We start from the raw sequence: 103,510 nt of genomic DNA on the forward strand, positions 1-103,510 counted from the left end.
ATTCATGTAGTGATCTAGACCTGAAGTTAGCCTGGGTCTGGGGAAACTGATCCATTTCAACCAATACCTGATGTGGGGCAGAGGAGATAGACATTAAGGTGTGTGCCTGGATACCCTGAGGAGAAAACCATGGACAGAGTGTGAGGAGAGCTGGTGAGGAATGAAGTGGCTGAGGACATCCATAGAGAAGCTAGAAGAATCAATCATTCCTCTGAGATGTGAATCCTAAAGGGGGCTTGTCAGAGGCAGCTAGGTGGCGCAGTGGATAAGGTACTGGCCCTGGATTCAGGAGGACCTGAGTTCAAATTCGGCCTCAGACTCTTGACATGGACTAGCTATGTGGCCCTGAGCAAGTCACTTAACCCTCACTCCCCTGCAAAAACAAAAAACAACAAATAAAGGGGGCTTGTGGGTCAAAGTCAGATTCAGTCTGGTGTCCATCAGACCATCTCTTGCCCACAAGGAATTAACCACATACCCTCTTTTATTTGCCAAAGGAAAGAGAAGGCTGATTGGAAGACCTGGAGACTACTATATATCAGAAAGAAGGAAAGAAGGAGGGAAGGAAGGAAAGGGGAGGTAGGAAAGAAGGAAATGAGCATTTAAGTGCTTATTATTTCACAAATGAAACTTAATAAAACAAACATCTGAAAAAGGTACAAGTTAGGCAACTACTAAATTATACCACTGATGTAATTTTATTGTATTTATATATATATATATATATAATATATTATTCAACTTCAATAAAATATATCATGTATGAAATAAAATTTGCTCATACAAAACAAGACTATGACACCCATCAGTTTGCACTCTGTTTCAGAGTTTTAAATTTTAAGCATTGATAAAAACTCCAAGTGGCCACAAAGAATGGCAGAATTTCAGTAAGTTGTCTTTCTTCCTCTTTACAGTCACTGTGCCATCCTAATTTCTAACCTGCTGTTTAAGTTACAGGACTACGTGCATAGTACCACAGGATTAGAAATACCAACTGTGCCCCAAAACAGCTCAAATGATTCCAAATTGTTAGGAACTTTACTCTTGGAAGGAATGCTTGTAGCTAGGTCCCCAAGCATCCGGGATGATTGCTTACAGCCAGTGGCTTAACTAGGGGTTCTCCAAACTAACTTTGACTGTTTAAAGCTCCCTGCAGACAATGCACCCCTATATAGCCCACTACTGCTGCCTTGCCCTTGGTATGCCAGGGCTCCCATAACATATATGCCCTTTCACTGTGCAACCACTAGGTGGCAGAAGACATTTGTACGTTTGGGTTTGCACTCCAATGACCTGGCCAAGTCACTTCCCCTCTGGTTCTCAATGTTCCCTCTATAAATCAAGGCTACTGGACTTAATGGTCTCTGTAAGGTCCCTTCCAGCTCTGAATCTATGATCCAGTGATCAATCAACGAGTCAATGAGTATTTATTAAGCAATGCTAATGTGCCAGGTGCTGAACATACATGCATACATGCATATGCACATACATACACATACAGACATAAACACATGCATACTTACATATGAGTATACACACGTATATGAATGAATAAATGAAACAATCCCATGTAACTATATGCAGAATAAAGAAAATAAATATAAAATAGCTAACTATGAGGTCGTTTGGGAAAGATGGCAGTAGCACTTGTGAAAAATCAGGAAAGGATTCATACAGCATATAGTGGTGCTTGAAATGCATTTCGATGGAAGAAAAAGATTCTGAGAGGTAAAAATGAAGAAGGAGTGCACTCCATGCATGGGGAACAGCCACTGCAAAGGCCTGGAGACAGGAGATGGGATGTCCTATAGGGAACTGTTTAGCTGATAGCCAGTTGAGCTGGATCTCAGGGTGGTGGAGGAGTAATGTCCAAAGGGACTGAAAAGATAGGTTGGACAAAGGAGCTCAAAAAGGCCCTGAGGGGCAGCTAGGTGGCTCAGTGGATAAAGCACCAGCGCTGGATTCAGGAGTACCTGAGTTCAAGTCCGGCCTCAGACACTTGACACTAGCTGTGTGACCCTGAGCAAGTCACTTAACCCCCATTGCCCTGCAAAAAAAAAAAAAAGGCCCTGAGATTTGGCATTTAAGAGTTCATTAGTCCTGGATTCAAGAGGACCTAAGTTCAAATCTGGCCTCAGACACTTGACACTTACTAGTTGTGTGACCCTGGGCAAGTCACTTAACCCTCGTTGCCTTGGGAAAAATAAATAAATAAATAAATAAATAAAGAGTTCATTAGTTAAGTAAATTGTAGCATATCAATGGAATGAAATATTTCTGTACAGTAAGAAATGACAAATATGCTGAATACAAGGAAGCACAGAAAGATCCACATGGACTGATACAGAGTGAACTGAGCAGAACCAAGAAAATGACATGCATCTTGTTTCTAGGTTGACTATAACAGTGTAAATGGAAAGAACAACCACAAAAAAAATCAAAAGTAATGTTGCAAAATTGCAAAGAACCAGCATGGTTGAAAAGACATTTCCAGCTTCACTCCTTTGCAGGGATGGGAGGTCTTGCAAGTGTGGTATATCTCATATATTTCAGCATTTTTGACTTATTGATTAGTTTTGATTTATTTCTTTTTTTCTTCTGGAATTGAGGTTGCTGGGAGAAATATCAACAATCTCACATATGCAGGTAAAATACTCTGATGCAAGAAAGTGAAGATGAATTAAGAAACCTTTTGAGCAGGTGGAGAGAGTGTAAGAGCTGGCTTGAAGCTTAATATATAATGAAAATATAATACAAAAGAAAATATAACAAAAAAGAAAAAAAAAACAAGATCATACCAACTGGTCCCATCACTTCCTGACAAATAAAGGGAGAAGAAATGGAAGCAGTGCCAGATTCTATATTCTTGGGCTAAAAGATCATTGCCGACAGTGACTGCAGCCATGAAATTAAAAAAAAAACACTTGCTCCTTAGAAGGAAAGTTATGGAAAATCTGGACAGATACTAAAAAAGTAGAAGCATCAACTTGCTGACAAAAGGTTCATATAGTCAAAGCTGTGTTTTTTCCAGTAGCAATGTGTGGCTGGGAGAGTTGGACTATAAGGAGAGCTGAATGCTGCAGAATTGACCCTTTTCATTGTGGTGTCAGAAAAGACTTTTGAAAGGCCCTTGGACAGCAGAGAGATCAAGTTACTCAGTACTTAAATACATTAAATCAGGCTATTCGTTGGAAGGTCAAATACTAAAGCTGAAAAGGAAATACTATGGTAGTATCATCAATTTAATAATATACTAATCAAATTACCAGAGAAATTCTTTGTGGAACTAGACAACAATAATTTTTTTTGGAAGAACCAAAGCTCTAAAATCTAAAGGGAAATTGGGAAGAAAAAGTACAGATGAAGAGATACTGGCATTACCTGACCTCAGACTATATTTTAAAGGAAAAGTTATTAAAATTATTTGGAACTGGATAAAAAATAGAAAAGTTAGAGAATAGATGAGAATCATTAAATAGGAGCAATTGAGAACTGTAGCTTGATATTTGGTAAACCCAAGAACATGAATTACTAAGGGAAGAATATTTTTACAAGGAATTGCTAATAAAACTAGAAAGTAGTTGAACAGAAATTAGGTTTAGTATGTAAAAGAAGCTCACAGTGTCATATACAAATATATTTTAGTGTTCTTTGCATATTGGAATATGTGTTAAGGATTACCTACATAATTAAGAAAATTGTAAGATGAAATTTGCTTTAGAAGAGTATTTTAGGGGGCAGCTAGGTGGCACAGTGGATAAAGCACCAGCCCTGGATTCAGGAGGACCTGAGTTCAAATGTGGTCTCAGACACTTGACACTTACTAGCTGTATAACCATGGACAAGTCACTTAACCCTCATTGCCCCACCAAAAAATAAAAAAAGAGAGAACAGTATTTTATACCACAATAAGTTCAAAATGGACAAACTGAATACAAATGGTTATCTCATCAAAAAACTTGAACCAAGAGTAAGAGAAAGATGATTTCAAAAAAACCTAGAAAAACTTACATGAGCTGATGCAAAGTGAAGTGAAGAGAACCAGAACATTCTTCATGATAACAGCAATATTGTACAATGAAGAACTGTGAATGACATCTATTTTCAGTAATACAATGATCCAACACAATCCCAAAAGAGTAATGATGAAGCATACTATCTACCTTGAAAGAAAGAACTGATATTGTTTAAATACAGATTGAAGCATACTGTTTTTCTTCCTGCCTTCCTTCTTTTTTTCCTTCCTTTATTTGAGTCTTCTTGAACAAAATGACTAATATGAAAATATGTTTTACATGATTGCACATGTATAACCTATATCTGATTGTTAACCATCTCAGGGAGAATGGAGAGAGGGAAAGAGGGATTAAAAAAACCCAAATAGTATCATCAGCATTGAGTGTTGATCTACTGTGATGGACTATATTCTTCTCAACAATGCAATGGTACAGAAGAGTTCCAGGGAACTCATGATAGAAGAGGATCTCCAAATCCAGGAAAAAAAAAAAAAACGAACTGTGGAATGCTGAATGAACCATACTATTTCTTTTGTTTTTGGTGCTGTTGTTTTTATGTTTTGAGGTTTTTCATCATTGCTCTGATTTTTCTCTTATAACATGACTAACGCAGAAATATGATTAATGTTATTATGTATATATATATATGTGTGTGTGTATATATATATATAAAACCTATATCAGATTGCCTGCTATCTAGGGGAGGGAGGAGGGAGGGCAGGGAGGGAGAAAAATCTGAAATTGGAAAGTTTGTATAAACAAAAGTTGAGAACTATCTTTACATGTAACAGGAAAAGAATAAAATACTTTATTAATTAAAAAAAAACCCAAATATTTAAAAAGATGTTTCAATATGTTTAACATGCAATTGGAGGAGGGGGAATAAAAAATGTAACAGGAGGAGGTACATTTCACAACTATGGCCAAGGGAGAAGAAGTCTTAACTCAACAAGAAAGGGATGCAGATCATAAAACAGGATAAGCAATTTTGATCATAAAGAATTAAAAAGCACTTGAATGAATAAAATCAATGAAGACTGAAAATGGTTTTTGTTTTTGTTTGCAGGGCAATGAGGGTTAAGTGACTTGCCCAGGGTCACACAGATAGTAAGTGTCAAGTGTCTGAGGTCAGATTTGAACTCAAGTCCTCCTGAATCCAGGGCCGGTGCTCTATCCACTGTGCCACTTAGCTGCTCCTAGGATTCTCTAAGTATACCATCATGTCATCTGCAAAGAGTGATAGTTTTGTTTCCTCCTTGTCTATTCTAATTCTTTTAATTTTTTTTTCTTCTCTTATTGCTAAAACTAACATTTCTAGTACAATATTAAATAATAAAGGTGATAATGGACATCCCTGTTTTTCACCCCTGATCTTATTAAGAAGGCCTCTAACATTTCCATTACATGTAATGACTGCTGATGGTTTTAGATATATACTGCTTTTTATTTTAAGGAAAGCTCCTCCTATTCCTATGCTCTCTAGTGTTTTTATTAGGAATGAGTGCTGTATTTTGTCAAAATTTTTCTCGGAATCTGTTGAGATAATCTTATGATTTTGGTTAGTTTTCTTATTGATGTGGTTGATTATGTTGATAGTTTTCCTGTTGTTGAACCAGCCCTGCATTCCTGGTATAAATCCCACCTGGTCATAGTGTTTTATCCTGGTGATCACTTGCTGTAATATCCTTGCTAATATTTTATTTAAGATTTTTGCATCAATATTCATTAGGGAAATTGGTCTATAATTTTCTTTTTCTGTTTTGACTCTGCCTGGTTTTGGTATCAACACCATATTTGTGTCATAAAAGGAATTTGCTAGAACTCCTTCATCTATTTTTCCAAACACCTATTTTTTTTTTAGTGAGGCAATTGGAGTTAAGTGACTTGCCCAGGGTCACACAGCTAGTAAGTGTCATGGGGTGCAGAGCACCCCAGAAGTTCTCTAGGGCACACCAAGGAATCTCCTTGAGAAACTAAACCAGAGGACAGATAACGCCTAGAGAGATAAGCTGAACCAAATTGGACTGAGCTAGCTTTGGATTCCTACCCTTCATTCTGGTCTCCCTTACCCTGGGGAGATAAATTTGGGTGTGGCTTCAGCCTTTGTGTTCTGAAGAGGGATCCGTAGCCACCCCTCACCCAATTCCTCTAGTCACTACCAGTGGGGGATGGTCCTCAACTCCTCACCCAATTCCCCCAGCTACCACCAGTGGGGGATGGTCCTCTCTCACTAAAGGAACTTTTCAGAGCAGATGGGCCACCCCCATCAGTCCCCTATAAAAGTACCTTCCAGTCTCCTGTTCAAGGAGATTTGGTACCTCTGAGCCATGTGCTTTATGCCAAATCTCCCCATGAAAAGTCTGATTTCTTTCATGGTTTCCCTCCCCCCACCCTTCCCCTCCCTTGCTCCTAAATAAACTATCACCTTATTCTAACTACGTTTTGTGTGCAAGAGGGTGTAATTCTTTAAAGAGGAATTCCCAAGAACCCCAACTCCTACCCCAACCCCAACCTGTACCCCATTTCCCCCATATCATCAGTGTTAAGTGTCTGAGGCTGGATTTGAACTCAGGTCCTCCTGACTCCAGGGCTGGTGCTCTATCCACTGCGCCACCTAGCTGCCCCCCAAACACCTATTCTTTTATAACTTTTTTTCTTTTTTCTTTTCTTTTTTTTTTTTTTGTGAGGCAATTGGGGTTAAGTGACTTGCCCAGGGTCACACAGCTAGTTTTAAATGTCTGAGGCTGGATTTGAAATCAGGTTCTCCTGAATCCAGGGCCGGTGCTCTATCCACTGCACCACCTAGCTGCCCCCTGAACACCTATTCTTTTTTTGCTTTTTGTTTTTTTTTAGTGAGGCAATTGGGGTTAAGTGACTTGCCCAGGGTCACACAGCTAGTAAGTGTTAAGTGTCTGAGGTCAAATTTGAACTCAGATACTCCTGAATCCAGGGCCAACGCTTTAACCACTGCGCCATCTAGCTGCCCCCCTGAACACCTATTCTTAATAGAAAAATGGTTGAAGATATGAAGTCAAGAGAATTGAAAATCATAAATGATCATTTGAAGACATGCTCCAGAATACTAACAACAAATGTGTATGAAAACAACTCAATTTCACCTCATAGCCTGAAAATTGTAAAGATGATACAAAATAGGACAACTCAGTCTTGGAAGACTTGTGGAAATATTAACGCTCTGTTGATGGGAACTGTAAATTACTTCAATCCTTCTGAATATTAACTTGGAATTATGCAAGAAAAGTGACTAAATTACCTATACCTTCCCACTCCTATACATATGCCTCAAGGGAGCCAGTATAGAAACAAAGGCTCAATACAGATCAAATTATTCCTAGGAAACAGGGTTGTTGGGGTTTTTTTGGAAGCAGAGAACTAAATAAATATAAATAAATAGAGATAAATACTAAAATACTAAAATCAACCACAAAGGAAGTATGAAGGAAGATGTTATCCACCTCCATAGAGAGAACTGAAAAATAGAAGTATGCATACTCTGTGGGTGTCATCAATGCTTTTTTTTCCCTACACAAATTGCAAACTACCAACCACATAAAAACATCCTAAATCACTATTTGTAAGAGAAATGCAGATCGATATACCCCTCAGGTTTCATTCTACATCCACTGAATTGGAAGATAATGAAAGACAACAATAGTTCTTGTTGGAGAGGCTGTGAGCCATTAGCCACACGAGTGCATTGTGGTTTAAACCTTTCTCAAAAACAATTTGTAATTGTTCAAGATGAAAATGATCATACCCTTTAATCCAGTGATCTTAGTGTTAGGCATATTGAAGCTATTGATGGAGGTCAGTGACAGAGATCTCAAAATATTCATAGCAGCATATTTTGTAGCAAAAACAAAAACAAAAAAATAAATCCTGAAAACAAAGTGGATGCATATTGATTGAAGAGTGCCTAAATAATGTCTCATAGTGCCTATTCAAAGGAAGGTAGTGTATTTTATTACTGGTCTTCTGGAACCAAGATTGGTCATTGCATTTAATTTGATCAAAAATCCTCTTGGGGACAGTGGATAAATCACTGGCCCTGGATTCAGGAAGACATGAGTTCAAATGCAGCCTCAGGCAATTACTAGCTATATGACCCTGGGCAAGTCACTTAACCCTCATCCCCCCCCCCCCCATCCTTTGGGAAGGCACTGTTAGGCATTGTAATGGCAACTGGTTTTGTCTAATGGTTTTTCTTTGTTAAAGGGGGATTCTGTGAGGGGTGTGTTATTGGAATTAACTGTGATATAAACAATGAAAAAAACAAAAGAGGAAATTAAAATCTCAACTAGAGAAAATTTTTGATAAAAAATTTTGATAAAGAAAATTTTTTGATAAAGTCTCTGTATACATAACTTGAAATATACTTTCTAGTATCCTTTCTATAAATTGATTGTGTTGTGTAATGGACTATTATTACCCTTGCAGCTTGGTTTTTTTATCAAGAAGTGTATTATTTTATACCATGTAGTAAATTGATACAGTGTGGTGTGGTAGATGGAGAGTTGGTCTTAGGACTTTGAGTCCTGGCTCTGACACATACTTTGTGATCCCAGGCATGTCACTTAAATTATTGGTGCTACAGACAATACATTTCAGAGCAGGTAGGTACTGAGCTATACTGGTAGAGAGAGTATGTGTCAAGAGAATTCCCAATACCAATGAGTCCAGTATAAACAAAATTTGAGTAACTACAAATTTAACCTTTCAGATTTTGAATGTAAATAGTAAATCATATACCAAGTCTACCTTAGTTTTCCTTTTAAATGTGATCGTCAGGGGGCAGCTAGGTGGCACAGTGGATAGTGCACTGGCTGTGGAGTCAGGAGGACCTGAGTTAAAATACAGCCTCAGACACTTAACACTTACTAGCTGTGTGACCCTGGGCAAGTCACTTAACCCCAATTGCCTCACCAAATAAATAAATAGATTCAATTGTCTCTTCTTCCATTCCTGATTACTGAATACTAATTCTTCCTATGCCATCAACAAAATGTAAAGCTATCATTAGAATCAAAACAAAATCGTGTGCTCTTGTGTTTTTAAATATGAGAACATTTTCTTGTTGGAAAGGAATTCAGTAAGTTGTCCATAGGCCAGCCTCTATTAAAATGTTTACTAAGACAGAACACTCTCTAAACAAGCTTAACCCTACACCTCTGGTTTAGCCATTGTTTTATTTCAAGAAAAGGCAGAATGTTGTAGTGAAAATAGTATTGGTCTCAGAATGAAGAGACCTAAATTCAAATCTCAGCCTCGAAGTTTATTCCTGGAGGTCTTCATAGTCCAAGGGTAACTGGTATCAGGAAAAGACAACATAAATGAACTCATCTAAAGTAGGGACCAGCATTAACAGAAGAAACAGTGGGGGAAAAGTTTGATTGGGACTTAATCTTTGAAAAAAATCAAACTAAAGTTATGAAAATAAATTAATTTTATTTTATATTTAACAAAATTTAGGTTACAGTTACAACTGTGTGCTAATTTATAGAATAAACAATGAATCAAGTGCTGGGCTTTTGGGGTATAATTTTTTTCTAACAAAACTGTATGATAGCAAGATAAGTCATTCTTTATTCCATGATTTTTTGTAGCAGAATTATAAAAAGGGTCATTACCAAGCATGATAGAGAGGATCACAGAAGACGAAATGGGCAAAAGGAAGACTTAAAATTGCACAAACAAAACCAATGCAGCTAAAATTAGAAGGAAAGCAGGCAGATGAAGGGGGGAAAAATCCTTGCAGCAAGTTTCTCTGATAAAGGTCTCATTTCCAAGATATATAGGGAACTGATTTAAATATGTAAGAGCCATTCCCCAATCAATAAATATGTAAAAGGACATGCACAAGTAGCTTTTTAGAGGAAGAAATGCAAACTTATCAATAAGCCATATTTAAAAAAATTCTTCAAATCACTAATAGAGAAATGCAAATTAAAGCAACTGTAGGTTTCACCTCATACCCCAGACAAACACTAAGAGACTGTGGAGAAACAGATATAGTAATGTGTTTTTAATGGAGTTGGGAACTAGTCTGGCCATTCTGGAAAACAATATGGATCTATTCCCTAGAAGTTATTAAACTGAGCATACTATTTGATCTAGTGATACCACTACTAGGAGCATGCCTTACAGAGATAAAAGATAGAGCAAAATGATGAAAATGTATATATGAGCTCTTTCCCTGTAGCAAAGAATCGGAAACTACATTGAAACTGAGGGGGTGCCCATCGATTGGGGAATGGCTGAACAAATGATACTGTATGAATGCAATGGAATATCACCGTACTTATGAAATAACAAAAGACTTGGGAAGACTTGCATGAACTAATGCAGAGTGAAGTAAGCAGGACCAGAAGAAAAATGCATACAATAAAAAACCACATCATAATGACAAATAACTTATAACAACCCTAACACAATTGCCAATCACGAGTCCAGTGGACTCATGGAGAAACCAGGTACAGATTGAGATGGCTATTTTTTGGCCATGGCTAATGTGGGAATCTGTTTTGCTTAACTATGCATAGTTGTTACAAGGAAAAAAATTAAAAGAGGTTATTACTGTAAAAATCTTAAGGACTTGGGCTCAGGCCAGCCTCTAGCCACCATGCCAAGATGTTTTTCATTGAGTCATCATGATGTGCTTAATGTTTCAGCTCTAAATATTTATATAGTGGTGCTGCTATCAAATTCATTTAACAGTATTATGCAATGAAACTCCAAAAGGTTTTTAAGTCTTTTAATAAAATACATCATTCTGGGAAAAATTTAGGTCCTTAAAAAAATACCCCATATGCTTATTATATACACCTCAAAATAATTTGAAACATTGTCTATTTTTCCAACCAAAACTGCAGATTAATCCCTTAATTATGGAAATTGAAGAAAAGGTTCAGGAAACATAATGATAAAATTAGGAAATTATATATTTACTGAATATGAAAAACTCTAAGAATGCAAGCTTTAGCAGTGATTTGTCTTTTGTAACTTCTGGTATCTTAAGGGTAAAAAATGTATATTCTCAACTTTTTCATCATAAAGATATTTGGAAGGTACATAAGCTCATGAGAGAAAGGGGTACTGAGAAAAAGTACTAATTATAAGGCTATCACAATTTAGAAAACATTAAAATTGCAAACTTTTATTACCGGGGGAAAAAAAAAACTAAAGAAGACAAATGACCATCATTTTCTCAATCAATAATCTGATTTAAGGAATTAATAAGAAAAGTGACAAAGTTTGACTTGTGGGCTCCTTTAAAAAGTAAAAGCTAATTTTACTTTTAATGAATACCAACTACATATTTTAAAGCTGTCTTACCTATTAAATTGCCAGATGTAATAAAAATATAGTATTTTTAAAGAAACTAAAGAAAAATGCAAAATCAAATTTTTTACAGAATAGTATAAATGTTTATTTTTCCTTATGATTTATCTTGCTGCTTTGTTTTTACAATATAGAAAAGTGTATTTTCTGAATAGCTCTAGTAAATATAAATTTATTCTTTTCTACTTTTGGATGTAAATAGAACTAGAAAATGATATACCCAGCCCACCCCAAATATTCTTTTAAAATAATTGAATGAATGTGATTATTAATCTGGTTGAGCGATTTGATGCAAATGGCTAAATACAAAAGGAAAACATTTAGGAAGTACTATATGGGGAGGAAAAGAATCTTAATACTTTTGATAGCTTGTTGAAAGACCAGAGAAACTAAAAGCAATTGATTGCACCTTCAACTCTTTAGAAGAAAAACATTCTCAACAATGCCATCATACATAATCGACAATTATAAACCAAATTTCACAAACATTTTCTGCATACAGTATATATAAATACACATCACAAAGGTGCAATTAGAATTAAACACAGAATATGTACAAAATGAACACAGAAGTTTAGTTGTAGACAAAAAATTACTGTCATCTGTTAAAAAATAACTTGATTAGGTATTATTTTATCCACTTACACTAATTTACATTTATACAAATTTTAATTGAACATACTAGTTCGATGTGCTAAGAATAGCTGTACTATCTACATTTAAAGTTACTGCACTGTTACTTTGAAAGTCCAAATAAGAAAAAGAAGATACTTTAATGAATAACGGATTTTCCCCTTAAGGATTATTTAACGTCTATCTTCTACCTGTTGAGTGGACATGCTCACACATATGTATGCACTTCACACATGCTACAAATTCCACTGTAGGAAATATAACAATCATGTACATGTAATAATTACCGAGAAGGTAAGCTATCTAAAAAATGGCTGAATTCCAACATGGTTATTTCTTTTCATAAAACCTAGAGTTCTACTGAATTAGATCCTTAAATAAAAAAGGTTGATGAGTTACATAAAATGATTTTCATGTTTTAAGTAATTCTATGAAAAACATCAAACCTTCAAGCATCACGCTACCATATCCTGTTTGGATAATCCTGATTCTTCCCCAATGTACTAGAACGTCTTCGATAAAAACATCTGTCCTATTAAGCTTGTCTTTTCAAAGAAACAAAAGTTGTGACACTTGTGTTAGGAGGCACACATCTGTGAACCGAAACTGAGCCACAGAGCAGTGCTCGCAGAGTTCTCTTTTCCCAGAGAAAAAACAAATGTTCCGATTTTACCAATTCTCATGGCTTTGCATCTAGATCTGTTGAACCCTCGGCAAATGGTATACTTGATAAGAAAGACATGTTCATGTGACCACTTTGTGACACTGACAGATGTTTGTTTACTCTTAATCATGTCTAGTCTTTCCATTTGTATATCTAGGAAACTTGATGACCCTTTCTTCTTCTTCTAAATCTATACCACCACTTTGAAATAGAAACTAGAGAGATCCCAGAGCACTCGTTAATCAGTCTCATTATACAGAAATATATTACCCGTCCTCGGATATTTAGCTTACAATTTTTATTAATACATTATAAGATCTTTTTAAAAACAAAATAATATTCATTTTAAAAGCTGTGCCTGTGGATTATCATCCTTCTCACACTTAAAAAGTGGCAACAGGCCACTTTTCATCCTACAGTTAATTTTTTAAAGGTAGCACTGACATTTCTGTAACAAAATATTTGTTGGATATTTTTCTTCAGAATTAGTTTAACATGTATTTTCTAAGATCAAGCCTTTGACCGAATAAGTGTTTCTTACCAATTTTTCTTCAATTTCCACTGGAATAAAGTAATGCAAGGCTTTCCACCATAAATAACAGATAATTTATAAATGCTCTTCAGGTAAAAGAATCAGAATGACAGACGATCTAATTCTAAGAAACTTAGGCAAATAAATTCAAAAGCAAAACAACACAAGAAAAATTCAAATTTAGAGAGTTCTAAGTCGATTTACCTAATTTAAAAGAACTAATTCCTCATTAAAAATGTCTTCTTTTTCAGTATTATGAATCCTAGCTCTTTTTCAAACAAGCACTGAATTCACAATGCAGTCACGGTCTTCCCTCCGAGTGTCCCTTTGCCTTAAGTGTTCCTCACTGTTCAAGTTTCAGTTTTTGTGCAAGAATTAGCAGTTCATGGCACAAGGGTCACTCTTGGCCTTTCCTGCAGAGTTGATGACTCTCATTAAGCATCGTCCAAACTCCTCCAGGATCATCCGCTCAGCTGCTGCTTTTGATTTCCCCTTCTTGTCTGCCTGCTCAGCCTGTGCCAGGAGACAGTTACATGTTGCTTCTGCTACTTCCTTGGTCACAAATGTAAATGGTAATCTGAAATGGCAACAAACAAAACAATCAGTGATGACACAAAATGTGGTTGCTTGACTGAACTTGACTGAAATGTTCTTTTGATGAATAAAACTGCACTTTGGAAGTAACTTGTGAATCAGAGATCAAACTATGTTCAACATTAGGACCTATTATATCACATAGGAAAAGTGGTGATTCATGTATGATCAACTGATTCTTTCATTGTTGTTTTCTGTACCGCACTGAGGCCCATCAATGATAAATAAGTCATAGTCTCTGTCTAGAAGAGTCACCAGGTTTGATGGGAAGGCTGATAGAGGGCCAGTAAGTATTTAAAACAAATATCTGTTGAATGAATGAAAGATAACAGTTTTTTCTAGGACAATTCAGGTTTTGAAAAATTCTCACTGAAAAAGTCCTTTAAATTTTAAAATCAAGAAAACATTTAGGAGCACAACAACTTTTTCACAAACTATCTGAAAGTGGAGAGTTTTCAATGTTTCAGTGTGTTTTCTTTATGAATTACAAGTTCCAACCCAGAACCCAAAGGAAAGAAAGAAAACTGCCCTGCAAACAAACAGAGCTAGCTCCACCACCAATCAAGGCTTCATCAAACACTGACCTTTAATTTTAAAGTCTATTCTATCACATTCAGGCACAAACTGATCTGTTCCTAAGCTCTTCCTGAGGCGAAATATAGGCCACCTCCTGCTTGGTACAGGGCACAAAGTAGGAGCTTAGTGTTACTGACTGACTGAGAAGTGATAGATAACACCAATCTTTTCTTTATTTCTTTATTCTTTTTTAACACCAATCTTAAACACAAAGACAACAGGCCTTGCTGGGCAGTGCAAGAGATGCAAGGAAGGCTAGCGATGGGAAAAGAGTAACAACTTGCAAATGGGGTTTAATGCATTTAGTTCTATCTTTCTTCACAGTGTTAAAGTCTCTATATCAATTGTTTCCCTGGTTCAGTTCACTTCACTCTCAGATGTCTGTGAATCTGTTCTTTTCCTATTTCTTGCTATATAATAATATTCCATTACATTAAAACATCATAATTTGTTCAGTGATTCCCCGGTTGGACACCTCCTTTTTTTTTTTTTAAACAATCTTTGCTATATCAAGAAAACTATAAAGGAAAACCCCTAAGTGGGAGTGAGGGTGGAAAATTTAGGGAAAAAAATTGTTAGGTTGCCACATCACTGTCATTTTCTTTTATTAAATTATCTTTTTTAAAAAGTATTTCCTTTTTTTGATCTACCTGGTTCTTTTGGATTAGTCTCCAATTAAGTGTGAATGTTTTCAAAAGCCACTTATGGGTCACAATTTTTAGTTTCATAAAGGTGGGTCTGAAACCACCTCACTCCATTTTAGCCTTGGTAATTTAAATAGCTAAGAAAAAGTCTCAGTTAATGGACCTCACATGCAAGGAAACTTGGCCACATCTCAGATCTGGTCTATACATTATCAAATGAGTTAAGATGGGATTCATCTGGCAGCTAGGTGGCGCAGTGGATAGAGCACCGGCCCTGGATTCAGGAGTACCTGAGTTCAAATCCGGCCTCAGACACTTAACACTTACTGGCTGTGTGACCCTAGGCAAGTCACTTAACCCCAATTGCCTCACTAAAAAAAAAAAAAAAAAAAAAAAAAAGATGGGATTCATCTGAGAGGCTTTCCAGTACAACTTCAAGGGTGTGCCTTGAGGGCAGAGGAGGAAGGAGAGGCATTAGCCTGGGACTTGACCTTCTCCTCCTCTCTATTAAGCTCTCTGGATTTCTATATCTATGAGAACCCTCCCTTTGCCTGGTTCAGCTTAGAGTGATCATGTGTTGTCTAGTTCCATGTTTACATCCTCTTCATCTCTCACACCCCAATGGGAAATATTCAGTTCTCCCTTGTTCTTCCCTAATGTATTTTTCCCCTTCCCTTTTCTCTCTTAATACTATTGTGAGAATATTATTACCAGGGGCCCCCTGCTGAGAGAGCATGGGTTGACCTTTCTGAGGTCAATCTAACACCTGGAAGTTACCTCACAACATGAGACCACCCTCAACCAATCAGCTTGAAGCAGTGTGTAAGGACTGCATCTTCCAGGGGAGGCAGGAAGTGCTGTTCTCTTTTTTAATTGGTAGCTGGAACCTGGTGGGGGTGGCAGAACCAGGCCAGGTGGAACTCTGGTCTCTCCTTTAGGGTAGATAGGCTTTGCTATTCTTTCAGAGACACTGTTCTCTCTTTGCTGACCTCTAATGTACTTTAATAAATGCTGATGCCTAAACTGTTGCTGAAGCTTCTAATTTATAGGTAAATCCTAGCTAGCGTCTCCCACACTGGGGGGCAGGTAAGGGGAGCACACACATTGAGTTTTACCCATCACACTATCTAAACCAAACATATTACTCCCAGCTTTTGTGTTTTATTTAACTTTGTTACCTTTGAGGAATCAGGATTCCCATGACACACCTGTCTTTCCTTAACCTATTAGAAAGTACTTTTGGCATCGCCCCCTCCAAATGCTCAAATCTATTTAACTTTATAGGTTTCTCTTGATTTTTGTGTGTGCACTTCAAAGTTCCTAGAATTCAGCTGTGATCTTTTCATAAGGAATGTCTGAAAGACGGAGTATTATATTCCAAGATTTTCTCTCATTTCAAATAGCCACTGCCAAGCCATATATAATCTTTGAGTTTTTCCTTGGTGTTTAAACAACTTTTGGGGATCCTTTATATATATATGAAATTTTTATTTTTTTTGACCTGCAAGTCCTGGAATTTTGCCTTGACATTTCTGGGCATCATCTCCCTGAGGTTTGTTTCAGGAGGTTTCTTTCTAGTTTCACTTTTGCCCAGTTATTCTAATATATCTATATGTGGATAGATAGACTTAACCCCGAGGAAAAATCAGGAGTCGAGTCCCTCAGGCAGTTGGATGTTGGACATCGCATCCCTCTGGCAACTCCTGCGGCGGCACTGGTGCCACACTGTACTGGCTCTGCCTCTCCTTTGGATCCACCAATGTCGCGGAGAGGGAAAACCTGCTGCATGGGCCACAGCTTGTTTTCCATATGGATCTGCCCAGGCCAGCGCCCTGGAGAGGACGCTCCAGCTACTCCTCATGGGGTAGATACAACACGGGATGCGGCAGTTACCGGTTATAAGTCACTCAGGAGCTGCGGCTCCTGTATCGGACTGCACGGCCACACTGTGGCCGGTGGCTCTTCAAGGCGCTGATCCATGGTCTTCCGTGACTGGTGGAGGCCTGCTACTACTAGGTATCAAAGTAGATAGAGTTTTGGCTGAAGTCAGGAAGACCCGATTCAAATCTATCCTCAGATACGTGTTAGTTTTGTGACCCTGGACAAGTCAATTAACCTCTGTCTGCTGTCGTTCTCTCAACTATGAAATAGGAGAGAATAACAGTATCTATTTCCCCTAGCTGGTGTGAGGATCAAAGGAGATGATGTTTGTAAAGCACTCAGCATAGCGCCTGGCTTATTTAAATATATAAATTATATAAATGCTTCTTTTCTTTCTCCCAAGTCAGTCACAGAAAAAGAACTGTTTAACTTACTTTCCCCCTCCACTAGTTAAGGCAGGTGTTGGTCTGGGCAGTAGGTCTGAAATCTGAGAGGATAACTTTGTCTTTGCTGCTGTCTGTTGCTGTACTCTTACTTCAGCTGCATCTGCCAAGTGCATCAATGTTTTCCGTTCTGGGCTTTCTTCAAAATTCTTACATCCAATACATTTGCATATTGAAGAACACATTATTTTTGCCTAAAAGATCAAGTAAAGAAAGGTTAAGGATATATTATTAATTTTACAGGAATAAAAAATTATTAAGTAGGATTGTATTAGAATCCACTATAGAAATAGCTAATTAAATAATCAGGTATTTATTTTAATCTACATACAGATATTTCCCAACTTAAACATACTTAAGATACAAGTGTGGGGTCAGCTATCCAAACAAGAAGAAATGTTCCCCGAGTCATTGTGTCATACATTATTATTATTTTTTGGATTGTATGCCTATTTTATTTTATTTTTAAATTAATAAAGTATTTTATTTTTTTTCTGTTACATGTAAAGATAGTTCTCAACCTTTGTTTATACAAGCTTTACAATCTCAGATTTTTCTCCCTCCCTCCCCTCTCTCCCCCCTCCCCTAGACAGCAGGTAATCTGATATAGGTTTTATATATATATATAGTGTCATACATTATTATTAACTTTATGATCCTAGGCAAGTCACTGAACCTTTCCAAAACTCAACAGGGAATCAAGGTGGGGAGGGGGTATGGCAAATATTACCAGGAAGGGAACAGTTATAAGCAAAATAAACTTTTAAATGCCCCCAAAGACAGGGCAGCTAGGTGGCGCAGTGGATAAAGCACCAGCCCTGGATTCAGGAGTACCTGAGTTCAAATCTGGCCTCAGACACTTGACACTTACTAGCTGTGTGACCCTGAGCAAGTCACTTAACTCCTACTGCCCTGCCCCCCCCAAAAAAAACGCCCCAAAGACAAAGTAAAGGAAAAAAGAAAAGAACCAGAATCTAAGGTGGTGACTTGGATTGCCTTTTGGAGAGCTCTGATCAATACAGTGACCAACTACAGTTCCAGAGGTCTGATGATAAAGATTGTTATCCACCTTCTAACAGAAAGGGGAAATGTGTTACCCACCTCCTCAAAGGGAGAGGATTGACACAAAATTCAAGACAGAGACATAAAATTTGGGGCATAGCCATTAATGTGGATTTGTTTTGTTTGACTGCATTTGTATGTATCCTTCCCTCCTTCCTTGTTTTCAATGAGAGAAAGAGAAGCAATTGTGATGCCAAAAATAAGAGGGTCAATGAAACAATTTTTTTTACAAAAGGACAGAAGAGGGAGTAGCAGGAAGAAGTACATCTGAGTTCTAGCCAACAGTACTTCCAAACAGATCTGGAAATTGCTTCAAATGCCAACAAGATTAGAAGGAAAGCCAAAAGCTAGGAAACAATTTTCATAGCCAGTGTTTCTGATAAAGGCCTTGTATCTAAAATATATAGAGAACTGAATCAAATATATAAGAATACAAGTCATTCCCCAATTGAGAAATGGTCAAAGGATATAAACAGGCAGTTTTCTGTTGAAAACATTAAAGCTATCTACAATCATATGAAAAAATGTTCTCAGTTACTACTGATTATAGAAATGCAAATTAAAACTACTCTGAGGTACCACCTCACACATATGCAATTGGCTAATATGACAAAAAAGGGAAATGATAGATGTTGGAGAAATTGTGGGAAAATTAGAACACTAATGTACTGTTGGTGGAGCTGTGAACTGATCCAACCATTCTGGAGAGCAATTCAGAACCATGCCCAAAAGGCTATAAAACCCTTCAACCCAGCAATACCACTACTACTAGGTCTATATCCCAAAGAGATCATAAAAAAGGGAAAAGGACCCACATGTACAAAAATATTCATAGCTTCTCTCTTTGTGGTGGCGAAGAATTGGAAACTGAGGGGATGCCCATCAATTGGGAAATGGCTGAACAAGTTGTGGTATATGGATGTAATGTAAGAAATGATGAATAGGCAGATTTCAGAAAAACCAGGAAAGACTTACATGAACTAATGCTGTGTGGAATGAGCAGAACCAAGAGAACATTGTACACAGTATCAACAACATAGTGGGATGATCAATTGTAATAGACTTAACTCTTCTCAGCAATTCAACAATCCAAGACAATGCCAAAAGACTCATGGTGGAAAATGTTCTCCACATTCAGAAAAAGAACTATGGAGTCTGAATGCAGATTGAACGATACTATTTTCACTTTTGTTGTTTATTATTATGTTTTTTTTGGTGGAGCAATGAGGGTTAAGTGACTTTCCCAGGTCACAAAGCTAGTAAGTGTCAAATGCCGGAGGCCGGATTTGAACTCAGGTCCTCCTGAATCCAGGGCTGCACCACCTAGCTGACCTGTTTATTCTTTCTTGCATTTTTCTCCTTTTGTTCTGATTCTTTTTTAAAAACAATAATGTAGAAAATACATTTAACATGATTGTAATGTATAATCTATATCAAATTGCTTGCTGGCTTTGGGATGGGGGAGGGTAGGGAGGATGGGAGAAAAATTTGGAACTCAAAAAAAAAACTTTACATGTAACTGGAAAAAAATTTTAAAAGAAAAAAGAAAGAAAGTGCTTCAGAATAAGTTCTACTTGAAAAAAAAATTGAAGATTTTCTGATTGAAGAAAAAAAATCATGAGACATTTGTACAGCCCAGATTGGCACAGGGAGACACACAGGTCTGTGGACACTGGTGACAGGATCTAGCCAGGAATCAGCATTCCTGTGCAGGAAGAGGCTGTGTACCAGGACAAGAAGTGGTCCCAAGTCCAGCAGAGAGCAGCCTCAACTTGTATACAGGGTGAAGGAAGAGGTAGTAACTAACAACTCTCTGCCCACAAGCCAGTTCCAGGTCACAGATACAGGGCTGAGTAAGAAGAGGACCCATAACTAAGAGGACTATCACAGGGTGAGAATTAGTTGTGGGTCATAATCTGTCTCCTGAGTAAGGAGCAAGTTTAGAAGTAAGCAGCTCCTGTGTGGTTCTGACTGTAGGAGCCAAGTGGGGGTCTCATTTCCAGCCTTCAGCCCAGTTCGAAGCCTGCAGTTGAACTAGGACAGGAATCATAAAGTTCTGTCCCTTTAAACCAGCAGAGTCATCCAATGCACCGATAATGGCTGGATCCAGAAGTAGTGCCCTGGAACTCCAAACAGGGCAAGGCCATAGAAGTGTGGCTCACACTTGAACCCAGGAACATGCAGAGCTCAGATTAGAGGGCAACAATCAGACCTGACCCTAGATAATACCACTCTGAGGAAACAGAGTTTGTGGGCCCCCAACCTGAGCTGTTCCTGAGATCCTGGAATAACACAACACTTAATACCCCAAGAAAGCAGCAGCGGGACCAGCCCAGACATAACCTCCATATATAGAAATGCTATATTACAATTAAAAGGCATATTTTATAGGGTACAGAATTCTTCTACGATGTAGGTGATAAGTACATCATAATATTAGCAGGAAAGTGCTGCTCCCTTAGCTTGAAGTACCATCATGATAACTTAATTCTCTTGGGTCTTGAAGACTAGAGTTCCCTGTCAAAGTACAAATACTCCTAGACGCCTGTCTATTATTATTAACATTATTAACAGCATCCCTCAGCTGTAAGTTAACACCTCAGCAAGTATTTAGAAATAGCCAGAAAAAAAACAAGAAAGAAAAAGCAAGATAGGTACCACACAGAGTTAAGAGGTCCAGCAGAGGGGGCAGCTAGGTGGCGCAGTGGATAGAGCACTGGCCCTGGATTCAGGAGGACCTGAGTTCAAATCCAGCCTCAGATGCTTAACACTTACTAGCTGTGTGACCCTGGGCAAGTCACTTAACCCCAATTGCCTCACTAAAAAAAAAAAAAAAAGATAACTAGGAGTAGAAAGAGGAATAAAGGCCTCCCTACTACGTCCATTGTCCCTGTTCTAATAACTCAATAGTGCAGTGGTCACCAACTTTTTTATCGCCGAGAGCCCTCTGTTCGCTGACACCTGCCCATCCCCCAAGCCCCCTTTTAGAATGGCTCAGGTTTCAGTTGAATTTTTATTCACTTAAATGTTTAAAGAATTCATCATGGGAGAAAGTGTTAACCAAAAGAATGTGATTTATTCTTATAAAGAGATCACTGGAGGACTCCTTAACATAAAAAAACAATTTGTAGACCCTGATGATAATGTACATAGTGATTGAGAAAATGACAAAAAGCTAAGAAGTTCACAGTGCTTTTAACTGGATTTGTCAGTATTTTTATTAACATGTTGAAAAAGGCTAATGATGGTAAAAAAAAAAAACTTAGAAGAAACACTTTTGTATCAAACAGACTCATCACACAAAGCTAAGAACAAAGACAGAACTAGGTACATGCCACTGGACTAGTCAAATGATCCCCAAAGTAATTTATCACAGGTACAATTTATAAAAGTTGTTCTATATTAAGATCCAGGAGCACAATTAAAGGGTATTAGAAGGTGATATCCCCATCAACTCAGGCAACAATGTTAACAAATAAATATCAAAGAAACAGCTGATTAATACAGATTTGTTTATGAAAATGGAGTTTATGATAGCCACTAAAATGATAGAACAGCTCTTCTTAAGGATAATGGACTTATCAAATGATGCCAATTAGGCAACAAGGTGGTAGAAGTCACATGACCTATCACTGAAGGTTGTAAAATTTTAATTATCTATAAGATACCTGGAAAGATATGATGAAGTGCTAGAATGACAAACCACAAGCTCATTTTCCTTTACAACCTCACAGACAACATGTCTCTGCGTGACCACTCCAAAGCCCAGAAGACTCTCCAGAAGTCCACAGATAAACTCTCCTGGAGGCAGAGCATCTACCTCAGCAGCAGAGACGGTGCCCAAAGCCACAGGCAGAGCCTCGATCACACATCTGAAAACATTTTCAAAAAGATGTGGCCACATGAAACACTCCTGACCTCCCAATGATGCAGAATGAAAACTTTTCCAAAAAGATACTAATGGAAGGAATTAAAGGCATTTGGAAGCCAGGCAAAGGCCACGAGTCTGCAGTTTTCTGGTCAGCTTCATGAGTTAGGCTCAAGACGCTTCCAGACAATCTGCAGAAGAACACTGATTTTCCATCCTTAGTCACAAAAACCAGTTATTTTACTCACCTGTGCAGTAATCTAAAGAACAATAAATATAAAAGAATAATAGCAGGCTAGCAACTTTTTCACTAGACTGTTTCTAGCTGAACCCCATTTAAGAAGAAGAGAATATTCAGGTAACAACAATAATAGCAGCTCACAGTTACACAGCTGCTTTAACAACTCTGTGAGGCAGATGCAATCATTATCCCCACTTTACAGATGAGAAAATTGTGTCTCAAAGAGGTTAAGTAGAAGAGTAAAGAGGTATGATTTGAATCAAGGACTTCCTGATTCCAAGCTCTACCCATTATATCATGATGCTCTTCCATTTGTATTAATCACAACTGAGATACACACACACACACACACACACACACACACACACACACACACACACACCAGTTTTATATATAACGGTGGACTTCAGTCTATGGAGGTGATACCTGCTCATTTACAGAATTTCATGGGGATTCCTGGGTCACCTGAAATAACTGTGGCTCACAGTCCTAGCCTACAACTTGGGAACCACTGAAAAATATAGCATTAAAGTAAATATCTGCTAGCTCAGTAAAATTTCCATTGCTTTATTTTTCAAAATCATTGGTTAATTATGAATCTAGAATATGAATTTATGGGTATACCACAAAGGGTATCAGCTTAACACTATGCTATTATAAAACCACAATTCTCTAAACTGAAGCCTTGATCTTATCTTAGAGTCATGCTAAGGGGCAGCTAGGTGGCGAAGTGGATAGAGCACCGGAGTTCAAATCCAGCCTCAGATACTTGACACTTACTAGCTGTGTGACCCTGGACAAGTCACTTAACCCTCATTGCCCTGCAAAAAAACAAAACAAAACAAAAAACCCCCAAAAGTCATGCTAATAAGCTGCAAATGAATTAAGTATGAAATGTAATTTCAGACCCCAGTAGTGCTGAGTAAACTTTGGATTAGTGCTTAAAGTATTTGGAATGTTAATTATATCATAGACCCAGCTGTTAATTAGCTACTTAAGAGACCAAAATACACTCTAATGTCCACGAGAAAAAGATTAAACATCAGTAGAAGCTGTTCCTACAATGTATAAGCAGATTTTAAAAACTGTGCTCACTTTAAAATAATCTACAGAAAAGGATGGTATGCTTACCTCATAACATTCACAGTAATTTTTGAGACAGCCTGACCGTTTGCAGTTACAGCCTTTGCTATGTCGACGATCAGACTCTCCCTCCTTTCCTTTCCCTATCTTGGGTTTAAATGCTTCAGGATTTCTGTCAAGGCATGCCTATCAAGAGAGAACAACAAGCATTACTGAATTGGGAATCACATGCAGTCATTTGTTTATGGGAGTCAATATGGAAACATTCCAAAAAAGTAACTAGAAAGACTTTGCACATTCATGTAAAACATCTGGGACAGGGGCAGCTAGGTGGCGCAGTGGATAGAGCACTGGCCCTGGAGTCAGGAGGACCTGAGTTCAAATGTGGCCTCAGACACTTGACACTTACTAGCTGTGTGACCCTGGGCAAGTCACTTAACCCCAACTGCCTCACCAAAAAACAAAAAAACAAACAAAAAAAACCCCATCTAGGACAGCACTTCTTACAGTAACAGAGGGCTGGAAACAAAGACGGTGCTTGTCTATTGGGGAATCTATAGATAAATGATGTTATATGTTTACAATGGAACATTAATTATGCTTTAAGAAATGATGAATAAAGAGAGCCCTGGGAACATTATGTGAATTCATTCAAAGTGAAGTGAGCAGAACCAGGAGAACAATAACTTCAGTGAAGATGGCAAAGAAAGAAGAACATTGAAACAATCAGAGCTGACTTTGACCAGATGACAGTGACCATGCTGGCCCCAAAGAAGAGACGTGAAAAGGACTTCTGCTCCACTTAGATCATGCAAAGGTGGGAGGACAACGTGGAACACAGCAATACGACGTCAGATTTTCACAATATATTGGTTAATTTGGGAAATTATTCTTTTGTCTTTTGTATTCTTTCTTATAAGGAATAGTTCTTTGGGAGGGGGAGGGAAAGGGGACACGGAATGGAATGCAATGAAAAATGAGCTTGTCAATAACAACTTTGAAAAATACTGCAGTGGTTGTGGTTTCAAAAACTATAAAATAATACCCTCTTCCATATCACAATGTCATCTGAAATTTCATCTTTTAATAAGATTCTAAACCTTAGAACTATCGTATAACTTAAGGGTTCAGTTAAAGTGATTATTTTGCATGTAGACATCTCCAGTTATTCTTTGTTGATATATGCTTCTGGCTTCTGTCAATTACAGGTTAAGGACTTCCATTATAAAAAATGAAATCAGAGCTATTTTTGAATTTTAATGAAATAAAGAAATAATCACCTTTATTGCTTTTTGCCTTTCATTTTCATGTTCCAAGTTATTAAAACAATTATTGCAATTGCAGTTGTTGCAGAACTCACCATTTGCAAAGCAATCACAGTATCTGAAAAGTAGGAAAAACAGAACATAACCCATGAATTTACTGTAGTTTGATTACACTAGAAATAATTTAATAATTCACATATAAACTAGCCATTTTATGAAAAACATTTATAGCTGCTTGATAATGAATTAGCATTAATTAAGCATCTACCATATGCTCAAACCTCAAAAGTTAGTTAATCTTCAAGGCTGATGGAATTCTGTCCTAGTAACTTAGCTCAACCAATTACTCAGACTACAAGGCTATCTGGTCACCAAAAATTCTGAGGCTGGCCTAAGAGCAAGTCTGATTGTGCTCTTTGAGCTTAATACCTGCTGGTATATTATCAGCAAGTTTCTATAAAGAGCTATAATCGAGAGTCAGACTTACAATCCTTCAAATGTACTTCTGTGCCTATTTCAACACAAGGCAGAACTTGTCACCTTCCCAGAGGCCCCTGGGCTCCCTAGAGCAAGTAGCCTCTGGCTCCTCTTACTATCAGATCAAAAGAGGAAGTTCCCTGGCCCTTCAAGCAGGCTCTTTTCACCTCTTCTCCTGGTCATAGTAAGCAGAAAGAGAAGTCTCTTGTCACTTCTTTTCATTTGAGAAAATGGTAAAAAAAGAAGAAGTCGAAGACAGATGCCTTGCAAACCAGCTTTTTGGATAAATGACTTCCAAGTGAGATTGGTACCACTTTCTGTGGCTTGTGGAAATTTTTATTACAAGTTGTCACAAGGACTTGAATGAAGTTTTTAAGTACTTCCTAGCCTTTTCAATGTTTCTAAGAGGTATTTACTGTAAAGAAAGGTTATCCCAGTGAGAGAGGAGGGAGAAGCACAGAAAACAGACTAGGCATATAGTATCGATCAATCAACCCATCACAGGGAGCTCCAGAGAAATGACTAAGGCACTGAGCCACATACAAGACTGCTGCAAAGATTTTCTTTACTCTAAAGAAAGCAATTCCTTTAATTACCTGATGCCAAATAATTGGGAGGCAGCACAGAATAGGAAACAGAATTCTGGACTTGAGTCAGAATGCTTGCTAGCTGTGTGGAAAGGGGCAAGGCACTTAACCTGTTTTAACTTCAGTTTCTTCATCGGTAAAATGAGAATTGTTACACTTACCTCACAGGTTGTTGTTAGGACCAAATGAGATAACATATGTAAAATGTTTTGCAAATCTTAAAGCATTATGTAATGTTAGTTGCTGATATTATTGTAATCACAAATTTTAATAACATGAAAATCACCCACATGACAATTCCATTTTACAGAAAAACCACCAAATAGCATCATCAGATTTAAACCTGGTAAGCACAATAAATCTACATGGCAATGTTGTTTAAAATCATTTCTTAGAAGATGTGTAAGCAATAATTGTAAATTAATGCTATTTTTAGGAAACTTTTCTGGTTACTTCAAATGAAAAACATTGACTTTCCAACTCACCCCTCCAACCTCTCCCCCAAATTTATATCTACACACACTTACAATTTCAGACAGAGTGACTTTGTACAATTGCAGGGCTTTCTGGGCCGATTTGCAGACTCGGATGAGATTATCCTAAATAAGAAACGTTAAATAGTTTATTAGACTTAATGCCCAGAGTGCCTAAAAGCAATGCTGGAAAGCATAAATTCCAATGTATCCTTCTAAGAGAGAAAGGGACAAGGGAAGGTCTACATGTATGTCTGTTAGACAAAGAACAGTAGTTCACTGAGGCTTATGGCCAGTTTGGCAAAAGGAAAATAAACCTTCCTCTACAATAACTCTCAAAAAGCACCTACCGAATTGCAAAGAGTGCCCACAACATCAACAAATATACCAAACATCACTGAAGCATATTTCTATGTGTTCATATCACTTAACCAATCCAATGAAGAAAAAGCAATTTGATTTATCGAATTATCAACCTGTGACTCCGCCCAAGTTTCTTAAACTGTAAACAGTGACTCCATATGGGGTCAAGAAACTGAATGTGGGGGCTGCAAAAAATCTGGCGACAGTAAAAGGTTACATATACCTATTTTATAAATCCATATATCTGGGGTTGCATAAAAATTTCATGGGCAAAATGGAGTTGTGAGTGGAAAAAGCTTAAGAAGCCCTGGGTCAGACAATCCTGTCAAAACAATCTTTAAACATTAGTGTTTTCTGATTTTTTTTTTCAGAACTAAAATAAGGCCTAATGATTTTAAGAAATCTCTAGAATATAGTACCAACTAGACTATATATAGTCAGTGAAAAGGCAAAACCCTGGCCCCAAAAAAGCATTCTCTTTCAAGAAATGTGGACAGACACAGGTGTGGTATTTTCCATTTTGTGATTAGTCATTTTTACTTAACTCTTAGGTTAGAAAGAGCAGTGTACTATTTTTCAATTTCACTGGACTTTAAAGATGGTCCTTGGGGGCAGCTAGGTGGCACAGTGGATAAAGCACCAGCCCTGGATTCAGAAGGACCTGAGCTCAAATCCGGCCTCAGACACTTGACACTAGCTGTGTGACCCTGGGCAAATCACTTAACTCTCACTGTCCCGTCAAGAAGGGGGGAAAAAAAAAAAAGATGGTCCTTGAAAAAAGGAGGTACTCAGTGTCAGGATATTTTTAAATAACATGGGGAAAAGCTTGGAATGAAAATGAAGAAACTAAAGAAAAGGGGTTCTGGAGACTGGCCAAAGGAAAAGAAAGAAATCAAATTTAGCATCATGGAAACTTTCCTCCAAAGAGAAAATATTCAAAGGGGATTTGGTCCACATGAAGATGTGGTTTTCTTTTTCGACAGCATTTTGGAAAATCCTACTAACTGAAAACGTAGGGTATGTGAAGCTGTTAAACTAGTATACTGTAGGGGTGTGGGTTAAAAACAAAGACTGGGGGCAGCTAGGTGGCGCAGTGGATAGAGCACTGGCCCTGGAGTCAGGAGTACTTGAGTTCAAATCCGGCCTCAGACACTTGACACTTACTAGCTGTGTGACCCTGGGCAAGTCACTTAACCCCAATTGCCTCACTAAAAAACCAAAAAAAAAACAAAAACAAAAAAAGACAAAGACTGACAAGAATTTAGAAAAGTTAGAGGCTATGACTTGTGACATTTCTATCTCCAGTAGGAAAAAGTAAGATTACTGTAGAGGAAGCATGCCTGAGACATCCCAGACAAATCCTTGCCTCCTGAATGATACAGTCACCCAGCACACAGTGGTTTTCCCCTGTTATGGGACATGGACATTTTAGGCCTCATCCTGACCCCTAAACACTTTTTTTTTTGTCTTTCTCTGTATCCTCAGCACTTAGCACAATGCCTGGCACACAGTAAGTGCTTAGTAAATGCTGGTAGATCACTTAATTGAGGTATTTCTTGATATATCAACTGTTATATTAGATACTAAATTTCACTTAAAAATAGGCCATTCTTCCCACATGTACAAAAATATTTAGAGCAGCTCTCCTTTGCGGGGGCAAAGAACTGGAAATCAAGGGGATGCCCATCAATTGGGGAATGGCTGGACAAGTTATGGTATATGAATGTAATGGAATATTATTGTTCTGTAAGAAACGATGAGCAGGAGGAGTTCAGAGAAACCTGGAAAGACTCAAGTGAACTGATGCTGACTGAGAGGAGCAGAACCAGGAGAACATTGTACACAGTAACAGCAACATTATGTGATGAAGAATGGGAATAGACTTAGCTCTTCTCAGTAGTGCAATGATCCAAAACAACCCCAAAGGACTCATGATGGAAAATGTTCTCTACATCCAGAAAAAAGAAGTGTAGAATCTGAATGCAGATGGAACCAGACTGTTTCTACTTTTTTTTTCTTTTTTGAGGATTTTCCCTTTTGTTCTGATTCTTTTTTCACATGACTAATGCAGCAAAATATTTGGAACTCAAAATCTTATAAAAACAAATGTTGAGGGGGCAGCTAGGTGGTGCAGTGGATAAAGCACTGGCCCTGGATTCAGGAGGACCTGAGTTCAAAACCAGCCTTAGACACTTGACACTTACTAGCTGTGTGACCCTGGGCAAGTCACTTAACTCTCACTGCCCTGCAAAAAAAAAAAAAAAAGATTGGAAAAAAAAAAAAAGGTCATTCTTTCCAGGATACTCACCCATTGAATGGAAGTCTTGCCTGGGTCTGTATACTAGATGTCCCAGTAAAACTAGTGTTGCTCGCTATAGACACATATGAAGATTGCTGGAGCTAACAAGACAAAATAAGGAGGTTTTGTCAAACTCATAAAAATGAACAATGAATTCATTAAGAAGAACGTTAAATACTCAGGTGGATTCTGGATCTTTGTGGTAAAGGTATTCTCTTCAGTGATGCAGATCGCAACCCATGCCATGCAAGTCTTGCCCTTCCTTCCTCAGACTCCTGCCTGTTTGCCAGGAGGTCCACACACACACACACACACACACACACCCATACTGGGGAAGTGTCCCAACTTCTCTTGCTATCCCAAGAGAACAAAGGGCCAAAAGCACCATCTGTTGATGATCCCTCCCTCTTGCCAAATGACCAAACCCATCTTTTCCGCACATTATATTTCTTAGATATAGCCTTTCTTCTGCTTCTCCTGTATAATGGCCCATTTATCACATGCTCCAGCCCACTAACAGTCAACACACACTTTTCTCTGCCCATGCCTTGATACTCATTTTCACTTCTCTGAAGGCTTCTGTGTTACACATTGTAGTGAAAGAATAACTCCAGAAGAGTGATGGTCATAAAAAGATAGATCTTAATGTTTCAGGGAGAAATCTGGGGTCATTAGAAGAACTTTGATTTGTTTCACTCCATAAGCTGTTTTAAGAATGATTTCCACATCAGATAAGAAATTCGTTTCTCTTCACCAATATAATCAGTTTCTTCTTGTCCCCCAATGCTATTCAGTGCTTGCCAAGTCTAGAATTTCGTGATTATTTCCTCAAAGTGTTCAGGGTGTTTAGATGTAAGGCTGCTATAGAGGTTACAAGTCTCTGAGCTAACCAAAAGGATTCATAAGCTCAGAAAGTACATCTATATGGAATATGTTTGTAACTGTGTATACAGGCTGGGCCAAAAGTCAGTATTTAATAACTCCTTTATTTTTTGTTTTTAATTTATAATACCATAGCATCATATACAGTAATATAGGAAATGAATTTACATTACATGTGAAAAATCAAATCTTGTAAATGGCAAAAAATAAAGAAAAAACAATTTTCAAAAAGTTACTAAAACATTGTGACTTTTGCCCAGCCCACCCGGGCATATAAATACATGCAATTGTTAAATTTTATTGTATTTGGGTTGTGAAATATCTCCAGAGTTCCTGTTGCTAACATGATCTACATATTACGTTTTTATTTGGGAATCATAAGGTGGAAATATGATTAGCACCTTATTTAGCCAAAAGGAATGCAAATGATTATGCCATACATTTGAGAGATTTGCAAATTTGCCTCTAGATGGTGTATATAGCTCAGTAGGGGAAACTACATTTTCACATCAAATTCTTCTTTATTCCTTTCTTTCGCCTTATTTCTAGAGTACTCTAAAGTTCTATAAATTCTTTCCTTAATAACAAGGAAACCCACAAACTTAAATTTTTAGAATGCCTCACTGTTTTCAAATTACTTTGACATGGGAACAGCTAGGTGGCACAGTGGAAAAGGCACTGGCCCTGGATTCAGGAGGACCTGAGTTCAAATCCAGCCTCAGACACTTGACACTTACTAGCTGTGTGACCCTGGGCAAGTCACTTAACCCTCATTGCCCCACAAAAAAAAAAATTACTTTGACACACTCCAGACTTCTGACTATTTGACTATGGGCTGTGTGGGTAGTTCTAGGAAATGGAATGGCATTTCCCGTGTAACTGCTCAAGACCCAGTAGCTACTGTGTTCCTAAGGCCCAGTGGTCTAAGTATCATGTTATCTTGCCATGGAGGTCATGCTGCTGGACACCTCCTCTACCCTTCTGTCGGCTGAACCTTCTTGCCTGTCCTAGTTAGGAGTTTTGAGTTAATTATGTTTATATGAATTATCATTTCTGTATCATTAAAAGGGAGGCAGTTTGGCACAGTGGATAGACAGCTGGCCCTTGAAGTGGGAAAGCCTGGGTTCAAGACCCACCTATCTGACCCCTGGCTGTGTGACCCTGGGCAAGACACTCACATACAAAGTCTTCTGGGCAACTCTCTCCAAATACATTACAGAGAAGATGCCGATCTGCATCTGTAGAAGGAATTTATTTATTTTTTATTTAAAAATTTTTTTTTAGTGAGGCAATTGGGGTTAAGTGACTTGCCCAGGGTCACACAGCTAGTAAGTGTTAAGTTTCTGAGGTCCTCCTGACTCCAGGGCTGGTGCTCTATCCACTGCGCCACCTAGCTGCCCCAGAAGGAATTTCTTTACCCAAGAGTTCCCTGTGCCTAGGGCCCCACAAGCAGGACTTAGCCCTGGTCTCACTCTGTTTAGGAGGCTGGCCCTTTACCCACTATCTTCTGCTGCCTGTATGTGTATATGAGTTTCAAGTTAAAGTAAGTAAGACGCGTTTGATGGTAGTTTCCAAAGGTTAACTTCCCAAGACTGGGAGACTGTACACACTCTAAAAGACTGGGAAGTTAAAGCTGTCACAGATTTTCCCCTTCATGGATCAGTTACTCATTAAGCACCTCCCCGTACACTTCATCTTCCAAGCCAGGAGCCAGGTTGAGTAAGGGTTTTAAAAAAAAAAAAGGAAAAAAAGGAAAAAAAGAAAAACAAGCCAATAAGCATTTATTAAGCACTTACTAAGGGCCAAACACTGTGGGTAGTTACGAGAAAGTGCAGGAGGGAGGACCCCAGCATTTGGGGGGACCAGGAAGGGCTTCACACAGAGGAAGACAGGGACTCTACAAGGCCCACGGAGCGCAGGAGGGCATTCCGGGCATGGGGAATGACTGGTTCAAAGGCCCAGTGATGGGAGATGTGGGCGGTCAAGGGCTTTGACAGCTAAATAGGGGAGTTGATACTTTATTATTATCAAAGGCCCAGTGATGGGAGATGTGGGCGGTCAAGGGCTTTGACAGCTAAATAGGGGAGTTGATACTTTATTCCAGAGGCAACAGGAAGCTGCTGAATTTGGCAGGAATAGGGAAGTGGCCTGGTCAGATCTCGGCTTGAGGACAACTGCTGGGCAGCAGTGTGTGGGATGAGCCACAGGGAGAGGCCTGAGCTGGGGAGACCGGCCTGAAGGCCCTTCCACAATCGAGGTGAGAAATAATAACGAGGGCCTGAACTCCAGTGGAGGGAAGGGGCTGAATGGGAAAGATGTAATGGAAGATCAGGTCAGTCATGCACTGTGAGAGTCAGGGGGAACTGGTGGGCAGTCCACATGTTCCACTGGTATTCATGCAATGTCAAGACATCGATCACAGAACCCAAGCACAGTGGGTCTCCCCACATCTATGGGCTGAAATGGGCAAGAATTGTACAGGAGGAGGGGCAGCTAGGTGGCGCAGTGGATAGAGTACCGGCCCTGGAGTCAGGAGTACCTGGGTTCAAATCCGGCCTCAGACACTTAACACTTACTAGCTGTGTGACCCTGGGCAAGTCACTCAACCCCAATTGCCTCACTTTAAAAAAAAAAAAAAGAATTGTACAGGAGGAGAAGACAGGGCTGAGTTTTGATTTGGACCACTGGAGGGAATACCCTCCTGCAGATCTACCCCAGGACCAAAATGGCTCAATTTCTTCAACATACCTGAGTGACATACTGAGCTGGAAGGACAGCATATCCCACATTGCCTGTCCCAGGGGCTGGCGCGAGAACAGTCCCTGGAGGGAGGTTAGTGAGGTTTGGCTGAATTTGTGGCAGTGGTGTGGCTGGCATAATAAGTCGTTGTTGGGGCTGGCTCGTCGTAACTATCTGTGAGGTTGTACTGATTGGTTTGGGGACAACCTGCAAAGAAGAAAAAAGTGCATTCAGTCTAAAACAGAATTTTTAAAAAGTAGTCTTCAAGTCAGTAAGAATTTAGGGGGCAGTTATTGATCATACTGCCCCAAATATAAAGTGAGAAGGGAACTTTGAGGCCAACTATCCCAACAACCTCATTTTACATATGAAAAAACTGAAGCACACAAGTTAATTAATTTGCCCACGGGTCAGAATGTCGATGCCATTCATTCTCAATTAGAGACCCAGGTATGACACTGGAGCAACATTTTAGGTAAACAAAAACAATCATAAAATACGCACTTGTTTGACAGTTTGTGCTGGAACAAGTGGAACTGACATCCGCATAGGGGCTGCATTGACCACTACCGGTTTTGCTGCTAAAAAGAAAAATACAAAACAGAAGTTATTTCTTTCTCTATAAAATGCTGCAAAACTCCTTACAGAAGTGATGGACATCACAAAAAAGGATCCCCCCCAGATGAACTTATAATTCTGCTTAAATTCATTATTTGAAGATAACATTTGGGGGGGGGGCAATGAGGGTTAAGTGACTTGCCCAGGGTCACACAGCTAGTAAGCGCCAACTGTCTAAGGCCAAATTTGAACTCAGGTCCTCCTGAATCTGGGGCCGGTACTTTATCCACTGTGCCACCTAGCTGCCCCCTGAAGATAACATTCTTTTTTTTTTTTTTGCGGGGCAATAAGGTTTAAGTGACTTGCCCAGGGTCACACAGCTAGTAAGTGTCAACTGTGTGAGGCCACATTTGAACTCAGGCCCTCCTGAATCCAGGGCTGGTGCTTTATCTACCTCGCCACCTAGCTGCCCCGGGGCCATTACATTTTTATAGCATTTAGCTTTGACTATTTTGTGGCAGGGGTGGGGGTCTTTCCATTTACATTGTTGTAGTGGTTGTGTATTTTGTTTCACTTTCCATCAGTTCACATAAGCCTTCTCATACTTTTCTGTATCCATCACATACATCATTTATTAGCACAGTCATATTCCACTACATTAATGTACCACAATTTGTTTAGCTATTCTCCAACTGATGGGCATGTACTTTGTCTTCAGTTCTTTGATCCTACAAAACACATTTCTTTTTTTTCTTTTTTTTGCAGGGCAATGAGGGTTAAGTGACTCGCCCAGGGTCACACAGCTAGTTAAGTGTCAAGTGTCTGAGGCTGGTTTGAACTCAGGTACTCCTGAATCCAAGGCCAGTGCTTTATCCACTGTGCCACCTAGCTGCCCCAAAACACATTTCTATAAATATTTTATTGCATATGGTTCTTTTCAGTTTGAACAGTGGGACTGCTAGGGCCTTTAACTAGCTTAAAGGTTGATGGGTATTTTATTCACTTTCTCTGCATAATTCCCAAATGCTTTCTAGTATGGTTGAATTGATTCATAGTTCCATCAACAATGCATTTGCATGCCTATCTTTCCATAAATTGTCCAATAATAACTATTTACTAGCTTTGTCATCTTTGCCAATGTGCTATATGCCAGTCTGTCAATTTTATGAAACCTTAGTTACTGTGATTTGTACTTCTCTTACTATTAATCATCTGAGGCATTCTTTTCTTAACATTATTAATGGTTTACAATTCTTAGGGGCAGCTAGGTGGAGCAGTGGATAAAGCACCGGCCCTGGATTTAGGAGGACTTGAGTTCAAATCCAGCCTCAGACACTTACTAGCTGTGCGACCCTGGGCAAGTCATTTAACCCTTACTGCCTGGCCAAATAAATAAATAAATAAATAAATTTTTAATTAAGAAAAAAATACAATTCTTTTGAGAACTGTTATATCCTTTGACTATCATTTGGGGAACAGCTTTTGGTTTGATATACTTCTGTCATTTGCCTATGCATCTTTGACATCTGACCCTTATTAGAGATATTTCATACTAGCATTTTTTCCCCCAGTCAATCACTACCCTTCTGACTCTATTTGTATTAATTTTGTTTGTGCAAAAGCTTTTATTTTGTACATAACTGCAATTACCTAATTCTTGTTTTGTTAAAAATTCACCACAGTTATAAAAGATCTGGATCTCTTTTATTTATTTAATGTCATGATCTGTAATATTCAGTTTACCTATCTATTTTCAGTTTATTGTGGTATATGGTATAATATACTGGTCTAAATCTAATTTTTGCCAGATTGCTTTCCAGTTTTCCCAGCAATTCTTGTCACATTAATTCCTAATTAATGTGTTGGGGTTTATCAATAATATCAATTATTTCTGATAGTTCCTCTCATTATTCTTCCATGGATTTACTTTCCCATTTTTAAAAACGAGTATCAAATTGTTTTGATTATTCCTTTATGATATAGTCTGATGTCTAGAGTCCTTGCTATTCTACCTTGTTTCATTATTTTCTTTGACATTTTGGATCTTTTGCTGTACCAAATTAATTTTACTATCATTTTATCAATTTCTATAAAGCATCCTTTTGGTAGTTTGGCATAGTATTAAATGTGTAAATTAGTTTTGGTAGTATTGTCATTTATATTATATTGGCATAGCCCAACCATGAACACTGAATATCCTTTATCCCTCTAATTACCTAAGATACTTTTTATTTCTTTAATGAGCATTTTAAAATTATATCTATATAGGTATTAAACATGCTTTGGTAGACTGACTCCCAAATATTTTATGTATTTTACAATTATTTTGAATGGGACATCCCTCAATTATTCCCTCTTGGACTTTCTTACTGCTGTATATAACTTGTTGATTTTTATAGGTATTTTGTAACCTGTTATTTTATGGAAGCTGGTAAGGATTATTATTATTTTTTACTTATACCCTAAGATTTTCTAAGTAAGCCATTAATGTCATCAATAAATAGGGATGGTTTTATTTCCTCTATTTCTGTGTCTTCAATGTCACTCTCAAATTCTTGCCATTACTATCATTTTTAAAGAACTATTTGAAAATCAGCAAGGACAGCTGATATCCTTATTTAGTGAGTGTATTACTTGGGAAAGCATCTACTACTTCCCCATGACATAGAATGCTAGTTAATGATTTTAGATCGAAAAACCCTAGATCTTTTTCAGACAAATTGTTTAACCATACCTTCCCCATGTGGACTTGTAAACTGTTTTACCCAAGTATAAGATTTTATATTTATTCATAAATTTCATTTTAGTAGATTCTGGCCCAAACTTAAGCTAGTCAAAATCTTTTTGGTACTTTGTTATCCAGTGTGGTAGCTTTTCCTCCCAGGTTAGTATCACCTACAAATATGATGAGCATACCATCTATGCTTTTATCTAAGTCACTGGTAAAAATGCTATATAACACACAGCCAAGAAAAGATCCTTAGGGTACCTTCTGTTACAATGTTACCAAACTATTAATGACTAGTTCTAAAGGTTTTCAAAAAGGAGGCTACAAATAAATGGAAGGGACTTTAAAAAAGGAAAGATCCCATTAGGAAGTAGTACCTGAGCTACATTTTATTTTCTTTTAAAATTTTTAAAGAAATATTTTATTTTTCCCCAGTTACATGTAAAGACAATTTTTGACATTCATTTTTTAAAATCTTGAGCTCCAAATTTTCTCCCTCTCTCTCTTATCACCCCCTCCCTGAGATGGTAAGCAATTTGATATAGGTTATACATGTTCAATCCTGGAAAACAGTACCATATTAATCATGTTGTAAAAGAAGACATAAACCCAAAGGGAAAAAAAAAAACCAAAACACAAAAAAATGACAGAAAGTGACAAATAGCATGCTTTGATTGGCATTCCGACTTGTGAGAATATTATTACCATTACAGAGGCCCCCTGCTGTGTGAGCATGAGACCACCCTCAACCAATCAGCTTGAAGCAGTCTGTAAATCAGTTGGTTTAGGAGTTGGTGGCTGGAACCTCGTGGGGTTGGCAGCGGAACCAGGAGTGGTTGAGGCAGTCAGGGTTTTCCTATTCTTGTTCTCTCTTGGTTAAGCTCTAATATATTTCAGTAAATGTTTAATACCTAAGCTGTTCAACTGTTGTCCTAGTTAGCTCTCCCCACAAGGGGAGAGGTAGGGTGACCACACACACATAGTGCTACCCGTCACAGACTCTGGAGGTGGACAATATTTCCCATCGTGAATCCCCTTTGATCACTGTATTGCTGAGAACAGCTAAGTCATTCACAGCCATTGTCGTGCAATATATCTGTTACTACGGACAATGTCCTTCTGCTTCTGCAGAGCTTCATTCTGAAAGAAGCTATAGATTTTATGAGAATGTATTCCTGACATGGGAGACCATTTGTACAAAGGCAGAGAGGTGGGTGACATGGAATGTCATGTACAAGGAGCAGCCAATAGTCCAATTTAAATGGAGTCATGGTTACTTGAGGTATGGTACTGTGAAATAAGAGAGCTTTAAATACCAAACTGAGGATTATGTATTTTATCCTAGGGACAATATAGGGAGCTACTGAAGATTTCTGAGTAGGGGATATGGTCAGCTTTTGTTTTATTAATATTAACTGGGGGGGCCGCTAGGTGGCACAGTGGATAAAGCACCGGCCCTGGATTCAGGAGGACCTGAGTTCAAATCCGTCCTCAGATACTTGACACTTACTAGCTGTGTGACCCTGGGCATGTCACTTAACCCCCATTGCCCTGCAAAAAAAAAAAAAATAACTGGGAAATGAATTGAAGAAAGAAATAACTGGAAACTAGGCTGCCCAATAAGAAGCCTATTGAAGTCACTGAGGTGAGATGTGATAAAGACCCGAACTAGGGAGGGATGAGGTTGTGTAATTATTATTAAAAAGGGGGGGGGGGGTAGAAAGGAAAGATGTTTTCCAAGCAGAATTGACAAAACCTGTTGTGGGAGACGAAATGGTCACAGGTGACTCCAAGAAAAGTGGTGGTGCCATCAACATGAATGGTGGGGTATGGAGGGTGTAGAGGGTTTGGGGGGAAATGTAGTCAGTTCCATTTTGGACATGTTAGGTTTGAGCTGCTTACATGTTGTGCAAATAGAGGTCACACAGAACCAGAGTTCAAGAAAGAGCTTAGGTCAGGACCTCACAGATCAGAACGGGATCTAGTCTGCACGTGGAGAAATTAATTTTAGTGTGGAAACATTAGGTGACCAGAGGGAAGGAGGAGGATGTGGCAGCCAGCTGCACAAAGATGATAAACCATTCACAGGAGCTAATATTACCAAGGGAGAAACTATAAAGGAAGAACATTCAAACAGTGCTCTTCTTTCTCATGCCTGTGATGGCTGAAAGAATATATATGATCCAGAAAACGAGACTAAGAAAAAACCATCAAAAAGCCAGGAAAAGAACTGGAGAAAGTGGTCCCCAGGTCCCAGGAGAAAGTACTCAGGAGCAGGGAGAAATTTACTCCCTAATATAACCAAATTAGGTATTAGTTTCAAAATGACAAAATTCTGAAAGTAAGTAAAATTATATCTTCCACATCTAGTTACTTTAGAAAAGTGAAAAAAAATCTAAAAGGCTTAGGAATCATGACAATAATAATAATATTAAAAAGACTAATAAAGATGAACTTGAAGCTGAAGATGGTCAATACTATAAAATATATATTAGGAGTTTCAACTGAAAATATAACAGTGGTTTGAAGGTATAAAAAAAAAGAGGAAGAATGTAGAGGGGCAAACTTGTCAAGGAGCCAGGAGCAGGTTAGTTTGGTCAAAAACAATGCCTGTCTTTTTTTCAGTGAATGAAGGAAAGGAGGAGAAAAATGAGATGATATAGGACTTGAAGCTGGAGAGTGGGAGAAAATGGAGACCACGACAAATGGCCCCAGATTCAGGTAAGGCAACTAGGTGGATAGAGCACTGGGCCTGGAATCAAGAAGACCTGAGTTCAAATCCAGCCTCTGATCCTTATCAGCTGTCTGACCCTGGGCAAGTTATTTAACCTCAGTCTGCCTGTTTCCTAAACTGTAAAATGGGAATAATAAGAGCACCTATCTTCCAAGGTTGTTATAAGGACCAAATGAGATCATATTTGGAAAGTGCTTAGCACAAAGTAGAAGCTTAATAAGTGCTTGTTTCATGACTAATATGGAAATATTTCACATGAATGCACATATATAACCTATATCAAATTGCTTACCATTTTAAGGAGGGGGTAGCGGGAGAAGGGAGAACATTTGGAACTCAAAATATTTTTTAAAATGAATGTTAAAAATTGTCTTTACATGCAATTGGAAAAAATAAAATGCCATTTAAACTAAAAAATAAACTAAAATAAACATTGTTTTCTCCCTTCGTGTATTATTTTTCTCATAATTGTATTTTACTTTTCTTTCAAGTACTTAATTTTGAGAGGGAAAATGAAAACTTTTTAAAAAGATGATTTCTCTTGACAGATAATGAGGTACTATGCATAAAGGACTAGCTTTGGAGACATGTATTGGCTATGTGACCTCTGATCTCTCAGTGCCCCAGGCAATTACCTAAGACAATTAGTTATAGACTTGTCAACTGTAGTGGTCTGTACACCAGAATTTTCTCCCATATGGACAAAATTACCAGTCAGGACCAAAACCCCTGAAATTTCCTTCATAGAGGCAGTAAGGAATAAGGGAGCCAGGAAAACCTGGATTCAAATCCTACCTGACACTTAAAGTATCCGTCACTGGACCAGTCACTGGATATCTATGTGCTACAGGCAAGTCCTCAGGACTTATTTCCTAAGCTAGTGAGGGATGTAATTTGTGCTGGTTGCAAAGAGCCATCTCCACTGATGGAATCATAGTATCTGCTGAGCTGCACTTATTGTAGCCAATAATTCTAAAACTATGACTTAATAAAAAACAACTGCAAAGGTACGAACTAAATAATTTCCACTTATTTTCAGCAAACAGTATTTACTTAAGGATAATCACGTATTTTCAACTGCTTTTAAAAGGCCCTCAGAGGTTCTCAAGGAACTGTCAATGATGAAAGCCACAGCCAACTTTTAATGGGGAAATTATGCCCTAAACTGAAAGCTATTTATGCTAATGGAGAAATATTACAAAATCCCCTTCTTCATAGACCCCAGAGAAAGGAAAGAATTAGACACATAAATTCCATGATGAAACAAGGAAATATTTGCCAGGTTTGGTACCTGAGGGGAAAAAGGACAAACCCAATCATTTAATTGTCTTTTGTGAGATGATAGATTTAAAATGAAATGATGCTGAAGGGGGGCTAAAATTCAGACTTTCAAGGGGCTTAATGGTGTATATGAAACAATGTAATGAGAAGCTGGCTCCATCCAAATCCAAGTCACCCAAAATTGAAACAGACAGTAGTCCTTTCTGGTAAGGGCAACAAAGAAACTAAGCACAGTGTAAGTATTAATCATCTAGTGTTCCAATTCCCTTCCACATTCTAACAACTGAGTAGCAGTTATAAGCTGTTATATATTCCTCCTATCAACAGATTCAAAGCTGCACTGAAGTGATGACATTTTTTCATGGTTTTAGCAAAAAAAAGGCCAAATGGCTTTAAAAATATGAAGCCCATCACTATGACAATAAAATGACTCACCTTGCTGAAGAGGCTGAGTGTTTGCACTGGGGTTCTGACTGGACGGCTGGGCTGAACTACTGGTAGTAGCCGTTGTTGTAGCTGTAACGAGTCGAACATAATGAAACTTGCTTCCAGGCACTTGAATCTGCTGAACATTAGGAGCAGTTGCCAGAGGAATAATAGTTTTAAACTGAGACGTACTCACTCCTCCAACGGTGATGGTCTGCAAAGCTGACTTCACTGCCTATTTAATAAACACAACATAGCAATCATTAATCAGAAGCTTAACATTTGCACTGTTAGCCTTTATTACAATCTATCCCTGTCAAGTAAAAGCTTGTACATTATTGTAAATTTTCATGAACAGTGTGTTCAAATAGAAATGGAGAAAAAAGAAAGAGAATTGGGAATATAATATTCCAGAAGCCAAAGGATCTATGCTTATAACCAAGAATAACTCATCCAATAAAACTGAGCATGATGCTATGGGGAAGGGGGGAGGGCGGGGAGAGAATGGATCTTTTATGACTCCCAAGCCCTTTTCGAGAAAAGTCTAGATCTTTGTGGAAACTTTTAGATACAAACACAAGAGTCAGGAACAACATAAAACAAGGGATTAGGAAGCTTTGATCAACACAATGACCAACCAAGATTCTAGAGGACTCATGATGAAAACATGCTATCCATACCTCCTGATAGAGAGGGGAATAATGGACATAACCAATACAGGAATTTGTTTTGCTTGACTTTGCATTGTTTGTCACAAAAGTTCTTGGTTTTCTTTGTTTTTCAATAGGGCTAAAAAGGGGTGGGGAGAAAAGTATAAGAGAAGGTAAATTTTTATTAATTGAAAAAATAGGTTAAAAAATGAGGGTATAAGTTATATATAGTTAGAATAAGAAGAGAAACAGGTAACAAAAGAATTTTTACAGCAAGTTTCTCTTTTAAAGGTTGTTATATATGTATATGGGGGATGTGTGTGTGTACATAATGGATTCAATTTTATAAGAAAAAAGCCATTCCCCAAATGATAAAATGGTTAAAGAATATGAAAAGGCAGTTTTACATAGGAAAAAATTCAATTCAAATTATCAAGAGTCAATGTGTAGGGGCAGCTAGGTGGCACAGTGTATAGAGTACTGGCCCTGGAGTCAGGAGTACCTGAGTTCAAATCCGGCCTCAGACACTTAACTCTTACTAGCTGTGTGACTCTGGGCAAGTCACTAAACCCCAACTGCCTCACCAAAAAAAAAAAAAAAAAAGTCAATGTGTAAAAGATGCTCTAAATCACCAATAGAGAAATGCAAATTAAAACAATTCTGAGGTTGTACCTCACACCCCTCAGATTGGTAAAGTTGACAAAAAAGGAAAATGATAAATTTAATAAATTTAATAAAGTGCAGCAAATAGGCATTGATAGTTTATGGTAGACAGTTTATACAATAATAATAATGTTGTAAGGACAAACAATTCTGAAAGACTTAAAACCTCTGGTCAACCAACCATAATTCCAAAAAACCAGTGATGAAGCATGGTCTATCCACCTCCTAACAGAGAGACTCAAGAAGCTGATTTACACAGCAAATGTGAGTGTTTTGTTTGACTGTATATTTCTTTTTCTTTCTTTCTTTTTTTTTTGGGGGGGGGCAATTGGGGTTAAGTGACTTGCCCACAGTCACGCGGCTAGTAAGTGTCAAGTGTCTGAGACCAGATTTGAACTCAGGTCCTCCTGACTCCAGAGCCAGTACTCTATCCACTGTGCCACCTAGCTGCCCCTTGACTGTATATTTCTTACAAGGATTTTGTTTTTTCTTTTCTTTTTCTTATGTATTTATTTATTTTTTTAATGCAACAAACATTTATTTTATTTTTTCCAGTTACATGTAAGGGTAGTTTTCAACATTCATTTTCATGAGATTTAGAGTTCCAAATTTTTCTCCCTCCCTCCCTTTCCTCCCCCCATCACTTTTCTTTTTCAAAGGGGAAAGGTGGAAGAGAAAATAAATTCTTGTTAATTGAAAAAAAAAAGAATGTCTATTATTAATGCCTACATCACATTAAGTAGATAAGCTGACCCCAAAAGATAGTGGCTGATCAATGGAATAGATTAGGTATACAATATACAGTAGTAAATGACCATAGTAATCTCCTGTTTGATAAACCAAAAGATGTCTTGGCGTGGTGGAAGGGCTTGTGCAGGTTCAGTGAAACTATAAGCTATGCTGTGCAGGGTTACCCAAGATGGACAGGTCATAGAGGAGGGTTCTGGAGGAGATGAGGAGAAAACCCTATGGGCTGCAGTGCTGGAGATGGGCCCCTCAGTTTGGAAAGCATCCAACACATTACTAGGGAAGAGCAGAGAACAACTACAAGCAGCTCTAGCACTGATGAAGCAGCTGAGCCAAAGCCGAAAGGAAGCTCAGCCTCGGACATGTCTGGTGAAGAGAGAAAAGTCCACTGATATAAAGACCAATATTGTACAAGAACCTAGAATGTAAGATCTGTGAACCCCAGGTAAGCTAGATGTGGTAAAAAAGAAGCGGGAAAGACTAAACAGTGACATCTTGGGTTCTTGGGTGTCGACAGGAATGGGTGAATTTAATTCAAGTAATTATGATAAAGACTCCTGTGGACAAGAATCCCTTAGAAGAAAGGGAGTAGCCCCCATAGTCTATAAAAGGGTGAGAAAAACAATACTGGGGTATAATCTCAAAAATGACAGAATGATATCTCTTTGAATCCAAGGCAAACCAGTCACACAAATCAATGCTCCAATCACTGATGCCGAAGAAGCCAGAGTTGATCAGTTTTATGAAGACCTACAACATCTTTTTTTTTTTTGGTGTGTCTCTGTTTCCACTTTTATTGTCAAATCTATTTCTTCATAATCATATTTTTATTACATGAGTTAGCATTTAAGGGTTGGTTGAGCTTGGCTTTTAGTGAGCAATGGAAAGTGTATGATATTCAAAATAGCTTGTGAAAATGCACATTTTTTAATCTATTAATGAAAGAACCTCTTCTACCAAAACTTAGGTGCTACATCTTCTAGAAATAACACCAAAACAAAGATGTGACACTCATTTTAGGGAATTAGAATGCTAAAGTAGGAAATCTTTTTTTTTTTTTTTTGCAGGGCAATGAGGGTTAAGTGACTTGCCCAGAGTCACACAGCTAGTCAGTGTCAAGTGTCTGAGTCTGGATTTGAACTCAGGTCCTCCTGAATCCAAGGCCAGTGCTTTATCCACTGTGCCACCTAGCTGGCCCTAAAGTAGGAAATCAAAACATAATTGGAATAACAAGCAAGTTTGGATTTGAAGTACAAAATGAAGGTAGAGACAAACAGAATTCTGTCAAGATAACTCATTGGTCCTAGCAAGCACTCTTTCAATAACCCAAAAGGAGACTCTACACATGGACATCACCAGATGGTCAATATCAAAATCAATTGACTATGTATTTTGCACCCAAAGGTGGAGAAGCCCTATATAGTCAGTTAAAACAAGTCTGGGAGGTGATTACAGCTCAGATCATGAGCTTCTTATTGCAAAATTCAGACATAAATTGAAGAAAGTAGGGAAAACCATCAGACCACATAGGTAAGACCTAAAAATATTCTTTATGACTATGAAGTGAAAGTGATGAATAGATATATGGGTTAGATCTGGTAGATAGAGTGCCTGAAGAACTATGGACAGAAGTTTGCGATATCGCACATGAAGTAGCAACAAAAACCATCCCAAAGAAAAAGAACAAGAAAGCAAAATGACTCTCTGACAAGGTTTTTCAAATAGCTGAGAAAAAAAGGAAAGAAAAAGGGAAAGAAGAAAGGGAAAGATACAACCAATTGAATACAGAATTCCAGAGAAATGCAAGGAGAGATAAGGTTTTCATAAATGAGCAACACAAAGAAAAAGAACAATAGAATGGGAAAGACAAGAGATGTCTTCAAGAAAATTAGAAATATTGAGGGGAAAAAAAGGGGGCAGCTAGGTGGCTCAGTGGATAGAGCATTGGCCCTGGATTCAGGACCCGAGTTCAAAAGTTCAAATCCGACCTCAGACACTTAACACTTACTAGCTGTGTGACCCTGGGCAAGTCACTTAACCCAATTGCCTCAGCAAAAAAAAGAAAGAAAGAAATATTGAGGTAATGTTTCATGTCAAAATGGGCATGATAAAAGACAAAAATCATAAGGACTTAACAGAAGTAGAAGAGATTAAGAAGTGTCAATAATATACAGAAGAACTAAACAAGAAAGATCTAACTATTACAGTGTGGTTACCAATCTAAAGCCAGACATCCTGGGGAATGTGGGCCTTAGGAAATATTGCAAACAATAAAGCTAGTGGAGGTGATAGAATTCCACCCAAACTATTTAAAATCTTGAAAGGTGATGTTTTTAAAGTACTACACTCAATACACTAGCAAGTGAGAAAACTCAAGAGTGACCACTGGATTGGAAAAGATCACTTTACATCTCAATCCTAAAGAAGGGCAATGCCAAGGAATGTTCAAATTACCAATCAATTGCACTCATTTCACACACCAGCAAGGTTATACTTAAGATTCTGTAAGCCAGGCTTCAGCAATATATGAACCAAGAACCACCAGGAGTGGAGGCTAGTTTACAAAGAGGCAGAGGAACTAAAGACCAAATTGCCAACATTTAATGGATTATGGATAAAGGGAATTCCAGAAAAACATCTACTTCTGTTTCACTGACTACACCATGGATCACAACAAAATCTGGCAAGTCCTCAGAGATAGGAGCACCAGATCACCTCATTTGTCTCCTGAGGAACCTGTATGTGGTCCAAGAAGGAACAGTTAGAACTGAGCATGGAACAACGGATTGGTTTAAGATTGGGAAAGAAGGCAGCTAGGTGGTGCAGTGAATAAAGCATCGGCCCTGGATTCAGGAGGACCTGAGTTCAAATCCGGCCTCAGACACTTGACACTGTGTAACCCTGGGGAAGTCACTTAACCCTCATTGCCTGGCCAAAAAAAAAAAAAAAGATTGGGAAAGAAGTATGAAAAGACTGTGCTGTGTGATTGTCACTTATATTATCTGAAATGACAGGCTGGATGAATCAAAAGTCAGAATTAAGGTTTCTGGGAGAAATATCAACAAGCTCAGATATGTAGATGATACAACTCTCATGGCATAAAGTGAAGAGGAATTAAGAAGCCTCTTGAAGCACCAGCCCTGGATTTAGGAGGACCTGAGTTCAAATCCAGCCTCAGACACTTGACACTAGCTGTGTGACCCTGGGCAAGTCACTTAACTCTCATTGCCTTGCAAAAAAACCCCAAAAACCCAAAACAAAAGAAGCCTCTTGATAAGAAGGGTGAAAAGGGAGCGTGTAAAAGCTGGCTTGAAACTTAACATTAAAAAACTAAGATCATGGAAATTGGTCCCACCATTTCCTGGTGAACAGAGGGAGAAGAAAGGGAATCAGTAACAGATTTTATATTTGGTGGCTCAAAGATCACGGCAGATGGCAATTGCAGCTACAAAATTAAAAGAGGTTCACTCCTTGGAAGGAGAACCATCCAAATCTGGACAACATACTAAAAAGTAGACACATCACCTTGCCAACAAAGGTCTGTATAGTTAAAGCTATGTTTTTCCAGTAGCAATGTGTGGCTGTGAGAGTTGGACTACAAGGAAAGCTAAGTGCCACAGAACTGATGTTTTCAAAATTGTGGTGTTGGAGAAGACTTATGAGAGTCCCTTGGACAGCAAGGAGATCAAATCAGCTCATCCTTAAAGAAATTAATTCAGACTATTCACCAGAAGGTCAAATACTAAAACTGAAGTATAGATACTTTGGCCATATAATGAGAAGACGGGTTTATTGGAAAAGACTCTTCAGTTGGGAAAGATTGAAGGTAAAAGGAGAAAGGGACAACAAAGAATGAGATGGCTGGAAAGTGCCATGGAAGCACTGAGCGTGAGCGTGAACTGACTTCAGGAGACAGTGGAGGACAGAAGGGCCTGAAGCACTATGTATGACCCATGGGGTCACAAAGAATCAGACATGACTGAATGACTGAACGACAACAAAGGAGTTTGTTAAAATGCTTATGGTTTGTATAAAAAAATGCTTATGGTTTAAAAAAATTTTTGTTAAAATTATTTTCAACTTTTGAGAAGAATTTGTGTAGTATTTTTATTCATGGTTCTTGAATTTCTGAGAACTCTACTGTGAATTCACTGCGATCAGGAGTTTTTTTTCCTGATGTTACCTTAAAGATTATACCACAGGGGCAGCTAGGTGGCGCAGTGGATAGAGCACCGGCCCTGGATTCAGGAGGACCTGAGTTCAAATCCGGCCTCAGACACTTAACACTTACTAGCTGTGTGACCCTGGGCAAGTCACTTAACCCCAATTGCCTCACTTAAAAAAAAAAAAAGATTATACCACAAAAAAATTAGGAGTTCATATACCTATTTCATACCTACATAAGTCCTCTGTGATCCACTGACACTGGCCTCTTGGTTGTTCCTCAAACAAGACACTTCTCTAGACCACAGACATTTTCACTGGCTTTCCTCCATACCTCAAACTCTCTCCTTCTTCTTTTCTACCTCATGGCTTTCCTGACTTACTTCAAATACCAGCTAAATAAACTCTTACCTTCTCCCGGAAGCCCTTCCCAAAGCATGAAATTTAGTGCCCTCCCTCAGTTGATTATGTCCAATTTATCCTGTCTATACCTTGTTCTGAAAATAGTTGTTTGTGTGCTCTCCCCTCTATTAGACTGTGAGATCACTGATAGCTAGAGCTGTTTGCTTTCATCATATCCCCAGAATTTAGTACAGTGCCTGGTATATAGCAGGCACTTAAAAAATGTCTACTCATTTGACTCACTGAATTTTCACAGACATATACTTAAACAAGACATATACTTAAATGAGGGATAGAGGCAATTACAAAAAACAAAATAGATAAGTGATTATGTGAAACTGAAGTTTCTACAAAAACAAAACTAATGCATCTAAGATAAGAAAGGGGTTGGGGGTAGAGCCATGGCAGTGGAGTGAAAAGAGCATTTCTGCTGAGCTCTCCCAGTCCACTATATAAAACCACTTATAAAAGCATATCATAGGCCTCAGACACTTAACACTTACTGGCTGTGTGATGCCGGGCAAGTCACTTAACCCCAATTGCCTCACAAAAAAAAAAAAAAAAAAAAAAGCGTATCGTAAATCAAATTTTAAGGGGTAACCTATAAAAAGTCACAATGATTAATTTTTTCCAGTATAAGGGAAATAAACACCTTGTCAGAAAGAGATTACAGGGGATTCTTATGCTAGTACTAGCTCCTCTGCCCACTGCCCAGTTCTGCATCACAATCCCAGGTCAGAGAGTAGTGGTTGCAGTTATGAGGGAGCAGAGGCCCCACCTGAGTTTGGACCAGAGTGCAAACCAGAAGAACAGTGAACCAGACCTCTCTTTGGATCATACCACTTTGGAAGCATCAAAAATCTACAAGTACCCAGATCAAGCAACAAAAGTTCAGGTTAGCCAACCCTTCCAGAAGCATGTAGAGTCCAACTCTAGCATAAAGTGTAAAGTCAAGAAATAGGATGGGAAAATGAGCAAATAACAGAAAAAGAATGTGACTATAAAAGCTACTATGGCGACAGGAAAGCACAAGAAAGCACAAGAAACCAAATCAGAAGTCAATAACCTGAAAACATCTACAAGCAAAACCTCAAAGAAAAATGCTGATTGGATACAAGCCCAACAAAAACTACTAGAAAAAGCTAAAAGTTTTTTTTTTAAGAGAAAAAAAAATTTTTAAATAAAATAAGAGAGGCAAAGAAAAAATTAAAAAGAAATGAGAGCAATGAAAGAAAATTATGGAAAGAAAATTAACAGCTTGGTAAAAGAGGCACAGAAAATGCCAAAGAAAATAACTCCTTAAAAATCAACATTCAACAAATGGCAAAAGAAGTACAAGACATTACTGAAGAAAACAATTCCTTAAAAATTGTTATCAGTCAAGTGGAACCTAATGAGACATCAAAAAAACCAAAAACCAAAAAAACTCAAAAGACTGGGGGGGCAGGAGGGGGGGGGAAATGAAGAATATGTTAAATATCTTACAAGAAAAACAAAGAACCTGAAAAATAGATTGTGGAGAGATAATTTAAGAATTACTAGATAACCTGAAAGCCATGATCAAAAAAGAGCCCAGACATCATATTTCAAAAAATTATATATGAAAACTGCTGGAGGGTTTATTGAAAGACACTAGTACACTAGTACTGGAGCTGTGAAGCAATACAATCACTTTGGAAGGAGATTTGGAATTCTGCAAATAAAATGACTAAAATGTCCATACCCTTTGACCCCAGAGATTTCCCTACTAAGTGTAAACCCCAAGGAGGTCATTGATAAGAAAGGCCCCACATACACTAAAATATTTATTGCCATACTTTTTGTGGTAGCAAAGATTGGAAACAAAGTAGTTCTGTATGGAGTGAGGAAGACCTAAACCAATTATGGCACATGAATGTAATTATTACTGTGGAATATCATCGTGCTGTAAGAAATGATGAATATGACAAATACAGAGAACCGCAGAAATATGTATGAGCTGATGCAGTCAAGGAAACACAACATAGTAACAGTAGCAATCTCACATGCAGAGTTGTTTTGTTTGGAAAATGCCAAAGGAGGTGACGTGAAAAGTGCTTTTCAAACTTTGAATAAGTAGCGTATAAATATTAGCTATTATTACTTCTTTAATTGAGAACTGTTCCCAATGCTTTGAATGATTGCACATGTATAATTGACATCATGTTGTTTGTCTCCTCAATGGATGGGGGAGGGACAGGAAGGAGGGAGAGAATTTGGAACTCAAATGTTTTTAAAAATTAATGCTGGGGCAGCAAAGTGGTGCAGTGGATAAAGTGCCGGCCCTGGATTCAGGAGGACCTAAGTTCAAATCCAGCCTCAGACACTTGACACTAGTTGTGTCAAGTCACTTAACCCCCATTGCCCCAGGGAAAAAAAAAAGGAAAAAGAAAAAAAAATGAATGCTAATAAATAAATTAAGCTGTTCCCAGATGACGATAAATGCTGCGAGTTGTCACTTGTTGAATTTACATAACCACATGTAGGAGAGAGAATGAGCACCCTAAAGACAATTATTACTTTGGAAGTTCTATGGGTGGGGGCAGCTAGGTGGCTCAGTGGATAGAGCACTGGCCCTGGAGTCAGGAGGACCTGAGTTCAAATCCAGCCTCAGACACTTGACACTTACAAGCTGTGTGACCTTGGGCAAGTCACTTAACCCTCATCGCCCAACCAAAAAACCAAAACAAAACAAAACAAAAAAAGAAGTTCTATGGGCACCATGCTGGGAATATTATTACAATACAGCATTTAGGAGATCACTAAAAGCTGTGACTCTTGAACTTTGACTCTTCAGCTCAGGGCAGAGAGGACTGAGCCAAACTGCCGAGTGTCCCCCAGTTGATTTGCCAGGGATAAGGGGAGGCTGCATCAGTTTAGAAGTGGAGAGAGTTTTTGCTCTTGGCTCCAGAACTATGAACTGAGGACTCTTTCTCACTGAGACCTTTGGTGCAGGATGAATGAGGGGCCCTCAAGGAGCAAACCCCAGCAAAGGGTCCAGATACCCCCATGCCCATCTTGACAGAAACGACAACTGCTCAAACACAGCAGCTGGAACACAAGTACTTTTCTAGAGAAGTTTGAGGTGTTACCAGCTCTTCTTCTCTTTTTCTAGGATGAGCGAATCAAGACGGATGCTAATCGAGAAATCCTTAGTCTCAGAGGTAGCCCAAGAAGTAAGCATAGAACCCAGGAGGTGAGAAGCCATACACTGGAGGCCTAAGGGTCACTCTCTTCTTGCAGCTTCCTGGTTACCCAAGTACAAAAGTCAGAGCATGAAGAACCAGGTGTTTCTCATCTAGGCTCAACACATATTTCTGACCAGGCTCACTTCAATGGAGAGTGTAGAGGCTAGGCAGCTATGCCCAAGTGAATCTTTGCTATGCATAGATGACCTACAAGTGGCTATCTGGGGCTTATTTTGCCTCACCCAGGACAAAGCCCCCTCTTCCAGTTGGAGATCCCATGTCTCATTCTCAAATTAAAGAGACATGATGCCTATGATCTCTATAGAGACCTGCCATAGGAGGCACTAAGCAGGGACAGGGGCACAGGTACCATAGTGGTGGGTAGAAACAAAAAAATCAGTCAGTGAGAATTATTAAGCACCTACTAGGCACAGTGCTAAGTACTGGGAATATAAGTACAAAGAACGAAAGGATCCTTATTCACAATGAGCTTACAAGCAAGTACACACAGAAAGAATGTCCAGTGAGACTTGAAAGATCAATTGTATAAGGTTTTTAAAGATAAACAGAAGAGTTCATATTTTATTCTGGAGGGGATTAACGAGAATAAGATTAATGAGATTGTCAAAAGGGTTGCTCTGAAGGGATTTATGGATCTGCTTGTTAAAGCATGGAGGACCCAGGTAAAAAATGGATAGTTGAGCACCGGCCCTGGATTCAGGAGTACCTGAGTTCAAATCTGGCCTCAGACACTTAACAATTACTAGCTGTGTGACCCTGGGCAAGTCACTTAACCCCAATTGTCTCACCAAAAAAAAAAAAAAAAAGATAGTTAACCCTATTGCTTATTAATGCAAAAACAACAAGAAACGAAAAACCAAGAAAATAAAGTAGTTGCTGGTGCTGCTCCTTTCTCCACCAAAGCCTTGTTACCTGGCCACGAATGAATACAGGCTCTGGATCAATATGGCTTGGCACAGGGATGGGGTCAAGGTCCTTAGGTGCATTTAACAACCATATCTCGACCTGGAGAACAATAACTATGGAATGGCTAATGGGAGAGTTCAGAATTTCCCATGGTTACCATATACTGATTCCCAAGTCATCATTCTCCTGAGAGGCTTTCAAAGCCAGAGATAAAGAAATTCAAAAGAGGGATACAGACATGCCACCATTCAAAGTCATTAAGCTACTTTGATGGGAGCCAGAGAGATGATGAAATCCACTCTTAGTTCCTGTGGTGGCTTCCTCCTACAGGAAAGAATTATTAGAATGACTACCCATAGACACCAAGGGGCCATCCCCGTGAATGCCATATTGAGTAAACCTCCTGGTGTGGGTGGAAAGGTCCAAATGGAAACTGTGAGAACTGTCTGCACCAAAGGGAGTGACCAGTTTGAAGCAGTCTCATCTCTTGAGAAAGGGGACAGAATAGTTGCCTTAAGTAAGAACACGGTGAAACCAAGTGTTCTCACCACAACTAATTCCCTATTTCTCTCTCTAGGCTAGTTGATTCACAAAACAAGGGTCTCTGGCATCTACACTGGGGACAAAGCAGTGACTCCCAGCACCTGACTCCCAGCCATGGTACACAGTGCAGAAAGGATCGTCTAGTCAGAGCCACGACGTCTCTGAACTGGCCAAAGCGTTTCAAAATCAGTGTCCTATAGAAGACCAATCGGGCTCAGTGTGAGGTGTTGATTATGCTTTCACAATGCTCCCTTGGAGTAAAGTCACCAGTGAGCTGCCCCAAGATGGCTAAGCAGGGCTATCAAAGGAAGGGATGCACATTTCAGTGCAGTGATGACATCTTTGTCACTAGAATGATCAGGAGGATGCAGCCCTCCATCACATGCGGACACAAGGGGAGAAAATGAACACAAAGAAGTGACAGGGTCCCACAGGCAAGTTCACTGCCAAGGTGCGAAACCCATTATGAGTGAGGTAACAGGGGATTCTGTAGAAAGGGAAGGGACCAGAGCTCTTGAACATTAAACAGAAATGAAACATTGGACAGTAGGCAAAGTTGGGCCTGCCAGAACCAGCTCTTTACGTGCATTTGTGGTTTTCACACCACCAAGAGAAGTGTCAGCATTAGGGAGTCTATCCTATCCCCTTCAGACACTGAAAGGCTGGATTAACAAACAGCTCTGTCTCAAACTAATAACCAATACCTTGGGGAAATTCAGAGCTCTTCCCTTCTCTTTGAAGGACATTACTAATTGAATTCACTCCCTGATCTTGGTCAGACCCCTCCCAACCTTATAAGGAATTTAATCTAAGGTGGAGAATCCTATTGTGTTCTACTCAAGCTTGGGTGGAGACCAATCTCTCTGGCTAGTTAGCTGAGGGTTGAGAGTGGTCTAAGAGTGAGCTGATGTCTCTCAGTCCCTCAATGAATTCTTCAGAACCCACTACCATGATTGTCTTTGGTCTAAGAGACAGCCAAAAGACCATCCTTTTATTAATAATGTGTTGGCCTTACTAATAAAATAAATTAATTACCCAGAAACTTGTCTATCAAACCTTTTTAATCATCATAAGACACAAAGCAGGGGCAGCTAGGTGGCGCAGTGGATAGAACACTGGCCCTGGATTCAGGAGGACCCGAGTTCAAATCCAGCCTCAGACACTTGACACTAACTAGCTGTGTGACCCTGGGCAAGTTACTTAACCATCATTGCCCCCCCCCCAAAAGAATAAATCCATAAGACACAAAGCATTGTAACTGCTGTTGCCATTAAACCTGAGAGCCAAGAAAAAGACACTCACTGCAAAGGCCACAACCTCATGCTGCACAACTGGTGAAAACTTTTTGACCTAATTCTTGACTGAATGAGTAACTACAGAAAGTGATCTTATCTACTGGCTCATGGACAGGGACCTGGCAGGTGCAACGTTGGTAGTTTAGATGAAGTCCACGGGGGGGGGGGGGGGGGGGGGGGGGGGGACGAAGCCTTTGGAAAATCAGTGACAAAAGCCTCATGTGATGGAGCTATTTTTGTGGGTCACAGATGCACATCACAAAGGTCCAGCCTTGTACTGATCAAGTGCATCAGGAGACAGCACTCACTAACAGAGCTGCTGGATCCCTCTTGAAGGCTGGACCCTTGTGATGATGTGACCTGTGACCTACCCAGACTATGGAGTTATATGGTCCATGAAAGGACGCTTCTTATTATCTAAAGACCACAATGACCACGGCCATACAAAGTGAAGGACGACATCCAGTCCTGAAAGGGTCTACCCACAAGTGCAGGCCAGTGGTGCTGCACAGAAAGCCAACTACCCAGGGCCCCCACTGCAATGACCATGACTGACACCTTCTCTGGGGAGGAGGCAGCTGATCCAGTCAAAACCACCGCAGCTGCAGGTATCACTTGGGCTATTACTGGGAAGACACTGCTTCCTTTTGGCACCCTGGCCCAAGAAATATGATTGATTACAATGAATAGTCAACACTACTACAGATTTAGTATAATTTTACGTTTTACGAAGCTCTTGTCTCAACAGTCCCATGATATGCAACAAACACCATTATCCCCTTTTTACAGATAAGGAAACTGAGGCTCAGGGAAGCTAAGGGACTAAAGTCCATGATCACACTGAGGCCTGTTGTGACACTGTGCTAGACACTAGAAGGGACAGAAAAGCATAAGATGACACACTACAATAAAAATTAAGACAGTAATCACAATACCTAGAACAACAAAACCCACAAAATAACCTTTTTACCTTATTGGGAGATTTCAGAGGCGAGATGGCTATTTTGTTTGGCGTCTGTGCTGTAGAAGTGAGAGTCGACCCTATGACGCCACTTTCAGATATTGTTATGGTCTTTGGGGGAGTCCCCGGAGCAGTCTGTGACAGAACCCTCCCTGCAAAGGAAAGGAAGAAGGTCAAATAGTAGTGTGAACCTTCCAAAAGTGTTCTGTAGTACATCCCCAGAGAGTTAACTATATTTGTATTATTTCATGCATCCTAACATGTAGAACCTGAGTGTGATGTATAATCAAAGAGAATGGGGGCAGGTAGGTGGCTCAGTGGATAAAGCACTGGTCCTGGATTCAGGAGTACCTGAGTTCAAATCCAGCCTCAGACACTTAACACTTACTAGCTGTGTGACCCTGGGCAAGTCACTCAACCCCAAACGCTTTACCAAAAAAACAAAAAAAGAGAGAGAGAATGAACTCAAATAGGTTATAATCAAACAAGTTAATGACTTATTCGTTGCACTGAACCCCAAATCTATATAACTGTGCTAGAACTAAAAACTTGAGACAGACATGCAAGGAAAGAATCGGGATGTGGGTATTCACAAAGCTGCCCAACAAAACATTCTATCCCTGAACTTTGACAGGTACTTTGTGAGCACACTGTAGACGGACAGAGAATTTCATCTGATGAATTCTTATTGTGATCACTGAAAAGAAGTGACCATTACATTTTTGGCATTTGTGAGGTTTGAGATCAATTTTGTATTAACGCTTTCAAATATGCTTTTCCTCAATAATATTAAAGTTTCCCAGTATATGGGATTGCCCCAATGTTTGCTTTTTAAATGTCTATTATGCCAATCTAACTGCATGCTCCTTTCTGTGCTAACACAACCATCTTTTCCAACTCCAAATGTATGATGCCATAATCTGGTGGGTTAGTTGCTTTTTGTAAAAAAAAGTTTCATCTTGTTTAATTCACAGATACGGAGATAAAGGTAAGGAGGAAGAAGAGGAAGAAGGAGAAAAAGGCACCTGACAACTTTTAAAATGCTCTTCCCCTGACAAAGCCAAAGTACACAGTCATTCCAAAAGTCATCTTCCTCTCCATTTTTTTACATGGCCCATGAATTGAAAAATAAAGATAAGCATTTTTTTCATGTTTTGACTTGAACATTTGGGTTGGGTTGTCGAAAGCTTAAGGACAAGAAGGTGGTGTGTCCAGTGGAAGATCACCCAAACAACAAAGGGCCCGAGAGCTGTGTTGTACAATGATCATTTGATGGAATGGGACATTTTTAGCCTGAAGAAGAAAAGGCTCAGGGAGGACATGATGGCTGTCCTCAAGTACTCCAAGGGCTGGCATGTGAAGGAGAGATGAAACATGTTTTATTGAGCCCCAGAAGGTAGAACAGGGACTTGGTGGAAGGAAGCTGCAAAGAGACCAATTTCAAATTGATGTCAGGAAGTTACCCAAAATTGGAATGGTCTGCCTCTACAGAGAGTGGGCCCTCCCTTGTCATTACTAATAACAACAACAATGACATCGATAGTAATGATATGTATATAATAACAGTAATAGTGATAACAATGTCTATGAAGAGCTTGACAAGGATGATCTCATTTGATTCCCCCTTAGGAGGGAGGTACTCTCATGATCCTCATATAATGAATGTATAGGAAACTAAGTCCAAGAGAGGCTCTGTGACTCCATAGCTAGGAAGGGTCTAAGGCAGGATCTGAATTCAGATCTTCTTCCCTTTCACACTCTATCCACTGGGCCACACAGGTGCTTCTTTGGACATCTTCAAGCAGAGACTAGAAAACCATTTGTCAGCCATGTCAGGCAAGGGCTAGACTAGAGGGCTACGGAGATGCTTTCCAACTCTCAAATTCTCTAATTTTTTCCATCTTAAGGCACTGAGTGTATGCAACAAGGTAATTCACATAGCAGTTTAATATGTTCCTGACATCTTTTTTATGACTTTTTTTTTGGTGAGGCAATTGGGGTTAAGTGACTTGCCCAGGGTCACACAGCTAGTAAGTGTTAAGTGTCTGAGGCCACATTTGAACTCAGGTCCTCCTGAATCCAGGGCCAGTGCTCTATCTACTCTGCCACCTAGCTGCCCCTTTTTTTATGACTTTTTAAAGCTGCCTAATAAGTTACCTTTACTGGTATTATCAGTTCAGCACTAAATTAAATCAGCACTGACATCTTGTCGATTACAAACTCAAGTATAAAGGATATACTTTAACAACCAAAGCAGGGAAAAGACTATTGGGAAATCAGAACTGCTGCTGCTGATTCTCAAGACTAGTTTGTTTCACTGCTGAGCACAAATGTAACATCTGCACTGCTAAAAGTAATCCTGTTACCAAAAGAAAAAAACAGAAACAAAACCCTCTTTACATCTTTATTTACAAAGAAGAGATTTTCAAGCTGATGGCACTTTCCTATTGAGCAACGCACAAAACAAACAATTTCTAGTCTACAAAACCACGGAGAGCTCAGTGGAGCACAATCTGAATTGTACAAAAATGGTAAACCTTCCCTGTAATTGTTATGTGATGAGCTGACAATAGGTTTGATGTAGAGTTTTTAGAGACATGAACTCTAAAGAAGGTGCAAATAAGATTAAGGAGAAAAAAGTAAACCAAAGTTTCATAACTTTTAACGGAAACACAATGCTCCAAAGTCCAAAGACATAACACTTATGTCAGTACATAAACATTATGCTCCAGCATCTCCAAGTGCAGGTCCATGATTTTTTCTTTTTAAATGTAGCTGACCTGGGACAGCTAGGGGGCGCAGTGGATAGAGCACCGGCCCTGGAGTTGAGAGGACCTGAGTTCAAATCCAGCCTCAGACACTTGACACTTACTAGCTGTGTGACCCTGGGCAAGTCACTTAACCCCAATTGCCTCAGTTAAAAAAAAAATGTAGCCAACCCTCTGGGGTGGTTATTTGTAATGTTTCATCTGTTTTTATCTGAGGAATCAAATTCCAATTTAGAAGACTAGGTAACAGGCTACTTTTGCACAGCTGAGCTATCCTCTTCTGATTTGGGGCATAGGTCTTTTACATACGTTGAATAGTCATAACTTCTTGAGAGCTAACTGAAGCTTATGTTGGTTGGCTTTCTTTTCTCACTGAATGTTCAAAGAGCAAGACACTTAGGAATGCAAATTAGTTTCCTGTAAATCTATACAAAGGTAAAAATGTAGCTTAAGAAACAATAAATAAATACAACCTGCGATGACTGGTGATACTTGAGTTGTCTGTCCTGTAACTGCTTTACTATTAATTGGTTTTGCAAAGATTAACTTGGTGATCACTGGACCAGAAGTCGGTGTTCTCGTCTTCTTAGCAATCTGAAATGTATAAACAACTTTGTCGATAGCTACAAAGTACTCATTTACTTAGAATTAAGACAGATCTAGCAAACAACAGCAATCATTTATTTAGCAAAACCCACAAATGTTAAAAAAGGAAAAAAAAGAATTTAATAAATTTCAATCACTAAAATATTCACTCTTAAAAACTCCACAACTACAAAAACTGCATAGCTCTTTACATTGTACTCTATAATGGTCTTTAAAATTTCTGGAATATGAATTTATGATCAATCCCAAGCAAAACAACAGCATATTGGGGCGGCTAGGTGGCGCAGTGGATAGAGCACCGGCCCTGGAGTCAGGAGGACCTGAGTTCAGATCCGGCCTCAGACACTTGACTTACTAGCTGTGTGACCCTGGGCAAGTCACTTAACCCCCATTGTCCAGCAAAAAAAACCCAAAAAAACAAAAAAACAACAACAGCATATTTAATAAAAAAGTAAAATACCATTTGGCTTTCTTTTCCCAAAACATGAAGTGAAATTCTAAAAGGAGAAAGTAAGATGAACCATGAGTCACTTTACAGAGTTAATCTAATGCCATTACTCTTGAAAATGCTCTTTTCAGTCAATAGTAAGGTCACTTTTAAATAACTATTCAGGCCTCCATAAGTATAATACAAATACACATTAAGGAATCATTTTAATTAAAAGAAACCTCTTCCTATAATAGAGTAGATAAGTACAGTTAACTGGAAAAAATAAAGTTTTATAAACAGCAATTCCTAAGAGTCCATTCTGAAAGAAATGACCAGGTACTAAAGGCTGCTTGGTTCAAATTAACATACAGCTCCCTAATACCTTAGAGATTTAAATATTTTCAAGTTGAACAAATACTTTCCTAAAAATCAGGAATCAAGATTTTATAATAATGATAAGTGTTATATAGATACATGTGTGTATATATACATATATGTATGTGTATATGTATACACATATATACACACATATGTGCTGGATCATGAAATAATACTTTAGCCACATTACCTATTTATCCTCCCAATAATCCTATTATAGCCCCATTTTTATGGATGAGGAAAGAAAGTTAAAGAAGTTAAGTGACTTGGCCAAGGTCACACAGTTAGTTAATAATAGAGATATGGTACGGACCTGTCTTCTGCCTCTGAATCTAGTACTCTCTGCTTAACATCACACTGCCTCAAAGTATATTATAACAAATATTACTAACCTGAATGTGAACAATACGCCAGACACAATACAGAGCAATATGATTTCTTGCTTTGGGGGCTCAAATTCCAAACTGAATTATTTCAATGAAACATATTTACTTTGCAATATGAATGCAAAGTCTTATGGGGGGAAGGAGACAGAATACTTTGGGAAAACAGAAAATGTAGCACGAAGTATAACAATGTGTCTGATACAATGAACAATTTGAGGATCCTTAACTGGATTTAAACAAATTAGCACATCCCCAAGTGAATGCTCAGTTAATATTATAGATGAGAAGTGAAAAGTAGCTTTCATTTGCCATTAAACATGTAAAATTTCAAAATTGGTAAGAATTTTACTGGTCTACTGAATATCAACAGATTTCAGGTATGAAAAAGGTATCATATACCTTAGTTCTTAAAAAGTTAATACTAAACAAATTGCCTTTTTTTATATATAAGTAATACTTAGATCTTCATGATATCTTCCATAACTATGACCTATTTATAGTGTTTGTTGACACAGATAACTTTCAAATCAGGAAAGTTTTAAAAAATTAAACCATTACACCTCCTCCTCATCAGAGAGGTGCAGAGACAACAAAGGCAGACTGCTGAATCCACATACTATTAGACAGTCACAATATTGGGTGTTTCTGTTTTTCTTTGATAACAAAAGTGTTCAATTATTAGGAAAGAGTAAGGTATTTCCAGAAATTACCTTCATGTAAAAAAAAGAAAAAGCATCAATAAAATTTAGTTTAAACAAACAAGCTGTTCCCCAAATTTTAAAAGTTCACGGACAAAATGGAAAGTCTCATCTTTTCCCTATGTTTAAGGCTTTTAAGCCAAAGACCTCCAGTTTGGGCTCTCCTATAAACGGGAAAAAAAGGCTGCTCTAACTAGACTATAATTACATTTGAAATTGAGCACTACCAAAGCATAAAGGATAATTTTAAAGCGTATTTAATCAGAAAAATGAAACAAAACAAAGTACCAACAAGAAAATCTGCAGTAGTAGCCAAATCAGAAACAGTGTTCACAGCTCTGGGTCCAGTAGAGCGCATAACACTAACCTTCCAGCTGGAAAAGAGGTTCTTACAAGAAGAGGGGGGCAAAGAGATCATGAGAGATTCACATGAGATCATGAAAACCACAAAGTGCTACATAAACATCTGTTATTATTAATAATAAATAAAAGAGAACAATTAATGTGCTATTTTGGCATCTTGAAAAGAGAAGTTTTATTGATCTGGTACCTTCAGTAAACATGATATTCTGGATGAAAAAACCTGACAGGTAACTGAAGAAAACCCCTTGAAGCACCAAAACTATTTCAGTAATTTATTTTTTGGAGATTGCTCAAACATTTGTTTAATGGTTTAAAAAAAAAGTCTACTATAAATTTCCCTGCCTTCATAAAATTTTTTTTAAACTAGTCTAGACCAATGAATCATTAATGTAAGTAACTCCAAATGAGTCAACTCCCTCTCCCAGTGAAATTCTCAAGAGAGCTGTCTGGGGTTCTAAGCCAATAAGCAGCCTGCCCAAGATCGTATCATCAATCTGTGTCAGAGGAAGAACTTGAACTCAGGTCTTCTTGGGCTCCAGGAAGCTCAGATGGGATGGGATTGAGGGCACAAGGAGAGAGGGTCTACTCTTAATGAAAAGGGTAACTTTTTCCTCAGAGACTGGAACAAAGAAGGGGAATCGAGGGCCTCAGTTTCCTCACCCATAAAATACAATAATGCCTGTGGTAGCTACAACTTAGGGTTTGGTGAGAACCGAATGAAACAAGTTCTTGTAAAGCACTCTGAAAATTTAAGGTGCTCTGCAGACGTACAGGTCACTCTCTACTTGCTATCCCATTCTGCCAGAGTGACTGTCTGTATTTAATTTTTTCTTAAAGATAATCCCAGTGATTCCGGTGCCACCATTACCTCACAGGTCCTGAGGTATTGCCTGGAGGACCGCTGACCTCTGAGTGACTCCAGACAGCTCTGATCGGACTACATCTTCTGTTCTGTGCCGTGGAGAGACTGCAGCTAGGTGTCTGTGTGACTGCACCTCTCAAGTGTCACATTCCACAACCAATTCTCTCAGAGGCTTCAATCATACTTCCCCTGCTCCCTAGACCACTAACCAAGAGCTGTTGGCCTTCTGCTCTTTCTATCCTAGAAAACAGCCTTAGGTTGGTAGGGGAAACCAGATGACTAGGAACTATGTGGAATGGTCAATATTCTGTAGGCCTGGAAAAGGAAAGGGGTAAAACAAAATGCATGGGGCAGCTAAGTGATACAGGGTTAGAACACCTGAGTTCAAATCTTGCCTCAGACACTTACTAGCTGTAGAGTCACTAAACCTCTCTTAGCCTCAGTTTCCTCATCTGAAAAATGGGGATAATAGTACCAACCTCACAAGGTTCCTGTGAGGATCAAATGAGATAATTTTCATAAAACACTTTGCAAATCTTAAAAACACTGCATAAATATGAGCTTTGATCATGATTATTGTGATCAGTATTTTCCAGGTCTAAATGTTTTGGCTTACCTCCAGGTTTGGAAGTTTCCTTATGAATGTTAACAGATGTAGAGTAAATGGGAACTATAGTAGTATTTTAAAGAAAAAAGACAAGAAGACGACCTTAGAGTGATTCAAGAGAACAAGGTGCTAGTGACAAAACACCACCCAAAAGAACCATATTCCCTATCAACTTAGCCAAGCCACCTTTCCTTGTTGCCTCATATTCAGCTTCCATTTCCCATCCCCACATGGAAGACTAAATCTGAGAGGGCCGTTGGTAGTCATGGCTTTGGGGATGGTTGAGAGGAGGCTGAGGGTAACCAGGAAATAACAAAAAGTAGGACGATGAGACCAAAGCAGTGGTAGGGGTGGCTTTGCAAAAAGAAAGGTTACGGAGAACAAGCAAGGTCTTTACTGAGAACAAAGTCTTGAGAGAGATGAAGGTTAACCTCATGTAGGTTACCTTTCATCTCAGTGTCCCCCCCATGACAGCAAAAAAGGTGCAGCGATTGTGGATCTCCAAAGCTAAGGTTCACAGGGATCCGTACTTAAGGAACAGAGATCTGGTGATCTCTAGTACTGAAGACTATTTGCTTGAATATAAAATGTTGTTCCATTCCTGCAAAGCTATCTTTGGTAAGTGGTTAATGTTTCTTCTCATACATAAAAAATTTCCACTGAAAACACATATTTAAATATGCAAAATTAAATTCAACCAAAACAGCTCTTTGGCTAATTTACATGCTGAAAATCTTCCTATATGATAGTTAACATTATTTTCATGTATACACTAAAAGCAACATTCAAAAGTTATTTGTTAAGAATCTGTATACAAACATACCTACAAACTGATTGATGTTTCACAAACGTGCATTTTTAATAGATAAGCTTTTTTTTTTTTACCTGCACTGTTTTTAATTGCTGAGTCTGTAACACAGAAGGCTGAGCTGTAGTATTAATCAGTTGACTTCCTGGTGTCAGTGCTGAAACACCAATGACAGGTTTCATCTCTGGCCTTCCTCCAATAGTAACTACTTTGATTTGCTGAGATTGTACTTTTGAGTCTCCAGACTGTGTCTGAGATGTGGCTTTCTGAGTCTGGGGTAGCTGGTTATTGGGTAGTGCTAAAACAATCGGTGGGCCGGACTTGCCCAAAGTTGTCACAATTAACTTCTGTCCATCTGGTTTAATTGTTTGATTGCCAAGTTTAAAATCAGATATCTGAGATCCTCTGTTTAAAATAATCTGATTGGCTGATATAGTCACAGGTGTCTGGGCACCAAGTTTTTGAAGGCCACTTGGAAAGGCTGTTTTTACAGTATTCAAATCTGTTTTTGTAACTATGGTATTGCCAACAACTTTGTTAGTGTGGTTACCAGACACTGTGACTGGTTCTGTGGTAATAGACATGGCCGTGGTTGCAGATTCGCTGGATGAATTTATGCTGACAATTTCCTGCAGGTCCGTTTCCATGGGAATTGAATCTCCCATTGGGGATGAAACAATAACAGCCTCGATACTATCATCTTCCACTAAAGTTATGCCCGTGTCCATGATCTCCTCTGGAAGTAGGCTGTTCACCTCAGCTGACACCACCTCCATGATAGTTCTTCCACTTGGAAGCTGACAATCAGGTACTACAATGAAAACGAGAGAGAGAAAATCAGCTAAAAGAAGCAACTGAGCTCCAATACAAAAAGTATTTGGCAAGGAAACTCTATACCAAAGGGAAAATTCTCTGCCAGTGTAACTGAGGATTGCAGACCAACTTGCCTTCTATGAAGGGTAAAGCTCTGAGACCCAGCAGTATTGACTGCTGGGAAATGTAGCTCCTAGCCAGAGTCAATGTTCTCCCTTCCTTCCCAGTTGGGGCAGGACAAAGCACTGAGCTGGAGATTCAAGGTAGACTTGGAAAGGGATAAGCAGCACATTGGCAGTTGAAGAAAGTGAAGTCCATGAAAGTGTGATGTTAGAGAATTCAGAGACTGGGAGATAATAGTCACAGCCTCTGCTTGATAGCAAAAACTATGAGGACAGCTACAGTCTACTGTCAATTCACGAAATTCACAGGACAGTGAAGTTTTAGCCCTCCTCCCTTTCCCTCCATGCATGCCTTCGAGTGACATGAATTTCCTGCATGATTTATCTATTTCTGAAACTATTCTTAACTCTTGAGGAATTAATTAAAAGGGGGAAAAAAGGAAACAAAGAAAAAGAACCATGATCAGTCTGTAACTACTAGGTAATTCATGTCTAAAATAGCAAAGATTACATCCTGGCAACACTGAGTTGGAAGTGGGAGAGAAACTTATGGTTTCGATTTTATTAATAACTTTGACAACTTCCTAGGTAGCAGAAAGTGAATCATGTGACTTGAGTCCATCTGTCCTAGGCTTTGGGGTCATAAATGCAGACCCAGAGGATACAGCAGTCTTAGCAAAAGGCAGGATTCTTTTCTCAGAACTCTGCAAGCAGATTAGTGGTCATTTTTAATCAATTTTTTTGTTATTCTGAAGTTAACAAACACCAATTAAAATGTGCATTTCCATATGTAAAGTAGAGCAGAAAACAGGGACGGTGTATAACACTGTGATAAAATAATGTTGTTTCTGTCGGTGATGTCCACCTGCTAATAGGAGAGTGTCCCCTTTAGCCTTTGTCAATGCAATGTTCAAATTTCTTTTCTCTCTTTTCATTTCCTTTACTTTGTTAGTCATAAGTATCTAATGTTATTGCTCCATTAAGGAAACAAATGTTTCTTAAGGAAGCACAGGGGGAAATGTGATAAAATAATGGAATTTGGCAGATGCCCAGGGGCCCCACCTGATTGATTTAGTATTGTTTGAATTGGGTGAGAATGAGAAACTGACTAAGCACCTACTTAAGGGTGATTAGTTTGTAACCACACCTGGCTAGCCCTTAAGAAGGTATGGTTCTCAGAAGCCAAGGACTTTGAACTCAACTGGAGACCACCTTCAAGTCCAGTGAACCAATGGATTTGGATGACGCCTGCCAATCAGCTTGAAGCAGTGGGTAAGGACCGCCTCTGCTCCAGACCTATAAAAAGCTTCCACTCTCGATTTGTAGGAGCAATTTGTGGTTGAAGCAGGCTCGTGGGGGAGGACTTGAGGAAGAACCAGACCAGGCTGGAACTCTAGGCTAGATAGGCCTTCTCTTAACTTTCTGAACTTCACGTGAATACCTGTATGTTTTAACAAATGCTTAATGCCCAAAGACTGGTGCTAAAGCTTCTAATTTAAGGCGACCACACCTTAGATTTTTTAGACAACACATTTAGATTTTAAACATCACAACACCATGAATTTCTCTTCTGCACCAGCTACTTTTAAGCTGTCTAGCAATTCCTTTTATCCTCTTCTCTGCAGTTCTGTAAATGCCTCAATGACACTTTTTTCTTTCTTTATGAAAACCCTATTGCTAATCTTCTTCCCAAACTGAAACCAGATAAAACAAAATCCTTGGAACAAATAAATAAAGTTGAACAAATTTCCACCTTAACCATGTATGAAATTTTATGTTTCCTTCTGCACTGTGAGTTGAACACCTCTTTATCATCAGTTCTCGAATCATGAATGGTTATTACTTTGATCAGAGTTCTTAAGTCTTTCAGAGGTGTTTTTCTTTATCATGTTGTTTAATAAAACATTCTCCTGGTTCTGCTTACTTCACTGCATCAGTTCACAACTCTTCTAGGTCTCTCCAAAATCACCTCATTTCATCATTTCTTACAATGCAATAAATATTCTATTACATTCATACACCATAACTTAGTCAATTATTCCCCAACTGATGGACACCGACTTTGTTTCTAGTCCTTTGCCACAACAAAAAGTACTGCTATAAATATTTTTACACGTAGAGGTCTTTTCCCTTTTTCTTTCGATTTCTATAGATATAAGCAAAGATTATTATGCAGTTTAATGACTTTTGAGGCATAATTCCAAAATCCTTTCCAAAATGGCTAAACCAACTCACAGTTTTACTAAGAGTGTGTTAATGTGTCCTGTGAGCAGAATTCACGCCTTTCATTGTTCTTTATTTTTGAAGTTGGTCTTTCCCTTGGACCTGGTGAGGGTTATAGCACTCTACACACCTTAAAGTATGCTTTTTCTTTCATTGTTTTTTGCACCTTAGTCTTATTGTTTCTTGATGTAAACATATCTAGTATATGACAAGTCATCTCATCTTCTCTCAGGAACATCTTGTATTTTTCACAGATGCTGATGAATCATTATATAAATGCATGAATTTAAATGATTTAAGAATGAAGGAGTTGGGGCAGCCAGATGGCACAGTGGATAGAGCACCAGCCCTGGATTCAGGAAGACTTGAGTTCAAATCTGGCCTCAGACACTTAACACTTACTAGCTGTGTGACCCTGGGCAAGTCACTTAACCCTCACTGCCTCACGAAAAAAAAAAGGAACGAAGGAGTTATCTATTCAATATAACTGAAAAATATTATCCCATATGACCACATTGATAACATGTGCATTTCCATATGGATATTAAAGAAGTTAGCAGAATAATCATAATACTAAACTATGCTGCCTCACTGCATCTCGCCTACTTCTCTAGCCCAGTCTACCCAATCACTGTCCTAGGTCTGTGCTCTCTTAATTGGTAGTTCACCATAACTAGCTGGCCCCAGACCAACCACAGTTCATTCCATCCCCTTTCTACCTTTTGCTATGGGAATAGAAATCAAATTAACACAATCCCTCCTGAAGAGAAATTGTCAACATTTGCCCTCTGATTCCACCTACCATCCCAGAAACATATCAAGCCAAAAGACCTTTCCTTGGCCATTGCTACCTCCTGTGTGGTGTGTGTGTGTGTGTGTGTGTGTGTATGTGTGTTGTCTTCTCCTATCAGAATATAAGCTCTTTAAGGGCGGCCTATGTAGTTTTGGTGTCAGTATTCCCCAGTATAGTTCCTGGTACATGGTACGTGTTTAATAAATAGTTGTTCATTCACTCATCAACAGGCCAATGAAATCGGGCTGAAGACAGAGTTTGGTTATCGTGCCATATCCAGGAAACCTTTGTTCTACAGTCACGTTTCATCTACACGTCCAGTCAGCCATCGTAGACAACTGGGATGAGAAATCTCCAAGACTCAGGGCAAAGCAAGTACACAGGCCTACACTCCTTGTCGTTCTGGGCCTGTTTTAGCCAAAGGCCACTGAAAGCGAGCGATTAGTAACATCACCTTAAAAGTCTCAGGAGAAGCTATATTCACAATGACACACTTCCAACCAGACCACTCACCCTGCTTTGCAGTAAAACCTAGAACCAACTGGGACAACTTCTGGTTCCCTCAAATTGCTGCCACCCACTCCTCCAGTCACCTGAGAGAGGCTTTGTTTGTGGTGTTAGCCTGAAAGCTCTTTGGGGAGGAGACAGTATTTCGATTTTGTCTTGGTAGACTCAACTCTTAACACAAGGCCTCACGCAAGATGGGAGTTTTAACAAAGGTTTGGGGACTGACTAGTTTATTTCCATGAATAAAAGGTTTTTCCCCTGACAGGATATAGAATCCTAGAGAACAGGGACCATTTGATTTTGGTCTTTGTAGCTTCAGGGCCTGGTGCCTCATAAATGTTTTCTGATTAAGGGAAATAACAATGACATCATTATTCAGAAAGAACTATAATTGTTATCACTAACAAAGTTTCACTAACGAAGATAAACATTGGGAAAACATGATTTTGTCCCTGTAGAATACCTGAAACAAAGGTGAAATAATATGTAGACTAAAAAGGCTTAGTTTGGAAATGTCAGAAAAGCAAAACACTATCCCATTTCTGTAGTTTTCCTTGGATTAAGTTTTCTTAAGACTAAATGATCGTGGGCAGCTAGGTGGCACAGTGGATAAAGCACTGGCCCTGGATTCAGGAGGACCTAAGTTCAAATCCGGCCTCAGGCACTTGACACTTAACTAGCTGTGTGACTCTAGGCAAGTCACTTAACCCTCATTGCCCCACCAAAAAAAAAGACTAAATGATCAAGGAACACAACAATATGGCGGGAGAACATGCATTCTAATGAGCTGTGATTTGGTTAGTACTGGTAACTCCTAGCATGAGAATCCTTCCAACAGAGAACACTATATAAGACCCAGGGAGGTGCCTGTAGCACATAGAGGTTAAGAGATCTGTCTCGAGTCACAGAGTTGGCGTCAGAATTTTATTTCAGATCATTCTGACTTGAAGTCAACTCAGCCCAATAAGCCCAACACTCTGTCTAAACTGTCTACCTAAAACTGAAACATTTTGAAGAAATTTGACTGTATATAAATATAAAATAGTAATTTCAAGGACTGTATTTAAAGTCTCACATATGCAGGAGGAAAAAGCCCTTCTCATCCTGTAACTTCCTTCTGCACCTTGGCTCTTCTGACCCTAAAACACCCTCCACCCATGCGGGTCCCCTTCGATTAGCAGCGGGAGCCTTCTCAGGTGTCCATTTGGGAGACAGGTCCAGGCCAACCAAGTTTCATTTCCCTCCTGGCTGTGCTTCTGCCTCAAGATTTTACCACCATGTCCCAGGACCTGTACCTTCTCCCTCCACCACGACCCTGCTTTGTGGATCCTTTTGACATCCTCCTCCATTAAAATCTAAGGTCTTTGAGGGCAGGGAATATCTTCCTTTTTAACTTGTATCCATAGAGCTTAGCACAGGGCCAGGCACAAAGTAAGCACTTAATGAAAGCTTGTTGCTGGCCCTTCTTAAAGAATTCTAAACAAAGTCACTCATCAATCAGGCCACCACTGTCCTTCATTCTGGGGACATAAAAACAACAAAAAGACCATCTCAAGTCTTTAAAGGACTGATATTCTAATGGAATGTGCATCCAGATATATACAAAACAGACACAAGGTAATAGGGTGAAGGGGAAGAGGGCACTGGGCGCCAGGTGGGTAGGAAAACAGACCTAGAAAGGCCTCATGTAGATCCAGAGGACCTAACCCATAGGGTGGGGGGTGGAGATTATTACACAAACTCAAAGCTTGGCAGGGGGTGAAGCTTGGCCTCAAACAAAAACAAAGAACTGACCAGTATAAAAATATCATTGTAGCCCTAGACATCCCCAAAAGTTCAACCTCAAAGGAAAGAGTAACTGCATAACAAATGCAAAGACTCAATGGAAAAAAAATGATATCCCACAAAGACTTCATGAATACCTACATGAAATGAAGCAAGAAATGAAAAATATGAGATAAAAGCTCTGGGGGAAATAATTGGAAGGATACGAAGCTCATAAGGGAAAACAGTAAGACTTACCTCCAAAATGGACTCCCTGAAAATTAGAAGAGACCAAACAGAAATAATGCTTCCATTAGACAAGAAATATTACAGAAAAATAAAAACCTGGAAAAGATACAAAATGTAAGAAATATGATATCAAAAACAACTGACCTGAAAAACAGGTCAAGGAAAGGTAATTTAAGAATCATTGGACTCCCAGAAAACCATGATCCAAAACAAAAGTGGAAAAACTTGATTTCAAGAAATGATGAATAAAAGTTACTCAGATCTCTTAGAACCAGAAGGAAACGTAAAGATACCAAGAATCCATCAGTCACCTCCTGAGAAGAACCCCAAAAGACAAAGTCCCAACAATGTCCCAGCCAACAAAATCCAGAACTACCTCAACGGAAAAATATTACAAGTAGGCAGGAGGAAGCAATTCAAGTACCAAGAAACTACAGGCCTCGTCTCAGAATAATGTTTTCCAAAACCTAATACAAAATACATAGGATTACAAAGTAAACCAATGACACTGAAATGCATTATCAATATTTTAAAAAGCAGGTTCCTGGACTCCAGGTCAGCAACTCCTGTGTTGGTGCAGTACCCTACCTCCAGGCGTCTCTATTTCTACAGAGGGCACTGGCATCCCTTCAGTTATTCCCAAACTGAGTCATCCTTTATTCTTCCCTTCCCTTCATTCCCCATATCAATGAATAAAAAGGCATTTATTAGGGGCAGCTAGGTGGCACAGTGGATAGAGCACCAGCCCTGGAGTCAGGAGTACCTGAGTTCAAATCCAGCCTCAGACACTTAACACTTACTAGCTGTGTGACCCTGGGCAAGTCACTTAACCCCAATTACCTCACTAAAATTAAAAAAAAAAAAAGGCATTTATTAGACATTACATATGTGCCAAGAATTGTCCTCAATGCTGGGGACACAAATACAAAAGTAGAGATAGTACCCACCCTCAGATGGCTAACATTCTAACAGGGGAGACAAAGAAAGTTCCAGGGCTAGTGGGTGGACCCCTGGGGCAATAAACTGACTCACCCTTTCTCATGGTAGGAGCAAGGGAAGTATTGACTGGATTATGGTTTCAGAATTAGGGGTGGGGGCAGGGCAGGGCAAGGCAAGTGTGGCTAGCAAGAAGATAACCAGAGCAGGAAACAAAGTGAAGCATGCTTGGGGTTGCCTAGATATGAGGGGCCAAGTAAGGCCCTTACCTATCAGGAATTGGGGGGAGGAAGAGGAGAGAGTGAGTTCTGGTGCTTAAAGAGTTAACCAGGGGCACCTAGGTGGCACAGTGATAGAGCACTGGCCCTGGATTCAGGAGGACCTGAGTTCAAATCCAGCCTCAGACACTTGACACTTACTAGCTGTGTGACCCTGGGCAAGTCACTTAACCCCAATTGCCTCACCAAAAAAAAAAAGTTAACCAGTTGTCAAGTTTGATCCATTTTGCTTCTCCCTTATCTCTAGGATTTTCTTCTTTCTTCTTCCTGAGGAAGTTCATCCTAGTTCAGCCTTTCACATCTCATCTGACTATCTACATACAACACCACCTCCTGAATAATTTCCTGGCTTAGAATCTCTCCCCTTGCAATCTATTTGCCAAACCAACTTCCTAAAAGAGTCTTCAGTGACTCTCTATCACCTCTAGGACACAGGGCAGGCTGACTTTACATAACCCCTCTCCTTTCCAGCCATGCTGGCCCACTGCTGTGCCCCCTAACCCTAGATGCCATGCCTTTTTCAGTCTCCCACACCATGATACACTCTTTCCTTTTCTTACACTGCCTCTTAGAGGACCCGGTTTCCTTTACAACTTCCTTCCTGGGCCATGTTGGGGCAGGACTGAATCCCCTGGTGGTTAGTGTTCTCTCTCATCCCAAATTAACTTGGACTTACTTTTTTTTCTATGTACATATTGCATAAAAAAGCTCCTTGAGAGTAGGAATTGTTTTTCCCTTTGTCTTTGTCACCTAAGAGCCTAAGCCAGTGCCTGCAACATACAGTAAAACTCAATAAATATTTGTCTAATGAATAAATGGGATATATTTTCATTTGCATAAGTTGATGACAAATTGCAAAGATTTGAGAACAATTTTCCAAAAATGAAATATCAGAAGCTAGTTGCAAGAAAGATACCCTTTTATACAGGAAAAGTTAGATAGCAGAAAATAGTTACTCTGAAATCTAGACTCCTTAAAATACAGTTGTATATCCAGTTCCTACAGATTAAGATATTAGGCTCTCCTCCTTGGACCCTGTCATCCAGTCAGACATATAGCAATAAAATTAACTTTAATAGACACTGTCTGGGTGCTATCATCTGAGGGAAACTGTGTTCCTTCCAATTCTAGCTGACAATGATGACAGCAGCAGGACAAAGGCCAAGAGGTAATACTGTTCTCAGGTATGTGGCTCTCAAAAACCAGCCAGAGTACAGACACCGCTGAGTGGAAAACTGAACTTCCAGGGCTTGCACGGGCTGTCCGGGGAGCTGGACAGAAGCTGGACAGCACCAATAGGACTGAAGGCCCTGCAGTCTTTATGTCACTAGGCAGGCAGCCAGCCCAAAAGCAGTAGGAGTCTTCTTCCTTCTTCCTCTCCTCTAGGCAACCCTGCCTGGAGGGAAGAAGGAAAAATCACCCCACAAATGAAAGATCGCTGTCCTGAAATACACTGCTGTGCCTAGCATATTATTTCTCACCTTGGAAAAATTAAATTTCTGAGAAAGTACAGTTAGATTGATTTATTAATAGGGGGTATATATTTAAATGCCCTTATTGTTGTCTGTATTGGGACAGACACAACCTAGTTTTAGGACCATAGATTTGAGCCATGTCATTCAATGCCCCCATTTTATAAGGGGCAGCTAGGTGGCACAGTGGATAAAGCACTGGCCTTGGACTCAGGAGGACCTGAGTTCAAATCCAGCCTCAGACACTTGACACTTAACTAGCTGTGTGACCCTGGGCAAGTCACTTAACCCTCGGAGGTCTAGGGAAGTTAAGTGACTTACCCTAAGTCACACAATACTAAATAGCAGAGCCAGAATCTGAACCCACATGCTAGGATTTCAAATCTAGTAGTCTTTCCACTGTATTATGTTGTGATTCTTTACTGTTTTCCAATCATTTAAAGATAAACTCTAGATAAGACTAACACTGGGTAAGAAGACAGAAAGAGCTTCAAAATGTGTTAGTGAAAGGACTACCCACATCACTAAAACCTTAAATCAAATAAAGCACCAAAGTACTGTCAAATAGAATTGTCTATGAGGTCTGAATTTTCTCTGGATATTTATTATCAAGCTGTTCAGTTACTGAGGATAAAGTTTTTAAAAATTCTTTTCCTCCACTTTCCTCTTACCTTCTATGTAGTAACAAGAGAAGCAAAAGCCCTTGGGAGTTCGGTAGAGAAGGGTAGTCACTGTGTTCAAGAATTTGAAGGGCTATTATGAGGACAATAACTTGAAAGGCACTTGAGTAAAAGAACCTCATTTTCAGTAGCACATCCCCACCCGAGCCTGAACGCACAGAAGAGACTAGAATGATGCTAGTATATTTAATTCCTATCTAGTCCACTTGAAGAGTATTTGGTCTAAAACACATCAATCTGCCCACAAATGGCTATATCCAAACACAACTAACCAAGTCTTGGGATCCCATAGCAGAGCAGAATCTGAAATAGACATAAAATCACAGAATCTCAGATTGTTAAAGGGCTTCAAAGCTATATATTGCAATATATTTCCAATGACGACCTCCTACACAAGAAATGATATAAACAGATACAGTAAGAACAAGGAATAATGGATCAACAGTCCAAAAAAAATGTAAAAAGATGGTAAATAGTCTTTGCTGGCAATGTAAGAGTGAATGTGGACAAAAGTATGGATAAACTGTCATCTGCGTGGGTGGAGTGAATGCCCACATTAAAAATATCAGAGATCCATTGAGGGGCAGCTAGATGGTGCAGTGGATAGAGCACTGGCCTTAGAGTCAGGAGTACCTGAGTTCAAATCCAGCCTCAGACACTTAACACTTACTAGCTGTGTGACCCTGGGCAAGTCACTTAACCCCAATTGCCTCACTAAAAAAAAAAAAAAAAAAAGATCTTGACAGGCTAGCAAGAGAAGGCCCAGAATATAAGAATGCCTTGAAGGACCAAGCTACATTGATTGACACAGTGCATTTTTTTTTTTACTCACAAGGCAAAGAAAAAATAGGATGAAAATTTTTATTTCAAAGTAAAATTATAAAAGTTTTTTTTTTAATCAATTGGCACACTTGTTCCTCCTAGTGCTAAAAATATGGGTGGGATCTAATAAGATGAACTGACTATGGATAAATGTAATATCTTATAAAGTTCCAACCATTAACTGCAAAAATATAGACCAGGAGAGAGGCTAGAAAACCAAATCATAGATTATCAGAGTTGAAGGGATTTCAGAGGCTATGTGTTCTAAAATAAACAAGAATCTCTTCTACTAGATATTCAACAAGTGGCCATCCAATCTTGGCTCAAAGACTTCCACTGATCTCCTGAGGTAACTCACCGGTTCTAGGTAGCTCAAATTATTAATAAACTTTTTCTTAAATCAAGCCAAAATTTGCCACTGTGCATTTTAAAAAATAATTGGGGGGGGGGTGGTTGAGCATTGAGCTTTAAGTGACTTGCCCAGGGTCACACAGCTAGTAAGTGTCAAGTGTCTGAGGTTGGATTTGAACTCAGGTCCTCCTGACTCCAGGGGTAGTGAGTGCTTTTATCCACTGTGCCACTTCACTGCCCTCCCTGTGCACTCCTGATCTACAGTCCTCCTTATGTACTTTGGGTCCACGATGTCTAATATGCATTTGAAAGATGGTGAGCCTGGTGGAAAGGTTTCTATAGGATGATGATGCGGTGCCCTCTTCCCTAAGACAAGCCTTTAAACAACTGAATACATGCTCTACCTCCTCTTTTAATTCCTTCAACCATTCTTCATATGACTGGCACACAGCAAGTGCTTAATTAATACTTCTTGGTTCATTAATTGATATCACCTTAAAATCTTTTCAGCATTCTAGACATATAACCTTAGAGCAAGTCACTTAACCTCTCTCAGTCTGTTTCCTTATCTATAAACTGGGGATAATAATAGCACCCACCTCCCAGGAATGTTGTGGGGCTCAAATGAGATTAACACATGTAAGGTGCTATATTAAGCCTTAAGGTGCTATATAAATGTTAGCTACTATTATTATAATCAAAGAAGATGCATTACCATTTGCCATCTGTCTTGTCACCACACCCTAATGACCACTGGCGCTTTCTACCAACCCTTAAGTTGCAATCTCCTATATGTTTTCCGCTTTTACGAGAGTTCTTTTAAAAAATTTTTTTAAATTTAAAAATGTGTTCCTCCCACTGAGAATTTACTTAAATGAGAAAAAATCCCACCACCCACCTCTCAATATACAACCACATAGTTCAGCAAAACTAATACCCACATTATCTTTGAACACAGGAACTGCCTCTTTCTTCATCTAAGTTTATTGTCCTGACAGGTGGTGAATGGCATGTTTCCTGGTCAATCTTTTGAACTTGAAGTTTATTGTTTCACTGATCAGCATTTCAAAGTCTTTCAAAGTTGCTTTCTCTATAATCTTGTCATTGTGTGAACTGTTCTAATTCTTCTCACTTCACTCTGCATCAGTTCATAATGTCTTCCCAGTGTTCTCTGAAGTCATTTCATCCTGTCTGATGATATAATACTATTTCATTACATTCCTAAGCTTGTTTAGCCATTCCCCAGTAGAACAAAAGATCCTTAGTTTACCATTGGGAGCTAGCACAAAAAAAGCTGCTATAAATATTTCTTTCTTTGATCTCCTTGGGGTGTAAGCCTAGTAGTGGAATAGTTAGTTGGATCAAACAGAAGGTGCAGTTTGGTAACTTTCTGAGCATAGTTCCAAATTGATTTCCAGAATGGTTGGATCAATTCACAGCTTCCAATAGTGTACTAATCAGTTTTTCCACATCCCTCCATGTCATTTTCATCATTTGTCATCTTTGCCAATTAAACTGATAGGAGGTAGAATTTCAAAATTGTTTTAATTTGCACTTCTCTATTAGAGCATTTTTTCCATATGGTTGTAGATAGTTTGGATCCCTTCTTTTGAAAACTGCCTATTCGTATACTTTAATGATTTATTTACCTACTTAGGAGAATGGCTTTTAGTTTTACACATTTAAATCAGGTCATTATAAACCTTAAAAATGAGACCTTTACCAGAGTAACTTGTTCCAATGATTTTTCCCCAGTTGTTCACCATCTAATTTTTACTGCATTAGGTCTGTTTAAGCAAAACCTTTAAATTTTTATATAATCAAAGCTATTGGTTTTATCTTGTGTGATCTTTTCTAGTACTTATTTCATCATGAACTCTTCTCTTCACAATAGATCCAAAAAGAGGTAATATCTCCCTTGTTTATGGCATAACTTTTTGTATCTAAATCATGTTTCCATCTGGTACTTATCTTGGCATATGTTGTGAGGTGCGGTGTCTAAATCTAATTTCTTCTGGACTGCTATCCAGTTTTCCCAGTAATTACTGTCAAACAGTCACTCTGCCCAGTAACATCTTTGGGTTCATAAAATACTACACTACCATGTTTGTTGGCTTCATATTATTGTATTACATAATTGGTTATACAAATCAACTTCTTTCCAAACCAGTACCATACTGTTTTCATGATTATTCCTTTGTAGTACGGTCTGAGATCTGAAATTGATAAAGCTCCTTCCTTCCTTCTCATTATTACCCTCAAGATTCTTGACCTTCTGTTGCTCCAGATGAATTGTTATTTTTTTTCTCCATAAAATATTCTTTGGGGAATCTGATTGGTATAGAAATGATTAAGTAAATTGCTTTAGGTATTTTTATTATATTAGCTCGACCTACCCATGAGCAATTAATGTTTCTCCAATTATTTAGGTCTCTATTTCTGTATTTTATTGTTAGTTTTGTATAATCCTTGGGTGAATCTTGAAACTCCCAAACATTTTACGGCTTCTGTAATTAATTTTAGAGGAATTTCTTTTTAGTTCTTTTTGCTATGTTTTATTGGCTATATAAAAGAACAGTGATGGTATCTGTAGATTTATCTTATGTACCGAGACTGTGCTGAAGTTATTACAATTAGTTTTAGTTGACTCCCTAAATACATCAAAATATCATCTGCAAAAAGAGATAATATTGTTTTTTCTTTGCCTAATAGGCTTATTCCTTCATTTTCTTTCTCTTATTTTATTGCTACAGCCAGCTTTTCTAATGCTGTATTACATAGCAGTGGTGATAATGGGAATAATTACTTTATCGCTGATCTTACCAGAAAGGCGTCTAATTTTTCTCAATGACAGAATGATTGCTCTTAATTTAGATAAATACTATTTACTATATTAAGGAAATCTGCTTATTTCTATGATTTCTAGAGTTGTTAACAGAAGGCACCTTTCCAATTCTTATCTATGACACAAGTATCATACAAGTTCTCATATCTGAACCAAGGAAAGACAAAGTAGAGAAAGAAAACTAGAGATCAACATCCATAATGAACACTGATGCAACATATTAAAATCAAATACTAGCAAGTAGGCTACAACATTATTAGAAAGATGATATGCAATGACTAGGTTTATACCAGAAATGTGGGGTTGGTTCAACAAAAAGACTATAAATATAATAAATCATGTTACTAATGCAAATAATGAAAACCACAACTATATTAACCGATGCTGAAAATCCAATATTCCTTTTTATTAAAAACTCTAGAAACCATAGATATAAATGGATTTCGCCCCTTAATATAATTCTTAACCTTTTGGTATTGTGGACCCCTATGGCAAACTGGTGAAGCTCATGTACTCCATCTAAGAATGTTTCTAAATGCAGAAAATAAACACATAGGATTATAAAGGAAAACAATTATAGTGAAATAGTTATCAAAAATAATTTTTAATATCATAGACCCAAGGTTAAAAATCCCTGACCTATCTGCATATAAGCTTCTTGAAAACAGATGTTTTCATTTTCTATTTGTGCTCCTCATCCTTTCTACATAATAAACACATCTGATGATGCAACATGCTACCCACTTCTTAGCAGCAAGGTGATAAGACAAGATTCTGGACAAGACTTGCATTTTCAGAAAAGGCCAATGTGTAGATTTGTTTTATTTGACTATACATTCACTTAAAAAAAAAAACAACAGAGAGGAGATCTATTTGGGGAGCAAAAGGGAGCAGTAGAGATAGTGATGAGGGAAAAAAAAACCCTCAAACATTGAATTAATTTCTATATATATATAGGGCAGCTAGGTGGCGCAGTGGATAGAGCACCCGCCCTGGAATCAGGAGGACCTGAGTTCAAATCCGACCTCAGACACTTGCCAACTTACTGGCTGTGTGACCCTGGGCAAGTCACTTAACCCCAATTGCCCCCCCCCCCAATTTGTGTGTGTGTGTGTGTGTGTGTGTGTGTGTGTGTGTATGAGAAAACCAAAAGTTCAGAAAAGAGCAGACAAGACAAACAGGGCATTTTTCTTCCTATCTTAAAATTAATATACAGTAAAAAAAATCTAATTGTATGTAAATTAAAATGTAATTTACTTTAATAGTATGTAAATTAGAAGCTCAGTTTCATGTATCATCTCTTTTCTTTGTATACTGACATAATTCATTTTTGCTGACATTTCTCAAATTTCTTGATGAAAAGGAATTTTATTTTAAAAAGAAAGCTAGACTTATGGAAAAATGGATATGAAAAATATTTAGCATGCTACTTTTTTAGAAAATGATTTTATAGATATGTATTATATTGAAAATGGAAAATTTAAATTCATGTAAAGCCAGTATTTCTCCATCTAGAGTTTTATACTGGGGGCGGCTAGGTGGCACAGCAGATAAAGCACCGGCCCTGGATTCAGGAGGACCTGAGTTCAAATCCGGCCTCAGACACTTGACACTTACTAGCTGTGTGACCCTGGGCAAGTCACTTAACCCCCATTGCTCCATGCAAACAAAAAAAAAAAAGAAAGAAAGAAAAAAGATAGAGTTTTATACTGCCACTAACTGGGATGTCATTTGGGTTTCACTTCAAATTCTATATTCTATCCATAGATTACAATGGTAGTGTCCTCCCTCTTAGATTACTGCCAATTCACCCTGTAGTTTGCACAGAAGTTCCTTGAAGGCAAGGACTATTTTTGACTCTTTGTATCCTCAAACCTTAATATGGGGCCTGGAGCATTAAGTAAGCCCTTAAAAAACAAAACAAAACGTTGACTGACCCACTACAATAATTCATAGTTTTTTTTTATAAAAACAATTTTTTTCATATAATTATTAGCAGGATACAGCACATCAGTACTGAGCAAATTTTAATTCAAAATTTCTCCATGTATAAAAATTTAGTAACCTAAGAAAAGCTATATCATAGAATACACATTATGATCACAGTCATTAAATTATGACTTTTGAGGTAGGACTTTTTTTTATCAGGCTCCTTAATTGCATGGGGATAAGGAATTTCGGGAAACTTCCTCTATCCTATGTAAATAGATCCTTTCCTACCCTCTAACTTACAGCTCTTCAGAGTTGCCTGGGGCACTGAGAGGTTAAGGGACCTACCCAACACCAACCAGATACAATAAGTCAGAGTAGGGATGGAATGAAGGTAGTTTCCCCCTGAATCTGGAGCTAGCTCTCTCTATGCAATGCCTACCTTGTCTCTCTTGTATCATGACCGTCTCAGACTCCAATAATTCTAAACTTCAATGGCCCACCACAGGAGACACTACGTTTTCATTTTTGTCTTTGTATCACCTGCAAATAACATAGTAGGAGCAGAGGAGATGAAATGTTGACTAACACCCCCCCCTTCTGTTTTATCTGTTTTCTCTCCAGCTCGCTACAAATGTGGCAGCAAGAATGAACTAGCACAAGCTATCCACATCTCCCAAAGAAGTCAGAGCTTCAGAAACAGTGGGAGACATTAGGAATAATCACAGAAGTTGTCACATTTGTACTTCCTACACCACTAAAATCACGGGGCCAAAAATTGGAAACTAAAGGTATGCCCATCTATTAAGGAATGGCTAAACAAACTGTCAAATATGAACAAACTGCCATCAGAAAAGCTGAAATGGAGAATTTCAGAGGAAAACAAAACAACAAGGAAGGCCTTTGTGATCTGATGAAGAATAAAGGCAGTAAATAAATGGTAAGTGGCTACTATGTGCCAGGCACTGTGCTAAGAAAGGCAAAAGACAGTCCCTGCTCTCGAGGAGCTCACACTTTAATGAGAGACACCACACAAAACAACAGGGTACAACAATGAAGAGCCACTGGAGGTTGCTGAGTAGGGAGTGACATGGGCCAACCTGTGCTTTAGGAAAATCACTTTGGTAGGTGAATGACAGATGCACTGGAGTGGGGAGAGACCTGAGACAGGCAGACCCACCAGCAGTTACTGTAATAGTCCAGGTGTGAGGTGTTGAGGGCCTGTACCCTGAGCTATTGCAGAGATATTGCAAAGTTGAAATCAACAAGACTTGGCAACAGTTTGGATATGAAGGAGGAGGGTGAAAGTGAAGAGCAGAAGATGATGAGTCTGTGAGCCTGGGGGAATTTGGGAGTGGAGGGGAAATAAGATCATTTTTGGTCATATTGACTAGAAGATCTCTACAAGACATTCAATTTGAGATATGTATCAAGCAGTTGGGGATGCTGGAAGTCAGCAGAGATTTTAGGGCTTGATAAGCAGATTTGAGAATCATCATACAGATGACAACTGAATCTATGGGAATTGAAAAGATAATCAAGTGAAATAAAATAGAGGAAGAAGACAGAGCCCTTGTGACTTGGATGAAGATCCAGCAAAGGAATCTGAGCAGTAGTCAGATAGGTAGAATGAAGGGACAAAATTAGAATAAATTTATAATAATTTATAATGGCAACATTACAGAGGAAAAAAAACTTTCAAAGATTTTAGAACTGATTAATACAATCATAAACCAGTCCAGAGAACTGAAGATGAATCATGCTACCTATCTCCTTGCCAGAAGTGATGGACTTAAAATATGGAATAAACCATATTTTTAGACACAGGCAATATGTAAATTTGTTTTACTAGGCTGTGTACTTGTAAGGATTTTGGTTTTTGTCCTTTTAATTGTTTAATGAAGGAGGGGCATGGGAGAGAGAACAAAAGCTCATAATTATCAATAAATAGCAAAAACAAAAAGAAATTGTATGGGCACATGATATATATGCACACAGATTTGTGTAGTTTTTTTTCTTTTTTCTTTCTTTCTTTCTTTTTTTTTTGGTGAGGCAATTGGGGTTAAATGACTTGCCCAGGGTCACACAGCTAGTGTCAAGGGTCTGAGGTTGGATTTGAACTCAGGTCCTCCTGACTCCAGGGCCAGTGCTCTATCCACTGCGCCACCTAGCTGCCCCTGTATGTTTTCCAACAAATTTTATAATATTTTACAAATATAAATAGGACATTTAGTATATTAATAAACTTGTTTTCTTTTCATGTGTTTCTGCAATTTCTATTATTTAAGTTAAGAGCATCACCATATTATTGACATAAAATTTACCCTAGAAATCTCATCTGAAAATCAAGGTACCTCAAAAAGGGAAGCAAATTCTATACCAGATTCCGTTTCCTGTACAATTCTCTCCTGTTGTGCACCTATGATGTCCTATAACAAGCATTGGTCATATATCTGGTAACTACAGCACAATCTTTATAGGCCAAAGAGCAGCAATAAAAAATATAAATAAATGGGATTTAACCCTAAGTGGTCAAAGGTAATTTAACGTTTAACTTCTTTATTCCACTCCTGGTAGACTAAGAGACTGAAAGTGGTCGAGAGTTAAATAGCACGAGGCAGGCAAAGATGGGTTACAATCTGCAACACTGGGAAAGAATATCCCTATCATTGAATCACAAACAAATCTATCGAAACATGGTTTTTGTTTGTTTGTTTGTTTGTTTGTTTGACCAGGTATCATGACTGACTCAATGCTGGACGCGTCTAGAGCTGTGGTAAGTGAATTTCAGGGAAAGGGGAGCCCACGTCCAACATTCCGACCTTCGGCTCTTCGGGGCTAAGCTCGAAGGTTCAGGGCCCTTAGACCACTACCTGGAGAACGGTGCCTCGTCTGGCTCCTTGAGATGGCCAGACCTTGCCCAAGCCTCCCCGGCGGGCACTGACCTGCCACGGCAGCACGTCGCTGCTCAGCGGAGGCTTCGGCTGCCAAAGGAGGGGCGGGCACGGGGTCTGCGCACCGCCGCGCCCGTCGCCCCCGGGCACCAGAAATGTCACCGCCCCAAACCCCAAGTCCGAGGAGCACATCACCTCCCCCTCCCCCGCCGCGCACTTGACGTCCCGCTCCCCGGCCAACAACAACAACAACCACCCCTCAACGGAGCGCAGAGCTCCGGACCACAGCTGCCTGGAGGGCCCGAGCCGCAGGACGCGGCCGGCCGGCCCCCGCCCTCCAGCCCTCCAGCCCGGCTGGCCCGGCCCGGCCCGGCGCCGGCCGGGGCTCGGGGCCTCCAGCCCGGTCCCTTCCGCTCCGCTCCCCTCCCCCTCCGCGCCCGCCCGGCAGCGGCAACGCGTCGCCCTCACCTCCGGGCAGCTCGGGCCGCGGACTCTCCGGCGGCCCCGGCCGGCAGCTCGCGGCGCGGCCGGGCTCCTCCTCCGCTGTCGCCGCCGCCGCCGCCGCCGCCGGGATGTCAGGGGCCGGGATTGGATTTCGAAAGATCCGCCATTTTCACGTCGTCATCAGAAGCGCGGCGGCGCGACGGCACGGCGGGCGCGGGCCCGCGGCGGCTCTGCGGCGCCCCCTCCCCCGCCGCCCAGGACACGCCCCCCGCGCCAGCCCCGCCTCCGCGCCGCGCCAACCTTCAAACGCGCCGCGGGCGAGCCCTCGAGCGCCGGCCCGGCGCCCCGGGCTTTTGTTCCGGGATCAGAAGCTCGCGAGGCCGAGGGATCCCCGACCCAGGCCCGACGTGTCCAGGGGGCAAGGCCGGCAGCGGCCGCGGGCGTGCTATCCTTAGTAGCACCTAAAGCATGGCCATTTCCACCGTCCCCAGGGAAGGCGGCCTTTCCTTTCTCCTCCCCTGGCTTCCAGGGAGTCAGATGGGAAGCACCAGCTCGGGGAGGGGGTCGAGGGCCAGGCAGGTCCTCGGCAAACGCGGGTTCAAACAGATAGGATCACCACCACGCGATCCTTCCAATGCCCGCTCCCAACAGAGTGCAGACCACCGAAGCCTCCCTTTCCTCGCTCGTCCCATACATCTCGGACCGGCTGCTTTAACCCCGCTATAGGACCTCCAAAAAATGTCAACCTAGTTGCCATATGACCCGGTAGCTGCAACGTAGCTGTTAACATTGTTAATAAAAAAAAGGAAATCGAGCTGAAATTGTTTGCCAAACACTTCCATAGTATCAAGTTCTAACTTAAAATATAGATTTGCCCCCGATACAGTAAATGTGCACACAATCTGCAGATTATGTCAGCGCCAATAAATGGCCTCTTACTGAATGCAGTCAAAAGGTCGACTAAAATACAAAGACACAGTCCTTTCTTGGGCCTCTAGCCGCACCTGCGAACAAAATCTACAGGGGATAAATTGGGAGATGATCCACAACCCAAAGGAAAATGATGTTGAATGACAACATTTAGGAGAAATGTCTTGGGATCACTGGCACCTGCCATTCGGAAGGTGCTTTATGTATTGAGCATATGTATAAAGTGCTTTAAGACGAGTATATATGAAAGTATTTAAGTGCACAGATACATAGATATGCATGTCCATGTGGATATATGTACACATATAAAATGGTAAAATGGTTGAGCCCGTAGCACAGTGCCTGACACAAAATCAGCCTTGCATGCATGTCAGCCATTATTTGTGTGTGTGTATACATTGTAAAGCATTTCGCCAGCTCCTGGCATATGCTGGGCACCATGTCTGTGTGCGTATATGGGTGTATGTACATACACAAACACAGATATTTACGTGTTTGTGTACAAACCGCAAAGTGCTTGGCACACAGTAAGCGTCATATGAATGTTGACGATCACTATCATCATCACTCGTGGGATTAGGGGGTCCCAAAGTGCGCCATTCCCCACCCAGGCCTCCCCAAGTGCGGACTGTCGGGGTCGGGAGGCCGGGCGGCCACCGGCTGTCACTCCTTTTTGCGGACACGACGCCGGCGGGTACCGGACGCTTCGGAGCTGGGGCTCGGGGCCCCGCTCCCCGCTTTGGGGGAGGGGGCGGGGTTTTCCGCCCCTAGGACCCCCAGCCGGGGACCCCCGCCCCGGGCTCGCGGCCACGTTCGCGCCCAGTACGGCGGAGTGTTTCTTTCGCAAACTTTACTCCGGGCTGTCACTTGCGGCTCGCCGGGGAGCGGGGGAAGGGAGGGCGAGCCGGCCGGCCCGGGCGGGGGGAGGGGAGCCGCAGCACACAAAGGGGCCGGAGCGCGGGGCGGGCTGCCGGGCCCCCTCCCCCGCGCGGGCGCGGCGCGGCTCCGCTTGGCTCGGCGCCCGTCGCTGCCCTGCCCCGCCCGGCCCGGCCCCGGCCACCGCGCAGACGCGCCGGCGGCGGCCCTCCACTGACAGCTCACCCCCCCCCACTTCCGCGCGCCACCCCCCCCCGCAGTCTCGGGGTCTTCCCCCTCCTCCGGCCCCCCCCCACCCGCAGCCTGCCCCCGCACCGGGGGCTGACACTCACCCCCCCACTACAGCCGGCGGCGCCGCCGCCTCCTCCTCGCCCCGCGCTCCCTCTGCTCCCGGCAGCCGCGGCGGCGGCGGCGGCGGCGCCTGCGAAACACAGACCCGGGTTTGTTCAAAATCACGCGCCCAGCGCCATTCCACCGCCGCATCCCATAATAGGCTGAGCCCTCCCCCCGCGCAGCTCCCCCTCCCTTCCCTAGTCGCCGTTTCCCTCCCCTGGCAACCCGGCCGTAGCGTCGTCAATACGCCGGGCGTGGGGTCACCACGTGATGAGGAGCGAGCGCTCGGGCTTTCGGATGGAACGTTCCGGGGGGGGGGGTGAGAGAGAAGGAGGGACGATCCTAGCTGGAAGAGACCATTCTTGCTCCCCCCCATTCCCTTTTAAGGAAATCTTCCCGGGCTGTGGTCTTTCCCACCACCTGACAGCTCCGCAATTGACATAAGAGAGGGTGGGGAAGGATGATTAATAGTAACACGCTTCGTAGCTTTGTTTTTCTAGTCGCTAAGCTGATTGGACGGGAGGAAAAAAGAATCCGCCTGCCAGAAAGACCAGAGACCAGGGTCATAGACAGGGTTCCAGCTGGAATCTTGATCTAATCCACCCTCGCTCATTTTGTTAACCATAATTGCACTTTAAAGTTTCCAAAGCGCTTTACATATGTTTTTTATGGATTACTAGGGCCTCGCAACAACCTGGGAAATAGGTGCTATTATTATCCCTAGTTTACAGAGGAAGAAACTGACGCAGACGGAGATTAAGTGACTTGCCCAGGGTTACACAGCTATTAAGCGTCTTGAGACAAGATTTGAACCTCCGTCTTCCTGATTTCAGCTCCACTGGCCCACTCAATTGCCTCCATGGGGAAACTGAGGCACACCGAAGTGATTTGGTCCTCAGAACAACCCTATGATGCAATTATCGTCCGCATTTTACAGAGGAGGAAACGGAGACCAAGAACCGTTAAATGACTTGCCTAGGACCACGCATATATTAAGTGTCTGAGACAGGACTCAAACTCAGATCTTCCTGACACCAGGAACACGACCCACTTAACTACCTTCATTTTACAGATGAGAAATCTGAGGTCTAGAGAAGTTAACCGATTTGCCCGACATCACATAGGTGAGAGTTATTTTAAAGGAATTCCTTTGTCTGCAATGGATACCGCACGTTTCATTTTCACATACAGCTTGGTCCCGAATTGTGTAAATAACGGATCCCTCGGAGCCGTTTCATTATGCCAAATTTGCACTGCATATTTCCATTGTGCTGAAACCAATGAATATCTATTTCACATAATTGTAACTTCCGAATAGTGTGAATTTGAATACGTTTTCATTCATGCAATAATTACCTATCCGGTGTCGGACTTTAAGGACTGGGGATACAAAAACAAAGATTTGCCCGGCCCTTCCCTCAAGGAGTTTGCAATCTGCCCAGAGAGAAGGGTGAACTAACTACGTAGTCATAGAAACTGAATACAAACTATATACAGAGTAATTACCGGTGAGGAGGATAATAGCAACTGGGAAAGGGCTCTGGGTAGGTCCGGAGAAAGAGCCGGCCCGGGGGTTAAGCTTTGAAAGAAGGCAGGGATCCTAAGGGGTGGAGGAAGGACTACATTCCAGGTAGGGGAGTGACGCTGATGAAAAATGTACTTTAGGATTGTAGGCTATGGGGAGGATACATTGAAAAGAGCAAAGATGGGAAGTGGGGATACAAAGAAAGACCAAAAAAAGGCATAGATATGTGACTGACCATAATTTTAACCTAGCCTAATAAGTGGGGAAATTAATTCTCAGTACATTAATTATTCACACGAATATTTGTTACTGAGCAGACTACAGAAGAAATATAAAATACCATCTTTGCTTTAAAGTGGCTTATAATTTGCTTTGAGAAGACAAAATACACATACATGAATCAAAAAAGAAAACAGCATAAATATATTGTGGTATATTGTGTTATTTTATATTACATTATACTTGTGTAATACAAACAGGAAAGCAATTGTATTTTTATTATACATAGAATGTTGCTATTAGGCAATGTCTAATGGATATGACCACCAAATATCACGTTGTTGTTGAGTTGTTTCGGTCATTTCTGACTCTCCATGACCCCATTTGGGGGGTTTTTCTTGGCAAAGATACTAGAGTGTGTTGCCATTTCCTTTTCCAGCTTATTTTACAAAAGAGGAAACTGAGGCAAACTGCATGAAGTGATTTGCCCAGCGGCACACAGCAAGTAAGTGTCTGAGGCTGGATTTGAACTCAGGTCCTCCTGATTCCAGAGCTGGTGTTGTATCTACTTCACCATGAACTAACTATCACTTAAATAGCTGGTCAAAGCACATGAACAAACAATTCTGAAAGGAATAGCAAACTATAAATGACCATATGAAAGAATATTCCAAATCACTAATAATAAGAAAAAAAGCAAAGTAAAACAACCCTGAGGTCTTAACTTATAGTCTACAAATTGGCAAAGATGACAAAATATGGGAACAGTCAACATTGAAGGGATTTGGGAAAGAGAGGGATTGATTCTAAGGTGTTGTGGGTGAAGCCCATGAATCAGTACAACCCTTTTGGAAATCAATTTGAAATTATGTAACGTGAATGGAATTTTGTTCATTCCTCTTTGGCACAGAGATTCTACTATTAGGCGTATACTGTAAAGCAAGGAAGTTATTTGTAAGAAGAGTTTCTGTAAACACCAAAATATTTATTAGCATCATTTTTTAGGGTAGAAAAGAATTGGAAGCAAAGCAAATGGCCATCAATTGGGGAATGGCTAAACAAATGCACAAAGAACGAGCATTGTTTCACAAAAGGTATATAAGAAGATGCCCACACCCCACTCCTTTGCAGAGGTGGAAAAATGATTTCTCAAAAATCATATGTTAACAAAATCCAAAAGGAGGTAATCCTTTGAATGAATGAAATGTGAAATTCTTAAAAACTGAAAACCAACAAAAAGATACAGAAAATTAGAGAAATTGGTAAATTGGAAATCAAAGTATAGAAATTATAAAATTAAAAGCAGAGGGGCAGCTAAGTGGCACAGTGGATAGAGCACCGGCCCTGGATTCAGGAGTACCTGAGTTCAAATTCGGCCTCAGACACTTTACACTTACTAGCTGTGTGACCCTGGGCAAGTCACTTAACCCTCATTGTTCCACCCCCCAAAAAAAATTAAAAGCAGATATGGCACATATCATGAGTCTTTCAATGTATTGATCAATTTGCTGGGAAGGGTTCTTTTTAAAAATTTTGGTTTAAGGGATGGATGTCTAGAAAAGGGAGGAGGAGAAATGCTGGGGGATATTTTGTTGATAGTTCAATAAAAAATTCTTTTAAAAAAGTAGTAATGGGGCAGCTAGGTGGCACAGTGGATAGAGCACCAGCCCTGGATTCAGGAGGACCTGAGTTCAAATCCGGCCTCAGACACTTAACACTTACTAGCTGTGTGACCCTGGGCAAGTCACTTAACCCCAACTGCCTCACCAAAAAAAAAAAAAGTAGTATTAAAGTATATGTTACAGATTATGAATATCACAGGTGTTCAGAGGAGAGATTAGTGAAAAATGGAGTGAGGATTCATAAAAAGCTTCATGGAGAAATAATGGGCTTGAACTAAATCTGAAAGGCTAGGTCTAGAGCCTCAGCCTCTCCTTCTCTCTCTCTGGACTTTCCCACAATTGGACAGCTGTCATCTCACTTCCTTCAGGTCTGGGACCCCCCTCACCCTGGAACATCCCTCCACCATGTTGGCCCCTTCTCATTGGTGAGAAAGGCCTCTGTCTTGAGGAGACACCAAGACCCGCATTCCTGTCCTGGCTCTGTTTCTGACCGACATGCTACTCCATCTGGTGACACTGGCCGACTCTCCACACAAGACTCTCAGCTGTGGACATTTGCTCTGGCTGTCCCCCTTGCCGGAAACACTTTCTCTCTTCCTTTCCATGTATACCATCTAAAATCCCACCTTCTGCAGGAAGACTTCCCAGTTCCTCTTAATTCTAGTGCCTTCCCTTGCTTAAATATCTCCTATTCATCATTAAGTATACACTGTCCTCCAGTCTCAACTACCCTGCCCCCTTGTCCTATCACCAGCCACACCCTGAATTTACTCCCACATTCCACCTCTTTCACTCCTCCTCATATGCTGATGAACAGGGCTAGAGGAAAGGATCAAATTTGCTCACTGAGTTTACTACAAATTGAGGCAGTTAAGTGGTGCAGTAAGTAGACTTAAAGTCAGATAGATCTGAGTTTGAATCCTGCCTTGGTTACTTCTTGCTCTGTTATGTTGTGATCCCATTTGGGGTTTTCTTGGCAAATTTGTCATTTTTTTTCTCCAACTCATTTTACAGATAAGGAAACTGAGGCAATCAGGGTTAACTGTTTTGCCCAGGGTCACACAGATGGTATCTAAGGGCCCAATTTGAACTCAGGTCCTCTTGACTATAGGGCCAGTGCTCTATCCACCTATGCCACCTACTGGCCCATTATGTAAATTCTTATTCCCTTCTGTTCCCTCTTACACCTTTCTGTTCCCTAACAGTTGATTGTTTTTTTGGTTTTTAGGGGTTTTTTTTGAGAGGCAGTTGGGGTTACACAAAACTGTTAGGCCCAGGGTCACACAGTTAGTAAGTGTCAAATGTCCGAGGCTGGATTTGAACTCAGGTCCTCCTGACTCCAGGGCTAGTGCTCTAACCACTGTGCCACCTAGCTGCCCCTGGCCTAACAGTTTAAACAAAGAATCAGGAATCCATCTAAGACCTAGGGCCATAGAGTTACGCCTGGAGGTTCTCAGGTTGGGAGTGCATCCATTCACAGCATACCATCCAGGCCCACAACAACATTGAGGGAGTCTGGGCTCTGACACAGGACACCTGGAAGAGAGGTGAGACAGTGAGAGAGCCTCGTCTAATCACAAATGCTCCTGGAATAACGTGAAAATATTTGATCTAGAATAGTGAATGAGTGAACTTTCTGGTCTTGACAGATACCCAGTTACAGTATGCAGAAAATTAGAAGTGAGAGTCTAGTCTAGTTCAGTGGGGGTTGAATCATGGATAGGAAGGACTCCAAAGGAGCAGTGTAGCTGTCATCGGCAAAGACAGACCGAAGGTCTGTTTTGTAATAGCTGGCCAGCTGACAAACAGAACAGTGTTATTTTTATGTTCCAATTGCCTTGAACAGAACCACCTTGATCTCAGACAGGTCTGTCCATCTTAATAGTCTAAAAGACTTCTGTTCAGGCAATTAAAGGTTTGGCAACTCAATTACGTATGAATGCTGGATTTTTGTCTCTACCTACTACAAATTTTCTTTATTCCTTTTTTTTTTTTTTTTTTGGTGGGGCAATGAAGATTAAGTGATTTGCCCAGAGTCACACAGCCAGTAAATGTCAAGTATCTGAGGTCGGATTTGAACTCAGGTCTTCCTGAATCCAGGGCCAGTGCTTTATCCACTGAGCCACCTAGCAGCCTCCTTCTTTACTTCTAATCTAACCTTCCACATATTCAAGACAATGCCTCAAGCCCTCTTATACCACTTGGGACACAATCATACCAGCTAAAATTGGCCTTGTCATCTTGTTCACTTCTTGCATAAGACGTATTAAAGTAAAATGCATGAGAAAAATGATTATTAATAAACAATGCTTTGAGGAGACTCAGATTTTCCCCTTTTTCTTTTAATCTCATTTCAAGACCTCAGTCTCTGAAGGTTGAGCTGATCTTCTCCTCTATCCAAATGCTACCTGGGTGGGACAAGTCACTGTGCTCTACTGAGGTTTGGGTGGGGATAAATTCTTTGAATAGGTTGCCCAAGAATGGGGGTAACTTAGAAGTAAATGACATAATCAAAATTAGGGTCCAGCCCCTCATTGTAATATTCGTTCTCTCATTAACTGTTAACCAATCAGAGTTGATTGTTACCCTCGGGAACACCCTTCCTCCAATGGGCATATAAATCTTAGACCACCTGCCGTGATTATCTTTGGTCTAAGAGAGAGATAGCCAATATTAATAAGCATGCTGGCATTTTTGGGGGGGCGGTGAGGCAATTGGGGTTAAGTGACTTGCCCAGGGTCACACAGGTAGTAAGTGTAGAGTGTCTGATACTGGATTTGAACTCAGATCCTCCTGAATCCAGGGCCAGTGCTCTATCCTCTGTGCCACCTAGCTGCCCCGTTGTTGGCATTATTAATAAAATAATTAAATTACACAGAAATTATGTCTCTACAACCTTTTTAAACATTACATATAGAGAACTACAAATTTTGCACCAACTATAATAATATCTTGCAATATTGTAGCATGTATAAAATGGAATTCCAGAATCAATCAATGAACACAGATAAGTTTGTGCTGGGCACAAAAAAAGAGAAAATGTGGAAGCATACCAGACTGCCAGCATGCTTGTTCCCTCAAAGGTCAACATACCAGGCTTTTTAAGCTTCTGAAGTACTAAAATTTTGGGGGACACCCTGTATTACAGAATAATATTAAAACAATACTTGGTTAGAAGACCTTATTTATTTAATCAATGTCCTGGTCTGAAATACTTTTAACAACCTTTTCAAAGTTTTAACCTTTTTTTTTGTTGGTGAGGGAATTGGGGTTAAGAGTCACACAGCTAGTAAGTGCCAAGTGTCTGAGGCTGAATTTGAATTTAGGTCCTCCTGAATCCAGGGCTGGTGCTTTATCCACTTCGCCACCTAGCTGCCCCACCCATTTAAAAAAATAAACATTTTTGCTTAATATTTTGAGTTCATAATTCTATCCCTCCTTCCCTGCTTACTCCCCCCTCCCTGAGCCAGTAAGCAATCAGATATGGGTTATACATGTGCAATTATTTTGTTTAAGGCAACTTGAATAAAAGAAAAAATGAAAGAAAGTGAAAAATAGTATGCTTCAGTCTGTTTTCCATCAATATAAGTTCTTTCTTTGGAGGTGGATAGTCTGCTTCATCATTAGTCCTTTGGGATTGCCTTGGATCATTGTATTGTTGAGAACAGTCAAGTCATTCAAAGTTGTCAAATAACATTGCTGTCTCTGTGCACGATGGTCTCTTGGCTCTACTCACTTCAATATACATCAGATCATACAAGTCTTTCTAGGCCTTTCTGAAGTCATCCTACTTGTCATTTCTTATAGCACATTAATATTCTATTATAATCATATACTGTAGCTTATCTAACCCATTTCTTTTTTTTTTTTGTGGGGCAATGAGGGTTAAGTGACTTGCACAGGGTCACACAGCTAGTAAGTTTCATGTGTTGGAGGTTGTATTTGAACTCAGGTCCTCTTGAATCCAGGGCCAGTGCTCTATCCATTGTGCCACCTACCTTCCCCAATTTCTTGTCTTTTTTTTTTTTTTTTTGGTGGGGCAATGAGGGTTAAGTGACTTGTCCAGGGTCACACAGCTAGTAAGTGTCAAGTGTCTGAGGTCGGATTTGAATGAAGGTCTTCCTGAATCCAGGGTCAATGCTTTATCCACTTCGCCACCTAGCTGCCCCTACTTACCAATGATCTCTTAACTGACAAATATAATGACCTTTCTCAATACTCATCTGTTTTGACCTCTCAGTAGCTGTTGGCACTGTCAATCCACCTCTTTTCCTTGATGCTTTCTTCTCTAGAGTTTCTTGTCATTAGTCTCTGCTGCCTATCTCTTTTTATTTGTTTACTTGTTTATTTATTTATTTAGAATTTTTCCTACACTACAAACACTAGTGTTCCTCGAAGAAACACCCCCTTACATGTAAAAACAAATCGTAACATCAGGTTTTTTTTGTTTTGTTTTTTTTTTTTTTAGTGAGGCAATTGGGGTTAAGTGACTTGCCCAGAGTCACACAGCTAGTACATGTTAAGTGTCTGAGGCCAGATTTGAACTCAGGTACTCCTGACTCCAGGGCCAGTGCTCTATTCACTGCGCCACCTAGCTGCCCCATAACATTAGTTTTTAAAACTTTGTGTTCCAAATTCTCATCCTTCCTGCCTATTCTCCCTTAAGATTCAAGCAATTCCAAATAAGTTATACATGTGCAGCCATGCAAAACGTAGCAGACAAAAAAATCTTAGAAAAAGGAACTAACAACAACAAAATATACTTCCATCTTTCTCTGTATATGGATTGCATTTTTCATAAGTCCTTTAGAGTGGTCTTGGATCATTGCATTGCTGAAAATAACTGTCATTCACAGAGCCTATCTCTTTCTACCACTCCTTTTCAGTCTCCATTACTGTATCTTCATCCAGGTCACACCTACTAACCATGAGTGTCCCCCAGGCCTCTGCCCTGGGCTCTCTTCTCTATCTATAAGATTTCACTTGGTGATCTCATCAGCTATTGTGGGTTTATCTATCACTTTCAAGTTGATGAATTTCAGATTTTTTTGCCTAGACCTAACCTCTCTGCTGATCTCCAGTTTAGCATCTCCATCCAATTCAGTGCAAGTCATGACATCACCCCAATGTGACAACAACAGCCTTTCCCAATCCCCTTCAATGCTAATCCATCTTTTGCCTTTTTCTGTATGCCTAGGGCTTGGAATACTGCATGCCACATGTCATTGTTCAGTTGTGTCTGACTGTATATGACCCCATGGGCATTGTCCATGGATCTTTTCATGGTAAAGATACTGGAGAGGTTTGTCATTTCCTTTTCCAGTGGGTCCCCATTTTATAGATAAGGAACTGAGGCAAATAAGGGTTAAGTGACTTGTCCAGGGTCACATAGTAAGAGTCTGAAGCTGGATTTGAATTTACTTCATCCTAATTCCAGGTCCTGTGTTCTATCTACTGAGCCACCTAGCTACCTGAATGTCACATAGTAGGGCTTAATTAATGTTAGTTGATTGACTGAGACTAAAGAGAGATTTAAGGCAGTCACTTGACAAGGGTCTTAATTAATCCATTTAAGAGTACAACTCTCTTTCCCTAAGCCTTGACTTGATTAGCCTACCATCAGACTAAAAAAAAGAAGTCTTGATTAATTCAATTAATAGAAGTATCTCTTCAGTTCATCTTTGACCAAGTTGAAAGAAGGAAGCCAATTCTTAGGAAATTATATTCTTTGAGAATCGTTAAAAGTTAAGTGGCTAGTCTGATTAATCAAAACTGTTCATTAAAATTTTACCCAAACTATTTTTTATATTATTGTAGAATTTTGTCTTTTATTTTAGAACATTAGAAATGAATGGAAATGACCTGTCAAAATTTTCAAAAGCATGACAGATCTCTGTGCCTTTGTATTTTCTCTTTCCAAGCACAAATGCTTAGGATTTAATTAATAGATTTGTTTCTGTTATATTTTTGCTCAAGACATAGAATACTATATTTTTCTTTTACATGTATTTATTTTTATATTCTATAGCTACATGTTAATTTTTTATACTTCACAATTATTTTTTTTCTTGTGTTCTGTTGTTTAGGGTGTTTGCAAGTTGAATAATCTGCTCGTGTAGGTGTTTTTGTATTTTTCCCAGAATGTCTCAAATCTTTTGCCTCAGTTCTTTTATTATTGGTTTTTCTTGAAGTGACATACTCACTTCATTCATTAATTTTTTTTTTTTTGATTCGGCAACGAGGGTTAAGTAACTTGTCCAAGGTCAAACAGCTAGTAAATGTCATGTGTCTGAGGCTGGATTTGAACTCAGGAACTCCTGACTCCAGGGCCAGTGCTCTATCCACTGCGCCCCCTAGCTGCCCCATGTCTGTTGGTTTCTGTATTCTTGCAGGAGAGGAGCCCAGAGAGGGAAGGATGCTGAGTGAGGCCTTTAAGGATGAGTGTTCTCCATTGTTAATTCATAAGGCTTTTACCTTGTGCCATTTCTCCGCTTTGGGTTCTTCAATTTCTCTATATCTGGTATAAAATTCCTCATTTGTTTTGTATGTGCATGTGTGCTAAGTTTGTTTGTTTTTGTTTTTGTTTTTCCTGGGTGGAGTTATTGGAGAATGGAGAAAATATTTGGTCTGCCATTTTGTGAGTCATGTACCTTAGAAGTCCCTACTCTATTTCTTTTTTCTTTTCTTTTTTTTGGTGAGGCGATTGGGGTTAAGTGACTTGCCAAGGGTCACACAGCTAGTAAGTGGTGTCTGAGGCCAGACTTGAACTCAGGTCTTCCTGACTCCAGGGCCCGTGCTCTATCCACTGCGCCACCTAGCTGCCCCTACTCTATTTCTTTTTTTTTTTTTTTTGGTGGGGCAATGGGGGTTAAGTGACTTGCCCAGGGTCACACAGCTAGTAAGTGTCAAGTGTCTGAGGCCGGATTTGAACTCAGGTACTCCTGAATCCAGGGCCGGTGCTTTATCCACTGAGCCACCTAGCTGCCCCCTACTCTATTTCTTAATAGGCAGTAGCTGTTCAGTAATGGTCAACTGATTTTAGATCCCTTTTTGTCTAGATCTAAGAGTCACCAGGGCAGCTAGGTAGCACAGTGGATAGATAGAGTGCCAGGCCTGGAGTCAGAAAGACTCTTCTTTCTGTGCTCATATCTGGCCTCAGGGTGACCCTGGGCAAGTCACTTAATTCTGTTTGCCACAGTTTCCTCATCTATAAGATGAGGGTCTTGGACACAGTTGGCCCTTCACATTCTGAAGCTATGCTCTTGTGAACACCACATGTAGTATTATAAGAAGACTTCCTTCTATCCTGGGCTCAAGTTCTTCATCAGCATAGTCTTTGCAATTTCCGTGAGGTTTTGGAGACTTCTTTGTTTGAAAAGGAAAGGGCGGGGCATCCCCTCCCTCCATCCCCTAGTCTTCACCCTTGGTATGAGGGTGTGTCTAACCAGGTCCCAGCAGTCCTCTCCTCTTATTAGGTAGGACCTTCTCTAGTCACCAGTGTTTACTCTACCCCTATGGAAATATTTCTACGCACTTGCATGATGGAGGAGGAAAACAACGGAGAGTAAGCCAGTATGATAGTATTTATTAGCTCCACAGCTGCTTCTTGATCTGTAAGTCCAAAGCTTTCTTGGCCATAGAATCATATGTACCAGGTAGAACCAACTCCATATATATATGGATTTTTTTTCTGTGTGTGTGTGTGTGTGTGTGTGTGTGTGTGTGTATATATATATGACTTCACTGTATAGTCCCCAATTCTGCCATTGTCTCAAGAGCAAGGTGACATCAATGGACTGACCCTTTGCTCCTTTGGCATTGCCACCAATTACCAAAAGCAGAGCAAACAAGCGACTTAGCTGAAATAGCTGGGCACGCTGAGGGAGAGACCAGAGGCAGCACGTGTTGGCTAAGTCAAACCACCACTAACACTTTGACTGCCATCATCCCTCAGACCCTCATGGAGACAGCCTAGGACCCCAGGCAGCTATCACCAGTATTAATAAGAAATTGTGGGGGTGGCTAGGTGGCGCAGTGGATAAAGCACCGGCCCTGGATTCAGCAGGACCTGAGTTCAAATCCAGCCTCAGACACTTGACACTTACTAGCTGTGTGACCCTGGGCAAGTCACTTAACCCCCATTGCCCTGCAAAAAAAAAAAAAAGAAATTGTGGGGCAGCTAGATGGCACAGTGGATAGAGCACCGGCCCTGGATTCAGCAGGACCTGAGTTCAAATCCAGCCTCAGACACTTGACACTTACTAGCTGTGTGACCCTGGGAAAGTCACTTAGTCCCCATTGCCTCACTAAAAAAAAAAAAGAAAGAAAGAAAGAAAGAAAGAAAGAAAGAAAGAAAGAAAGAAAGAAAGAAAGAAAGAAATTGTAATTTTACAGTAGAAAATATTTCTCTAATATACTTCCACGCAATAAAGAGTTATTAAATGCCTGCTACAGCCACAGCTGCTGAAGACCCAGAAAATAAAGTTCTTGTTAGTCAAATGGGTCAGCATCAGAAATTGAAATTATTTTTAATTGGTAGAGATGACGTGAAAGAAGAGGCATTGCCATCTGCTTTGCTGCTGCGCCCTAAGCCGCTGCTGTAGCTGCCATCAGCTTGTGCCAGTCCTCTGGCATAAGGGAAGACAGAGGCTCCCCTTCTGACTCTTGCATTCTAGGGCTGAGCTGGGAGGACCCAAGCCCTTATCAGAGGTGCAGCTGTCAGAGAGGAAAGTCCTTGTCCAGGGACTGGTTTTTGTCCAAGGAAAAGACCATAGGCAGTCAGAAATGGGGGTGGAGAGGGGAACAGATTCCTTATTTAATTCTACTGCTGTAAATAGTGTGTCATAACAATAAAGGCCAGTTTAATATCTAAGTTTTATTGACAAATGAAGAGTGGGAGAAGAAGGCAAGGGAAGAAGGGGGAGAAAAGGTCCCAATATACAAGTCAGATACATACAGATTAACACAGGATAAAGCTCACATAAGAGTGGCATGTGTTGGGGTGCCTCAGGACATGGGTGCAGCGAAGTGGTCCATTCACATGGAAAAGCTTGGTCCCAAAGGATTGGCATGCTCCCAGGGAAGGGAGATGCACCCCCAAGTACCCTTCTGAGAGTGGGATACCTAAGGTACCCAGATGCAGAAGGAAAAGACAAACTGGTAGTTGGCAAGATATTATTTTCAAATGCACAGCTGAATTAGCCTTAAAATATTACTGCTAGTATTTTTCCATGGCCTGATTTCACAGCAATGTTTTCCCTGAAGAGATTCTATGAACAACAATCTTCCTTAAGGGGAAACTGTCATGGGGGGTCTCAAGATGACTAGGCTTTATCTTACAACATATGTTGTCTCCCCATTTTAGATATGCGAGCTCTTTGGGAGCAGGGGTGTCTCAGTCCTCTATTTGGATCCACAGTACTTAGCTCAATGCTTTTGCACATTTGTTGTTGTTGGTCAGTCATTTTCAGTTGTGTCCAAGTCTTCATGACCCCATTTGATGTTTTCTTGGCAAAGATACAAAATGGTTTGCCATTTCCTTCTCTAGTTCATTTTACAGAGGGAAAACTGAGGCAAACTGGGTTAAGTGACTTGCCCAAGGTCACACAGCTAATAAGTGTCAAATAAGGGTCAAATTTGAACTCAGGAAATTGAGTTTTTATGACTCCCAGCCTGGTGCCACTAGCTGCCCCTTTGCACATTTAGTACTTACTAAATGCTTCATTCATTCATTCATTTATTCATTCATTCATTCATTCTTGACTTGTATAACTTCTCTCAGTCCCTCATTACTTGTCTCTTTTTTTACACAAAACTGATGTAAACAAGGTTGGTTTAGTTCACAAGCACCAAGGTTCCTGATCTCCCAGCATTGTCTGATGCAAAACCCAGACTTTTAGAAATACTGCCATTTTCTTGTAATCCAGACCCTGGAATATTTCACATAGCTTTTACTCCTTTAGGCATCACCCGCACTTTGATGATGGGAGCCTTTGGGACAAGGCTCCTACAATCCATTATAGTCTTCCCTGACTTGTGGTGAATAGCAGTTGGTTCATGCTGCCACCTACCTCTGGTAAGCATCATCTAACATGGCATTAGTCAGTCTATGAAATTGAATCACTGTAAGTTCATAATTGCAAAATTGCTGAATACACACATGGATTTGCTCTGACCCCACTGTCTGAGGGGATCTGTTACATCCCCTCGCCCATGCCCCCAAGGTTTTCCAGTACCCTGAAAGGGTTTGTGGGGTTTCTCTTCTCCATCCATCAGTCTGAGCCCCTTCTGGTTGTATTCCCTCTTTTTTAGGGGCTCAATGACTAGCCTCTAGTTCCTTTTAGCACTTAACATTGGATCAGCTTTTACAGAGGAATATTTACTTCAGAGACGTTGTAAGAACCAACATACACACACTTCCCCCAGCACCTTGGGGTTATAATCCCCCTATACCACAAGTCTCCCAAGAAGAGGAATAGGGTCATTTCTTTGTTTGTTTTTTGTGAGACAATTGGGGTTAAGTGACTCACCCAGGGTCACACAGCTAGTAAGTGTTAAGTGTCTGAGGCCAGATTTGAACTCAGGTCCTCCTGAATCCAGGGCCGGTGCTCTATCCACTGCACCACCTAGCTGCCCTAGGGTCATTTCTTAACTCACTTCCTACCTAGCATTAGTTCCTCCAAATTCAAGTCCAAAGCCCCCTTGGGTTGGCATCCTGGCTTCTTAGGACTTCCCTGTTACACTGGTTATAGCAGTTGGCCTCAAATCCTGGGCTCTGAGATCCCCAGGGCTCTAGAGAGAGTGATTCCAATCCTTTGTACCCAGAGCTAAAAAGGACAGACAAAAAAAGGCCAAATCCTGGGGGCAGCTAAGTGGCACTTGCCCTGGATTCAGGAGGACCTCAGTTCAAATCCAGCCTCAGACACTTGCACCAGCTCAATAGATAAAAAGCTTTGATCTGGGGGCAGCTAGGTGGTGCAGTGGATAAAGCACTGGCCCGGGATTCAGGAGGACTTGAGTTCAAATCCGGCCTCAGACATTTGACACTTACTAGCTGTGTGACCCTGGGCAAGTCACTTAACCCCCATTGCCCTGCAAAAAAAAAAAAAAAAGCTTTGATCTGATGGGGGGGGGGGATAGGACGGGGGGGGGGTGTTCTCTGCTCAGTGCTGTAACCAATCCATCCTTTCTTCTCCAAAACCATCCTTGTCACAAGTGTCTGAGGTCGGATTTGAACTCGAGTCCTGAATCCAAGGCCAGTGCTTTATCCACTGTGCCACCTAGTTGCCCCATGGGCACCCCCTTTTCCAAAAATATATTAAGGCTTCCATTAAGGCATGTCTTTGCTTTTGGTTAATGAGAAAACCAATGACCATCAACTTACTGATTATTAGCTAGACTAATTAATAAATCACCAATTACCCAGAAACTCTGTCTCTTGGGTTTTTCATTCAACACAAACCATATATCCTAAAAAAGGGAGACAGGGGACAACCTCCTTATCATGTACACCCATTGACTGTGATTGAGTCATTCCTTAGATATAAATACCAGAAAGAGAGGGGTACCTTGATCAGGTAGATATAAAAACAGTTCTGGCTCTGCAGCCAGGGAAAAGAGGCTACTCCTAATTTTCTGGTGGATAACTGCAAATGTCCACACATGGGCCAGTTCTCCTGGCTTCCAGAAGCAGGTCCCTCATATGTGGGTGACTCTAACTTAGGTAGCATGTACCAAACTCTCATTGTTGTTTTTTAGCCTTGTCTGACTCTTCTTTTTTTTTGGGGGGGGGGATTGGGCAATGAGGGTTAAGTGACTTGCCCAAGGTCACACAGCTAGTAAGTGTCTGAGGCCGGATTTGAACTCAGACCCTCCTGACTCCAGGGCCAGTGCTCTATCCACTGTGCCACCTAGCTGCCCCCACTTGTCTGATTCTTGATGACCCCATTTGGAGTTTTCTTGGCAGAGATACTGGAGTGGTTTATCATTTCCTTCTCCAGCTCATTTTACAGATGAGGGAACGGAAGCAAACAGGGTGAAGTGACTTGCCCCAGGTCACACAACTAGTAAGTGTCTGTGGGTGGACGCTCATTATACCCATAGCTTTTGACCTTTTCAGGGACAACTCACTGAGTTGTTAAGCCAAGAACTCCAGTGTGTGTATGGAATAGTGAGTCAATAGTCAATAGATATTTATTACATGCTTACCATGTGCCAGACATGGTGCTAAGTGCTTTATAATTATCTCATTTGATCCTCACAACAACTCTGGGAAGGTAGGTGCTATTACTATCTGCATATTATAGATGAGGAAACTGAGGCAGACACAGGCTAAGTGACCTGCCTAAGTTAACACAGCTAGTGTTTGAGGCCAGATTTGAACTCATATCTTCCTGATTCCAGACCTGAGTGCTTTATCCCTTGTACCTGGATGAGCACTGCATTGAGGCTAAGAGGACCTGGGTCTCCCTTCTACCATTTGCTACCTGTGTGACCTCCAATGAGTCCTTTAATCTGCCTGAACCCTAGTTTCCTCACTTGTAAAATAGGGAGTATTCCTGACTCCAGCACCAGAACTCTTGATTTATTGTCATCCCAACCTTCTACATTGTTGGGATCTTTGTGTATGTTATTTACCTGATTCTGCTTACCTTACTTTGTGTCATCAGTTCATATAAGTCTTCCTTGTGTCTCCCCCTATTCTTTAAGGTTTTTTTAATTTTAAAATTAATAAACATTAAATAAAATGGGGATTTTCATATACATAGTATAAATAAAAAAGGGATACTTACTATACATGAAACTGGGGGATCTTTTTTTTTTTCCGGTAAGGCAATTGGGGTTAAGTGACTTGCCCAGGGTCACACAGCTAGTAAGTGTTAAGTGTCTGAGGCCAGATTTGAACTCAGGTACTCCTGACTCCAGGGTCGGTGCTTATCCACTGCGCCACCTAGCTGCCCCTGGGGGATCTTTTTTGAAGGTTTTTTTTTTTTTTTCGGGGCAATGAGAGTTAAGTGGCTTGCCCAGGGTCACACAGCTAGTGTCAAATGTCTGAGGCTGGATTTGAACTCAGGTCCTCCTGAATCCAGGGCCAGTGCTTTATCCACTGCTCCACCTAGCTGCCTGCTTTGGATCGTTTTTTAAAGTTTTTCTTTTTAAAATATGTAATAAAGTCAACATGACATATATATTTTACCAGAAATTACAATTATCTTTTCAAAAAAAGTCTAAAGTATATTTTCTCTTAGTTTTCAAGTAAGATTTCAATTTAAAACATTACTATCTGGGGCAGTTAGATGGCGCAGTGGATAGAGCACCAGCCCTGGAGTCAGGAGTACCTGAGTTCAAATTCAGCCTCAGACACTTAATACTTAACTAGCTGTGTGACCCTGGGCAAGTCACTTAACCCCAATTGCCTCACTAAAAAAAAAAAAATTTAAAAAACCCCATTACTATCCTAGTAAAAAAGAATGATTGCATTTTGTAAGTAGTTGATTTTTATTTTATTTTATTTTATTTATAAGTAGTTAATTTAAAATAGGTTTAGAGTCCTGTTTGTAAGGTTACATTTTGCATTTACTACAGTGTGAATTAGAATAGTTATAAATAGATATGTCTACATACATACCCTCTCTCTCTCTCTCTCTCTCTGTGATTTAGAGGCTTTAATAAACTTTAATAGCTTAAAACTAAGACTTTTGGGACACCCCGTATGAATTTTGTTTTTTTTTCCTCTGAAATTACAAAGGACTTTTTTTAATAATAAATTTTATTGAAACGATATATGTACTTAAAAATGTTTTATTTTCCTATTCCATATTTCATTTGTATAACTGGCATATTCAGAGTATTTTTTGGTACATCAATACAAACTCTGGGTAAAGATTTTTAACAGGTCCCTTGCAAGCCCTTTCCCTTCCCTGCCCTCTGCTCCTCTCCTCCTTTTTTCTGCCCTTGCTGGGGCATCAGTCTTTCTCTCAGCAGCCCAGAGTCTAGGTGAAAAGGACTTTACAAAGAACTGCTGCTGAAGTCATGCTCGGTGCTTGCAGGCAATGGGGTGACCTCATTCCCTGGCTCTAACTCCTCTGCTTGATGTAATGAGCAAATAAAAAGGAGTTATGATTCATCATATTTGTCACAAGCTGGTGTTAACGTGCCAATTAAAACAGCAATCAAAGAACTTCAAAGAACAGAAAACTTCAGAATCAACCTCTGCCCACCTCCAACAAGGGAGAGACAGATGGGAAACGAAGCCAAGGCGCAGCCCTGGCTTTCTCAGCTCTCTGGAAAAGAAGAGTTCTGCACGCCTTCTTTCTTTCCAGCCTCACCCCTCCTGAGGGGATACCATTAGATGAAGGAAGGAGGTGACGTGGCAGCCCGCAACGGAGGCATCCACTGGGGTCCTGGCTGCCCATCCAGCTGTCTTAACGCTCCCCTTACCCTCAAGTCTCCACTTCCCCAGTCAGCCTTCATCCTGCCTCTTTGCTCTGCTTTTAGACTCACCCACTGAACCTCCTCCCTCTCCTCTGCCCATCCATCACCTTTTGACGGCGAGCCAAGAAGTTGTTCCAGTCCACAGAACTTCAATTCACAGCATAAAATTTCTGTGAGTCAGGCAGATACTACTGGTCAGATGAAGACAGAAAAGAAGAAAAGAATCTTTCCAGAATAACCTTGTGCCACGCTAATTATTCCTTTATTTTGCATGCCAGTGTTTTGTCTTACATCATTCTGCCTTTTTGTTAATAGGTTTTATTGCGATTATTTTCCCGTTATTTTGCATGCACATAAATATTTTAGATTTTATTTTTTTATTATACTGAATTTGACAAATGTCAAGAAACACGAACAATCACATATATAACTGTGTATGGAAATTCAAATCTATTATGTTCAGTTTGCTTTTTATTTTTATTTTTTTTGCAGGGCAATGAGGGTTAAGTGACTTGCCCAGGTTCGCACAGCTAGTGTAAAGCGTCTGAGGCCGGATTTGAACTCAGGTCCTTCTGAATCCTGGGCTGGAGCTTCATCCACTGCGCCACCTAGCTGTCCTTAGCCTTTTGTAACAAATAAAAATAGTCAAGTAAAAGAAATGCACAAATTACTCACTTCTGAAAATGCTCCACACGTTGATTTTATTGTTTTCAATTAACCATGTTCTCCAGGAAGTATAAGAAATAGCCCCATCCTACTCTTTTGCATCTCCAGTTAGTTGCAATACTTTATACACAAACGGCCGCTAGGTGGCGCAGTGGATAAAGCACCGGCCCTGGATTCACTACGACCTGAGTTCAAATCGGACCTCTGACACTTGACACTTACTAGCTGTGTGACCCTGGGCAAGTCACTTAACCCTCATTGTCCCGCAAAAAAAAAAAAGCAACCCCAAAACTTTATACACAACACAGGCATTTAAGAAATATTGGTTAACTCTCACAGCTGGGAAACAAGTAATTAAACAAATAGGGGCCCCGGTGGGTCAGCTGAGGAGGAAGTAACTCACATTTTCAAGGGCTGTCAAACTGTAAGAGCTTCAGGTATGGTAATACTTATATTATATCACTTGAGAGGTCATGTGGTACAGTGGACGGAACCCTGCTCATACAATTAGGTTCAAATACAGCTCTTGACGGCTTCCTTATCTGTGTAGCCTCAGGCAAATCACTTAATCTTCCTCTTGGGTAAAATAGCGGTGTTGGTCCCTTCTAACTTCAGTTCTATAACCCTCTGATCTGTCTACAATACTGTTCCTGTCGATGCATTGTTGTAAGATTTTCTATTCCTCTGTAAACTACTTCGGCAGAGAAAAATTTGCATCGTTAATCATCTGTGGATGTCAGTTATACATGTTTTCCCATTCAGATTACTGGATAACTAAGAACTGGTTACATTCCCCTTCTGGTTTTAAAATACACAATAATTGCATTTCAATAAAAAGGAATGGTCCAAGTATATAACTGACTTTTTAGTTGTTTTTAAAAAATTTTTGTTGGTAGGGCGGGGCAATGAGGGTTAAGTGACTTGCCCAGGGTCACACAACTAGTAAGTGTCAAGTGTCTGAGTCGGGTACTCCTAAATCAAGGGCCAGTGCTTTATCCACTGTGCCACTTAGCTGCCCTATAACTGACTTTTTAATAAGATGTTGATGTTTATTTGTATAACAGAGAAGCGGAGAAGAAATTGCCTATCAGATCTATGCATAGTGGACGAGTATATTAATAAATAAGCTTTAAGAGAGATGCACATAATAGAAAATGAACAAATTTGGGTTGAATGAAATTAAAGTTTTTGCACAAAAAAACTTTGGTCAAATATGAAAAAAATATGGTCAAAAATGAAAGAAAAGAAAACCATCACAAATACCCGCAGTCTAGCATATCATTCCCCTATTGGCCTTGCCCAAAAATGTTTGTGTCATCCAATTTTGAGTTCATTATGTTTGGCAGGAGGCGAGTGTCCTACTTCATCTTCAGTCTTCTGAATTCATGGTTTATCATGGCATTGATCAGAAGAATCGGCTTTCAAAGTTGATTTTCTCTGTAATGTGGTAATTTATAAATGACTCTCCTAGGTTTTACTTAGTTCTATTTCAGTTCATAGAGATCTGCTTCAGTTTCCTTTGAAACTGTCCATTTTATCATTACTTGTGGGCACGATAATATTCCATTAAATTCATATAATTTACTTCCAATTATTTAAATTTACTTAATTCCATTAATTTCCATAGTTTTACAATCTTGGTTACAATGGAAAGAGTTTCTCTATTTTTGAACTTACAGGCTTTCCTCTTGCTTGGATTTCTTTGAGGTAGGGTCCCAGTAGTGATAAAAGTGTATCAAACACACATTTTAGTAACTTTCTGGGAATAGTTCCAAACTGCTTCCCAGAATGTCTGGGAAAGTTTGTAGCTCCTCCAGTTAATCATTTCCCTTTCGAATTTTTAAAATCTTTGTCAGTGTTATTGGGGTGAGGTGCATCCTTGAAGTCGCTTTAATTTGCATTTTTCTAAATT

The 103,510-nt window shown here is 39.9% G+C and overlaps 1 protein-coding gene across 3 annotated transcripts; it reads right to left on the reverse strand.

Moving 5' to 3' along the window:
• Positions 1-9,512: 9,512 nt before the first annotated feature.
• On the reverse strand, positions 9,513-83,269 carry LIN54 (lin-54 DREAM MuvB core complex component). 3 transcript variants are annotated; one of them, XM_043972537.1, is made up of 13 exons: positions 83,133-83,269; positions 61,950-62,683; positions 57,208-57,328; positions 53,976-54,118; positions 40,418-40,643; positions 33,186-33,262; positions 32,691-32,888; positions 29,070-29,161; positions 26,453-26,524; positions 24,877-24,979; positions 23,645-23,782; positions 17,334-17,536; positions 9,513-13,781 (listed from the first exon to the last, which is right to left on the reverse strand). In XM_043972537.1, the coding sequence occupies exons 2-13, from the start codon at positions 62,646-62,648 to the stop codon at positions 13,580-13,582; spliced, it is 2,274 nt and encodes a 757-aa protein (XP_043828472.1). In that variant the 5' UTR covers positions 62,649-62,683; positions 83,133-83,269; the 3' UTR covers positions 9,513-13,579. The 3 variants fall into 3 exon arrangements, with proteins under 3 accessions (XP_043828472.1, XP_043828473.1, XP_043828474.1); XM_043972538.1 differs by lacking the exon at positions 83,133-83,269 and adding an exon at positions 81,019-81,153; XM_043972539.1 differs by lacking the exon at positions 83,133-83,269 and adding an exon at positions 80,602-80,640.
• Positions 83,270-103,510: the final 20,241 nt, after the last annotated feature.

This window comes from Dromiciops gliroides, chromosome 6 (assembly GCF_019393635.1).
Source record: "Dromiciops gliroides isolate mDroGli1 chromosome 6, mDroGli1.pri, whole genome shotgun sequence".
In the NCBI taxonomy this organism is placed as follows: domain Eukaryota; kingdom Metazoa; phylum Chordata; class Mammalia; order Microbiotheria; family Microbiotheriidae; genus Dromiciops; species Dromiciops gliroides.

What these genes read in the sequence shown, in the direction of transcription:
- LIN54 (XM_043972537.1), bottom strand. Translation starts at nt 62,648, where the DNA reads ATGGAGGTGGTGTCAGCTGAGGTGAACAGCCTACTTCCAGAGGAGATC. An exon ending in AGCAATTAAAAACAGTGCAG is followed by an intron (nt 57,329 to 61,949) that starts GTAAAAAAAAAA and finishes TATACATTTCAG; the next exon opens with ATTGCTAAGAAGACGAGAAC. An exon ending in CAGCACAAACTGTCAAACAA is followed by an intron (nt 32,889 to 33,185) that starts GTGCGTATTTTA and finishes TCTTCTTTGCAG; the next exon opens with GTTGTCCCCAAACCAATCAG.